The sequence below is a fragment of the Aythya fuligula genome, chromosome 3 (assembly GCF_009819795.1).
Source record: "Aythya fuligula isolate bAytFul2 chromosome 3, bAytFul2.pri, whole genome shotgun sequence".
NCBI lineage: Eukaryota > Metazoa > Chordata > Aves > Anseriformes > Anatidae > Aythya > Aythya fuligula.
The window spans coordinates 38,202,914-38,347,092 of record NC_045561.1 but is presented as its reverse complement, the minus strand read 5'-3'; the positions used below and the strand labels follow the sequence as shown (position 1 = coordinate 38,347,092).

Genomic DNA, 144,179 nt, shown 5'->3' with positions numbered 1-144,179 from the left:
AGCCTTGAGGTGTTCCTTCTTCCTGAAGGAGGGGAATCAGGACACGAAGCACAGCTTTCTCTAGGAAGCTGGGATTCCTGTCCTGACAGTGCAGGCTTTGAACAGGGAGCAAAGCAATTTTTTGCACTCTGGTACCACTCAGTACCAATCCTTACTCTAATTCCTTTAAAATAATGAGGTATCAATGCTTTCTAAATTTCTACCTTTCTGCCACTGTAACAGAAATAACTTCAGTAGCATTATTGATGATTTGCATCAACCAAAGTGAAAAGGAAATCAGATCACTAAAATATTTGGAAGTGTAAAGGAACTTCATTGTACCATCCACATTAATAGCAAATTTATTGATTGAAGTAGTTCAATGTCCTAATTTTTAAAAGCACTGCAATACCTCTCAGCTGGATAAAAACACAAGAAAGGCAAGCCAGTCTAGCTAACAGAAAGTCAGAAACCTAATAAAAGGAATGCAGCACTGCAAAGTACAAAAGTCAACATGTCAACATAAATCAACTTTGTCAGAATGAAATAGATGAGCCCATTTGTTGGTAGATCAGATTAACGTAAATCAAGGCAGTATAAAGGTTACACATTATAGGGATTTGTGACTGGTAAACTTCCATAGTGTGATCAGAGATAGTAATCATCTGGCAGTGGGAATAAAAAGTCAAAGTGAAGCTTAAACGCTGAATCAAAAATCAGTCCTGTTAATGTCTAACATACTGGGGTCAAAAATTCATGAGTCCAGCTGTGAAAATAAGATGGGAGCTGTATTAGTTTTCTCCATTCTGTATCTCACATTTAAGTGTTGTCAGTTGATGAGGGTTTGTCCCTTGAGAATTGTCATGGGGTAGTTTAGTCCATGTAAAGTGAAAATTTTGCATCACATAGAGGATCTTGTGAAATTCTGTAAGGCATGAGGACTACATGCTGAGATTCATAATGGTGAGGAAGGAACAGTAGAAAGAGTAATCTGTGACATGCCCTTATCTAAAAGTGGTTCTTGACAAAAGAAGGCAGCATGTTTGCAGTGTGGGAGCTATCAGAATCTGTGACATATTTTAACAGTCAGTGGTTATTAATGGATAAAAACTGGTAACTTTAGACTGATGCTGCCATACAGAACTGTTTAGAATAAATCCCAATGGACCCATTCTTTTTGTGCCTTTCACATTTATTTCTGTTTGTAGTATTGTGGAAAGTTTCATTATTGGGTCAAGAGCATTGTGAACAGGCAATAAGCTCTCTAGGAGGATTTATATACTGAGAAAACTTGAATTAAGAAAACATATCATATGCAGCTTCTTTAAGGCATATGTTGCATTATGCAGATATTTTACAAAGCTTTTTGTATTTTATCTATTTTTCCCTTTGTTTTCAAATGATGTAGTCACAATTCATTATTTATAACTCCAGGGATTTCTAAATTAATGCAAAATTTTAATGTAGTTTTACTGTGTACTCAAAAAAAGAATCTAAATCAAGGAAAAAAATATCTTAAGAAGAAATTAATTTGGTCCTGAAGTTCAACAAGGCCAAGTGCCGGGTCCTGCACCTGGGGCGCAATAACCCCAAGCAGAGCTACAGGCTGGGAGATGAGTGGTTGGAGAGCTGCCAGGCAGAGAAGGACCTGGGAGTGATGGTTGATAGTCGGCTGAATATGAGCCAGCAGTGTGCTCAGGTGGCCAAGAAGGCCAACGGCATCCTGGCTTGTATCAGGAACAGTGTGACCAGCAGGGCTAGGGAGGTGATCGTCCCCCTGTACTCAGCTCTGGTGAGGCCGCACCTCGAGTACTGTGTTCAGTTTTGGGCCCCTCGCTACAAGAAGGACATGGAGGTGCTTGAGCGGGTGCAGAGAAGGGCGACGAAGCTGGTGAGGGGCCTGGAGAACAAGTCCTACGAGGAGCGGCTGAGGGAGCTGGGCTTGTTCAGCCTGAAGAAGAGGAGGTTCAGGGGCGACCTTATCGCTCTCTATGGGTACCTCAAGGGAGGCTGTAGCGAGGTGGGGGTTGGCCTGTTCTCCCACGTGCCTGGTGACAGGACGAGGGGGAATGGGTTTAAGTTGAGCCAGGGGAGTTTTAGGTTAGATGTTAGGAAGAACTTCTTTACTGAAGGGGTTGTGAGGCATTGGAACAGGCTGCCCAGGGAAGTGGTGGAGTCACCATCCCTGGAGGTCTTTAAAAGACGTTTAGATGTAGAGCTTAGGGATATGGTTTAGTGGGGACTGTTAGCATTAGGTCAGAGGTTGGACTCGATGATCTTGAGGTCTCTTCCAACCTAGAAATTCTGTGTAAATTCTGTGTAAATTTTCTAATGGTCTTTGGCAAATCATTTAACCTCTGTGATCCAAATTCAGACCTGTTTAAAGAGTACTTTACTCTGGTTTTAGCCCCCCTCTCCTATTTTTATTAAGTGGTGCTTTCCAAAGAGTAGGATGCTAACAAACACATGATCACACCATATCTATCCGTAAGGGATGCGTTATGTACTTGCAGACTACATTACACAGAATTATTGATTTGAGATATCCAGAGGATTTTCCGATGTGTATTCGGTTAGTCCAATTAACCTCATTTTATTACTGGAGTACTGAGTGACATAAAAAGTGAGGGCAGATGATGTCACCATGAAAATTCTTTTCTAGGGTGGTCTAAGTGTAATCAAAGGAATGGTATGAGGATGTTGCCTCAGGCTGATGTGCCTGTGAGCCCATGTGTTTCCACAGCACTCTGACTAGGTACTTGTGAGTAGACAAAGCTATGGAAGCTGGATGTCACAGTCAGAAATGTTGATTTGTCCAAGATAACAATGACAGCTGTGGCAAAGTCCATATAAAAACACCCAGGTATCCCAATTCTCTGTTTCCTGTGCTGGTTAGAAGGTCACGTTGCCTCCTGCCTCATAGCTGTAATGGAAGCAACGTTTCACCAACAAAAACAGAGTTCTCATCTATCTGTTTATCCTTTGAAAATACAAAGGGAGAATAAAGTATACAGCTAGCACCAAGTTGTGACATCAGAAGTACAAGTTTGTTTATTCTTACTTGGTTAGGTAGATTTCACTGAATATTCCCATTGCTCCCATGTGCAAGACAGTACTACCCTTTGTGAATAAAGGTGGTATATGCTTCTGAGTCGTCAACAGTGGTTTTAACTTTTAAATAAACAACTAGAGGACCAACTGACTTATCTACATGTACCATATTAAAAGGAGTTGAACAAGTTTCCTCAGCAAGTCATGAGGTGTTTGACTTACAGTCCTTATTCGAAACAAAAATATCTTCCATGATGATAACTCAAGCATTAATGTTGATGAGATGGATAAGTTGTAGCCAGGATCATGAAGTGTAAAACTTAATATTCAGAATGGCATTAAAGACAATGAGTGACATAAAAACCGAGGGCAGATTCCATTATTCATTCCATAGTTTCTTCTCTTGCGATGGTTTTACTGACCATGCATTGTCATGGGATGGTGCCCTAACCTGATAAAACATGAAGTTGATTAAAAAGCTGCTAATGATAAGAAGATCTACAATTAAACTAATAACTAAAGCAATTTACTTCCACTCAGAAGGGTCTCAATTTAGTTTAACAATTACTTCTGTGGAAATTATTTGATTCACCACATAAATTTATCCAATTCAGAAATGGGACAGAAAGCTTTTAGCAGTTCAGAGTAACAGAAGATCAGTTAATGACATAAAATGAAAACCAAAATACACCACCGAAATAAGAGTACCTGCACTAAATGTAGTGAAATAACCAATGTCTTGAGATGCAGGCAGTCATTGCGAGGGTAATTGGAAGATGAGCCTGATGAGTGGCATTAGGAGTTACAGTAGGCCTAGAGAAGAAGGAGGGATGATACTGGGCCACAGGTAGGAGCCCTCAGTGGAAATTATCAATGAATCTGCAGAAAGAGCTGCAGGCAGGTAACGAAAGCAATCACAGACTTGTACGGTAAATAAAAAAAGAAATAACAACAGTTGCTGGTTTAGACTCAGTATACTCCAGCTGGGTTTCACTCAGGACATGAAGTCTGCCAACACTGAAAATGTCTTGAAATCTTTTACTGTGACTTGCTTCACTCGCTGGTGCTGATCCAGTTCTGCTGTATATGACTGAGAATGAAGAGTATGGCATAGGGGAAAGTACCCTTTCTGCAAACATCAGAGTTTTCTTGCAAGTTTCCCATCTAAATACTGACCTGGCCTGACCCTATATAGATTGTGAGATCTGATGAGACGGTAGCCTGAGGTTATGGCTCTAAACTAAGCAAAGTGATAACAAAACAAAAATGGCATGATTGACAGGGTAGCAGGCTGAACACAATAAACCTATGGAGAACTATGTGCATGTATCCCACTCCTTAATATCCTCTTTGTAGATAAGAAAAATAAGCCTTACCCTGGAGCTAAAATAGTAATGGGATGAGGGCTGCCTGCATTTCTTGATGGCCGTAAACAGTATTATACAAAGATGGATTACTGGAATGGAAAGTGGGTACTCATGAGATGTTACCTTGAGGCAGGACTGAAGCAAGAGCCATCCTGCACCCTTGTGCTTTCCACGGTTATCTCCTGTTGGTGGCCCTGTGTTTCTCAGTAAGCTGTGATATGACCCTGTGCGGTCCAGCTTCAGTGCTTTTCACTGTCAGGTTCACTGAGGCTATATAAGATTATTTTGCTTGGAGAAAAAAAAAAAAAAAAAAAAAAAAAAAAAAAGATATGTGAACAAGTCACTGAAAGCATTTATAGATAAAAGAAGTAGTCAGCAGAAAGCTGTCTAAAGAGGTTTCTTTTGTAGTGCACCAAAAGCAAGCAGCTACTTATGACAATAGAAAAAATAGCAATAGAAGACTTACATAAGGATAAGGAAGCTCAGTATTTTTTTCTATGTTTTTCACTAAACTTGAAAATTTTTGAGACTGATGCTATTAAGGTTGTGATGTAATTATGTTGAACTCATTTAAGAGAGCTGTAAGAGCAGATTTTTCTCTCAGCAAGGAGTATAGTAAAATTTGGAAGTAACTTCAGAAATGAGGCCAAGTTTTGATATTACTTTGCAGTGTGACAAAAAGGGAGAAACTCCATTAATGTCAGTGGGATTGTTCTAGATTGTTACCAAATACCTGTAGTTTTTCAGTGCTAATAGCCTCTATATTTTAGCTTTTCACAACACTAGCCTATTTTCTAAACAACTTTCATTCCTATCGTCTATTTTATATGCTAGCTGAAGGCTCATATAAATGTCTTCCTTCCCTGGAATAAGGCTGGAACAGAGCAAATCAAGTCCCCAGGGCGTTTTTTTCCTACGGTATTCTAATTCAAGACAAGAATTCAATTACATTTAATAATGAGTTACATTAAAATCTCCCTATTTTAAAGATTCAGAGCAGGTTTGTGATTTCTGGATGTGAACTAGAGCTGGTGGGAAAGTTTCTGCTGAACTAGTAGAAAATTGGATTTCTGAGGGAACACGAAATTCCTTAAAAGGGAGAATACATAGTTGTAAAATTATAAATGAATCAAAGTTGTTGCTGAGTTGCTAATTAAATATATTTTAAACTAGTTCTGGTGAGGATCTCTCACATGTTCTGTCCCTGCTAAATTGAGTATGAAGGCCTCAGATGTTTGGCTTATCATTTTTGGTGCAACCTTGAATACAGGGTTTTTCCTCTTTACTAAAATATAAAATGATTGTCTTTTGTGCTTTCAGAGGACATGAATTTATTTGAAAAGCAATAGATTGTTTTCCTGGTGACTTTTCCAAATACTGTTTTATTTCCTTGTGAGGCATACTGTGAATGTTATGGTTTTACATTTTATATAAAACTCAAATGCAATAAAATATAAAATTCTTTTAGTGCTGTTATCTCAGTTGTTGCAAAGTACTGTCTTTGGTCAAATTTGTAGGCATAGTTTTGCAAGTACTGAGAAGACTCTTGCTCCCTGAGAATAAAATCACTTCGGCAGGGACACCTAAAATCTGAATACAAATCATTTTGTAAAGGCAAAGTGGTCCAACCTCAAGTATTTGTTACTAAATTCATGTATATATTTTTCAGGCATCTGAGGCTACTTCTTGAGAAGGATGGTATTGGACAAATCCATGATTAGAGCCTTTGTAATGTAAACCATCCCTACTGCGCTGGAATTGATTACACACATTTGGTGAAAGGCAATTTGAATGGTAAGTCACTTAGTCATATTCTCGTTTTCACACATCATTCAGCTTCCTACTGTCCTTCTGCTCATTCTTTTCTCTTTTCTCGCAGCAATATGCACAGCATGTTCCCACCATTGTTCAGCGTAGTTTAAGATGACGTTAAGATAGAAAGATCAGTGTAAACACGCAGAAAAAGTTCCTAGTGAAATGTCCAGGCTTCTCAAATGTACAAAGGACTGCGGCATTCTAACATCCCCGAGGAAAACAGGGAAATTTGCAGCATTTTACTGAAGAGATTAGCTAATTACTGCAACAGGTTGAAGTCCAGTCCCACAAGTGGCTGGGCATTCTCATCTTTTTAGTGCAGTTTGAGGGAACTGAGAATACTCAGCAGCTTCTGAATGTGACCATTTGGCCAAAGAAACTTTTTGTCTACTACGTAGAATGTCTGGAGTTGAAAATTACCCAGAATATGATAACTGAGCCAAAATAGAGTCAAGGCCCCAACTCCAAATGTACATGAAATTTATCTTTTTAATCTCCAGATTAAATTTCTGTGTATGAACATGATGAAGTATGGGCATTCCAAGATTTTAAAATGTTTTTGCTCTCCTTTTATGAAGAGCAGTAGCATAAGTAGACAAATACGAACAGATCTTCATCCACTATATTGAGCTCCATGGTTTTCTTTTTTTCTTTGGACTCTTACATAGTGTTAAAACTGGCCTCTCATACTGACATTTATGTCACTTAGATGTTAAATGTTAAAATTGCTTGTTTTTATTAAAACGAGATTAGCCGAAATGCAAGGCAACACATACTTACCACATAGTTACCCAGAGACATGGTTTTAATAGCTTTGAGGCCTTTTTGTGATGGCAAGGCTGTGTGCAGACAGCTGGGACAAACATCTCTAACTGACGCCAAGATCTTGATACCCTGAGTACTTCTAGAAGTATTTAGACAGAATCTGAAGCTTCAAATTGGTGATCCAGAGGCCTTTTCAGCCATTTCTTGGTGTGTGTAAGGTGTGTCAACATGGCACAATGCAGTTTTGAGGCAAGAAATGCAAGCTCCTGGAATGCCTGAAGGACCAGCAGTGTTGCTACACTAGCACAGAGCTCCGCTCAGGCTTGTAAAGCCTATTTTTCTTGTAGAATCCATGTTTGCCCAGTTGAGCTACCTGCCTCAGCTTTAAAATGCATCTGGAGAAGTGCCAGAGCAGGTACAAAATTACAAGGTGGGAGGACACAGCAAGACAGAGGGGAAGGCAGGACCACAGAAGTATCTTCTGAGAACACCTTTGGGTAATTAATATGAAACTGTAGTCTCAGGCCAGTGCCTGCTCCTTGTAGCTAAAACCCTAATTTACAACTGCATTGTGCCGTGCTGATAGACCCTTAGTTTTTTTTGTGCTCTCGCTAGAGTCAGTGATAAAATTCCTGTTGACCTAAGGCTGAGCAGTACTGCCCCAATGTGGTGGTTTTACCGTGCTGGGCAGCTAAACCCCACAACCGCTCTCTCACTCCCCCTCCTTTAGATGAGGAGGGGGAGAAGTAAAGCAAAGAACAACTCACAGGTTGAGATAAGGATAATTTAATTAAAGGGAAATAATAATAACAATTAAATAAAGACTACCGTGAACTAAACAATTTAACTAAGGGGAAATAAAAAGGGAAAGGGAAAAAGGGAGGGGAAAAGGGAAAAATAAAAAGAAGGGAGGAAAACAAACAAACAAAATAAATGAAGGCTATATGGAAGTGCAGAGGAAAGAAATTACTCTCTACTTCCCACAAATGAACGATGATTGACCACGTCCTTGAAGCAAGGCCTCAACGCACGCAGCCAGTGTTCGAGAGGAGGACCAACGTTTTCCCAATGAGAGCCCACCCCTCCCCTCTTCTTCCTGTTTCCACGTTTTATTGCTGAGTGTGACACCACATGGTATGGAATATCCCTTCGGTTGGTTCAGGTCAGCTGCCCTAGTGATGTTTCTCTCCTCACTTTTTGCCCACCCCCTAGGAGGGTTAGAGAAAGGCCCAATGCTGTGCCACTGCTGCTCAGCAGTAGACACAACACTGGTGTGATAACACTGCTGTTCCAGCTACAAGTACAGAGTACGGCTCTGTATGGGCTGCTGCCGGGAAAGTTAACATTCCAGCCAGACCCAGTACACCCAAAAGCTGAGAGCACTACAAGAACATCCGAAACATGTCAGATAAGTAGTATATTCAGAACTTGTATCTCAGCAGGAGCTACGAGTGCTGGGATCTCCCAGGCTGGATGTCTCTAGAGAGAGCTAAGTTAACAGGAACCCTCTGGTTTGTCTTCTTGTATAACACAGGGCAGAATTTCTCCAGCTATCCTGTTTTTGTTCTGTTTATCAATTTGTCAACACACAAAGGGAGAGGGAGAATTGTCAATGCTGTACTTTCTATGTGATGACCACCAGAGCCCCAATTTTCACAATAAGCAGGGCTCCGTATTTGCTATCTTTTACAGACATATTAAAAAACGTCTGAACAGCCATTGTGCATCCAGTGAACCCACATTTTCGATATGTCTTTCAGTCTTGGAAAGATTTGATGCATCTGCTATGTGGTCTGGAGAGTGCACAACATATTTTTTTCCCTGCCTCTGCGTCAAGCAGTGTTCCCTTGCATTCCTTCTTTCCAGTAAATAGATCTGTGCATAAATAAGACCCTAAAACTCTTTTCTCTTTGATAAATTTTTTAGTGAATATCCCTGCTTACACAGGGCTCTCTTTGGTTCCCCTGAAGCCAGATCTGGCCCACATACAGTGAAAATGAGGCTGTCAGCTCAACATGCAAAATTCCTTATGTTCTAACTAACAGTAAGAATCAACTAAAAGGAAAAGGACTTTTCCTTCCTTTGTCTTCTAGCAGTGTTAGCTTAGACAGCCACCAGCACATGATCATTTACATAAGGAGGGAACTGCAGAGCTGCTGCCAACTGCCCATAGTGCCTGCCAAAAACAGATGTTAGATGTTACTGTTAGAATAATGTCTTCTTCAGCTTGACATGTGAGTGCTGCAATCTTTTTTTTTTTTTTTTCCTAAGAAGGAAGAGGAAAAAAACATGGCTGAATTAATGAAATGAAGCACACAACATATGGTCTGAAAAAACTATAATGTAAGGGGAAGTGCTGGGTGTCCAATTGCCTAAGACTGCTAGAGCGCATAGAGAACTGCCCTGGTCTGTCAGGTAGCTGAATCTTGTGGCCTAATCAGTTTGTTTAACATTTACATTTTTACTCCCATGCCTTTACATTGATTTTTAAATAGTTTTCAAAAGGCAATGGGTAAAGCTTCAAAGCTCTATACTAAGAGGGTAATAAATTCAGCATTCATTAACACCTGTTGAAACCTAGACGTGTTAAGTACCTTATTACAAAAACTGGGAATTATGCTTGGATTTTGGTATCATTTTGGAGGAATCCTGCAGGTTCTATAGAAACCAATTGAGATAAATCTTTGTGTTTTATTTGTGATGTATTTTATTCATGTATTTTATGGGAAAAGAAGGAACCTGTCTGAATAATGTTACAATTTTGACTTTGTTTACCTGTCTTTCTGTAAGCAGCAAACTAAATCTTGGTCCATACAGCTGAAAGACTGACTTATATTGAAGGCAGCCCTATATGGTCAGCCTGTATGAGGATTTGTACGGATGCTGGTTCTGTAGGGTCAATAGAACCAATGAACCCTCATTTCTTGCATTTGTGTTTTGAGGCTGAGCTTTTACATGGACTCAGCAATACCTAAAAATGTGTAGTTCACGCTTCAGCCCTTCCTTTGGTTAACAGCCATGCTGTTTTACTTGCTAACCAGAAGTTGTGAGAGTTTAACATTCCCAAGACCTCTGTCCCTTGCCTAAATGTTGTTGGAAGTAGTTAAAAAATGTAATGGGAAATACAGATAGCCACACCGGCACACATACTGCGTGATCTCATCAGCATTGCTTCTGCAGGAATTCTGGCTGAAATGAGGTCAGACCCCCAGTTTTCGTAAACTGTGATTTCATTGCAGGCTCTGCAGTAGAAGCAATTTGCACCTACTAGGTGTCCATCCCAGATAACTATGACACAAGGCAGCATCTCTCTCTCTCCCACTGCAGGAGTAGCCAACACAAACCACCTCGCAGGGATTGCTCCCACAGTTTTAAAACTTTGACTCAAATCTGTCGTGTGGAAAAGGCAGCTGCCTAATTGCACAGCTGTCTGCCTTGCAAGGGCATATGAACAAAGTGCTGCCTTCTGCTTTTGAAGGTAGATGGGAAAAGAAAGTATGAGTGTCTTGCATCCTCTCTGCCCTCTTATTTTCCTTGGATAGGAAAGGAGATTGTCAGGCTCTATGCTGGCTATTAAACTCTTGTGGGCAGATTTGAATGAGGTGGGTTCTGCAGATAGGTCACTGCTGATGAGGAGAAGCCCTAGTCCCCTTTTCTTCACACCTGCCATGTCTGTGGCAAGGTCTGGTGCTCTCTGCTCCTTTGGTGAGCTGATTTACCCAATTGACATGGCATTCTAGGTATGCTTTGTTACCTTCTGTGGCTTTGGTGAACCAAGTCAGCCCAGTCCAATAGTCCAGTGCGTTGCAGAGCTTCCCCCAGAGAAGAGGAAGAGGGAATGGGATTACACATTTTGGTAACACTGGTGTGTTGGGTTGGCTCAGCCATCTTGCTTAAAAATACCGACAGACTGTGTTGAGATGTTATCACTGCAGGAGAGTGACGCAGATGCTACACTTTGCAATATGCTTTCAAGAAACTTTTCAATAATCTTGGCTTTTGCTCATTCTGATTCTTCATACATCTTTGATTTCTTCCCTCTCTCAAACTGCAAACTGTTTCTTCCATGATTTGCAAAGGGGCTGGAGGAGGAAACAAGAAGGAAATGTGTGCCAATGCAGCGCTGCAAAAGGTCTGCAACAGCACAGTGATGTAGAGCTTTTGCTGGATGCAAAATACACTGAGCTTGGCTCTTAAGCCCTTTTTCTTTGCATCCTCCTATCCAAAGAAGTATTTACATGAAATGTCAGTCACCCTGTGAAACTATATGAGAATTAATTATCTGTGGAGAATGATTTGGCCCTATTAATTATGGGTCTCACATAAGAAAAAGAATAGGCCTAATGTATCATATGATTTTTTTAGCCAGTGAACTAGGAACTCATTGGTATCAAATATCAATGATGGTTTTGTTGAATACGGATTGATGACCTCTGACAAAAATTATAGGAGAAATTTGTAGTATTTTGTCTTATTATAGCCTACTAAGACCTTAAGCAAGATCGGGGTCTTATTTTCTTAGGCTGTCATGCAAGGGGTTAAAGCTGATCTTTATCAGATTATTGTTTGCAACCAGTCATGAATGAATAAGTCTTTAATGTATGTAGAGTCAGAAATAACTGATGTTAAAATGCAATCACAAATCAAATACAGTATTTCATGGAGACAGTTAAAACATCATGTCTAATTAAGTCTTCATTTAAACGTGTGTAATTTTGTTGTTCAGATTTATGTATATCCTTGTAGAACCTCCTCTGAAGTGAATCGTGGTGCCTGTTTGTACATGTATGTTGCCATTTGGTAAAGAAAATCTGGAAGTTTGTGTTATGCAGGTATCGTTAGATATAAACAAAGTCCTGAGAAGTTTTATGGGTTATTCAAAAGCCATATACATCACTTAGAAAAACTGAGTATTTATCACATCGTACTTCAAATATCTGCTTTAGGTATTTCCTTGCCCCTCTGTTTTCTCGCTTCTCTGTTCAGCACCTTCCCTGAGTGGCTGCAAAGCACAGTACTGGCATGGCAAATTTGTTGGAAATTTTCTAAGGCAAATAGCCTCTTGGCTGCATGGGAACATCATACTGACATACTAGCAAAATACTTAACACCACCACATACAATAATTCCCTATTCACTATACATGAATGTCTGACTGCAGCATGAATATGTGAACAAAATGAAATGGCAACCTGATTTATTTATTTATTTATTTATTTATTTATTTTGAGGAAAGTAAGTCCTGGAAGTTAAAATTGAAACTTGAATTTGAAGCAGAATTTGCTTTTGAGAAACAGAGCTGTGGTAGGAGCAATTTAACATTATAAAGCAGATGATTCTCAGTTTTCAGACAGTGGTGTAGGTCAAGAAACTACATTGGCACATTCATCCATTTAAAATTAACATAAATGGCAGGAGAAGCAAAAAAGAACTCTACAACTGGGGATTCAAGTTTAATACTTCAGAAAAATCATTCCACCTATGAGCTTGGCTGCCAATGTTAAAAACTGCAGTTAAATGAAACTGCCAAATCACAGACCAGTTATTTGGAAACAGAAGAGACAAAATTCTAATAGAAACTCAGATGATACAAATACTTCTTTGATATCAACTTAGTATGTGTCTAGTGGGATATCATATAATGGGAAATGGAGTGAGGGATACCAATTAAGGCACTTAACTGAAGAAAAGCTCCTTCTTTGTTCTGTGTATTTCTCTTAAAAGTATTTCTGTTGTATTTAGCATCACCTCCATGGCCCAAGCTTTGATTTCTTTGGTAATTTCTATGCAATGGATAAACTGAAAATGTGATTTTTCACATTTTTTCAAGTCACAAGGCATTTTTACATGCAGTTTGATTTAATTCATAGCCACTATGTCCAATTCAGACATATCTACTTGGAAGTGGAAAAATGCAAAGAACAAAATGACAAACAGGAAAAACTTTAGAGCAGTTTCAGTGAAAGTTTTTTCCACAGCTCTGTTGGAGATGAGTGGCCACTGCTCTGTGATACTTTCTTGGCCACCGCAGATCTAGCATCAGGTCTTGGTTAGGATCTGGACTGTAGGTCTGGACATGATTAAGTAGGAGAGAGCAAGTTAAAAGAAGCAATAAACGCATACAACTACTATTCACACCTGGATTGTAGGTGTTTTTCTTGTTCACACAAGAAAAAGAAGACAAGAACAAGAACAAAAGAGTTTATTCATTAACAGCAAAACTCTTCCTTTGTTTCCAGAGGTAAACAAGAGGCTTACACAATCTTGTTCTGAGCAGAGAAAGACAGAAGGCAGCTCCAGCATGCACCGCATCTCCCTAGTCATTCCTCTTGAAAGCCTTTTGTGGCTGGGCAGGATATGTAAGGAGAGCTGGGAAAACTGCTGTAATCCAGAACTCATTTCCCAGATTTGCCATACACTCCCCATCAGTATGTTTCCTTCTTTCGAGGGAGATCTTCTGAATGGTATTTTCAGTCTTTGGACAGAAAAGCTACAAACAAATGCAGAAATAGAACCTTCACACCTATTTCTTCCTTTCATGTGTGTGTGGGGTATATGTGCACAAACCTTCCCAGAGCAGAATGAGCTAGTGGTTTTAATTATGGTGAGGATAGTATAAAAGAACATTACATAGTAATTTTGATAACTGCTTATCTGCATCCCGTGTTGATGGAAAAGTATATGATGGTACATGAGGAAATAATTTTAGTTCCACAGAGAAAGAAGCATTACCTCAAATTTAGCAAGTGTTATTACTTCTTTAGTTCATAATGATTTGAAGCATATATATATTAAATATCGTCACATAACCAATAAATTATTAACATAGTCTTGGGTATTTTTTACAGATATAGTCTTTTCATCTTTACTGGCAGTTTCCTAGAGAAATAATTAATAAATGAAATAAAATTTATTAATAAATTCAGAAAATGGGGGAAATTTCTCTTGATGAAAAATGTATCTGCTTCTAAAAAGCACTAGCATGTTTCTTTCTTTCACTTATGCTTCAGTTTCACACTGTTATGGTAATATCAATTTGAACATTTAACTTCATATTGATTAACAATAAGGTATTCAAGACTTTGAAGACGGAGGGCAGGCCTTCACCTTTATAAACTGCTATTGTTCAGTGGATATCACTTTTCTTCCCAAAAATCTGACTCAGAGTAAAGAGTGAAAAGGATGTAAGACAGAAAGAGGAAGCCAAATAAAGGAAGGTACATACTGATCCCTGGGCACAGTCAGTATACAGTTCCCATTTAATCAAAAATATGCATTTATGCATATCCGTTAAGCAAATTATACTTCAAAAGAATATGTGCAAAAGTATTTTTCTTCAGCACTTTTTTAGGGATTGATTCGAGGAGGCTTATAAACTACTGTTTTCTATTTCTTTTTTTTTTTTTTTTTTTTTTTTTAATGCATGTTCACTGATTAACCATTTAGTTAACATCAGACTGTGGGTCAAAAATAATTGCATATGGTGTCATACATGGACAGACTACTCTGCTAACTCTGAGGAATGTCAAGATTAAAGAGTCCCAGCAAGGCATCCTATAACTAAAGTAAGATGGTGTTTACCTTGCCAAAATCTATTCATTCAGACTTATTTTTGTGAAATGAATATCACACTAGCATACCGGGATCTCAGTCTGCAATTACTCTGAGGCTTTCTGCAGTTACATTCAAGGAGGTGTTCATTTCTCCCTTTCCCTTTATTTTTCCTTGAAATGAAAGGCATCTTCCTTCCTTCTCCCTTCCTGTTTTTCTCTGCTTCGAAAGACAATTGCACAACTTGTCGGAGCTTCCCGTAGGAGCAAAATGTCCTCAGTCCTGCTAGATTCAGCAAAAAGTGACTGTGCTTGAATCTTGTGAATTTTTATGTTTAGTGCTTAGTTCCATGTCCAGGGCCCAGAGGAACTGTGCATGACTGTAAGACTGCACACTGCATGCATTTGCACTCCTGTAATGTTGATATTTACTGAAGCATTGAAGTTCACAGCTGTCTATTCTTTCATAGATAATCAATAAATCATACGTCAGCTCTGGTGATTATGCGTGTCAAGTAACAAGTCATCAACATCTAAGCTATTAAAGATCATGCATTATTTTTTTGTGTTAGCTTAAGAGCTATAAATATGTTCTCACTAAAAGAAGGAAACTGTGAAAACTAAGAAACTCCATACAAAAAACATCACTTGCTGCCATTTCTGCCTCTGGTCAGGAAATGTTTATGGAATAAAGAAAGAGAGCCTTCCTCTGTAAAAAATGAAAATGAAAAAATTTGCATGATCTATAAACCGCCCTAGCTGTCACCAGCTGACAGATCTGAAATATGAAAACCACTTCTGACATTTTCTGATCTTAGCCTACCAGATGGTGTATGGCACTTCCAGACCAATATGATAGGGAAGATAGGAATGGGTGGAAAGCAAAGCAGATCGTAATTGTAAGCATCCTCTTTTGTAATTCTGGCCATTTGCTACTTCATAAATTAATCAATCTGATTTCCGATGTGTGGTTATTATTCTACTGAAAATTGGACTAGCATAAATGGATCCCATTCTGCATCCTGGATGAAGATAAAGATTACAGAAGATAAACAAAATTATGTGAGACTCTGTATTCATCTCCTTACCTCCATATATTCCCTTCTGACACAAAGATATTTATGGTCTAAATTAGCGTTAATGTTTTGCAAGGCTTAATCCATATTACTAAGTGGCTTTGTGATAAACAGCTAAAAGAGCAAAACATTACAATTCTATTTCCCAGACTATAATTTTCTGCAGCAATAGAAATGCATTAGTGCTGGTTTTGACTCCTCTTCTGCTAAATAAGGGCATGTTTTAATGTGTTTCTGAATCTGCCGTACTGTGCTCTTCTGGGGTAGTTCATTGACTTATTTCCAACTAAGAAAATATGGGCAAATGCTGATGTGCTGAAATCTGGAATTGAACATAACATCCAGGAGCTTCCCTCAAGATGGCACTACCGAACTGCTTCACATACCTCTGAACCCTTATGTAATCTTGTTTATACAGCGTCAGGGTCATTTTGAAGCTAAGATCACACGATGCTAATTTGGCCAATGATTTTCACTTTCATTTTGGCAAAATGCCTTCTTTATGTCTAGGCACAGACATATAAAGGCAATATTTTTGTGCAGGCTCTGCCAATAGAGTCCTGTAGTCAAGGAACACTTGTTAAAAAATAGCCAGGATTATACTTTCCAATTTGCCTTAGAAACTATGAATCCCTCTGAAATCTGCTGTGCAGATTCATGCACGTCAGATTTACAGGCCTTTTTTCATGTTGGCTGAAACTCTGGATCCATGCTGAACTGAACATGTAACATGTGAATTGAAAAGGATGACACAAAGTAAGGGGGAGAATGGGAAGAATGTATTTTTCCGATATCTGTGAAGAGAGGGAACCCCTGCATGCAGCTATCTTCATTCTTGGCTAGGAAATTCTTGTCTTTGCACAATCCTACTAGAGCTTCCTGAAACACTGTGTAGAAATCAGAGGTCATATAGCATCTAGAAGTGAAAGGTCTGGAGCAATGTTCATTATTCCTTCTCTCGTTTCAAGCTGTGCAAGAAATACACCCCAAACTTCCCACATGCTGTCTTGACCTTTGTACATGCATGCAGCCTTCCATGCTGTGAGCGTAGTCGCAAAGAAAATCCAGACGCCTTTTTTCATATTTCCTTTACTGACTTTCCACAGTTGTCCTCAAAATAGTGGTCTCTGAGAGGGCAGCTCTGTCAAATAGTATTATTAACAAAAAAATTAAAAATTCTATAGGGACTTTTATGCAGAATTTCTACATAGTTTGGGACAAGGCATCAAGGAAAACCTTGCTGTTCTAAATTGATCAACTGTTAGAGGAAACTGAGCGATCTTTTGCAACAGCAATCACCTTATAAACCACTGGAAAGAATCTGGTTATTCTTCATTCAAGTCTTGTAGGAGATTTAATGAAATTATCCTCATCACAAGACTAAAGAACCTTGTTACACTATGCAAAAACTATGCTACGCCTTGAGTAAGTGATTCATCAGAGCAAAACCTCATCTATGTAGCTATGAATAATGTGAAACAACCTGAACAACACAGAACCAAGAAAACGTTTTTACACCGTGAAAGACAGATAGCATCAGACTCCATGTGAAATATCTAACATTTTCATAGAACCACAGAATGGTTTGGGTCGGAAAGGACCTTAAAGACCACTCAGTTCCAACCCCCTGCCATAGGCAGGGACACCTCCCACCAGACCATGTTGCTCAAAGTCCCATCCAGCCTGGCCTCGGGCAGCTCCAGGGATGGGGCAACCACAGCTTCTCTGGGCAGCCTGTGCCAGGGCCTCACCACCCTCTGAGTGAAAAATTTCTTCCTTTGATCTAATCAAAACTTATCCTCTTTTGTTTAAAGCTATTACCCCTTGTCTGTTGATATGCTCACTGATAAAGAGCCTCTCCCCATCTTTCTTGTAGCTACTCTTTAAGTAACTTTCAATTATTTTCTCCATGATTTAAAGGTATTTGAAATCCTAGATATGTATGCTAATGAAAGCCAATTGGACTTTTATTTGAAGCTGCAGCAGTCTTCAAGAAATGAACAGACCTGAGTGAGGCCTCCCTGCTATGTGGCACTGACACAGTTCCATCAATGCTTAGCGCAAAATCTGTGCCATCCACATGAGTCCTCTGGGATTAGGCCATGGACCAAAAGCTGCTCTACTTTTTTCTTGCACCTCTGTGTGTTGATTTGATAAGATACATCACCGCTCCCTCAGCGATGTTGCTTTCCCACAGCCATACTGCCATTGCACAGGTCCTACATTGCTGTGAGAGGAGCTTTGTGACCACATATGATGCTGCAGCAGGAGGTGGCCATAACTGGTCACTGCAGGTGAACTGGGGCCGATTTTGCCCAGCACGCTCTGAGTGGAAATGGCTGAATTAAGTAAGGGTTCATTAGACAACCCTAGCTAAATTTTCAAATGGTGCCATGCTAAAAACCACTGATTTAGCAAAAGCTCTGAAATAACTGCTGAAAGAAGCAATATGAAGATGGCACGTGGGTCCTCTGCTTTTAACATCTAAATGATACCTGAGGGAATCCATGGCAAGGCAGCGCTACCCAGGATGCTGGTGGGTTGGGTGCTGTATCTACAGAGACTTCATGATTATTACCTCAACTCCTCAAATTAATATATATATATTTTTTCTCCCTCTATGTAATAAAAAGCTGTATTTTCAGAATCTGACTGAGTACTTCTGAGTAACAGGGCATTGTCCATCATATATTCAGCAGAAAGGTTAATTGGTACATTTTAACCAGCTTTTGGAGGATCAAGGGAGAAGTGCATATTAAGCTGTGTTTGTTTTATAACAGAAACCCAGACCCTCATCACAAAGTTGAAAATACACCTTGTAATTCCTGTTCTTTCAGTAGTGGAAGTTACCTGAGGAAATCCTTTTGTCTTCTTCATTGTGTGGAAGAATTCAGTGTTTCTGTGCAATCACGGTAAGAACCACTGTGATTAAAAGGTCTAGCTGAAGTCAATAAGAGCTTGCAGTTTATTCAACAGAGCCAGCGGTTCACTCCTGAATTCTTGGAAGCTGCTGTGATGACAAACACAAAGCAAAGCAAAATCATGCTGTTGTTCTACTCACTAAATGTAACGAACAGGATTAAAATAAACAGTACCCTGTTGCTTACTGGGCCTTAATCCTGAAAGCACATATGTGTGTGCTGCAATTCACGACCATGGACTTTCCGACTAATTTGTGTAACACAACTTTGTGGAAATGTTTTCAGGATTGAGACCCTAAATTTACTATGAACGTACTATGAGACCTAATTATCTGCTTAGCTGCTTCATGGTGCAACAATGGTAGGATCTGTCCCATTATTATTGCTTGCATTATTGCATTATTGGTGTGCTCACAGTGTCTTAAATGCGGGCCTTAAAAGGCACAGGCCCTCCTGCAATGTGTAATAGTCTGAAAAGGTAGGAAACAAGTGCAGGATGGGAAGGGAGTAAGGCAGATGAAACATGAAAAGAAAGCTAGACACATTTCCAGTCTTACAATGCCTGCTGTGCCTTTTGCTCTGGCAGACTAGGGAACTTATTACAGAATGTTTCTGACTCTATGAATGAGTAATAATTTAAAGGTATGCAAGAAGAAACTCAGAACCTCAGCTTAAAAAAAAAAAAAAAAAAAAAAAAAGCCTTTTTGAAGGCATCATTACTATCTTAGAATGAATAACAAGTTTCACTCCTGCTGATCTCTTGTTCTACCTGTCTACATTTTATCAAGTCTCCTACCTTCCCTTCTTCCCACTCCTTAACATTCATTGCATAGTTATGATTTAATAGCTTAGTGAATAGTTCCTCTAAATGGTGTCCATGTTTTAAGAAATATTATCTAAAATTATGTACCCAGATTTTAGAAGAACGAGAAGTAGCCAGGTAGAGAAAAGAATAGTCTAAGGAAATCTTTGTGTCTCAGTCAACTCTAGCTCTGTCCATGAATATAACTTCTAAAAATGACCCACTTTTAATATACTGAATGGTTTATTTCGCTGAGAATATAATAGATGCCAGTGAAAGAGGCAAGAAAGTGAATTTCTAATTGCTAAGTGTCATATCCGTGCATGTATGGATTGTCTGTACTTTCATACTTTGCAGCAGTGGTACACGAAGTAATATAGTAGGAACTTCCAGTGAATGAATGGACTTGCAAGAATAGATGTGGGCAAGTAATAGATGTCTATGACAGTTTGATTCTGATGAGAAAGCAATATTCACATCTACAAGCAGAAGTAAGAGAGGAACCACTAAGCTAGGCTTTCACCAAGAAGCAGCTACACTGCTAGATGGAATCTGATCAATGCAAGCCTGCTTACAGGAAGGTTGGCATCAAAACACAACAGCTGAAGTGTAGCAGATGGCTAGATCTGAAGGAGATGTAAACAGAGGCTGAATAACTAAGCATTGCATTCTGCAGATGTCAAAGTTTCCAGGCTGTAAAAAGTTTAGTCTAAGTGCTCTCCTGAAAGCTCTTTTTGTTTTTGGCTACCTAAGCCCTAACTCTACCCACACTCTGTAAGATATCATGTGATATCTGAAAGGCATCTGAATTGTCTGGTTTTCTAGCACGTGGTTGCTCCTGAAAGTCCACATAATGCAGATTGTCATTTCCCTGCTTCCTGTGCATGGATCCTGCCAGTATCAGGTGCTTGTGGGATTTCATTTTCAGTAGCAAGGAGATATTTCAAAGGTGAGAAAGATGATACTGATACAGTTAAAGGACAAACAAGCATGAGTATGGAGTGGTTACTTCCAATTCCCTGCAGGTCAGCGGAATAACAGAAATACCTTAATTCTGTTTTCCTCCCTCTTTCTTACACATTCCCAGCTTGTTCATAGGGCATGTGTATATGGAAGGAGGTCTATACCTTAGAGAATGGCGGAAAATCACAAAGAAGAGCTGTGTGCAGGAGCCAGTTGTCCACAAGGCCAAGAGATTTCTCTGCAGTCCTCCAAAGAAATAAACAGACTGGAAAGCTGTATGAGTCAGCCCTGATCTGTTCCATGCATTTTGTGCTGCCTACTTCTTTTGTCATCTTCTCCCACTTGTGACTTGCACTTCTTTTCACATCACACCTCTACTTAGAGCAGGCCACTACTTTGCAGATTATAAGCACCATTCATCTCTTTCAATCTTCCCTTAAAACACTCTACCATTGAAAAGAAAAATTGTGAGATCTCTTCACCAACAATAACTGGGCTGTGCATCATATTCTGCAAGTGAGATAGTGAGTTGTTCATTCTCAATGAGCCCTGTAAAGGGCATGTGCATACTTGATGCTGTATACACAGCAATATCTTCCAAAGTCAGGTAATTCAAACTCTTAGGGCAGATGTTTTGACTAGTCTTCAAGGAAAGGACAGCAAATGGCAGCGCAGAGGGAAATAATAGTGCATATGCTGAGCAACTATCTGGAAACTGATGCTAGGAAAATCATGCAGGGAGAATGTTGCTTTCCAGCTTAGGTGTAGTGAAGAATGAAGTTCAGTGGAAAAATATTTTCAGAAAATTAACTCACATTTATATCTTCAGTTAACTGCAATTTTTTTTGATGGATAGGTGTATCATAAAGGATTTTCTTGCCTGATTTCCACCTTGCTTTGCTGGAATTCCAATTTCCTGCCCTCCCAACATTGGCTGCTGCCAGCAATGCAGCCTGTCTCCAGTCCCGAGCAATGCCATGCTATGACTTGTACTGGTGCTTTGTCAAAAGGTCATCAAACAACATTTCCAGTTCATGCAGGAATCCTTCCCACCTCAGGAATTAGAACCATTAGGTTTTCCTTTGTATTCTTTTGTCCCTCCCCAAGGCATAAAGTTGAAATTATTGTCCATTTTCTTGAAGTATATTGAAGTTACATCCAGGTTACCCACCAAAACTGACTGAAGAAAGAATGATTTTAATAGGGACTTCAGCTGGAACAGATGATCTCACACCAAGCTGTAAAGATATTTGTGGTACTGAAGGAGGTAGGCCTTACAGAAAGAACAAAAATTACCATGCTTCAGCTTTCGTTCAGCTTGCAGTATTAATTAAAGTGATTTGTTTTGCTTTGGTAATAAAGCTTTAACTAATCTAATTCAATCTGAGTCCAAATGTCATTGTAGAGTGTAACCATGAATGACATTGGCCAGTTCAGTGACTTTGCTGGTAAAATTACTATTAAAGCTGACAATTCAGTTCTGGCATGTGGAAAACACTGTGTTGTAGTCTGGGCCACAGATAACACAGGGAAATGACAGACCACATCCCTGAAAGTGTAACTGCATGACAAAGCTGTGCTAGTGTATGTGTAGATGATGGGTTCATGTCCACTATGGTTTTAAATCCAGATCCACATGGAAACATTGTAAGATTTGAAGGTCTTTCCTCCAGATGTCTGAGCATTTTTAAATGTTAAAGGAGAGGAGAAGTAAAATTCAGATCCAAATGGAAATAAACCCTTTTCAGTATAATGGGGATGTTTGAGGTAAGGTTCATATTCAACTCTGGATGAATACTGTATCTTCTCTTCTTGAAAAGAAGAAGATTTATGAATTATATAGTTAAAGCATTAATGGAGCTAAATAGAAAAAGCCAATGACTGTGAGTGTCTTTGAAGTTTGGGTTGTTTTCAGATGATGTACTTAATTCTGAATAATCCATTTCACCTCTCTTTCCCCAAACATATCACTTAACTTGCTACCCAGAAAGCTCAGATACTGCACTGATGAACATCAGTAGATTTGAGAGATGAGTTTCTTAGATGTCTCTGGGCCTAGTTTCACCCTCTTTTTATTCACTATCTCTCTGCCTCCCTCACTACATTTTCCACTGCAAGGCTTCCATTGTGAGTTTTATCCAGCTTCTGGCTATGAAAACAATTCAGTCTTTTGCTACAAACTCAGTCTCTCACAGCTCTGCAGCACCCATTTTGGAGTTCTGCTCCGAGGAGTGCCTCGTGCCCTCAGCTGAGCCATGGAGCATGAGCACTGAAAATATGAACTTGTTTTTTGGCCTCTAGAGGCCAAAATTTCCATTCCTTCTGCTACTATGGGTTGAGTTCAGCACTAGCTAATTGCTGTCCCTTTCCTTGGAGAGGGTGGTGTTTCAGAGAACGCTTCTTGCACTTATATATTTACATATACACATATCTGTAAGTGTGTGTATAAATATATATTACAGCTTGTTTGGATTCTTTTGGGGTAAATATTACTACCATTATTTTCTAAGCTTCAAGTGTGACTGTTTGCCATATGCAAGGAAAGTGTCATGACTTTGTTTAATCAAACAAGGAAGAATTTCCAAGCTGGTAAAAAAAAAACCTGGAATATGACTCTGGCCAATATCAGATGCTTCAGAGAAAAATGTAAGGGATGCTACAGTATGTATTTCTGGGATAAACTGTGCAATTATACAGAATAAAACAAACTTAGCTGCCACAGTTACTGAGTTAATATTAACCATGAATTGTAAGAACAAAAACCATGAGTAGAATCAGCTGTTCGCACCCTGAGTGATGTATGGAGTTTGAGGAGGTAACCATAGCGCATTCCAAACTTTCTGCTTCTCCCCCAGACGTATTGCCTGCTTCAGTACAGCAGCAGGAACCTCGCATACCTGCCACTAAGAGAACTGCAGGATTGTTCGTCTCTGCATGGAGATTGTTCGTCTCTGCTCATGATACAACTATAGCTGTTTACAACAGCAGCTTTCATACAGAGTCTCAAGAAGAGAGGTGAAATAAGCCAAACAGGGCTTATTTCTAGCTTATCTGCTAGATCTGAAGTCACTGTCCTACTGGGTATTTCTGGGCATGGGCTGTGAAGAGGCAGTGCTGCCACACCTACTGTGTTTTGGGTTATACATGTATGGTGCGGAGCTGCATGATGTCATGGTGTGCATTTCTCCTTTTGGCTGGCAAAGCAGAAAAAACAACCCTTCCCTAAGTTTCTCCTGTACCCAGAGAATCAGATATCCAGTGTTGAATGTATGTCATGTTAGGAAAGGACCTCTAAAATATTTATAATTAATATTGTTGAACGAGTAACTCTGAACAACAACTCCTTTTTACTGAAAATTTAAGAAAGCCAAATTAAAAGCATGTGTCTGATTTAAAGAACAAAACCACACAAAACCTGAAAAGCATCTTTGTATGTTCCATTTAAATGTTTGGAGGCAATTCTGAGACAAGGATCTAAATTTAGTGAAGTGATTCAACAGTTACATTAGCCTACATGATACCAGCACTAACTTGGCTGGCAGACAGCCAGAGTTGCAGGGCCAGATTGAGAGGTGCAAGGAAGAAGACTTGTTTGTCTTCAGGAAAGCAGTGCTAGCTACTTTCATTCTTTTCCATGTATATTGTATGACTAAAATATGTGGAGAAAGAACATAGCAAATAACTAATACTAAATGCTCTTAATTTCTGACTCGCTGACATCCAAGTATTTTAAATACTCTGCAACATCAGTGAAGTTGCAAACTTCATGTAAGGTAGGTTGGATGTTTGTACAAATAAGTGTGCTGTAGTACAGCAAAATTAAAAGCTATGCCCAGTATTTCTGAATAAGTGAATAAGTTCTTTGAGAATGTGAAAGGTTATCCCAAGACACTAAGTCTATTAAAAGTTAAATTAAAGATATCGCTTGATTTATTCAGTGTAGAAATTTCTTAAGTGACAATTCATTTATGCTTTCTTTCTGACCTAGTCGTTCTCCTTATAAATTAATATCTTGCATGGAATTGTGACCTGCTGAATAGCTCTTTCTCATCAGCAGAACACTCCTGAAATTTGCAAGGATTTTTGAGATCTTCCCTGGTTCACCTCAACTGTAATCAGATTTTTCAGCCTTTTTGTGACACTGGAAGTCTCAGCACAAATGTCAGGTCTCATCCTTAATCAATGAATCCTTTCAAAAGCAGGAAGAAAAGGTTTTCATTATCATAACCCTGGTCTTTTTTGGCGAGATATATCAGGAATATCAGCACTGTTAGATGACTGCAGCAGTCCAACATCCTGCATTTTTCTAGAAGGGTGCATGGTGCTGGGAAGCTCTGGACATGCGGCAGGGCTGGCTTTCAGGTTCTGGAGGGACTTCAAGTGCAGACTGGGCTTTGTGGCACACCACTGTGCCCTCGGTTATACCAATCCAGTTACTGACGAGACAAACTGTTAGCATTTCTAATTCCAGGACACTTTATCCAGACCCTAGGTGCCTTACCCTATTACATTATTAATTTCTGTCCCAGCTTTGGACACTTTCACATGCTGGAGACTATGCTGTTTTGTAATTGCTTTATTAAAAGTGCAGATGAAAATCAGTTAGATCTGTACTACTGGCTGCAAATGAATTTCACTTAGAAGCTATTACAGTTACCAGCCCCAAATTATCCTCATCCCAGCTGGAGTGGTGCCTCGGTCGCAATTCACCTTTTAAAATGTTCTTTGTGTGGCTAAGTCAGAGAAAAAAGAACCTAATTGGCCTTTATTGTAATTTTTATTGGTGCATTTCCAGTGGATCTTTTTGTTTAACATTACAACAGAGTAAGTCAGAAGCTTTGTGTAAATCATAGTTACCACTTGGATTAACATTAGTGCCACAGAAAATGGAGATAAACCCTCAGGGGAGAGATTCAGCCCTTGGTTCGTGCAGAACCAAGTCACACAAACACTGAAAAAGATGGTGTCTTCCCCAAATTTCTGGTAGGTTTTCTGCTCCAACCAGGGCAGCTGCGGCCACATCTCTGGCCTGGGATTCTGCATGCCTTGGTCCGGATGTGCATTGGTGAGCACTGTTAAACAGCTTAAGAACGTGGACATCAGTCCAGAAATACTTCATGAGCATGTTTCCCCCATTGCTCTAGGTCTGCCTGTTCTTGATGTTCTTTGTGCATAGGTGACTCTTGCACAGGCTGCACAAACCCTTCAGGGGACTGATCCTGGAGGTTCTTTGCACTGGGGAGGCCAGTTGAGTCTGAGAAAGGTAAGGAAGGCTGTCCTGAGTCACCAGCAGTGCAGAAGACAGCTCCATTCATCACTCTTCTGCCTGGGTACCGTGAGGTATAGATCTCTGATCCCTAATTCACAGAGGAACTTAAATTTCCAGGGATTGCTCAGGATACTCAGCACTTCAATTGCAGTTAGTAACTTGAGGGTTCAGTCGGTAATACCAGACTCCAGGCACATGTCCTGTTTTGCTGAGAGAGGTGGGAGCAACTTAAATAGCGAGAAGCGCAAAAGGGAGGAGGTTGTGTTTCGGGGGTGTGTTGTAAGCCATCCTCCATCACCATCTGACTGAAAGGCTTCAGAGGTGCCTGGAGCCTGCAGGGTCTGTGTCACTGAGGCAGGGAATCAACAGTGGACACACCACAGCACCATTTTATTACTTACGTGACTTCAGCAGCAGAATATCTCACTCACAGAATAGGACAGCTGTGGGAAGAACAAGGGGGGCAAAAAGGCCTGGTAGCTTGCATTTAACTCATCAGCCAACTAACAAGCTTGTTTGCTTCCTTTGGTGGGAACCATAAATTCCTGACAAGTCTGCCCGCTCTGAGTGAAGCAGAACATCAACAGTTCTGCTTTCAGCACCAGTGGCAGGAGAAGGGTTTGCAACAGGGATACTGATCTGAGCTGTCCAAAAAAAAAAAAAAAAAAGAACAGCCAACCAACAAAAACAACCAACAAAAACCCAACCGCCCTTCAGAGAGATTTAATATATTGAGGTCTGCACAAATATAGGTGGGCTTTGGGAGCGGATTTTCATTTCACTGCAGTGCCATCCTTTCAATATCATTTTATTCCACTGTTAAATGTGTTACATTCTCTGCAGTAGTTCCTTGATTTTTTTTTTCAGTTTAGATCAGCTCTTACAATGAGGTTATTCTGAAAATGGTGGCATTTTGTGACCCATGGCTGCTAATTTCCATATCTAATTATCCAGTTTACAACTAAGTAAATGGACTGTCTTGCTGCATAATCTTATTACATAAATTTCATACTAATCATCAGTCATGGCATCTCTGCTCTTTGGAGCCCTTTGAGCTGCGACAGTTAAGATACACCAACTTCTGGCACACCAGAGGGCCGTGTCGTTCTCATCTCGTTTGTCAGCTTTTGACTCCTCAGCCCAAGCGTGTGTTTACTCTTTTGGAAGGACACACGCTTTGGGACAACCTCAAAGTTGCCCTTGTTACATTTGGCAACCCATTTTAACCACTCCCCCCCATACTCCTGTGTTTTCCTGTTATCACTTAGTTTAACATGAGGCATTTTTAGATCATTTGCTTATATGGCAATACATTTTTCTGAAACACTGCTTGGCAAAAGGCCAAAGCCATGTGGCTAGCAAGAACCTGAAATTGCGATGCTTGTTTAGGTGTTTGGCTTCAGGTATTGGCATTTCTCATATATAAAGCTTCTCCAAATGATTTGATGCCATGACAGCAGCTCTTCTCTCAATAAAACAAACCCAAACACAGAGGGAACTGTCCCCCTTTAGGGCAGGAACTAAAATGATAAGGCCAGCTGGGCTTCACCCCAGTTTCATTAACATGCACCTCTTCTGGCTCTACAAGATTCCATTCCCCTGAGCAGCACTCGCTATCATTAGAAAGCTGGTTCCAGCAGCAACCCCTTTCTCTGTTGGAAAACCCACACACTTCAGCTGTAATAGTTTTTTTGTTTGTTTGTTTGTTTTGGTTTTTGGTTTGGTTTGTTTTTTTGGTGGTGGTGTTTTTTTCCTCCTCTCAGAAGTGATGGGGAAGTAACTACTGGCATAAAATTTTAGGTAATTCTTTTTTCTTACAACAGAGAAAAGGTCTACCAGTCCTCTCTCCCATGTCAGGACCATTCCTTGAGTGCATTAATGCCTTGGCAGGTAACAGCGAATGCTTCCTGAGGTGTCCAGTTAGGAACAGGGTCTCACAAGGCTTCCCGTGAGCAAGACAGGCACCTTTAGAACATGCTTCAGATCTTAGGTGGACAGACTCTGTCACTCACAGCTAACCCCATACAGACATGAGGTCTACTTAACCTTCCATTGACTGAAATATTTGCCTACAGCTAGGTGAGATGAATCCAGACTGAAGACATTACTCACTTATCAACTGTGCAAATTTAGCCTGGATCTCAAACTGTGGTCTCTCCAACTCTTGTACTGTTAGCGACAACAGAAGCTGTCAAATCATTCTTCAGCTACAGCTTTCTGTGGATGGTTTCTGTCTCTGGTTAGGCTGATGTCAATCCACTGAAGCTACTGGGTGAATGAGGTTGCAGAAGCATAACTGGGTGTGTATACACATATATTAGTTATGTACAGTACAAATAATAGAAACACAGTAGTAATCCTCCTGGTGATACATGAGACAGAGGAGAATCCAATTAATTTCTCTCCTCATTGTGGTTCTGCAGAGCTGCATAAAGTAAATAAATGTTAATTTTGCAATTAAACAAAGTGTTTGATACAGTATACACAAAGGAACAGGTCCGCAAAAAATTGGTAGCGGTCTTATTAAATTAGTTTCATAGCAGAGTTATGTTAGTCTATTAGTCCAGTAGAAGAACTTTATCAGGACTCTTCCATTTAACTTGCTAAGACCGGCTGCATTATATTGCACTTGCAATTATACCTGAGAAGATGCATGAAATTAATCAAAGGTGAATAACAAAGCTTGTTCTGTTTTGTTTTCTTCTGCAATGTGCTAATGTCTGCATGAAAGGCTTCCAGTTCAGTGCTCAGTAGATTTCCACAATCCGTGCATCTCTATTTGGACAAGTAACTGGAATTATGACGTCCTACTGTACCTAAAATAGACTGGACTACCAAGGGGAGGTGTCATGAAATGACATTTAGTAAAAACCGTTCTCTGTTCCATAGCACAGTTCCCTGCAGTGTCCTTCATGCCAGTTATTGATCAGATCTTCACTCAATGCAGAAAGCCGCTCTTTCAGCCCATGCTTTAAATGTAATAATAAAGTAGGTCATTGATTAACTGGAAGTATGACAGACAACTCCTCTGGTCAGGTCCTGATGTACTGTAAATCTCGGGGGAGGAGGGCAAGCGATGAATCAGTGATGTGAAAAGAAATAAAGCCCACAGGTTTTTGTCTTCTGGGAGGACTTCTCGCAGCAAAATAGTTGATAGCACTACCCTCAGCCAGCTGACAGCTATACGAATTTGCCAGGGAAGTGTTTTCAATTTCCAAAAAAAGGAAGGGAAGAAACAAATGTATAAGATGAAATTCACATACCCAGCTGCACTACCTGAGGAATATTTTAGTTTGCAGACAACTTGTATGGGCTACCCCTACTTTTTTAGGAACCTGGTCTGGTGGGAATTGGCTTTATCCTGGCCATGCTGAGTACCCAGTACCTCCTCCCCGATGGATTATTTTTTTTCCTCTTCAAAATTGCTCATCACGTGCCACGGCTAGGGTTGCTAGATGTCAAATCTGCTCATCAATCAGTTCAGAGAGCAGAACAATGTTGGCTCAGCACAATGCACTGTGACACCCAGCAGCTTTTATGTGCTCGTGTTTGATGTGATTTTTTTTCCTAAGCATGTATCATCTGCAAGTTCTACTGCTACCTCCTCACTGCCTCCCACTTGCCCACCCAGTAATAGCTAGCTCAGCCACTTGCGTATCTTTTTTTCCCTCCAGACAGTAGCACTGCCCACAGTCAGTCTACATGAACATATTGGCGTGTGAAAAGAGAAAATAAAACAACTGGCATTTATTTAGTTGTTTTTCAGATACAGCTATGCTCTGAGGACCTCATCATCACCCACGTATCTCCAGCCTTTCTGTCTCCTGTCCGTGTCTCCAGTGCCCTGCCCGCTCCACCCCTCTGCTCTCCCTGCCTGTAGCTGCAGCATCCTGAGCCGAGCAGTGGCTGCTGTCAGAGGTTTAAGGGGGGAAATTATGCACATGAATTAACTCAGACAGCATTTTCAGTCAAGTTTACATTTGTTTTTTAATCAGAATTACACAAATATATATGTATACACATACAGTCAAACATATAGACCTATAAAACACTGTCGGATTCCCTACTGCCCTTCATTTTGTATGGTCACTGTGTTTGTGCAAGAAAGCTCAAAGTGATATTGAACATTGCTAAAGTACAAGGGCCTCTGTCGATGAACGAGGTTAGCAGAATTCTGTCATTGTTCATTTTTGCTTTTAGAAATTTGATTTTTTTAATGAAACAAATAAAAAAGATGCTGAATAATAACCTAGCATTGTGTTAAAGTAGCTGTTTTAGATAACAAACTAATGAAAAACTTTAGCCCAATCTGTTGCTCCAGATCTTGATTCTTTCCTTTCATTCTCTCTCTCTTTTTGATTTGAAGCAAACACTTGCACCTGATCTTGACATGCAATTTATCAAAGCTAGAAAATGTAACAGTAGGTCTGCATGGCAGAGCTGAATGTTTGATACTATCAGCAACTCTTAGCTAGTGATTACCTAAATGCTGCAGGCATGAAAATGATGCTCTAAATTACATTAAATGAAGCAGCATACTGGAAAATGACCAAGATTACTCAGCATTTTCATCTTAGGAAATCCTCCTGTTGCTAGAATAGAAAAAGCCTCTACTAGTCGCTTTGTAACAGGGACACAGAACACGAGCTAAATTCATCCACAGTTATTTATACAGAATGATATCATAAGTACATTCAGGAACTACTTGAATGAGAAAATCAACACTATGCAAAATACTACAGGGGCTGTGCCTGGTTTTAAGAATAAGGCCCTAAGCCCTTGGAGTAAACCTTCCTGAAATCTTGTAATGTCATCTCACTACCCAGTCATGGAGGCTGGAGTTGCCTCATCCGAAGTCCCACCTGAATTCTTAGGGCACTGACATACCTATTTTATTTTTTTTCAGATGCCTATTCAGTGCCTGTGTAGGTCAACCAAGGAGCAACTCAAAGAGATACCAAAGACTTGGACACAACTCTAGCTCTCCTATTCTGATGGCCTGAATAAGAGTGAGTAGAGGTTGGCTTCAGCTCTCATTCATGAGATGCTACAGCACTCAGGAAGCCTCCAGCTTTCATTTCCAGAACAGGTGAGATGCTGAGCAGGGATTGTGGCTTTTTCATGTGGCGGAGGAATTCACTCTTAAATGCACTTGAAAGCATTGAAGGGAGGGAAGGAAAACACCTGTGGTTTTCCTATTTGTAAGCCTACTCATTGGATTACTCACAAGATCTCCAGCTCCACAGGTCTGACTTGAAGTTTTCAGGAGTGAATCCATGAGCATCAATTTTGAGGTTTCTTCTGTGGCGAAAGAAAAGGAAATTCCATATAGCTCCTTCAGGCTCCGATAGAAGAGGAGTCTTCCCACAAAGGTAACTCAAGAACTATTGTTTGTTATGTCATTTGCCGCATCCAGGTATTAAATCATCTTTGACAAATCCTTTGTTTTATACCTGTTGTATGGTTACCAGGGTGGATTTCCCCTACTTTCAGCAAGTTTGGAAAGTTGCTCTTCAAATCTTATGTAAATATGAGCTTCAGTAGCTGACGGAAAACATAAGGAGATGGGGAATTTGCCTCATTTTTATAGCTTAAACTACTGTTCATCAACCCACTTTGGTTGTAGGGAGTGCTGAAGAAAGAGTAATGCGTCAGAAGACTGAGAGCTGCTTCCAGTAACATTTGAAAATGAGTTTATGAAAATAGGCACTGCTTTACATTTTTTTTTGGTATAAAATACATATTAAAATGTACAAAGTATATTGAGTATTGACATTTTGTGGAAAGACTGTCTAACGAGAATATATTCCAAAAAGATAGCTATATGCATGTATGTGAGTGTATACTGTGTACATATATATTTACAATAATCACTTTATCTGCAGAAAACATTTTCTAGTCTCTACAGTTTACAGCAGCAAATGTCCTACAAGATTTGAGTTTGGGTAAAATATTTCACTTGGGTTAAATGCTGAAGCCCAAGTCCGATATGAAGGTGCCTCTGACACTCACACAATCCTTTGCCCTCAGAGCTTCTTGTGAGGTCTTCAAGGGGCCTATGCTCATGTACAAGGTGTGCCTGGGGCCACCTCTCCTAATGACACTAATTCACTCATGAATTCAACAGGATTCACAAAATTGGCATTTCCTCATCTGACATCTCAAGGACCATAATTTAGTAGACAAGTTCTAAATAAGGTTAATGCCTTACAAAAAATACCCAGAGGTAGCAGCACAAGCAGCACACAGGTACCCTCCTTTACTTAGTGTATGAATTAACACAACATCTATTTCACAGAATAATAAAAAGCACAGGTTTTTACTAAGACTTCTACACAAAGCAACACCGAATGAATGACAACATTAATTGTCTGAAATCCTAAGTAGATGATACACAGACAAGTTAGCTAGGAAAAGAATTGATTAGTAAACCAAAACACAATAGTTAGGAGTAAATCCAGGAAACATCCTCCCTTTGCAATGAATGAGAGAACAAATTCAGAATACATTTGCTAAGCTATTGGAAGAGCAGGAAAAAAAAGAGTCTGCAGTTTAAAAACAAGAGGCTAAGCCATTTCTGTTTACACAGATTTTAACGTATCTGATAGGACCAGGGCCTTTGTTTTGTAACTAGATTAGCTGATGTGAATCTGGCTGCATCTGTATGGCATCACTGTGGTAAGTGGGATCCAAATGGATGACTAACTCTAGCAGTGGATTTTGTTTCCAGACCGGGGTGCTAGGTGGTCAGCCGGCCAAATAGCTCTATGTGAATGCCCTGTTCTGTTCGCTAGACTGTAAGTGCAGCCATTTTACTGATCAAATTTCCCTCATCTTAAGCAAAACTAAAGAAAAAGTAAGTATTAGAGATCCTAAAATGAGTATGATAAGTAGTGGGAAAAAATGTATTTCCTGTGGAGTTATACAATTATGGAGCACTGGGAAATATACAGAATGGCATACTGGAACAGAATGAAACCTGTTTTAGAGGAAAATGAAATATTAAGAGTAAACTATTTAACTTTTCCGTGAAAATTAAGAAAAGTAGAAGAGGAGAAAACAGGAATAGTTTCAGCCTTAAAAATCCTTATCTATATTACATTCAGAAGTCTTTCTATAAGATATCCCAATTAAAAAGTCTTTCAAGAACAATATTGACACTATTTTGCTTATTACATGGTTGGTGATATCAGCTAAATAACTTCATTTGTCATAGCATCTTATTATCCACTTGAAATTTTGAGTGATGGAAACAATTAAAATTGGAAGAGAGAAAAACAAACTCGGCATGTTTCAATCAAGTAATCAGAAATCCACCTGAAAAGCAGGTGTTGCTCAGTTGCCAGTCAGTGTAATGCAAGTATGTAAATGTTGTGTTTACTACGAACTTGCAACCTGAGGCTTTCTTAGAGGCTTTTCATATTTGTGTTAGCTCTGCTTAATGAAAATACCAAAATAAAGAGGGATTCTTTTTAACCTCACATGTTGAGCTGAGGACACCTACAATATTTTAGGAAAGTTGGGACTGTCATTAATGTCATCTAGACAAAAAGCAGGAGGATGGCATTATTTTGTTATTGTGAAATGTTTCTAAATGTACCTTGCAGATTCATATAACCGTAGGACGGTATGTCTGCTGATGACTCATGCTGACTCACCCACCAAGCCAGAATTTACTGAGCTTTCTTCTGTGCCCACACACAGTGATATGATTTCCAGTCTGAGTGAATTCTTTAAAATTTAATTTAGTAGGCTTTAACTAGAGAGACAGATACACTTCTTCAACGGTTGCCTTAATTTGTATTTATGTCTTATTAAATGCGTGTTCAGATTATGTTTTGGAGAATCCATTGAAATCAATTTTTAAAATAACGTGGATAAGTGCAACTGTACTTTCTGAATACAGAGGTCTGTCTGAAAGTGGTGCAGGTATATAGAAACGGTGATAATTTACTGATGCTATGGACCTAATGGCCTAATACGTAACCACTGCCTTTTTGCTATGGTTTTAGCAGTAGTGCTTCAATTGTGACAAATCTCCAGGCTCTTAGGCAATGAATAATTAATAAAAAGATGAACTGACCTGATTGTTTTCGTCTTTAAAGCTGAAAAAGCATACACTGCTCCACCGAAGTCAACAGAATTAAATGGTAAAAATCTAGGTGGAAAAGCAATTCTTTAAATGCTACTACAAATACGTTCAGAGTGATTTTACTTTTTCTGAAATAAGTCGAAATTGTATGGTAGACTTTACTGGCAATGTGATTAGTCCAATTGTTTGTCTCTCTGAGTTCTTGTTAAAATCTGATGTGATGTAGCAGCCTGAGAAGTATTTCTTGTTGTTACAGTAGAAGCTGCAGGGATTGAAAAGACAAATGCCAGTGAGATTAGCTCTTGGAACCGAATAAATACTTCTCTACTTTCTTGGACTCTTTCATACAGAGTCATGTATTTGTTAAATCGGGATTTATAATAGTCTTATCCTCACCCTGGGATGCTTTCCCCTCCACACAAAGACTAAGAGGAAAAATAAAACTTGCTTGGACTGCTGCTGCACAAATTGCTTTTTAAACTCTTCTGACAAATGACTAATGAATGTTCAAGCAACAGAAAATGAGAGGAGTGAATGTTCCCCCAAAAGAACATGATCCAATGCTTCAGTAAATTGGTAAGGTCTCCAGACTTGACTCCACCTTTGCAGTATTCTGATATGAGCAGTTCATGCCCCCAAGCCTCATGCTCTTTCTCTGAGAATTTGTCATTTCTCAAAAGTATGTCAGCTTTGACAGTGTAATGGGGCTGTGCATTTTATTTTTCTTGCTCCTGCAGTCAGTCAGGCATGATTCCTAATCTGCATGAGTTTGGCTATGATTCTGTCTTCTGATCTCTGGGATTCACTAAATTGCCCTGTCCTCTGAATCTGAAAGTGCTGGATGAGTGGACACTTTGTCCCTTGTGGTTTCTGCTCCACTGACTTTCTTGTACTTTGGGTATAGAGTCCTTTGTTTTTCTGCTGGAAAACAAAAATCTCAGACTTGAAGTCTTTAGTCACACCTTCCTGCCTACATCATTGTTTGCACAGGACTTTCTTGTAATTCTGTCACTAGAATTCAGAAGCTGTTGGTTTTGTGGTTTGAGTTAAATGTGCTCGAAAATAGAGTGTAACTTCTTCTTTTCATTGCTCCAACCCCAAGCAGCCATTAGGATTCTGTATATAGTAAGGCACGACACAAAGAGAACCACACAGTTGTAAGACAAGGTTTGAACAGAAGTTGCAATATGTGCCCCTCCATCAGTCCCTGCATGTTTTGCCTGTTAATGTTCCTCCTCCTGCTCTTGCACTGCCAATCACAGTCAAAGTTTTATTTGAAACCATGATTTCTACCAGACAGGCATGCACAAAGGACTTGACCCTGCTGAACTTCTGTCAGAAGCTCCCGAGTAGGGATGCCCAATTCTGAGCCTCCAAGCCTCTCGCTCAGAGTAAGCCATATAGCAAGGCCACATACTGTGCTCCATCCTTTGCTGCAGGACACGAGACTTCTCTAGAAGTGCCTTAATTACAGAATAAATATAATAGGTTGCTTGCAGCAAGTTTCCCACCCTGAAGAGATGAGTGCTGCTGAAATGTAGGAACTGAGAGTAGATTACTATTGCTGAGGAATTCAGATGCTGTTAATCCCCTTCTTCTGCGGTGCCACAGACCTATGAGGAGGAAAGAGTGACTACTGGCTTAATGGTTGTGACAGTAGCTCATTTCTAAAAGCCCTCTTTCTCCAGTAGCCCTGGTCTTTCCCCTGTTTTATTGCCGGATTGGGAAAAGGCCTCCAGACAGAATGGTGGTAAGTAGGCCACTGCCACTACCAGAGCAAGTCATTTTGCCTACAGCCTATTCCTGTGGGCTACAGACAGTATAAATAAACCTGGAAGTCATAGTCACTGCAGACTGAATGTCCCTGCTCTTTTCGATGTCTCTGTAAATACCTCATCCTCTGTTCTTTTACTCTTGATTTGCAAAAACACAGCGATAACGTAATACTGATGTGGTAGTAATTGAAAAAAATAACATGGTTTTTCAAGGAGGGAAAATTCCCAAGCCCCATCTAGCATTGCAATTAAGTGGTTTATGGTGTTTCAGCTAACACTAGCCTTTCCTGGATAAATATAGACAACTGCAAAGCCTGTATCCAAAGGTCTCTCTCTATCTGAATAAACTGACCCAGAGGTTTTCTGTATTTCTATAGCTTATATTCTGCTTTGCATCAAATTTTAAGAACTGTATTGTGTTATGATGGTGCCAGCAGTGTGTTTGGAAGTGTCCAATGCGTACTCGTCTTTGCACTTGCTGCACTTCAGTTGTGGAGCCGCTCTTATTATTTTTTTCAAATACATTATTAAAAATCTGAGCATGTTACTGTTGAAGAGCTTTGCACAGTAGTGCTCTCAAGTGCCTGTTGCCATTCTTTCTTTTCCAGCTCTCACCATTTTGTTGTTCTTACACCATTTTGCAATGGAAGGTAATATTTACATGCCTTGAATCTTTTTTTTTTTTTTTTTTTTTTTTTAAATGCCAGATATTCACCTGGCTCCTCCTGGCAGTTGAACACCATAGCTCCCTGGGGTGCCCTTGCTTGACTGTCTTGGAGTTGTACACGTTCTTCTGCCTCGTGCCTCTGTCCCTGCACTACTGCATCCTTGGGAGTGCCAGGGCACTGCGTAACCTCCAAAAAAATTTAACCTAAGCTGGGTACCTCCAATTATACAATCTGACTTGTTCAACAAATACCCACAAGAACAGACTTCTTCCCACACTGCAACACTGACTCTTGCTACTTATTAAGAAAAGCTTTAGTTTCTGAAATTTCTCCCAGGTTGTGGGTATCCTAAAGGTGTGTGTGCCATCTCATTCATTTGGAACTGGTGCTTCCTCAGAAGTCACGCCTGGTGTTTGCCATTGTTATTTGAAATCATTTTTACCAGGCAAACTTAAACAAGAAACAAAATATTCTACTAGCAAAACAAGGGTTAAGTTTCTGATTACAAATTGGAAACAAACTTAACAAATGCACAAAAAAAATAATGCGTAAAAACAAGAAAGTCCAATTTCAAAATGTAGTTTGTCCTGATAGTCACAGAGGATTTCTTTGAGGCATAACTTGTCTCTGGGAGCCAAGGAGATGGTACAAATGCATTTCTCTTTTTGGTTGTTGCCTGTCTCCACACAAAGTACCAGGGACTTCCCTCACTGCAAGGAAGGATAAACTTCAGAACATTTCTTCAGACCATTTCACTTCCCTTGCTTCCTTCAGCTTAGAGAAAAATCTAATATATTGTATGGGAGTTTTGATCAACCTGAGCTATTTATATGAATGCAAATGAAATCTGTTTGAGCTTGACTAAAAATGAATCATCCCTGATACGCAATGATCCTTTGACACACTGATTTCCAAATTTAGATTTACCTTCCTGCTTAGAAAGTCTGTTGAATTACAATTTGATTTGGGTCTCCGTTTCCCAGACACCATAACTTCTATTATGAAATTTCTTTTTTTGTCTTTTTAAGACCTTACACATTTCATATAACAAAAATATCAACTGTACATCAGATTCCAACCTCACAGCTCGTGAAAAATGGATGACTCTTCTTAGAGTTCACACTTGAGACATCACTAATACTGATGATCAGTTTAGGCTTTGCAGCATTTTCTCAAATCATTTTCATTTCTCTCATTTTTTCACTTAATCATTTCAGAGGTCTTATGCTATCATAGTAACTCCTAACTCTAATTCCCTTAGCCACGGTTAATTATAGCTATTCCAGCAGTTTCTCTGTGTTATTTATTCTGGAGTTTCTTGGTACTGACAAGGCCAAGGAGAGATCTTTTGGGGGCTCTTTCACTTCCAGAAATGCTGCTTTTAACATGTCAAGTCCCATCACCAGCAAGATATTTCTGTTTCATATTTGTACTAGAGTGTAAAATTCATGAATCTGTGCTCATTTCTCCGTACACATTTTAAATGCAATGTCCTTTTCTAACTAGTTTTGGATTGTCTTTGAAATTAGGCATTTTTTTTCTAGCCATTTAAAATGCACTTATTTAGCTGGGGAAACAGGTAGCCTGTTTAAAAGGTACGCTTTACACATTTCACTGGCTTGATTGTTCTATTGGCAGAAAGGCACTTTTGCAATATATATGCTTGTCTTAATTGGCAGTCCTTTGATGGGGCGTGGGAGCAGAGTTCGTAACATTAATTATGCAGAGACATGCCTATTCTTATTTTGTATTTTCTCTTTGATAACTGAAAAAAATAATTTATTTCTGTGTTTCAAAAACACTGCTAGATTTTATTTTATTTTTTTTTTCTTAGAGGGGAGTCTATCCTTTACTTCTTCCATGGAGTGTATTTTTACCAGCATTAGTGGTACTCTGGCTTGAGCAGAGCTGAAACCAAAGGCTCTCATCATGATGCTAGTTTCCCTTTGCCGAAACAGGAGGGAGTCAGAGCACTCAGTACCTTGAAGGAAGTGCACAGCATACTTAACGTCGACGCTATTACTATGGTTGGCATATTTTGACCATCGTATTTTTCTCTTTGATAGTGACATACAGTAAAGAGTGAACATTATCTTTAAGCTGCAATCTGATCTTACTGAGCTTTAAGTGCAGCAAAGGGCAGTGGATTTTCTCTTCAGCAGCAACACAAACAGCAGGAGTTCTGGAAATTGTAGTGGCAACAGCAGCTTCTGTTGTGACAGTTCTCTCGTAGGTCACCATGGTGAGAATGTATCTGAGCGTTAATTTTCTTTTTTTCTTTTTTTTTTTTTCTTTTTTTTTTTTGTCCAGATGCTAATGTCATTTCTAGAAGCCAGAAGAATACCTTATATAAATTAATATCCTTACCATAAATAATGTTCAAGTGGATATGCTAAAAAGAAATGTACACGTTTTTAGGACAGATTTAATAACTAGACAAAGGAAGGGTTAACAATACTTTCAAGGCTAAATACAGCATATTTATGTTTAAAGCTGTTGTTCTTTCTGCTGGTATATCTGACAAACAACAACAACAAAAAAACCACTGTTAATTGGAAGAACTTACTGAATAAATAACAACATGGAGTCTGGCCTACATTCTGCTTTGCTTTTCTCTGTGCAGATTCATTACGTGATTATATGTCTTAATATTAAAAACTCATTTTTGACCTGTGGGTACTGCAAGACGATGCAGGGGCCCTGCTTGGGTTCAGCATGCAGAAGGCAAAGCTTCCTGCCCAGAGCTCAGGATTGAAGTGGCCCCAAAGCAGCTGAGCTGCTTTGACTCTGCTGGTCAATGACAGCCCCTAGCATACCCTCCCACGAAAATGCAGGAAAGGAAGCATTAAGTATTTTTGTAACAGCTGGGGGGAGGGCTCTATCTGGAGTTAGCCGTCCTGCTCACAGCAATCCGGAGTGCAGCCTATTGTTCCTACCAGGTGGGCCTGCTGCTGGTGACTGACGGAGTCGCCACCCAGAGCCTCCATTAGCAAGCCTGCAGCCACTCACGTCTGCAGCCCCGGCCTGCTGGGCTGCTTCTGGGGCTGGATACTAGCGACCACTGCTCAGGTGTGAGGAGATGTTAGAGAAACAGAGGCCTTTCCTTTGCTGTGGGCTTGCTTGTCTTGGTTTGTTTCATTTCTTGCCGCCTTCTTTTTCTACTTCTGCAATTAACTACTCAGTGTGTATTCATCAGTTGCACACATCTATAAATTACTCAGTCCCTGCTGCAATTTGGTGCTTTAGGAAAAGGTTCAGTGACCTACTGGACACACATGAAGTTTCTGTCAGAAAGACTTTTCACAAAAAGAAAAAACCCTCTCAAGACCCACTTTGCTCATCAGTACATTTCAAGTGTTGGATGGGGCAGCCCTCCATACCACACAATCTGGTTGCTGGTGGTTTTTCCACCCAGAACGATGATGAGTCTCATCCATCCCTGTTTAACAGCCGGGCTGGATGCCCTCACCAGAAATGTCCTGAAATAATACAAACCATGCTGATAAATCAGCTTGCTCCTGCTAGATGCGTTGCCCATCCTAGGCAGCTTCTCGTTCTCAGACGAGGTGAGAGGGGCGTCTTGCAGCCCCCACCTCTGGCTGGGGCTCCACGCTGCTCTTCTCCCTCCAAAGTGGGAAGAAAGAGGAACCATGGGCAGCACGACTGTAGGAAAGTATTCCTAAAATGTCACCAGTTTTATGGAGCCACCCTCCCAGGCAATTACTTCTCGTAGTCACAGTAAAGAAAGGTGAAACAGTAAATTCAGAGTAATGGTGATTCCATATAAAGTAGGAAAACATTACAGAGATTAAGTAGGAAGCAGTTAACCCCTTGTCATGTGTTTTCTGTTAGAGACATTTTTAGGACAGAAATGTGACCGGGCAAGAAAAGGTAGCAATGGAATTGCATAGACAAAAATATATCTAAGTTAAAAGTGGCGTATTTCAATGGTAATCCCTTCAGATGGTGTAATTTCTTCTTGAATCTCATGCTTTACGTTTTGAATTTTCATTAGAATGGTGTCTGCTGTAAAGCGCCGTCTCCATACAGCGTTTGAAAATTGAGAGGATACTGTTACCAGAAGTGGTGTATTTTATGGAGCCTGAAAACAAGCCTACTTGCCAAACTTGATTGACTTCTTCAATAACATAAGCTTAAAAGATAAGAACATAAGTACTTTACAGTTGATTATGCTTAAGCTTTTGAACTCTCTTAAAGCATTTTAAGCTCTCTTCAAATGCTTCAGTCAAAGGGTAGAAAAAGTAATCCAAAGTCCCGATAGTCGGTGAAGAGCCAGACAGGGCAGTAATAACGATGAAAGCACATTGGGGATGATGGGTAAGAGCAGGCTAAGCAAAAAATGATGTTCTAACGTCATAGTAGAGTTTAGCGAGATTTTAGGCAGAAAAAGGAGACGTCTCAGAGCAAAAAGTTCACAATACTAACACTACTCACCTACCTCCTGTACTACCTACATTCATTTTTCTCTGAGCTTCCCTGTAGCACAGAGGAAAAGCACGAAGATACGCTCACAAGTGATTTTGTTACCAACCCAAACTACTGCTTATCAGCTGGGACACTAGCAGAGGACAGCAGCTTAAGCTAATACATTTTATTTCAGCAGCTGGACAAGCTGAGAGCATGCACGCAGGCAGTTATTACAGCTCGTCTGTGGAGCAGTAACTTATTAAGCCATGCTAAGTCATGGCTTAATTACAAACTGGCTTGACAGCTTGTGGCTGTCTGTCCCTACCCAATTTAACAACATGAACAAAGCTGAAATGAAGGCAACAGGAGTAATCATGGCACATCAGCCCCTTCAGTGTGTTACATCTTGGAGCCAGCTCATGGCTGCCTGCGTGGAGCTCCAAATAAGCACTTCCACACTGCCAATTACGTGCCTGTGTGAAGGCACCTAACCCGTCGCCCAGCCACGTTTAAGATTGCATTTGGCGTTCTAATGCTGAAGCTGAATGGCATCCCCTGTCATGCTCTAAGAAACGAGAATATTCCGTCCTTCATCGTCCTGAAGTGATGAGCACCCAGCTGCTAGAGGAAATTTCTGATATTGGTCCCCAGAGATCTTGCTTCTGTATCCCTGAAGTTAGCTGCATTTCAATTTCTCCATCAGTGTAACTGTGTATGGTTTCCAGGTTCTCCTTACTGTTGGTACCTCCTAGCACTGGGTCAACTTTATTTCCTACCACCTTCTTGTGTCATTAATGAAAATATCTAGGTTTAAGCCCCAAACTGACCTTTTGCAAAACAAACCAACCCCTTATTTACTCAGATACTTCACCTCTGATTAATCTATTTTGCTTTATCCTCTATGGATAGTCCATTGCTTACACTAGTCTCTGACACTACTCTGCTCCACCATCTCCTCCTTTATCTAGAAGGTGAATGATAGTATCAAAGAAAGATATTAGGTTAATCTGGTCAGGTCCACCTGTTGTAAACAAGCATTACCCTTCATCCTCTCCTCTTATGCCTATTTTAAAAAGCTTACTACGAGACAAGTGATTTCCTTTGACCCTCTTTCCTGACTTCTGGAATGGGCATTATCTATCCATTCTTTCTGCCTAGAGGCTGTAGTGTGTGCTTTACTTTCATCTTATGTGTGATACTAGCAATTGATTTCCTTTCCCTCCTAGCTATCAGCCATCCTGTCCTCTAGCCTCTTGTTCAGCATCACCATCTCTACTGAAAATTGAGAAAAATATGTGTTTAGTTTTAGAATTTGATGTAGAGTATCTCTAATTCCCACTTTTTTCCCACTGGGAAGCATCATTACTTCTTTCTGACCAAAAAGATGGATAACATCTGGCTGTTTTTCCAGATACCAGGCACAAGGTCTAAATTAACCTGATTTTCCAGATAAATTCTCCCTTCATTTTCATATCTATTGATGTTGAAGATCTTTCCTGAACTGGACTTTTTTTCTTTTTCTATTTTGTTTTTATACTCTCTGCTTATAATTCATACCTCTCTCTCCCGTGCAGGTACTTCTCTCCTAGTTAGGCCTTGAAGCCCCTTCCCGTAGACCTTTTTGCCTTGTGCATGATACAGAATCACAGTGGAATTAGCAACTTCGATTTTAAGATAGTTAAGGCTTCTTCCACATCCAAATTTTTTATTCCATTTTACATGAGCTGGTTTTACTGCCAGGTCCATTCATTTATCAAGTCTGTTTTTCTGACACTGAGAATATTCTTCTTTTTCACCTCTACCTTTCATCGCACAATTTATGATCACCTGCTCTAGGGTTATTATCTACAGTCAGGCCTCTGATGGCGTATTCCTGAATCATCAAAACACTTTACTTCTGGTGACAGTTTGAAAGAGGAATTCATTGAGTACCACATCCAAGAATGTCTGGCCCCAGCTACGAGCAGCATTTATTGTCCAAACTATTAGCTTGTAATATTAATACTACGTAGTGGATGGGGTTTTTGTTTGTTTGTTTGTTTTTCAGTTTATGTGCCTTTTTCTTTGCTACCCATCCCACATTCTTCCTATTCTCTGCCTCTGTATTAGCATTTAATCTTTCCCTTTTTGAGCAAAACGAAGACAAAATGGTACACAAATCTTTCCAAACTTTCTGTACTCATTTCTTCATATGAAGACAGCCTTATTAGCTGTGGTGATTTCCTTCCTTTCCTCACAGATGGTGTAATCTAGAAGGGGTACCCAGGGAAGTGGTGAAGAACTTACCGACTGTTGTTTACTGAATCAATTTCCATGGGAAGTTACTCAGCTGAGAATGAATGCACTTGTTTGCTTCACAGATAAAAAATGTTCATACACTATGAATATTCACAGTACGTAGGAATGCTTTCTTGTGAAACTAGAGCAGTTGCCCCTTGAGGTCAAAGCAGTGTGAAGGCCAGTTAGCCCACTGGACTGATGTATGCTACAAATGAAACACTGATTTTTTAAAGCTCATAAACAGAGGTGAAAGTTGAGATAACGTACAAATGTTTTCAGCTCAAGTAGTTTCCCAAAGTTACTGATGTTTTGTCAAGAGCTGTTTTGCAGCTCATTCATTTGAACATGAAACAAATTTAATTGTCAAGATTGATCAACAGCTACTCCTAAAGAGTCAAATCTGTACACCAATAAACGTAGAATATGGAGAAATGGGAATATTAAAAACTCTGTATGGTAAGAACATACTTTCACTGCTCTTCAGTGCAGTATCAAATAGAAATTGTCTGTGAGTTACCTTTATCCTACACAGTCTATTTCCCACGTATTAGTTAATATTTCTAGAGTTATTTGCATCAGCTCTGAGAATCAGATAGACACTGCATATATATGAAAGTACATACACTTCCAGGCACGCATGCTTTACTGTTGATCCAATGCACACACGTTCTCACAGACAAATATTCAGCTTTAGGAATCTTTCATGAAGCTAAACTGAGGCCAGCCACGAAAAGCCACAAAATCCCTCGATTAGCCATTAACTCCGCATTGCCACATACAGCCATTATTTCACCTACTTATTACTTCACCCTACCGCCCCTGCTGCCTGCCACTGTGATCCTTGCCTCTTGCCACACACACCTCTTGAGCAACGGCAGCATTTCGTTTTAGCCCACGTAAACCAGCCAGATACGCACATTTTCTAGTGATTAGGAATGTGCTGTTTCTGCTGGATTAAGGACTCATATGTGGGGTGTAGATTTTTAGTTTCTCTCTAACACTTATGCAGGTTGTGTTTGGGAAGTAGTAAGGGATAGAATTTATTGTGTTAAAAATAACATAGGGTAGTATTTATTATTTTGGGCAGTAAATTCTCTAAAGTTTGTATTGGTACTGAGGTGATGTATTGAGGAAGTATTTCATATTTTTCAGAACTTGTTATAAAATTGTATATGCAGTTGGAGCAGAAGGTGAAATGAAGAGGATAAGAGCGAGCTGAATCTGGGAGCAAGGAGAAAGACAGGGTCAGATGGTTTGATTGACAACTGAAAGACTATTTCTTTGATATTTGTGTACATTTTGCTTTTAGTAGCCACCGTGGGAAGAATGGCTGCTACAGTAAATGAGATGGAGGAGTCAGTATCAGCTGAATATACCTTGGTCATACGGGACAGGATTATCTAATGCTGCCTGTGGTATCTCGCTGGCAGGTGGCCGAGTAGCAAAGTGGAGGCTGTAAACAGAGACCCGATAAAATTACAGCTCAGTTCTGTACCTGCTGAAATCTGTGTTTCACGAGTGACAGGCTTTCCAAAAATTCCCAGTGAATCATTTATGGTAAAAACTGCTATTCCAACTGCAGCCCAAGAATTATCTGTGTTGAATGAATTTTGTGTTCACTGACCAGAAAATACAGCAATTTTTAGCCAGATGTGTCATCACTTTGATAACACATAAATTGTATTTAAACAGCCTCTACAAGTAAGCCTCAGGAAAAGCACATGCACACCATAAATAAATAAATAAATAAATAAATCCCTCCTAGTGAGATGTATAAAAGTATACTGAGTCCCAGATCATGTGGACACGGCAAGGATAACTAGGTTGATTGGCAGCCGGGGCTGGGCACTCAAATTAGCTTGTCTATTAGCAAGTCTCCCATGGCAGAGGGCGAGCCGTGGTCTCAGTGTTCTGTTTCTGAGCGTGCTTGTGAGCATCTGTTCAGAGGCAATCGAGGTTTCGGTGTCCATCAACTCTGTCGGTGAGCAGAGAGCTGCGGGAAGCAGCACGACCACGCTGGGGTGACCCTTCCAGCCTCCTCCTCGCAGCACACATGCCCTGCACCTGCAGAAAGCACAGCTCCGGCTCCTGTGCCCTTTGCTCAAACTGCCTCTGGAGCGCCAGGCAAGGGTTATCTCGTCTGCGTGTCAGTGACCTTACAGCCGAAAGCTGCGTATTTTCTGGACTGTGGATGTAACTCCAGGAAATAATCCCATTGTGTGCCTATGTGGAAGAGAGAGGGGCCCTATTGTCAAGTTGCAGGCTTTTTCAGAGCTTTTCCAATGCTCCAGAAAAGTTGAGGCGGATAAATAAAAGCGCTAGGTAAGCTGAGTTTCGACCTATGGCCCCATATCCGACAGCGGTGCCCGTTCACCCCCAGCACACGCTGAGAGGGCACAAGGCATCCATCAGCCCGTGAGCCGCCGGTACTGCTACGGGCAGCGCTGGGCTGGGGGAGCCGAGGGGCAGGCGGGGGGCACGCAGCCGCTCTGAGCCCCTTCTGCGGCCGGCATAAACCCAACACGGGGCGGCAGGGAGGGAGCTGGGGGTGCGGGGGGTGACCCAGGCTGACTGCTGTGTGTTGGGACAGCGGGGGCTGCGAGGTGATGGCGGGGGCTGTGAGGTAATGGGAGCTGTGAGGCACTGAGGGGCCGTGAGGTAATGGTGGGGGCTGTGAGGCACTGAGGGGCAGTGAGGTACAGGGGGCACTGAGGTACTGAGGGGCTGTGAGGCGCTGGGGGCTGACGGCTGTGAGGCACCGGGCACGCGACGCAGCGGCCCCAACGGGCGGGCGCGAGCCCCCGCCCCCCGGCCCCGCGCCCCCTGATTGGCTGCCGGTGATGTCATCGCGCGCACATACGGGCATTTCCCCCCCCCCCCCCCCCCCGCACCTTCCCTCCCCTCCCCTCTGTGCCGGGGGGTGCCGCGCGCCTTTCCCCGCCCCCCCGGCGCGGCGCGGCCAATCGCGGCGCGGAGCGGCGCGCGCGCCGCGGCTCCGCCGGGGGCCCGCCGGCCCGGGCGGATTGGCAGGGGAAGCAGCCAATCGGGAGGAGGCACCCGCCGCCCGGTTCCCGCCCACCCCGCGCAGAGGCGGCCGGGGCGAGGGAGGCGGCGGGGGAGTGGCAGCGCCGGCAGCCAATAGCCAAAGGCAAGGCGGGGCGGGGCGGGGGGGCTGCGGCGGCGGGGCGGGGCGGGGGCGCCGCCTCACAGCCGCTTCCGTCCGGCCGGCCCAGGCGGCGAGGCCGGGCGAAGAGAAGTGCGGAGAAAGGCAGGCGCCGCGCGCGCCGGCGCCGTGATTGACGCGAGCGGCGGCCAATAGCTGGCGAGACGGGGGCGGAACGCCCAATCGGGGGGCGCTCCCCAGCGGGGCCGGCGGGTGAGCGGCGCGCGGCTCGCCCAATGGCGCCGAGGCTTCCCAGCGCGAGCTGCGCGGCCGCCCAATAGCGGCGGGGGGAGGGCGGGAAGAGGGCGAGCGACGTCGGCGGCGGCCAATAGCAGCCTCGGGACGGACGCGGGGCGGAGGGAGGGGGCGGGCCGGGAGGGGGGGCGGTGACGTCGCGCGGCGGGAGGGCGGGGCCGGCGGCGGCCGTCGGGACGGGGGCTCCCAACATGGCGGCGCTGCGGGCGGCGCTCCGGCTGCGCGAGCGGGCGGCGGCTGCGGCCGGCGGCGGCCGGCGCGGGGCGGGCCGCGCCTGAGGGGCTGCGCCTCACGGTGAGGGCTGCGCCTCGCCGCCCCGCAGCGCGCCCGGCCCTGCGCTGCCGGGCCGCTCCCCGACAGGTACGGGGGGGAGGGGGTGGGGGGGGCAGGGCCCGGCCCTGCGCGGTGCGAGGGGGCCGGGGGGGAGCTGAGGGGCCTGCGAGGGGCGTGCGGCTGCCACAGGGGTGCGGGCGGCATCGGGAGGCACATGGGGGGGGGGTACGGGGAGGCTCGCAGGGCGAGGAGCGCTGGCAGCTAATCCTGTGAGAGGTGCGGGGATGGGGATAAGCCAGGAGGAGGAGGAGGAGGAGGAGGGGGGGGGGGGGGGGGGGGGAGGCGTGGGGCGGTGAGCACGGGTCCGGCTGGCAGGCACGGTGGCAACAGGTTGCTGCGAGGCCGGGGGCTCGTTGTGCTGGGTGGCCGCTGCGGCTGGGCGTAATGCGCGAGACCTCGGAGTGTAACAGGAGCTGGGGTGTGCGCGGCGGGGCGGGCATGTGCCTGCGAGCCGCGGTGTCGGGCGCTGCTGTCGAGGGCTGAGGGAGGTGGCTGGCTGGCACCAGCGGAGAGAGCCCCGGTTCGGGTGTTTTGGGGCACGCCAGGGCGGCAAAGCATGGGGTCGGTGTGCTGGGAGCATGGCGGGAGCTGGGGGCTGATGGCTTGCCTGTGGTGGCATGGAAGGCCAGGGTGTTTGTTGGTCGAGCCGTGGAAAACTCGTGGCAGCTGCCAAATGTGGTGGACGCAATGGTGCTGTTTGGGGAAAAGGCTGCGCATGGGCTGGGAGGTGTCTGGAGGCGCCCCTCCGTGCTTGGGGCAGGTGTCAGGCAGTGTAAGCTCCTGTCTGCAAGGGCATCAGTGCCTCATTCTTGTGGGTAAATTGCCACGGCTTACTGTAGATTGAGGCTGTGAGGGAGCTTGGCCGGGTATTTAGAAGTAGAAATGAGCAGCGGGGGCACTGGAAGGGCTCTGTGGGTTTGGAAAGATGCGGGGGTCGGATGAGTTCGTGGGGATTGCGCCTGTACAGGGCGAAGCTTCCCGTAGGCTGTGCATCCACGTGCGTACCAGGGCAATGGCATTTGAGCAAAAGGGAAACTGGAATCTTCGTAGTGCTGAGCTAGTGGGAACTGCGGTCTGTGTGGAGAGGGGGCAGGCCTTCTGGCCGCGGGTGTGGAAAGCTGAAATGGGGGGGGGGGAGTGGCAGTGAGCTGGGGCTGAGCTGGTGGGAGGTGGTGGGCGTCCTCTTCTCCCTTCGGTGTGGGGACAAGTTCTCAGCTGTGGCAGCCCGTGGAAACTGGGAAAAAAGTGAGTGAAGATGAGGCAACTTGTCACTGTTAGGAGTACTGTCAGATTAAGGGGGCCTACCGCATAGTCATGGGGCTCCTGTTAAAGGCTCGTTGTTTCTTCCCCCTCTGTATTTTGTTCTATTTGTTCCAGTGGGTAACTTGGCCATTAAGTGTAAACTGGTGCTTGTAGTGGTCTTGACACGTCAGGAGCTAACTAGAGGCACTCTGTGATACAGACAAGCCCCCTGCACATGGCATCAGGGGCTGGGATGTGTCTGTGCCTGTGTATTAGATATACATTTACGCTTAACATGAGCGTGTGCATTGAGAAGGCATGAAGTCTTTTATCCTGGACATATCGTTGTGTTTGAAGGAGGTTTGGTGCATAAAACACTTGAGGGGCAGAGATCTGTGAAAAAATGCTCTGTGTTGGAATGTGAGGCTGTTTGGCTCAGGAGGAGAAATTGCATTTGTGTATCATTTGTTCTGCAGGTTTGTGTTAGTATGTGCTTGGTTCCACAGCCCCTCATCTCCCGTTTGGCACAGATGTTTAGAGGATGTTGTCTTATGGGATGTGTGGTTTGATCAAGGCACAGAACATCAATATGTGGGGATCCTGAATTAATGTTGTGGAGCGGGCTGTATGTAGCACGTGGCTTTTTTGTGAGGTTGACAGGAGGAGGCCTTGCATATTTGAAGGATGTGGTTGGGAGTTGGGAGGAATTTCAGGCCTTAGTAGGGCAGAGACACCTGTAGGGGCTGTGAAGGGCAAAATGGAAAGTGACAAGGAAAGAAGTAGGTATTTGACTTTCTTTTTGATGAGAGAAGTGGTTGGGGCAGTGTGTAGAGCCAATCTTTTATTGCAGTAGCTGTGAGGTGGTTGGTTAGAAAGGCCGAGAGCCACAGAAAGCCAAGAGAAGCCTCGCTCCTGGTAGTTACCCTGGGTAATGCAATTGCCTCTCAGCTCCCGTGTGGAATTCCCATCGGGTGCTGGTTTGTTCACACGAGACCCTGCCTTGCATAAATATGAACCCGCCACAGCTGAAGTTAAAGCTTGTGAAGTTTGAGTGCTGGACACAGTCTTTTAAGATCCTGAATCAAAGAACTGCTCTTCTCAGAGGGGGCGCCTGAGAGCGGTCAATATTTCTTACCTGTGTCGTCTTTTTTTTTCCTACTGTCTTTCCCCTTCTGTAATAATCCACTCAGTATTGGATGTAAAAAGAACGAATCAGTCGGAAGTACCTATATTACTATCATGAATATCAGCCATTGAAGCAGGATGTTTCCTTTTTTTCCTCTCCCCCAAAAATCCAAAGACTGGAATCCGTTGTGTGGCAGCATCTCCTGGCTCGTCATTCCAGCAGGGCTGCACAGGTGTGGCACACAGGCCTGTTGCTGTAGCTCAGTAAAAGAGAGCTGGTGTGTTCAGGCAGCTCTGGAAGATAATGAGCTGCTGGTTTTTGCAGGCATGGTCTCCCCAGGTGCCAGGGAAAGCCACACTGAAAGAATCCAAGTTCTAGGCTCCATGTGTGAGTCCTGGGAAGCGAGTACCCTAATAGGTCCTGCAGGCCTGTGTGCGTTTTTTTGCACTAAAACCGATCCTTTCTGCCTGTCGCCTTGTAGTGTTAGTACCAAGTATATATATTTTTTATTTGTTTTATTCCCACTATCTTGTCCAACAAGTTTTTCTCATATCTCTGGGTTCACTCCTGCATCTCTTCACCTCTCTGTGAAGGTGCATCCTCCACATCTTGGGCCTTGTAGCAGCCCCAGAGCCTTGGTTTGAATGTCGGTCTTCCCACCAAATCGGAGGGAAGCAATGGGGATTTCTCTGAAAAACTGTTCAAGTAAAAATTCCCGTAGCCTTGGCTCCTTCCATGTGCGTGACTTCCTTCATTCTGTGCTTCGCTTGTTTATGCTTGGTCATCTGCAAGGTTTGGCTTACAGATGGACAGGGTGTCAACTGTTGGCGCTTCTTCCTCGCTGCCGAGCTGCTGGTGGTGTGAAGGCAAGAGAAATGCTGTTTGAAACTTTGGGAGGGCTCTGGTTTAGCCCTGGTCTTCAGCACATGTTGTATGCCTGTGATCTTCAGGGAGTTCAGGTGCGGTATCTGACATAATGTCATTGCAGATTCTTAACATAAAAAAAAAGTATCAATGTCAAACTGTAAGAGTTTGGAAAAGAGATTGTCTGCATGGACAATGAAAAACACGCCCTTGGTGCAAGAACAAGGATGCTGAGTTTCCAAAAACCTAATCCAAACCATTTTAGGAGACAGCCTTGCAAACTCCTCAGCTATTTGGCTGATGTCTTTCAGGCTTGGGCAGATATCTAGCATGGGAGACTTCAAACTGGCTGAAAGCTGGCAAGTCTCTAGGACTGATCACTTCTAGCCTGGGGAATTTCAACTCTGGCATGTAGATGTTGTAGCTGAGGAGCGTTTGGGGCCTCATGGGTCCTGTAGTGTGCTTGTGGGGTTGGAAAGGCAGTGAGGTAGCGTGTACCTTCGGCAGTGTCCTGTGCTGAAGCCCAGCAAGTTCTGAGGAATTGGTAATGAGTGGCACTCACAAAGAAAACTGGTCTGAAAAGTTTTGCATGGGATGACCGTGGAGGGGGTGACCTCTGGCTGTTGAGCTCACCTCAGCTTCTCGAGGCACTGCTGGCCTTGTGAAATGGGAGGGCTGTGCGTCAGCGTAGGGGAGGTCAGTCTTCTGGCTCTTGGCAATCCTTACGCTGGGAGAGAAGGCACGCAGATGCTTTTGGTGTAGGAATTAATAGAAGGGAACCCCCCAGTCTTGGCTGCTGCAGCCACTCGTACAATTTGAGGAAGTAATTGAGGTATTGCCCAGGTATTGCTCTGCTAGGACAAGTGGCACCCACTACCCTTTTTCCCCGTGCACCATTAGTTTCTCATTAACATTACTTCAGTTCCTCCTTTTATGGTGGCACTGCATTACTGGCTTGTGGTGTAGGTTCTCAGCTTCTCTGATGGGAAATGATCTTTTCATTGAGATCTCTTACATCTAAATAATACCACTAGGTGCTTGAACCTCTTCTCACGAGCACTAATAACAGGAATTCAGCCCAGGACCACAGCCAGTTCACTTAAGGCTGTTTCAGACCAGGCTACTGGGGAGCTGAGGATGGCTCCGCCGTGTGTGACACAATGACACGCGTGACAAGTCAATGACCACAAACTTCCGACTAAGTCACAGAAGAAAGCAGCGGCGTGGCCTGGTAGCTCTCAGGGCATTGGTGTGTGCTAACACAGAACGGCACCTTCGGTAATTGGGCGGCTTTGTGTGCACCCCGGTGCAGGAAGCTGACCTTTACCGAGCACAGAGCAAACAGGGCTCTGCATTGTTAGCGTGTGAACTGATGGTTGTTATCAAGCAGCTAATGGATTAAGCTGAGGAGGATTTGAGTAGAGGAGGTAACGTTTTATGGTGATTTTATGACCATTGTGTGCAACTCGTGCCCTATTGCTGGGGCCTGTTCTCACCAGCTCTCTTGCGCTGTCAGAGCCAGGTTTTGTGTTAGGGACTCAGCACCTCGCATGTAGGAGCTTGGGCTGCAAAAGAGAAGCGGGTGACTGGAAAGAGAAATCTAAAATGATCGAACTGTTGCGAAAAAACTGAGGCAAGGAAACTGAAACTCATGTACATGATGGTAATCCTTTAATACACTCAGAAAGTGTTCATTAGCTTATTCCCACACCAGGAGAACTCACTCCTATCTGGGCAGCTTTGCTGGCTGTGCTGATGGGCAGGAAGTACCGAGTGTTACTGAGCACGTGCTTCGTGTCCTACCACGAGCTGTAGCAGAGCCATTGATGTGGGCTACTGAATTGTGTTTTTGCTGTTATTTAGAAGGTATTACAGGAGATGTGGGTGATACATGAAATGTCTTTTGTTTTTAATCAGATGTCTTTCCTAGATGTGTCCCACCAGCTTTTGATAATCTTAACTGTGAAGGGTTGGAAGCAAAAGTGAATGTGTGCTGCAACACTCCTGCTCTGATTACTCCAGGAAAAGAAATGCTCAGTCCCCAGTGCAGCCCTTCTTTTTAGGGCTGAGGAGGGGGCTGTTGGCAGCTCCAGCCTACGGGCTTAGTTATTGCTGCTCGAAGCTCTCTGAGATGATCGAGCAGCGAGCTGTAGTTGAAGGTGACCTGTAGGGTGGAACAAAGTTACATGGGCCGTGTCCCCAGTTTTATGTGTAGCTCTTGGGATTTTATTCCAGATGTGCTGTGCTCTGGCTCTATGAACTGAAAATACCCCAAACCCTGCTGGCCATTAGGTGTTCTCCAGGAGTTTTGGTTTAGGTTAATCTGAGAGGTGTCCAGTCTTGTGTTTAGAAATCGCTCCGAGATGCAAACCAAAGCACAGTAAGTGGGGTGACTCAGATTTCCTTGAAAGTGCGTTACTGATCCAAACTAAAGCACTGATGCGGATAGTGCTGCTGTGTGGACCGTGGAAATTGTCCCCTGCTCTCTACAGAAGGTTTTAGTTTTTCTTGAATGGTACCTGAATTGTGCTTCCCAGGTGGTTGTCCCTGGTTCTGCAGTTTTGTGTTAAAATGACCAGTGTTACAGCTGCAGTAAATTCTGTAAAGCGGCTCTTTCATGGTTTTACTTCAGTTCATCAAGAATGAAACTAGTAGCCGGCTGAGCAACAGGTTTATGAAGTCTGGCTTCCTGTGGCTTGCTGTCTTGTGGTTGGATTTATTTTTTTTATGTATAATACTGCAAGCAAGTCCTGAAAGTATTTCTGTGTGTTGGGGTCATGTGTACGATACCTGTGCATGGAAGGATGGTACCGCTATTAAAGCTGCACTCCTGCAGCACTTGGCCTCGAGGCACCAGTTTGGATGGGCTGTCTCTCCTTGATCCAACCATTTATTTCTGCAAAGCTTGTACAACATGGTTATTTCTTGAAGTATTTACCCTGGTGTTAACTTAAGAATTTTGGCCAGTGTCAGCAGACTGCTGAGGGGTGAGGGAGGAAAACCAACACTTGGCTTTCTATGGTTGTATTTTATTGATCTTTTCATTAATGGTAGCTCTTGTTTTGTTGCCTTTTTGTGTTTGCCACTGATTTGAATTTTCTTCTAGAAGAGGTAAAATATTTCAGATTTTTGCCCGCAGTGTTTCGGGTAACCTGTCTAGAGGTAGGAAATGATACTTCCAGTGGCAACTCCTCTTAATGGCAGCTAAAAATCTCTCCTCCATAAAACAGATGAAATTTGTGAGAGTCCCTGACATGCTAATTACACCGAATGTGAGGCTGGTGATACCCACAGCATGTCCAGTAACTTTGGACCATGATTCTGGGAGGGGCTGAATGAGAGTTTTGAAGAGAAATCATGTATTGATGCCTAGAATACAGCTGGGTTAGATTTTGAGGATGGTGGATTAGGATTTGGAGGGAGAGCGGATTTTTGTTTGTGATCACTCTTGTGACCCTGAAAAGCTGCTGAAACTTGGTAATGTGCTTTGAAACTTTGCAGCTGAGAAGTATTGCGCTCAGGCTTGAGTGGACTGCAGACTGAGTTTTGTCTGCAGTGTACAAAAGCTGAAGAAAGTGTTCTTTTTGCTTCTATTTTAAGTGCGTCTATACTCAAAGCACTGAAGAATAGTAATAAAGGACTTGTGTTATTTCTTCTAATTCCCAGAGGAATCTCTCTTCCTAGTGAGAAGGTGCTCTGCCTGCTCGTTCATGTACCAGCTCCCACTGCAGGTACGGTACTGGTTGCAGGCACTGGTGCCTGCTGCCCGGCATCAGTTCGATTCTCCGTGGGCCATTTGAGAAAGAAACGCTCATAGCTGACATCAGGAGAAGGATGTGCTGCTTTTAACGTGTGTAGGCAAGAGAAACCCTGAGTGCCTTTGTGTTTTCAGCTCTTGTGATGCTCAAACCCAGAGCTAACAGAGCTGCCAGGGACTCATCTGCAGAGCACTCAGCTCGGTGCCTTGGGAGGCGAAGAAACTCCGTCCGTCCCGACGGAGCCCCAGCGCCCCGTGTGCTCTGCTGGCATGGAAGCGCATCGCGCTCGGGGTGTTCTGAGTCACAACCGAAGCGTCACCCCCGAGGAATTATTAATAGCGCCTAATTACAGCCGGGGTTGACAGGCATCTGTAGGAAGTTCATCCAGTACTGGTGGGACCAGTACCCTGGGTGTACTGACCTGGCTCCTCAGGTGTGCTCCTTACCCATTTGCCAGCGTATTGTGTTTTCTGTGTCTTCACCTCTTTTCCAGGAGACACAAGGCAAGAGACTTCTTGTCTCACTTTGTTTCCTCTGAAACAATGTCTTTGTGATGTGCTTGCTTAGAGTGTGTTTTTTATTAAAACCCCCAAACCACTGTTGTGTTGCTGATGCTACTGAACTACACACACTGCTTGGTGCGGGTTTGTTGCTTCCAGTTGTTTCCCTTAGTCTGCCCGATGAGTTGATTGCAGTCGTTGGAGGTCTGGGCTGGGGCTGATGATGCTGTGAGGGGCACTTGTTCTGAAGTAGTGTGTGGTTGTGCATAAGACTTCAAGTAGTAGCGTTCCTGTACATGCCAAATGCCAATGATCTTGTGGAAGTAACAGCTAGAGATGTTAACTGTGTTGTTTTTTTGGGGAGACTTACTTGGTAAATCCTCTGCAAGTGCGCCATAATTGAATAGCAGTTTAAAAGATGACCCAGGGGTTCATAGGCGCTGTCATGAAAAAGATGCTTTAATAGGAGCAATTGCTTGGTTCGTGAGAGGTTTTCCAGCCAACCCTTCTTTGGATTTGGGGCGCCCTTATACAGTAAAGAAACTGGAAGCAGTTTAAGTGACTTTCTTTGAATAGTTGGTTGTGGGACCAAGGAAAAGACAAGCACACTGCTACCCTTGTGGGTGGTTGCACAGGAATGAGACTTTCACAGCACTTGCTGGAGTCAAAAAGCTGTGCAGTCTCCTCTGCGCACCAACCTGAGAGCTTGTCAGTTTTTGATAAATGGTGAAGGTTGCAGTTTTACATTTTTCTGCATTTTACAACTGAAGTAATGGTTTGACTTGCGTGTGATGTAGGGAGAAAAAAGAGGACTCTGCCGTAATGATGGCAGTGTCTTGCATCCTGCCTTTATCTCACAGTGAAACAACATAATTCACTTTTGTTATCTCTCTGGTATGCCTTATGCTAAACCACATCTATGCTTTTCTAGGTATGTTTTTCTTTTACTTTATATGAGTAAAACAAAACAAAACAAAACAAAAAAAACACACTAGAAACTCCAGGTCAGAGAAGAATGACTCTGAAATATGTAATGATCTCAAAATAGTAGCTGTTGTTAACCATAACAGCTCACGGTGCGGCTTTGACTACCGTTACAGCACTGTTTTAGTCTCAAGAAAAAAAGAATGCCGTCAGCTTAGCATCTCCTGCCTTTTGCAGGGGAGGGGGCAGTGCTGGAGATTGTCAGAACAACTTCTTGAACAGGCAGCGAAACGGGGCTCGACCTACAGAGTCAGAGGGGAAGGAATACAATTCCAGTGTAGGTGCAGGCTCTTGAAACTAGCTCGGGTGCTGTTGTTGCCCATGACATGGTCACAAAATGTCACTGGGGGAACTGTTCTGAAACTGTATTTCGGAAACCCTTTATTAATTTATTACTGGAAAATACCGTCCTTGAAAAATACCTGATTCTCAGATATTCTTGGTGACTTTGCTATTTTCAACCTAAAAAGCTTTCTGTATTTCTGCATCTGTGCAGAAGCCAAGTAGGGCTCCATCTAGGAGAAGAACTACTCACTTCAAGTGATCTTTCTTCACTGTTGCTTCTCTGTTTTGGTCAAGGTTATCAGAGGTAAATTTGTGTGTATTTACAAAAGAATGGGGTAACGATTCTGTAACTGAAGTAACTTTTTTAGAAGGGTTTGTCCGGATATGAAACCTGTCTATTTGTCAGTTCCACAAAGAACATGGAGCTAATGTGGAAGACATCTTACTACACCTTACCGTGTTGTCCCTTCCTCCATAGGCTTGTTTGCTTGTTTATTGGTGGTCTGGTTAAAAACAGGAGCTGTTGCACACAAAGCAGGCATGCCAGACCTGTCATGGGTTGTCATATTTCTGCTTGAAGCCTCTCTAAAGTAAGTAATGGCCCTCACATGCTCCGTTGGAATCTCCATCGTCCTTTCCTGTTACTTTTTAGTTGTCATCTTCAGCTGTCCCTGATACAACCAGAACCAGTGACCCTGGCCTACCTGTGGGCAAGCTGCTTTCTGCACGGTTGGTGTGCTCCTGTGTCAGAGCTGCTGATCCTTTCTTCCTGCGCAGTGTTTATCCTCTCCTTTCCTTGGGTCAAAGTCTGATACTGTTGCTGAAGGAGAGAAACTAACGTGGAACAGGAGAGGAATTCAAAAGTAATACCCTTTCTTAATGTATTAGAAAACCAAAATACTTTCTAAAGAACCGAGATAATAAATGTGTTGAGAAATAGGCGAGTCCATAGACTATCTGGGGAGGCAGAGTTCAGCCAAGTATTCTTCCTTATTACCTTAGTGCTGGGCTGAGCATTCTGATAGTTTCAGTTCATCATGTGAGAGCTTTTTATCAGCAGCCTTTTATTACCAAGCTCTGGCTGCCCCAATCCTACCGGGATGGTTGGCCTTGTGGATGGAGGTACCACAACTCCTTGATACTGCTGGGGGTAAAAATCAGCAAATGCAAGTTGCCCGCTGACTTCTGTGCTGCTTTGCCTTCAGTTGTCATTCTCTCTCCTGATTTTTGTTGGCATCGTTTGAGTTCACTTTCTCCTGTTGTGTTCCTTCCTGAGACAGGACTGGGGAAGGGGAAGAAGCTTCAGTCTATAGTTGTTTGTTGTTTTTTTTTCCCTGCGCTTTGTAGAAAGCTTTCTCCCCCAAATGGTATTTATTAAAAACCAAACAAAAAACAGCAACAATAAAAACACAGCAAGCTACAAACTTGGAAAACCTACAGATACAGGAAAACTCAATGCGTGGCGTGTTCTTGGTATAGATTTAAGGTGTCGTGGAACTGCTGGGCTTGCATCTCGGTCTGAGGAAGCAAAGATTCCTCAAAGGTCTTTAGGAGGCAGAAAGAACATACTTGGATCCGACTGCCGTGTTCAGAGAAGAGATGGAAAATTAGGCTGGGCTAAAATGATCTCGTGTCATTTTTCCATTGAGAAGGGAAAAGCAATCAGGATTGTTTGGCTTCACTGCCAAAGTGCAGTGCCTTCAAACCCTTATGGACAGGACAGAAGAAAACCCAGCACAGCTGAAGCAGCAGCTAGCATATAATTGGGTCAAAGCTGCTTTTTTCTTTTGGAATTTCTTCTAGTCTGCAAGTCTAATGCTACCTCGGTGGCAGCGCTGGGCACTAGACACATCCGCTTCCTTTGTCAGCCAGGCCCTGTTGTCACTTCTTTGCAGCTGTTTAAAAACAATGGATGTAACATCTTGGAAGCTGCCTTGCTTAATGTACACAATCTAGCTTTGTTTTTGTCTCTTCTTAGTTGGGAGTTCATTCTCTGCCCAAACAGCATTTTGTTATGTGCTGCCTTGCTGGTGAGCATCTGCTATTCTTCTTAGATAACGGTCCTTAGATTGATTTTTTTTGTTGTTGTTGTTTTCACTGCTTTTTAGTGCTAATTCAGTGCAGAAAAAGAGAGCTCTCTGAGGTGGGTTTATAGCACTATCAGTTCAGCTTAGGCAGATTGTTGCAAGACTACACTTTGAGATGTTTCCAAGGAGTTTCTCTTAAGACATACTTACTGACACAGGTTGTTAGGGCTCATGGTTTGGATACCCGATGACTGACTTGCCAGTGGAAGTCCTAAATTTACGTGGAATGCTGCTGCTGCTGCTTTCTTTGCAGGTAGCTGGAGTTCTGTCACATGGCTCTGAACTTCCTCTAATAAATGAGTCAGGAGAGAAACAATGTCAAGTTACATGATCAGAGATCTTAAATTTTATTTAAATGAGAAAAATGTAAAGAGAAGACAGTACTGGAAATCATGTGAACTGACACTGTTAGCAGTGTCACCAGCTGTAGTGTTACACTAAAGTAAAAGAACATGCAATTAAATATTGATGTTAAAACCTCTATGATGGCTAAATTATGAATGCCCTCTCTCTTGGATTTTCCCCAAATGCATAGGCTGCTACGGGTGATGATCTGACTCCCTTCACAGTGGTCATTCCAGTTTAATTAAATATCAACACTTGCTGACAAGAAGATCTTTATTCTGTAGGCACATGAGAATACAGCAGAAAGCAAAGCTTTACATAGCAAAGGTCACGGTGAGGAGTTCGTCAGAAAGTTCCTGAGGGAGCCAAGAGGTTTTTCTTTGTCTTCTGTCATGTTTGCAGATTTCCTTGGGGGATAAGAGAATTGCCTCTGCTTATCCACGGCTGCATAATGTGGAGCTAGAGCTGCTTATCTGCTCCCTGCTTTGAGCACCAGTTTTGGGGAACTTAGGAGAGACTTCTGGGTGAAATGTGGGTTATGTTTTCACTGGTATCAACCACGGTTTGCGGTTCTTTGTGTTCGGGAATTCTTGAATTTGTTCAAGTCCAGAGGTCTCATTAGGAAGGATTAGCTTTCAGTACGGTATGGGAGGAAGTCAAGTCATCTGAAAAGATGTAAGCAATCCCAACTTGAGATGCTTTTTTTAGGATGTCCATAGTGAAACACATAGGTTTTCTTGACCACTTGCTGTTCATTTCAACTCCTTTTGTTCTTCCCTTTCTCTGCTACCAGTTTGTTACAAGTTTTCAGTGGAGTTAGTGATACCAGGTTTTCCTTTTTATATCCTCTGTTGTTACTGCCCTGTTGCTAGACACCTTGAAAATCAATCAGAAACTCTGTAGCTTGATGGCTGTGTTCAGCTTGTTGAGACCAGCTTATTTTTATGCACTGAATCCTTATATTTAGGCTTTGGAACATCTGAATTCTGCTAATCCTTGAAGCTTGGAGACTTCAATTTTTTCTTGTTCACTGTTTCAAGCATCCTTGCTATGTTACATAATAAAACTTTTTTTATGTACGAAAAACATTTAGTGCTTTGCTTGGGTAGCATTGTCAAGTAGTAGTTTATATCAGCCTGTAACTAAACATTTCTGGGGCCTTGAAAACAGGGGTTGGAAGTAGCCAGAGTGGATTTACGGAGGGTAAAATGTGCTTGACCAGCTGCCTGCCTTCTGCGATGAAGTGACTAGATCCCTGGTTGAGGGGCGAGCAGTGCATGTCACTTTGACTGTTGCAAGGCTTTTTTTACACAGTGCCCCACAGCGTAGTCCTATTTATAGTCTGGATGGGAGGATGAGAAGACAAGTGAAGAACTGGCTGAAGAGTCAGGCTCCAAGGGTATCAGTTTATCATTATTTGTGCTCTGCCTGGACACCAGTTAGAAGCAGTTCCTCAGGGCTTTGCTGTGACCTACTCAGTTTCACATCTTTGCCAGTGACCTGGAGGAGGAGATGGGATGTGCCTTCAACAGGTTTGTGGCAGACACGGAACAAGGTGCCTCAGAGGCAGGGTGACCATCCAGAGGTACTCAGGAAGATGAGCAGGCCTGTAGGAATCAATGAAATTCAGCAAGGACGTGTGCCAAATCCTGCTTCTAGGGTCAGAAACCCTCCTGTGGTGCTGGAGGCTGGCTGGGTTGCTTCTCTACTGACAAGGAGCTGCTTCTGTCAAACAGTGGACTAAGTACAAGTCAGGCAGGGGTTAAAACCAACAGCTTTATTCCCCTTTAATTGGCATTTGTTCCACATGTTCCCAGACTGCATCTTTAATACCATGCCCAGTTTTGGGCCTCTGGGGTGATAACAAACTTCTGGTATCTACAGAGATGGATCCCAAGTGGATGGAGCCAGTCTCTTTACTGAGATGCACAGTGGGAAAGCAAGAGATTGGGTCATAAACTGGGTGGGAGGGTGTATGCTGAGAAGTTTTTCCGGTGAGGGTGACTGTTAAGAGGTTACAGGAGATCCCACAGCAGAGAGGTCGTGGGCTTGCCTCTGTAGAGGTTTTAAAGACCTGAGAAGATAAATCCCTGAGCAGCAGGGTCTGAGCTCAGCACTGGCTGTGCTTTGAGAAGGAAGTTGCCTGGAGGACCTCTTAGGTCCCCTCCAACTCAAATCTTTCTGTGAAAAACCACTCATGTCTGAGATATAACTAGCCAAACTAAGGGATAAATTCTCTTTTATTTAGAAACATGGTTCCTTGTGCAAGTGGCATGTATTTCTACTGCTGCTAAATAAAATAGTTTAGACAAGATCAGCTACTCCTGTTGATGATGTCTGATATTAATCATTAATTAGTTGAAATCTGTGTCTGTTGGTAAGCATTGAGTAAGCAAGGTACGTTCATTGAATAGCATCATCTAAGAATGAAATAAAGAATATTCATTAAGTTGAACAAGTTGTTCTAGAGCTTTGTAGTGACCGATGTGTCTTGTCGTTCACTTGCCTTCACCCATTATTCTCAACTTTGAAGTAAAGCTAAGCAATATGTGCAACACTTCTTGTTTGAAGTTGTTGGTTTGGGGAAGAAAGATGCTGAAAAAGCAAATCATGACTTTCACTGAGACTGGCCCAGTTCCTTCTTTGCCAGGCCTTTGGAAAGAAGCTCATCCTAGATCCTACGCACGGGCATCTTGAAAATGGAAGGCCATACTCAAGCTACCAAAATTGTATACTGGTACATCTAGGCAGGGTGGGCTTAACTGTGATAGCCTTGCTCATGAGTTTGTGAGGAAAGCAACTTTGCTTCTTTCTTATTAGCAAGGTAATTTTGGTCAATAGTCGTGTGTCTTTCTGCTTCGGCTTTTACAGATATCTACAGTAGCTAGTGACAGGATTCTTTGGTATGGTTTCTGTAGTTGAGATAAAGTTTGAACCCCAACTTTTAGTCCTTTTCTTTTGAGTCCAGGATCTGTATATACTCTTGTAAATGATTGAGTTAATGTCTAGGCTTTTTCATCCTCTTTCCTCTTAAACATGCACCTGTGAAGCATATGCAGGCTCTCGCACTGTCACAATGTGTTCCTGGTTTAGAAATGACTTTCCGTACACCTATTTGAGGGTGGTGCAGATGATGGTAATCTTTTTTTTTTTGGCAGATACTGGCCATTTAATGGTTTAACTTAAATCTCCTGCTACATTTTACCTCTACCAAACAAAAGGCATTCATGTATGAGGTAATACAGCAGAAGATTGCAAGTAGGGACTTCTTGACTAACTTAACCACTTCCAGTGGTTCACGTGTTTTCTTGGTTCCCCTCAAGAAGTTGTTATTAAGCAGCTCTTGAGCTATGGATTGGATTGAATAATGCGTTACCCAGGAAAGAAATCGGTCAATTCTTCCATCTTACTGCTTTCAGATCCAGAGGCTCTTCCGGTTTATTCACCCCCTAATATACAAGGAAGAGTCTCTAAAGTGAATCCTTATCAGAAGGACAGAGATCTGGAAGAAATTTGACTTTTGCACTGCGTTCAAGGTAAGACTTTCAAAATTGTCCATGATCAGATGGCAAAAAGCATGAATACCGAGGCTTGCGAAATGGAGCTACTTCTCATTTGTCAGTTTTCTTGCATATTATACTTCTCCTGCAGAATATTATGAATAATTAAGCATTAAATACCGCATAATTTTGTGGACATTCGTTATGATCAGGTGCATAAAAGCGAGCTGTGTCTGCATTCTTTAACTCAAACGGTTAAGCAAGTTGGTACGTGCAACTGGTGTTTGCTATGCAAAGCTGGCTTTTGGTAGTACAGGTGTTCATACTTCTAAAACCGATACACTAATTTGCATGATAAGAAATGGAATGTCTTACTGAAGTGTGCATGTAAGCAGCCATCTTTGGTTTAGTGGAAGGGCCTGCGCTGAGCTTGTCGGAATTTCTCTTTAGTGCAATTATAGCTGGAATTGCCGTGTTCGGTCAAGTTCAAAATATCAGGGAATAACTGTGGAATCAGAGGGTAGGAGTTGGAAGGAATGGTAGGTGCGTGTATTTCAGGAAAGCCGTAGCTTCAAGCACCTGTACGGTTGTCATCTCCCTGCAAATTAGAGCTCTGGTCAAGTGGTAGGAGTCATTAACATCAGTCAGCGGGGTGATGCCATCGCCTTCAGCTTCTGTGCACAGTTTAAGAAAATGTTTAATAAAACGTATCATTCCCAGCCCCCAAGGGAAGAATGGAGAGTGCATCTAGGTTTGGGGAGATAAAATGCATTGCAGACAGTGGAGTTCCCTCTGGTGGGACCAGTTTCAGGGAGTGTTGGTGGACTCTACTGTTGACTGGGCTAGCATCATATTCGTGACACTGAGAAGGTGTTTCAGAAGAATGGAGACAGATACTCCTTACAGATAACAGATTGTGGCCTTGTATTCCCCTCATCATACAGTGTCCAGCTGGAAAACAGATGGTGGAGACCTTCATGTGGAGTCGGAAGGACATAAATGTTTTGGGAACTGTAAAGTACAAGTAGTGCCTAATGTAGGCAGCTGGTTGCCTAACGCCAGCCCTTCAGTCTTGTAGGGGCAGTGAGTTGGGCAGAACTACTGAAGCTGGTGCTTATTTTGCTGAATTCAGCACTCGTTTGAAGGTTCAGGTCAGCAGGCTTTTGTTCACAGAACTATTTCTTGTTTGTTGGGCCTCTGTGGTTCCTTTTTTTTTTTTTATGTTGCAGATTTTACTGAATTACCTGTGTAATCCCCAAGCTGAATGTTTACTTTGCTTTTTAAACTGTTAAATTCATCAAATTCTTCCAGTTATCATTCTGCAAAGGCCTGAATACTTATTAAGGGCTCGCAAAAGGGATAGTCTTATTTCCCCCCTCTTTTATTGTATGGATACCTAGTTTAGTCCAGTTTGTTAGACCTGGTATAAGCATACATACAGCTTAAGCTTGACATTTGCTAAAGAAAGACTGAGATGCGAGCCTTGGAAGATCTAGATACGTAATTTTAAATATCTTGGCACATTGCCCCTATAAACAGGATGACAGCGTAGGGTGTCTACCCCCTTGCTACAGTGCATGTGTTGTCTTCCTCATTGTGCTGTGAAGGTGGCGTTCCCAGCCAGCAGTGTTGTAGGAGCAGTAACCTTTGTGGAACTGGAGATGGTGTCTTAATCTGTTAGGCAAAACTGCCTGCAGCTGATGTCTGACCTGATGAATAGCATAAAATAAACATTGAATTATTAACATGCTTGCTTCCCGGAATCCTTTTTGCTGTCAAGTCTGTGTAGACCTCTCATAACTGCATCGACTGCCTGTAAGCCCTTGAGCCCCATCTCTACTATTGATTTCTTCTGAACTGGCATGGTCTTTTTGCATGTTAGTTTTAACATTCTTATCGCTAAAATTGCCCTTTGAATTTTTGCAGGTATATTTCAACATGTATTATAACACTTGCGTAGTGGCAAAATTAAAACAGTCATTGCCTCGATAGATACATTTGAAACTTCTTCATTAAAATACATTGTAAACCAAAAGAGTTTAAATGGTATTGATTAAAAGTGAGTCGAACTGATCTGTTGTCAAACTGAAGTTGCACTACTAATTGGACAAAACTATTCGAGTATTTAAGCTTGCAAGTTGCGAAATGACTGCTGCTTGCCAAGTACTCCTCTGTTTAGATGACAAGTGAAGCAGTTCAGATAGCCTCAATGCAGATACCTGAAAAAGATTCCATGTGTCCAGGCAACGATATTGGAGACTGCTGCCAGAAACAAAGGTAATGGAAATTTGCTTCACTCTGCAGTTCCTAGAGACAGTGATTTTTTGATTAGACTTCAGATTTTTTTCTTAGAAAGCTTCTTTAACATATAGAAGAAGTAGAGCATGCTATCAAAATGCAGGGGACAGTACCGTGTTCTTGTACCTAATCTGAAAAGCCATCTGTGGTCTGAAGCATAATTTTCTGTAACACACTGGATTGAATAGTGCGTACTGTGGGATTACAACTCTAATCGACCCTGCTACGGCATGGGAGTCTATCTATCATTACATACCATGTAGAACCAGCTGCTTCTCCTAAGCATTGGGTTATAACTGACTTCCTAAAAGCACATGGCGTTCCTCACTTGAAATGATCAGTTGAACTGGGCTGAGTCAGGAAGGTGATCAGCCTGTGTTGGCAAGGAGAGTTCAAGGCCGATGAACACACTTAAAAATTTTAAGGTGTCTTTTTAAGCACAGTCTCTTCACACTATTACAGTACTGTTACTGAAATAACTTTGCTAATAGGTATGAAAAGTTTCTTAGCATGGAAGAGATGAAGGAAAAAACGAGGTTCTAAAACTAATTGAGGTATAAAAATAACAATGCATCTGAGTGATTCCTATTTGGAGGCTTCAGTTCCTGTATTACTTAAGTATTTGATTTTAGTTCTTTTGCAAGTTTGTGTGTGTGCGTGCGGGCTGTTAGTTGACATAGCAGATGTTTGAATTCTCTCTTTCCAAGTTTGCTTTGCAGTAAGCATTGAAAGAGCTGTAACATAGTAAGTGTTAATATTTGTGCTCTGTTACTGATTTGAAAGGTCTGGTGATTCTGTTAGGGTGCTGAATGACCTTTTTTAGCGTTGAAGTGCTTCTGTGCATAAACCTATAAATGGATCTATTTGTGGTGTTTTTAGTCACATTACCAAGTGGCAGAGGGCTTAATTCTTTCTGATAGTCATCTGCCGAGAAGCTGTTCTTCCACTCTGTGAGCATTTCCTCTGAGAGACTTGCAGTGGTGTCACTCTGAAAACTGTCAGACTTCCTGCCCCTATCCACAGCTAGGGCACGTTGGAGCACAGTCAACTTCTGTATCCTAGCAATAAAACAAGACAATTATGTCACATTTTCTATATGTCTTCATCCTACGATAGTTTGCAGTCTGTAGCAGTGGGAGTTCTTCATCTGAATGCACACATTTGCTACAGAACTGACCGATCTGTTGCTCTCTCGCATGTTTCCTGAGAACTGCTTCTGTAAGGGTTCTTTATGGTCTTAAGATTTATTTTTTTTTTTGAATGGCTTAGCAAGAAAGGGCTAAGCCGTTCCTATTTCATAATCGACAGAGCAAGTTTTTATTCCCAAGTTTACTTCTGAATGGGAATAATGCTGCGGTTTACTAACACCTTGCTTTTCTGCTGTGGAAGGGTCTGACGAGCTCAGCATGTTCTTTCCGTACTGCTGGAGTAGCTAGAGAGGGCGAGACAGCTGGCTTAAGTGTTAAGTGAGGTGCTGTTGCAGGATGTGCCGTGGCTGAGAGACATGCCATTTCAGCCCAGAGGACTTGTGAATAGATGTCATTTGATAATATCATGAAGCACAAGCGTGGTGAATTCTTTCTCAGAATGTTTGACAGTGCTTAGGTTGTGATTTCTGTTCGCTTGAAGCAGAGGGATATTGACAAAGCCTCAGTAATCCACCTGCAGTGACTGTATTTTTCAGACGTTGATTTGAAGGCCAGATGCTCACAGAGGCAACAAATGGATGGGTAACTTCAAACTGACTCATTAGCTACTGCTGCTTATCAAATTAACGAGCAAGATGATAATAAGGTTACCTCATGGGGATATGCCATAAGAATTTGTTCAAAAGATGGGCACTTCACGAACAGTGAACGGGATTCTGGTGTTGCCTCTGCAAGTCACTGGTGTGCCTGAGCTGAGTTCAAATCCCTGTCAGGAAGATGCGTGCTGGCAGAGTCTGGCCTTAGCAATTAAAAACAACCAAACTCGGGTCCCAGCTGAATATGAACACTTCTACCTGCTACTCCTGAACTGCCATGGATGGCATAATGCGTGTTGAGAATTTATCTGGCATTGTGGACGTAGTGTATGATAACAGCTATTAGTTCAAAGTACATGTTCCAATGTACAATCAACTTACAGTTCTTCTTTGTAGTCTCAATGTGTTTTAAGAACACTAGCATATAAGTGTAATACATTTTTAACTCTTGAAAATCATCTCCCTTCTTACTTCTGATAAAAAAAAAATCAAATATGAAGATTTATACTTGGATATTTTTACTGGAGCATGTTTGGTTGCCTTTGTCTTAAGCATACCTGAAACTGGACGTTGGAAAAGATCTTCAGCTTAACTGTTTGAGATGATTTGATCTTTGTGCTTGATTTCTTCTAATCATAGCTGAAACCAAGTGAACTCTTGGATTACAGCAGAACAGAAGTAAGTGCTTGCTAGTGAGCTCCCAGTAGGTGAGCGTGGATTGTATACGTGTATTCACAATTCTAGAAAGGCTGGCTTGCAGTGTTTCTTCATCTTCTGCTTGTATAATTCAACAGAGTTTGAGTTACTCATCAACTAGATGAACAGTCTCTGCTTCAGGCATTCACTTACACCAGCAGAACTATCTACGTGGCTGAGTAACAGGGATTAATGTGGAACGAGCTGCTGATAGCAAATATTGCTCAAACTGCCCCTGCTGCCAAGGCATCTACATAGCCATCGTGTGAATTTTGTGTTCAAAAACTTACCCGAGAGAGCTGCAGACTTGAATTCAGGAATTCAAAATGTGCCTGGCAAATCTGTATGCAAGATAGGTCTGCAGAAAAAAAGTTGAGAGAGTCTTTTGTAACTGTTTTCTAGATGTATCAAAAGTCAAGTTTGTGGTGCTGTGACTGAAGCCCACCATTTGTGAAGTAATACTTAAAAGTATGAACTGAACCGGACTGCCAAGCCCCTAGTATTACTGAGGTTTGTACTGCTGCTAAATACAATGCTAATCACCTGTTCCCCTTGGAAATTCAGGCTTGAATAGTTCAACTGATTAACTTGCAATTTAAACGTTGCACTGTCAGCTTCGAACTGCTGATCTAAATATTCACCAGAAACCCAAGTAAATTTACTGCAAGATACTTAGCATCGTAACAAACCCTCAATTTTACACCTTTTCGCTGCATTTTAGATACCACTGTACTTTTAGCAAAACCTGGATGCTAGTTCAGCTGCTTGAAAAAGGCTAAAGCACTTAACTTGCTTCTTACAGGTCTTAATTTCAAACTCTTCTTCATTCCCTTTTCTTTAGATGTTGCACTAATTAACATTTTGATGGAACTTCAGCATTTGGGTGGAAAAACATTAAAAAAAAAAAAAAGCTCAGTTTTGGTTGATTCATGATATTGTTGTATAGAACCAGGAATCACTCAGCAACTGCAGAGAAAATTCATTCATCTTGTCCTGTGAAAGATGAACAACTTGCTCTTTGGAGTGGAAGTTGTACGTTGCCTCAAGTAGTTACACAGACATTAATTGCTCGTTTATGTTTGGGCTTTGCCATATGTAGGTTAACGAAGAACTACTGCGTGAACTTGCACAGCTACTGCACTCCTTTGGTACGTGCTCTTTTTTACTGTAAAATCAGGTCACTAATGTCTATGTGAGGAGGGGGATATTATCTTAGCTTTACCACATGTTGACAACACGCAGTTGGGAAGTTGCAGGATACTGCCTGACCTGCAGTAAGCTCACGGGATTGCGCTTTTCCTTCTCCCTCTGGTGTCTTCTACTTCTGTAAAATCTTTTATTAACTTCTGCATCACCCGCAGTTCAGAGGGATGATGTCAGCAGTGGTAGTATTTTGGTGTTACAAAGCCAAACATGATACATTACATTTCACTTCGTTTTTCATGATGCTTAGGGAGAGGGGTTGGTTGGTTTTAAAGCAGCAATGATTTGGTTGTCCTTTACAAAGCCAGCTGCAGCTGTTTGTGGAACTGCGTAAGAAATGTATTTCTGGTGCTCGGCTGACCAGAATCTGAAGACTTGCGAAGGACTGGACAGTGGGATGTTTTTTGCTTGCTTTAACATTTGGATTCAGCTTGAAGTTCATTAGTGCTTTACCATCAAGGTGGTTTGAAGATGTATTTAATGATCAGAAAGGCTAGCATGTGCTGCTTGCCCTTCTGTAAAGTGCAGTGGTGGGGTTCTTCACACTTGTCAAGATTCTTGCCTGCTTAGTGTGTTTTTTTTAACGTGGTTATTGCTGACTGTTGGTTTTAGTTCTTTAGCAGTGATTTACTTGCAATGGCTCCGGCTGTGTAGTCTTCTGCATCTGAAGAAAATGCTGTTAAGCATGGTGAAACTCAAATTCTTTTAGCAAAGGGATGTTTTAGTCATGCTCAATTAAAAACTATGCTACTGCAGGGTAGAATCATAGAATCACAGAATATCCTGAGTTGAAAGGGACCCATAAGGATCATCAAGTCCAGCTCCTCACATCACACAGGTCTACCCAAAACTTTAGACCGTGGTACTAGTATCTTAATAGCAAAAAAATGAAAACAGAAACTTAGTAACGAACTTGGTCCTACTCAAATAACTATTTAGACATGCCAAATGTTCAAGGAGCACATATTAAGCATTTTATACGTTATAATTCTCTTAATGCCTTTAATGGGAGGCATTCAGCTTTATTTTCGTGACGTAGCTTATGGTTGTCTACCTATGTAAAACCATTTCATTTGCTTATATCAGCATTTTCTGCACCCAAGTTTTTGGGGTCTTGATTAGCTTGTTGTCCCCAGGCTGCATCAGGAACTGAACTATCTCCAAACAGAATAAAAACCTGTGGCTTACTTAGAGAGGTAAGAGGCACTGCTGCGCAGAAGTAACAGGAATCACGTCCCCTTGCTGGGCAGTGTTCAGCGATGGGGCATCTGTTGAGGTATTTTTGTCTTTTCTGAAACACTGAATACCCCTATTCCACACTTCTGAGAATTTGGGTGGACAGAATTTGTATGAATGGGGACATATTGGGGTAAGATGCTCTTAGCTCCAAATGTCTCTCTCTGAATCCACCCTAATGTAAGTGTCCAGTCGCCGGGCTAGAAGTCACCCTTGTCAGATGAACATTTGCACATCCTCTGTAGAGCAGAAGAATTTGGGATTGATCAAGACTTTTGCTTCTGGGAAGCATAATGCTTGTCTTTGGGTCAGTGTTTGTGAGTCAGCAGCTTCCGGAGGCTGCTGGAGTAGCATCAGAAGAAGTGAGGGTGGAGCACTTCATGAACCTGCCCTGTAGCCTCGTGGTTAGGGCCGTCTTCTGGAGCTGGGGGAGGCTGGCTGAAGGGAGTTGTCTTGGGGTCGTGTTCTGCGTTCGTGCCCCGGTCACTTAAGAAGTGCTGATGTACTTCAAAAGAGGGAGTTGTGCTGTTACCTGCAGCTCTGTGAATCCATGCTTTTTGTGCCTTATTTTTTTCCTGAAGTTCTCGGGTGTAGAAGAAAATTTAATTATTTTTTTTTTTTTACTGATGGACTTTGTAACTTTTTTGGAGGAAAGCTTTTCCTGTGTGGTCCGGTACAATGATTTAAGACGTTTGGTGTCTAGTTATTTCAGAATAGTTCTTCAGAGTCCATTAATAATTTAGCGGATGCTGCTTAACATGTAGTTTAGGAATACTCAGAGCAAATCTGAATTGGCAGCAGCTGCTGGTTCTGCATTTCTGGCACTTGCCTGAAAGGCATTTTCAAGCTGGTTCAGAGATCTAAACCTACAGAAAGGAATTGACTTTTTCTGGCTTAGCTTGATTCATTGAACCATCCATCCTGCTGTGGTGCCTAAGAGAGAATGATGGGGAGAACACAAGGGCTTGCAGCAGCGTGACATCATGCACATAAAACTGAGCCCTTACGGCTCTTCCTCAAGCAGTAGCAGAGTATCCCTTCTGTATGAGAATCAAAACTGGTGCTTTGTGATGCTTGAAAAAGACTAGTTACCATTTGGAAGAGGCAGACCGTCATGAAATGTTGTCACAGCTCGCTTCTTCAGTCCCTGGCCTTAAAGTCCAAGCCTGCAGCGTGTCCCCTTTGTGCCTCCTTCAGCCCAGCAGCGCTGGCTAGGCTTTCAGTGTGCTGTAATCAGTCGAGAATCACAGCGCTACAGTACGGCTTGTATTTCCCTCCTGCCCCAGACAAAGCTGGCTGCTATCCAGAATTCTTCCTGGGGTAGTTCCTTCTACCAGTGTACTGTCATGGTAACTTTTGTAAGATGCAGTGGTTTGTAAGGTTAAATGTGTAGTCTCTGATCCATGAAGGAATTTGGGCATTTGCATCCTGCTGAAAATAATGGGATTTAGATGTCTAGATGCTTGTGGAGATATGTACGTTTGAATTGTTAGTTACCTGATACTTCTGCATTTGAAGCTGAATTTCTGATCAATTTTATTGAAACTACATTTAAAGATGTATAATGATTGTTATTTCAGAGGAGTTCTAATACTTAAAAAAAAAAAAGAAAAGCACTAAACTTCAGTTGCAAAACCCCCATGCGTTTTTACATCTAAGCAGGCAAAGTAGAGAGTTTACAAATTAGACTTACTGCACTTGGTGGATTTCAATTTTGTCAAACACTGTGAGTACACTGTCACTTAAGCAGGTGAACAGCACTTCTGTTAGCAGGCATGCAAAAGCTGTTCCTTCTGTAACTCAGTTTAGGGACATGAATGTCAGGTAATAGGCTAGATGGCTTTTTAAGTACTAGATTGTGCTGGTGAAGGAAATTAGAAAAAAAATATATATTTTTTTTCTTAGCATTTATCTTAAATATTCTGTTTAGAGACTACATTGAAAGTTTTTAGATATCCAGACATAGCTTTAGTTCGTGCACTTCTGTTTTTAGTGAATACAGCTTTTTCTTAAATTCATGTACAAATCTGTTGTATGCCATCTGGAGTAGCTAACTGCTTTCTTTGTTTCTTTCTAGGAAATACCAAAATAAAGCAGATGTTGTGTCCTGTACTGTTATCTCAAGGTTTTGCAAGTCATTCTGTTATGTGCTTCTTGGCAGCAGGAATGTAAACTAATTCTCTCAGCACTGAACTAGAACCTTGACAAGGTTGTGATTACAGGTAAGAACTAATTCTGCCTCTTGGAAATTTATGGGAAGGTATAATCGCTTTGCTGTGTTCTAATTTGCAATTTGTAATTGACTAAGTCTTTAACCATAAATTTGAGAACAGATTGCGTAGAAGGATGTTTTTTCTTCCTTAATTACATTTGAATTTTGCTTAATCCTGTTTAAAGTAGGGAGGGAGAAAATATAACAAAGTATAGCTTCTCTTTGCTACAGTACAGAGCACTGTTAATAAATGGAAGAAATGTAATTTCTCAACACCCAAATGCATGCTGACCCAGATCTTGAGGAGGCTGTTTTCTCACACAAAAGATGGTATAGTGTCAGTCAGTCGTGAAGTGTTTTGCCACCGTGAGCTGAAATCAGCTTACTGTCTGCATGTGGCTTTTCTTCCCCTTGAGGTTTGTACTTCCTTAAACGAGCTAATAGCAGCAGTACTGCTTAAGTTACCCTTTTTAATCAGTTACAGAAAATCTCTAAATTGTTGTTACAAGTCCACTTCAACTCTTGAATGACCTTTTCAAGGGGAAAGGTTGATGTCTTCTTCCAGGTCAGTGAAAATGTTTTGGCTGCTGGTTTTCTGTCCTGACTTTATCTGACAGGCTGCGAGGTGGTGTTGATAACTCTTGTCCCACTTTCAGTCACTATCTGCTCAACCTGTGTGTGGGGAACTAAAAATCTGTTCTTTTACTCCCTTTTTAGAACATGATAAATGCTACAAAGCAGTATTAATAACGCACAGAAAACAACACAAATCTGTCACAGAACCTGCATGTTTTGTTTTTTCTGAATGATGAACTTCTGTTTTTAAACAGGGATTGTGTGTTTCGAAGACTATCCATCAAATTGCTTTATTGCACATGCTGAATCTGCAGAATTATGCTGAAGTTAAAGCCTTTTAGTCTTGATTTCACCCTTTGGTATCTTTGACAGGATGAGTTGTTTGCCTTAGGCTGTACTTCTCAAGAGTGTCAGGACCAGAGTCTGGGATGTTGATATCGAGCAGTCTCGTATGTCTTATTCTGAGGTTGGATGATGCATAGGTCAATGACGAGTTTGTGCCAGGAAGGTGGCATGGATTGTCGCTGCTGTAATGAAAGGTTCAAATGTTTTGTTTTCGTGGGTTTTGGTTGGCTTAGTTTTCAGATGTGGTTGTTTTGTTGTTTGTTTGTTTGTTTGTTTGTTTTAATTGCATAATTTAATATTTATATTTAAATTGCAGTGATGTAACAGGTTGAAAAAAAGCACAGCTTCTTATAGTGTCATTGACTAATTTTTTGCTGGAATGGACTTTTAGCATTCATCTGGCCCAACCCTTGTGTTTTCGTCCGATTTGTGTGTGTGAATCAACAAGTCATCCCTCAATTAAGTAAATAAAGGGTTTAGTGTTTTACTGTGGTTCTGCAGACCTGCTGCAGAACAATTATCCTGGTCTTCCAGAGCTAGTTGGGAACAATTAATTGATCGTATGAATTAGGCATTCATTTCTGCCTTATTCTCACAAAAATGTGTCTGCCTAATTAAACGAATGTTGAAAAAGATGAGAGAAGTTGTTTTAAATGCATAAATTTAGGATAAGGAAGAACTCATTTTTAATGATGTACTGCTTTGTGCTAATGAGTAAAATAAATACTTCAGTTTTGATACCCATGATGTATTGGCTGAATAGTGACTCTTGCTTCAAAATTTTACATGCTATTTCCTTAATAAAACCTGGCTGGTGGTAGCTTGAGAAGGTACAAAGTAATTTTAACACATAAAATAGCTGGTTTTCTATTGAATTTAGAGGAAGAAAGAAGATTCTATGTAGAAGTAACTACAAACTTTATTTAGGGAAGGGTCATTCTTATACTAAATCAGTGCTTTGTAATATCCAAATGCTGTGCATGTATCTCTGTTTTTATTAGTGCAGTTCAGAAGGGAGAATGTGGCTTATTGGCCACAGGAAGTAGGAGCTGAGAGAGGCGAGCAAAAGGAATTTCAGTTCATATTGTGGTATATAAATATTCATAATGAATTTGTCGTAGTATGGTCAGTAGGAAAAAAAAACAAGTACAGTGCAGTCCACTGGGTGGTATAATAAAGCCATGCCTTGTTGTAGAGGTCGAGTTAAGGATGAAATGTGACTTCAGAGCTGATGAGCTTGACTTGGTAATATCTGAACCAAGCAGACACATTTCACTTAGGTGCCTGTGCACCAAACTCTTACTTCAGTATTCGCTTCCTTGTGCCATCTTGGTTTGCACAGAGATAGCTTGGCTTGTAGATGCTTGAGCCTTCACTGTTCACCTGGAGGTGTAGAAACAACAGTATATTTGTTTTGCACTGTCTGGACCTGATGTTGTTGTACTAAGTGAACCAGTCTGGGTATTTGTGGCTTACATGTCACTTTTCATATGGTTAATCTCTAACTCAAATAAAACTGGTGTTTCTGAGATGGGGATTATGTTTCCCAGACTTCATTATGTTTGAAGGAAATTTTGATAAAGAAAATCTGAACTTGTTACCTAGAAAACTAAGATGAGTGACATTAAATGAAGAAATTTACTGCTCTAGAGTATTTCTTTACTGAGAATGACATCTCATCTGCATTCCTTTTCTTTGGCAAGTCCCTAGTTGAGATGCCAATACGGACTGAGGGCTGCTAGATGTCAGAAGCCACACAAGCAATCACAGAACTATGTGTAGTTAACTAGCGGGAACACTGCATACTTTTTGTTTGCATCTGACCACACAACTTTGTGAATTTGAACTCTGCAGTTTATGTAAGGGTGATGCTGCATGTACTGATAAAGGCTTGGTGACTGTAAAATATGTCAGCCTCAGCATTGATGATGGATTTTGTACTATTTGCTGTGATTGCACAGGTAGGTTCAGAGTCGACTTTCAAGTTTCCTGTTTCAAGACACCCACTCATCTTGAGTGTCTGAGGTACGATCTGTCCCTTTGCATCTACCAAACTGCATTCCAGAAAAATAAGCCACAGCATAAAAGCGTGGAACTTACCCATGAGAGACAGGCAGTTGTCACATAAACCAGTCTTGAAGATCTGCAGTTATGTGGCTTCATTCATGTTTTAATAAGGTACAAGAAAGCTGAATGTTAATTGAACTTCTGGAAAGGTGAACTTGGACATATTTGTCACTTTGTGTGTGGTGTATTTCACTTGCTATGCTATGAGTGCATATTTGGTAGTTCCTTATGCTGCTTGTGCAGATCTTTGTGTAGCTTTGTTTTATACCAGTCTTTAAACTTAGTTTCTCAATAGTTATAGAATTGAATGGGAGAGCATAATCTAAATAAGTTTTGAGTTAAAAAGTGCTGTGAAAGTGATTTCTAGAGCTAGTCACCTTTTCTTACCCTGTGACTTGATGACAAACTGAAATCAAGGGGCAAATTAAGGTTTGTGTGTGGTTTTTTAGCTTCACGCTTGAAGTTCATTTTATTTCAAATCTCGGAAAACAGTTTCTTGGTCTCCTTGTGCTTGATTTGGCGTTGAGGGAATTCAGTCACCTTCAGCCCTTAATTCTATTGCGATACTTTGTTAGTAGCTTAAGTACATGCACCCTGCACCTAGCACTAAATGTACCCCAAAGCTTAATGCACAGTGCTTCCGTGCGTATTTCTGATTACATAACTGCATTGTCTGCCTCACAGGAACTTTAGAATCTCAAATTTTTGATGTACCAAGCCATTTAAAATTTATCTGCCACTTGGACCACAAGCATACGTATGTTTGTAGTGTTAACAATCTAGCTAAAAAGGTACTGGGTCCTTAAACTAGCTCCTGGTGCTCCTTTTTTACTTACTCCCAGAGTCTTCCCTGTAGGAGGTTACTGCTGTCTTGGATCTGCTGGCTTCTAAATCCAGTACAGCCAAAGTCACAAAGTTCTGAAATATTAAAGCCAATTTTGCACCTCTTCAGTGAGACAATTTGAAGAGCAGCAGCAAAAACATCTCAGCCAGCACTTCTGAAAGAGAAGAAATTGCTGGCACAAGGCAGTGGTGACTAGCTGAGGCATAGCAAATTCTGTTTTCAGGAATTGCTGCAGACATTGAGAACGGATGTAAATCCACGGCGTTAAAGACCGCCCGTGATCGTTTAGTACCTCCAGACCAGCTTTTAAAGTAGCTGAAGCATAGTATGAAATCTTGCCTCCTTTTTATCTTGCTGGTTTAAAAGTAGCGCAGTGTGGGTTTTCTTGTGTGTTTTTGTTCCAGCCTCCTCTCCCCCATAACAAAGGTGCAGAAATTCATTTTGGAGTTCCGGCTGTTGCTCCTGGGCATGTATCCTGCCAGCTAGTTGGGGGCTAGCTGGCAACATTTTCAGCTTTCTGGTTTAAAAGCTTATTGCACTTGTGTCAGGAAAAGGTTTTGGTAGTAAGATCTATATTAGAGGTTTATCTTCATACTCAATTTCTTTGTATCAGTACAAAGTGAATCTTTGGTCAGCGCTATCACTGGGACCAGTTCTGATGTTGACTCCCAACCTGCTCCTTGCCCACAGGTTATTTAAAAACAAATAAAACAACTCAAACCAAACAAACCCCCATAGTACATGGGCATAAGTAACAATCAATTACTGGCTTTCTTCACATTTCGTTTTTTAAATGAACGTTTAATATTAAGATCTCACTCTGAAATTCCAATAACTGCAGTTCAGGTCGTGCCTGTGCTGTAGTACCTGAAGGTATGTAGCTGCTCCAGCCAAACTTCAAGTAGAGCTATTGCTCAGAATTTCAGTATCTATTTGCCTAATGTAAATTGATGTAGTGCCAGTATTTTTTAAGGTCAGTAAGTCAAAAGGGATCCCAAGTTTTCTGGGATCAAAATAGAGAACTTTGAAGATTTCACTCATTACATGAACTTTTATTTACCTACTTAGTATAGTCTTGTATTTACTTGAATATTCTGTCATGCTGCATTTCTCATGTAAATGGAGAGATACTCTGAACCTCCACAGATAGCAAAACAATCTGCAGTGTGCATGTGTGCATTTGTACAGGCACATCTCAGATACAGAGTGTGTCTCTTTCACACTAGAGAGGAACTTCTTTCAACAAGGCCAGTTTAAATCTTTTTAGTTAAACCAGACAAACTGCTTCTTCCTGCACTTCCACTAAGCTTTGAAATTGTCATAGGTATTGTGATTTGTCACTTGCACTTTTAGTATCTAGCGCAGCATTTATTTCTGTGGAAACATACTTTTTTTTTTTTTTTTTTTTTTAACAGAAGGAGCACATGTGTATTGTAACAGGAAACTGGCACTATTTCTTTTCCACAGCACTGACTTATTAAAAATGGCTGCCTGTGGAATGAACCCTTCTGAGGAAAGAGATGTTCTACAATATGCTCTAATGACCTAAGCCCAAAAGGTCGATGTCTGACCCATTGTCCTTATATGAAAAGACACATTATTGTCTTTGGGACTGTTGGCTATCAAAGCAGTAGTTCTTTTTGGAACTCTCAAGTGATCTGGAAATTATTTTATGGTATCTACAAGTGCATGGGTATAGACTGTATTATTTAATTACATTTTTGTATGCCTTCATGGCAACTAGCAAATGTTATTTCTGCCAGTTTAATCTATGTGGGAAGAAGCATGCTTTTATTTTAAAGTAGCTTCCTATTCCCCCTCTGTGATAGACTGGAAAATAAACTCATGGATATTCTGGAGCTGAGCAAGAACTCTTTACCATTTTATGGGTACATCTTGGAGAAAATCAGAGGGTGTGGTTGTTTTTCTTTTAAGCAGAGAAACTCACACTTGTTCACAGACCTGATATTTAGGACTGTTTATTTTAGGGCTGATATAATGCAAATATAAGTATTCAGTGCGTAGCTGTGGGGAAATGGAGACCGACCACAGATTTTTCAGTGTCAGAAGGTGTGGTTTTCGGCTTTATGCTTTCTATTTCCATACCTCAAAAGTGTAGATGACTTTGGTTTCCTAGGACTGAACTGTTGTTTGCCTTACCTGTGTATTAGATAAGGACCTCATGTAAAATTTACATCAGATAGGAAACATTAGGGAAGAATACACATTTGGACTTCAGAAAAGTATGTCTTGGGTTAGTTTTTTTTTTTTTCCCTGGGAAAGGAACGTCAGGTTTTTTAGAGACCTGCAGCATTGAATTTGATTGGAAATGACTTAACGATTAGTTTTAAAGTAGAGATGAAGAGCGTACAGTAGAGTGCTAGAGCTAGTGCTCTAGCAGCATGTTGCTGAGATTCCTCTGAAGGCCTTACAAAAGCTACTGTTAGTAGTTAGTACATTATTGGTACTTAGCAGGTGATTTTTTTTTTCCCTTCTGGAGGTGAGAAAACTATTGCAAGAAGGGAAACCGAGGGTTCCGTTCTTGATCTGCAGAATGTATGTTGCTTTAAAGAACTGGCTGGTTCTTTCTTCCATGCTCAATAAATGGTTTGACTTTTTCAGCTGATTTTCAAGCCAGCTGCCGCTTTGTGTAGCATACGTAATATATGCAATGATAGAAAAATTTCTTCCATGTATTTGGTATTTTTCTTTAGGACCAGCCATAAGCTGATACCTAAACTTACTGTTTACATATTGATTGTAAGTCTGTCTCTACATCCTTTATTAAATATGTGTAATATTCTAAATATCTTATGTAATATTAAAAATATATTTGCAAATAGGACAACATTTCAATTTTTTACTCATTCTGAGCTGTAAGAACTCAATTCAGAAGCTACTTATGAAACAGATGAAGCTAAGATGTGGAACCCGTGCTTTTGACTTTTTTATTAAACAGTATAAATGCAAATGTATCAAACAGTCAATAGTCAGGTCATCGGCTTTTGTAGCTAGATGAGTTCTGATCTTCTTTATGCAGCCATATGATTCCTTACTTCATTCTCTACTATCCTAGATAGTAAGAGACCTGTAGATAGTGACTGCAGAGAGAAAGAGTACAGATAACGGGGCTTCTTGTTTGTGGAATTCCTTGGATAATACCATAATATTGGATGGACAGGGAAGGTGGGGGGACTTAAGGGAGCTTGGGGATGGAGAGTGGGTGTTTGAAAGGGCTTCATGACTGGGAAGTCTTCTGAGAACATTCACTGCTGGTCTGAAGTCATTCTTGCGTTTCGTATAAGATGTGCCAGTTAATTATCAGTTCAAGGGGATGGCACTCCTGGCTTTGCTTTACAAAGTCTAGTTTGAGAATTTATATATAAATTCTGTTAATATGTAAATTTTATATATATGTATATATATATGTATATATATATGTATATATATGTATATATATATAAATTATATAAAATAACATTATATATAATAACTAATTATATTTAGAAACTATAAAAACTGTATAAAAATTATATAGAGTAAAAACAAATTCGCAGCAACTTTGTAGTGTGTTCTTGTGACTTGAGTTTACTGTAGATGCTGCAGCTGGAGATGCGTACCTTGTACATGGAATGCTCGTTTTGGAGCACGTACAAAGCTTAGGGTATATTTCTTTAGTCACGCAATTGTTATTTTTTAACAGCAGCTTAAAACAATTTACTAAGTACAAGACTTGTGTTCTAATACCAGACTTCGTGATAGCAGAAGATTGGTACATAGAGATAATCAACTAGTCTGCAATTATAGAGTTCCCTAACGTGAATGGTCAAAATCATGGTAGTAGCTCAGAGCCGAGCTAGAGGTGGGTATTTGCACAGTGTTAGAATTTACACTGTACATGCAAAACCTCCATTTCCTTTAGCTGATTAGTAAAGAAATCTTTTCCTCTAGCAGATGTGTCTAAACTCGGAATCCAATTGATGATGTTTTATTCTACATTTCTGAAAAGATCTTCAAAAGAGGTAACTCTAAGGCTTGTAATTAGAATATAACATGGTACTTGAACATAAGAGCCATCTGAATTCTGGTGCTTCTCAGTTGATTTGATTTAGCCAAGTGCTTTCACTTTTTTTTTTTTTTTTAATAAAAAAAATACCAGAACCATGTTCATCCTTCTGCAGTGTTAGTAGCACTTGAATTAAAGATCATTAAACATGAATTAAGGAAGTAAATTAAACTAAAGAGTAAAGCAGATAGGGAGTTGCTGCAATATTTGGAGACGTGTCTAAATTTAGAGTAAGAGTGAGAAATACAGTTCAAAAGAAGTATAGCTGGGGACCGAAGTCTTGGTCTACAGAATAAAGGCCATCCTCAGCCCTTCATGGAGGCCACTGGAGCAGAGTGTGAGGTTTGCATTATCTGGTTGAAAGTTCTGAAATGACCCTGGCAGGGTGGGGTGAGGAACCTAGCCAGAAGCTTTTCCTCTTGCAGTGTACTACTTCCTTTCATCTCTCCTGTTAGAGCAAGCTAAGGATGATGAAAATATTTTTAGTGGAGGGGAATGAAAGAAGAAAGGAATCATTAATCTTTCTGACATGGTAACAAACTCTTATAGTAGTTTATCGTGACTCCACAGGTTTTTGGTGGGTGCTAGTGTGTGGGAGCGCTAGTGACTGACTTGCTCGCAATCAGTCAAGGCTCTCAGATTTTTGCTGGTTGAAAGTTGCTATCGTTTTTACAGCCAGTCGCTAAGGGTTTCATGGGGCAGTCGTTGTTAGCATGACAAGTAGTTTTCTGAGTTCTTGGAGGAAATAAAAAAAAGTACTGCAGGGTATCTGGGTTAAAGAAAATACTCCCTGCTGATTTGGTGAAGTGCAAGGTGTTTTTTCAGGCCTGCATAGGATGACCTATTCTCGTATAGGAGAAGAAGTTGGAAGTCCTCTGAAGCTTCAGTGTAGGTTACTTGTATCTGCAAGCTTACTCTCTGAGGATGCTTCTCACGTATTCTGAAGCTGATCTCCAGATGTTGAGGAGCTAACTTTCTGTGGAATATTTTTTTCCCTTAGAGGGCTCGTAACTGTTTTGACTGGGTATGTTTTAAAATGAAGATCAGTGCATCTATGAACTTAAAACCACATGAATGTCTTTTAGGGATGGTGACAATTGAAATGTATTACAAAGCAGGAAGTAATATAGTAGGAGAATCCTGTGAAAAGTTTTTTTGTGTCAAAGTGGGAAATGACTTACTGTTTCTTTGGAAGTGCTGTAATCATACTTTCCTTTGGTGAGTGGTCTGCATTTCTCTATTGTCAATTTTGCTATGCTTTGAAGATTACAGAAGGGGCACAGTACATGCAAAGCTAGCAAGTCAGTTGGTACTTACTTATGAAGTATTAGCTTTTCTTCATGCCCTAGTGAAAATGGAAGGAGAGTAAGAGTAATATGGATGTTATTTTTCCAGCAGAGAATGACAAAATTGGGCTGCAGAGGTATGTAAAGTACTCTACCTTCATACGGAGAGCCTTCTTGCACATTTTAATTTTCATGAAGTAGGTCTTAAAGACAAAAACAAACAAAAAATCCTGTGCACACAAAGTAGATACCAAACTGCCTGAAAGGCGGACAGGGGTCTGTAAGTTCCAATTTCATTAATATAATTTGTTATTTATCCCTCCCTCCACCTTACAGTTGTTTTTTGCACATGTGCATGCTTTGTAATACGTTTTATAAAGAAGAAAGGGAAGGGAGAACAAAACGGGCATTGCTGAGTGAACTTAGATAGCATGGTAGAATTATAACTAAGATTCTTCTTCTCTGTTTTCCAGATTCGTTATTGCATAAACATGGGTGCATTTTTGGATAAACCAAAAACTGAAAAGCATAATGCTCATGGTGCAGGGAATGGCTTGCGTTATGGCCTCAGCAGTATGCAGGGATGGAGAGTGGAAATGGAAGATGCTCACACAGCTGTTGTAGGTATTCCTCACGGCTTAGAGGACTGGTCCTTTTTTGCTGTCTATGATGGTCACGCAGGATCTCGTGTTGCAAATTATTGCTCCACACACTTACTAGAACACATCACTAACAATGAAGACTTTAGGGCGGCAGAAAAACCTGGATCTGCTCTTGAACCTTCAGTGGAAAATGTCAAGAGTGGAATCAGAACTGGCTTTTTGAAAATTGATGAGTATATGCGCAATTTCTCAGACCTCAGAAATGGGATGGACAGAAGTGGCTCAACAGCAGTGGGAGTTATGATTTCACCTGAGCATGTATACTTTATCAATTGTGGTGATTCACGTGCTGTTCTCTATAGGAATGGACAAGTCTGTTTTTCAACACAGGATCACAAACCTTGCAACCCAAGGGAGAAAGAGCGAATCCAGAATGCAGGAGGCAGTGTAATGATTCAGCGCGTTAATGGTTCATTGGCAGTTTCTCGAGCTCTGGGGGACTATGACTACAAATGTGTTGACGGTAAAGGCCCTACAGAACAACTTGTTTCTCCAGAGCCAGAGGTTTGTGAAATTTTAAGGGCAGAAGAAGATGAGTTTATCATCTTGGCTTGTGATGGAATCTGGGATGTAATGAGCAACGAAGAGCTCTGTGAATTTGTTAAGTCTAGACTTGAAGTATCAGATGACCTGGAAAAAGTGTGCAATTGGGTAGTGGACACTTGTTTACATAAGGTATGTAACTGTGTTCTCCAAGCAGATGTTCTAAATGTATCTTCTGTTTTGATGGGTACAATGTTAACAGCAGTTTCTGGCCTAATCTTCCTGTTCTCCCTGCTCCTACCCTCAAACTTCTGTACCCATTTGACCGTGTCTTTGCTGAAAAGTGTACAGCCTCATCCTTTGTGCTTGGAGAGGTGATGGCAGTTGCAAAAATAAATGTTTAGTGTAATGTTTGCATATGGTCCCAGCTCTAAATTTTGTTTTCAACTTTTAAAGTGAATGATTTTTAAAAACATAACTTAAAAAGTATGTTCTGTGCAAGGTTTGTATTTTTCTGCTCTTTTGAGTTGGGTGGTGTTGCTCTCCTTTGCATAATATCTGTGCTTGTACTACTATCTCCTCATCAGGGTATGTTTTGTCTATCATCTGAAGTGGTGTCCTCAGCAAATTGTTGTAGCTCAGATGCAAAAGTAGTGCTTCTTCATCTGAGCTTGCTCACAGTCCTCAAATTCAAAATTCATTAGGAGATACTGCAGGTTGGTCTGCAAACATTTGTCGTTTCCAGCATTCCCTCAAAAGTGTAACTCATACTATTGCAAATAAAGTTCCTTGATGAAGCCATAGACCAAACATGCCGTTTTGAGGAAGGTTTAAAACTTAGAACTTACCCTTTACTGTTTAATTGTAAGTAACTTTTTTGGAAATAGGGTTGTATTGCAGTATATGTCAAACGTTTTAAGATTGGTTTAAATGCCCTGGCTTTTCTGAGCAAGCACTCGATCAGCTTCATTAATGACTTGTCACTCTAGTATACTTTCAGGAAAGCAATAGACATAACCTCATGCTTATTTTCTAAAGTAAGATCGTGGATCTGAGCAGTTTGTGGCAAGATTAGAAGGTCTTCAGCATGTGCAGTATTATCTATTGTAAAATATGAAGTGTCTCCATATGCTTGATACAAAAAGGAATTTGGATGAAGTCCTGCATTGGGACTTTGGGACAAGTCCTACATTCTGAAGTAATTTATTCTGGTGTTGGTGTGCTACCTAATTTCCTTTGAAGAATGAGTTGTTTTGGTAAATGATAGGAACTGCCCGGGGGCTGGCGTTACAGACAAACAATGTGCAGTGAAAAATGGCACACAAATTTCTGGTTTAGTTTGGATAAGGAGCTATTTACATAATGTTTGTTAAAGATGTCAAACTTAGCTCAAGAATAGAGAACTTGACAGAAAGTGCAAGAATAGAGAACTTCACAAAAAAAACAAACAAACAAACTTGATTTTAAACCAGGAGTTCAAATTGCATTTTTGCTGGATCTCTTTGTTTTTAAATTTGAATTGTAATTTTTAAATTTGGCTACGGATTGTAATTTTGAAAGGAGAGGAGGAAAGTGGTATTGGAGCTTACTAGTGAACAATTGGCATTAAAATTATTATCTGCAAAAGCCGTTGGCTGATACTGTTGAGCACAGGATAGTCTGTAGTGTTAGCTTGGCCATGCTAAGTGAATTTTTATTTTGTAATTTACCCATTTTCCTCAAGGTGCATGATGTGTAATGTGTGCTTCCTACTGAACAGCCATAGTGAATGTTTTCAAAGCTATACATTAGTAGCTGAAACTAGCTATTCTGGGAGTTCAGAATATTCAGCATTTCATTTTGCAACATGAATATTTTTTTCATTTCCTTAAGGTTAACATTAAATGACAGTTTAATTTCTGGCCTGTTTTTTTTTTTAAATGTTGTTTTAAATGGTTATTTTATATGGAAATGTTATTTTTAAACAGTTGGCATATAAAGTACGTTAAATAATTTCAGCTTAGACTAACAATGTAAAATCAGTGAAAATCAATTTAAATGAGTAGTTTAGTTGAGAAAGAGAGGTTGTTATTAATCGAAGACTTTCATTGCAAGGCTTCTTTTTCCCAGGTAAGTCTAGGATACAATACTCTTAAGTAAAAATATAACTGGTAGCAAGAATAGAAAAAGGAAAGATGAAATCTCAAGAGCCTAACTCTTCTTTTTCTTTGTCGCATAGGGGAGTCGTGATAACATGAGTATTGTACTAGTTTGTTTTTCAAATGCTCCTAAGGTCTCAGATGAGGCAGTGAAAAAAGATGCAGAGTTGGATAAGCACTTGGAATCACGGGTTGAAGGTAAGAAAACCATTTTCTTCATTAAAAATGCTGTCATAATGTTGTTGAGCATAAAACCAAAACCAACACAAGCCATCATGACTTTATGATGAGGAAAAATGTTGTAAACCATACACCACATGCATTTTCTCAATAAAACCCTAGATCTTTGCATTTTGTTTTGTAAAAACAGAAGTAACCACTGACCTTACAGAGGCTTACATCAGCTAATTAAATAGTGTTATTGTTAGTGTTTTGCTTACAAAGGGATGCTCGTGATACGTGCTCCATTTCTTTTGTGGAAGCTTGACTAAAAGAAAAACCTTTATCTTTTTTTTTTTTTTTTTTTTTTGAAGGGACTCGTAATTATCAAGATTGTTTAAGTGCTTTTGTTTAATCCAGTTGTGAGTTTGTTTTGAAGTGTCAGTTTGAAAAATAGCTTATGAAAACTTGTACAGAGTGTAACTGATCAGTGACAGGACCCGCGGGAATGGGGTTAAGCTGAGGCAGGGGAAATTTAGGCTTGACATCAGGAGGGGGTTCTTCACAGAGAGGGTGGTTGCACACTGGAACAGGCTCCCCAGGGAAGTGGTCACTGCACCGAGCCTGTCTGAATTTAAGAAGAGATTGGACTGTGCACTTAGTCACATGGTCTGAACTTTTGGGTAGACCTGTGCGGTGTCAAGAGTTGGACTTGATGATCCTTAAGGGTCCCTTCCAACTCAGGATATTCTATGATTCTATGATCAAAATATATCTGAATACAAGAGCCTTAAATCATCCTTTTGGTTCTGAATGCTTACCAAGTGTGTGTGTGCATGAATAAAAGTTGCAATAAAAGCAAATCTAGATGTTTCTTGTAGAGGACTGAACTTAATCACTAACCAGTTTCATTTATTCACTGATTTTATAGTTCTTTTTATTCCTTCAAAGAATTGAATACATTTTCAGAAACAGTTAAAGGAACAGTTGAGCAGAATGAAAGGCTAGCCCTTGTATGTTTATTCCTTTTCTGCCATGTTCTTAATGTCAGAAAAACTGACTTTCAAACTATTGCTTCTGTTTGTTATTATCACTGGCTAAGTCTGCTCTAAGGTTGGACAAAAAACCTGTATGTAGTGGCTTCTGGGGCTCTTTATTCTTGTTGATTAATTTAGTGATCCCGGTATAGCTCAGTTTGGTAGAACTGACTGAAGTTGGTTGTTGATATTGAAAGTTTGCCTGTTTGTAATATTGATCATCTGTTGGCATAGGCTTTTGCAGAATCAACCCAAGCATGAAAAGAACTGTTCCTGGAACAGTTTGTCTTGATGTTGCATATGTGGCTATGATACTGCTGTGAAAGAGCTTCATTAGAGAGAAACAGTCTTCAGAGGTTTTGAAAACCTGGTTGTTGTCATTCTGTAACTTCTGTTATCTAATCAGAAGAGCACTGAAGAACGTATTTCATACTTCATATGCGTTGACGTATGATGCAGCTTATTGATTTATCTGCTGCATCTATCGCAGCGGCAGTGTTCAGGGGAAGGAGATGGGTTACGGAAGAACACACAGGCTGAGAAAGAACATTGAGGTAGTTTGAACCCTTTATTGACTTGTTTCAGGACAGGACTAGCATATTCTGATGAATATATCCAGGTTTAACAGTGCTTCATAAAGAGGTGGACCCTCTTGTAGACAGACAATGAGTCATGCAGCCACCTTAGATGGATTTGTGCCAGGTGCTGAGACCAGTGTTTCAGCATTGTACTCTTTTTTTTTTTTTTTCTTTCCTGATAGTACTCTTTTCATGTAGAAAAATGCAACATTGGCACCTACAGGACTGTTCAGTAGTGTTCTGTGGAAGTAATTGTAAATTTAAATGCCAAGGTGTCTGGGAGTTAGATGACTTCCTGCTGGTTCCCACCTGCAGTCTTGAGACTGCAGCAAGGTCTCTATGACATGAACCACAGCTCTGAACGCCAACTGCCTGAGCTTGAGCATTCTTTGTTAAATTTTCTCAATGTGGATCCTGATGGTATCTTTAAACTATAGAGGAAAATACTAATTTTCCTTAAAACTATTTGAGAATTACTAATATAGGACTTCAGCACTGTCACATGGGAGGTGGATTCCGCTTCTGTTTTTCCTGTTGCTTTTATTTGAAGATGTAAGAGTTCCACTGGCTTTTCAGTGTGCTGTAATGGATGTTAAAGGATTGGACCTGCTTTTATTAGAAAGTAGTTCATATCCAAGTAAGTAGGGACTAAGTATGAATGGGAAGTAAGCCTGCACTGTAGATCTGAGGAGATCAGGAAACTTCTGAGTGTATGTATTAGAACAAACAAAAAGGGAAAAAAAAAAAACACCTACAGCTAACCATTCTTAACTTTTCTTAACACAAATTCAATATAAAATGCAACAGATGAGTTAAATGTCCGTCCTGCCACTGCAACCGAATTGCTGTGGACAACTGTCATCTTTGCCACTTAAGTTAGAGGGTTTTTGATACTAACTTAATGCTGTAAATGACATTTTCTGGAGATACTTTTATTTTTTTTCATCTATGTGAAATGGCTGCACTAATTTTCTTTGTTTAGATGTGTTTTTATTAGTCTTTTGTAACTGCATGAGGTACTTAAATTTATTTTTTTTTCCCTGTTTGTGTCCCAGTGATCTAGACAGGTCTGTTACGTAAGTTACATCGACTTCATCTTTTAAAAAAAAAAAAAAAAAAAAACACCCTCTATGAAGGCCTTCAGACCATGACACAGTTATCTCTGCATGTGCTGGTGGTGTGTACGATGTGGCATCTTCCCCCGCTGCCCATCTTGTTTAAATGGGATCTAAACTGACATGGCTTGCATACTTGGCCTTTCTGCTGAGGTTAGGGAGAGCTAATGGTCACTTCACATGCGAGCTCTCGGCACATTTCGCAGAACTTGGCTTGCATCCTGGGCTTCCTAGATGACTAGTTAAGATAAATAACTATTATCTTCCTATGTCTGAGGGGAGGACATGAGCTGTTAATAGGCTCTGGGGGAGAGCCAGGAGCAGTTACCTTCACTGTCAGCAGTTAGGTAGGTGTACACATGGTGGCTAGGAATTAGTATGCCTAGCTTCTCGGGGGCTTCTCTCTCAATTTGCAAACAGGTGGAAAATAAATAGAACTACAGTGTTACTTTATTGCTTTTGTGAATGTTAAAAGCATTAATAGAAAAGCTGTCAAATACTTCATAGTCAGATTGACTGGATTGAAATGAACTGAAAATGAGGTAGGAAGCACTATTTACTAGTAACAATGCTACTGTTGTAGCATAACTGAGTTACTGTTCTATCAAGATAACTTCTGAGCAAAAATATTTAACCTATTTCATCATATTTAACACATTACACACAGCAAAAAGAAGTGGAGAGTTTGCAACCTGCACTGATGCGGAGCCATCCCAAGCGTAACTTGAAATGATTGCTAAGTTGAAGATCTCAACAGATACAAGTTGCTTCAAAGACTGAGTTTCTGTTGCTTCAGCTATTCTTGATTTTTCCTACATGAGTTCCCTGTGTCATTTTGTGTTCAGTGAATTGGCCAGAGCGCAAGACCTTTAAATGTCAAGTATTTAGCAAGGAATGAGTGTTAGCATATTTGAGGAAATTCTATCAGGAACCACAGAAAAGAAAGGAAACAACTCTGAATAATTTGAAGTAGTTGCCACTGTCTTCTCTCCAACAATTTTTTTTCATACTTCATTAATTCTTTAAAATTGACATCTTGACACAGTATCCTAATAGAAAGGAAGTTACTGGACTGCAGTTTCTACATGACATTTGTGCCTGGAGTACTATTTCAGATACAGAGAAACTTGAACAAAATGTTTCAAACAACTGGAGAGAATCATTTAGAAAGGGGTTGGATTCTTAAAAGTAAAAAGATAGTCTTACCTTGCAGGTTTACATAGTGAGAAGAAATGCCTTTCATTTAAAAAAAAAAAGGGGGGGGGGGGGTAAGAAAGAAGGGTCCAAAGTATGAGTAATAGGGAAAAAAATGCAAGGTAGGAATGTCATTTTTGAGTTTGATCAATGGTAATTGTTTTTCATGAATGCACACTGTTCCACATGGGGTGTTTCTGTTCTCTTGTGAACCTTGGATTTAAAGCTGACTGGGACTATCCCAGCAAACCTCTAAGACAACCAGTTTTTCACTGCTCTGTTTAGGCATTTTAAAGTTTGGCTTGGAGAAAAAGGCATTGTTTGAGGCATGCTTTTGTTGTTTTTGCTTGTTTTAATATCCGTGCTCAAAAGCAGTTTAACACTTGCATGTGTTATTTTTCAATCATTTTTATGCGTTCCTAAGTAGAATGCCAAGATTCTGTGCATTCATACAATAAGCTAGTAGTTCTGTCAGATTTTCGCAGAGTTAACAGAAAATAAAGAAACGAGCAAGAGAGAGTTCTGCCGTTAGATTTCTCAAAGCTATATACTAAAACATTTTGGTAGCTTGGATCTTGATGTCGATGGCCTGTGTGTAACTGCATTCCAGAGCTGTAAATTCAAGAGTATTTCTGCAATACCTATGAGGCAGTGCTTGGTGGCTTGTGACTAAGTTACTTATGACAGTGACTGTTTTGAGTTACTTAATTGGTCAATTTCCAAAGTAATGCAAATGTGCTGGATAGTAAAGTTATGCTAGGTCAGTCTTTTTTTGTACTGTTGCTTTCAAGTGCTGCTTTTGTTTTCATCTGGTTTGTCATTTGTTTTTTGAGACCCACCGATTGCTTACAGGAAGAGAAAACTAGACACAAGTCAGTGCTCTGACTTCTGAGTGTGTCAGATGTGGAAATTCAAAAAGAAAAATAAGAAAAACAACAACCAACACCTCACATCATAAATAGGGGCACTTCAGTATAGATTTAGGTAGTTCTAATAGTTGAATGCTTAATTAGTACAGTAAGTTGAATAGTGCATTTTATGTATGTAGAATATGTACTTTATATAAAGCTGTTTTGAGGCATTGGAGTTGGACCTGATAGAGAAAAGTGGATTCTTTTCCATGTCCTAATCTTACCACTAGAAATCAGAGGAGATGCTGTAGTGTAAGAAGTTGTAACGCTGTCTGGTAGGGGACTTAAACTTAAGGAAGCATCTGCATTGATATAAAACTGGAATAAATTTTGGTTGGGATTTTCAAAATGCTTATCTCTTAGTCAAATGAACTTTTGGTTAAAATTATTTTAGGAGTTAAGTAGTAGACTTGTTTTGTAGTGGACTTCCATGGATTTGCATATATGATAACATCAGGAAGTGATTCTTCAAGTGTCTAAATTATATTAGCAATAGAGGTAGAAAAGTTTCTGCAGTCATGTTTTGCATGTTCAGTTAAAAATAACCCTGCAATTATTTTTTTAAATATCCTTGAGAAAGTGAAAACCTTGTAAATGTGTATATCAGGCTTTGAAAACATTTGGTTGTTTTTTCTAATGATCTTTGTCAAACAAATCGGCTGTATGTATGTGTTAACTAATGTGTAGTGAGAAGAGGTCATTTGCTTTGTTCTTGGATTTATTTATTTATTTATTTATTTTTTACTAAGGAGCTGATTCAGTTGTGGTTTGTTATTTTTTTGTTGTGTGTTGGTTTTTTTTTGAAAGGGGTGGGAAAATGTTTTGGTGAAATTACTCATCCTAATAACCAAGAGAAAAAGGAGACAGCCAGTTTCACCAGAATTCCTAATGAGCACCCTCTGAAAATGGGGAGAAGGTGCTCTTGGTTCAGAGCTCCCAAGGGTTATACAGCATAAAGCAGAAGATTGCAGTACCAAGAAACATACAACAATCCTGAGTTCTGACTGCTTTAATTTGCTTTTAAGAAGATGGAAAAATCTCATGCTTCGGTTAAAATTTATCAATTGCTTACTTCTGTAGCCTTAGTTCTTAGTGATTTTTGATATTTGTTACTTTTAGTCTGTAGAGAACCAGACATGCTGTTGGTATAAAAGGCAGTATATACGAGACATGTTTCCGATCTGACGTGACTCAGCACCATTTATATTATAGTGATAGCATCTACGTCTAGCTAGGCAGAACTGCACAAAAGGACAAGATCTGTGAGAGGACTTGTGCTTTGTGTGTGTGAATGTGCATGGAAGAAGTGATCAAAGCCTGAAGATGACACAAGCGCACAGACTTAGCTGTCATTTCCTTTACTAGCCATGATTCATCCTTAATAGGTGTACGAAAGTTATATATATAATATAAAGTTTCTTAGAAGAATGTTTAACCACTTTTAGTAATATACCCCACTCATTCATTGCAAAGATTTTTGTGGTGCTGACTTAAAATTGCAGTTTAGAAGCATAATGCCTTATTTCTTACTGGGTAGTATAACTTGTGAAAGTAGAATTGCCTTTTGGGGGCTTTGCTACAGATCTCCTTGATACAGAGTGAGCAAGTGCCTTAAACACATTTTTGTTTCCAGTAGTCTTTAGAGAAGTCTGCATATCTCCTGTTTTATGGGTATATAACAGACATCAAGAGAGATTTAAGTACCAGGAAACCTAGGGTGCAGTGTTTCAAGTAGGTTATGTGCTCTTTTACTAACTTCAGAAACTGAAGTTGCAGCTTCAACTCACTTTAATTGTAGGCTCCAAATCAGGCATCCAAAGTGGAAAATAATTGATTGTAAGAAACTTAATGTGAATGTGATTTTTTTATTTTTATTTTTTTTTAATTTAGGATTGTAGCCATGATACAGACTGATCTACATGAGGTTTTGTTTAAGGTACACAACAGGGGAGTTGGAAAGAAAGAATTCTGAAGCTTTTTTTTGCATAATATTTGAGTCAGTCTCCACATGAAATGGCACTATATTCCTTATTTTAGTTGATTTTCAGGAGAATTTTAACTTTTTTTGACTTAAGTATGGGACACATTCATACCATTACTACTGTAGATAAATTAAGTGAATCTTTTTCTGCCATGACTGTAATTAAATGACTTGAGGCTGATGTCTGGAAGGTTGTAGCATTATGCATATGTGAATATACGTATGCATCTATTGCAAGTTAGTCTTACAGCAGCTTTGATGAGTAAGAACATATGAAGATTGACTTCATACTTTAGGTATTTCTTTCCCAAGGCAGAAAAACGTCCTAGCACTGGACTAGTGAGATATGTCTGCTTTGAAAAGGGAACACCACATCATCAGTTACATGTTGCATCACTCCTGTATTCTGTTTTGGCCACTGGGCCATTTTATTTGTCATCTTCTTTTTGCTTGATGGTCTTGGTGCTTACGCACCAGAGATTCAGGACTTTGCGAGTACAGGGTGTTATTCACAATGAAGTAAGACTGAATTCCTGGGAAGTGTTGGCTTTTTGGCAAATAATTTTTGAGTGTGTGTTGCAATGCAATGGGAAGGTAATTGAAGCAGGCTCCTAGCTGTCACCTTTGTGGAAGAGAACAGGCTGCTGTCCCCAGGATGTTTCAACCAGTAGTTCAGTCTATTTAAGAGTTTCTCAGAGAGAGAATGGCCAGAAGCATAATGCAAAGGCAGAATAGGGATTTGAATAGCTCTGTGCACTGTGCAAATATAGCTTACTTAAAACATTTTTTAGAAGTCCCGTTTACATTCAACTTTTTTTTATAATATTTGTTTAAGTGATGGTGTCTTGAACCTTACTGTTTTAAGAAATGAGTCATGTAAATTCAGTAATCTAAATACTTCTGTTTTTACAATAGAAATTATGGAAAAATCAGGTGAAGAAGGAATGCCTGATCTTGCGCATGTTATTCGTATTTTATCTGCGGAGAATATCCCTAATTTACCACCAGGAGGTGGTTTAGCTGGCAAGTGAGTACACTACTAGAATTTCTTTAACTACTTAGTTTATTGCAACAAATGCTTTTAATAAAATGTTCTAAATCTTTCTCAGTGTAACAACTATACTCAAGTCAATAGAAGTTGTTTGCTATATCTGAGGCTAGTTTATGTTTTGCTCTACATAAACATTTGTGTTACTGATCCCATTCCTGAAGGGTAAAAGGAAAAACCGTATTCTGGTACGTAACGCATTAGTTTATTTCCATGGAGCTGTTAAAAATATACATAGACACAAATATGCACAATATGTATTTACTCTTAGCTATTTATTACTTCAGTTTGTTAAGAATATCAATAATGTAACTAGAATATCAAAGTATTAGTTAAGAGAACTTTTGATGTCATGCTCCCTCTACCACCTAGTGTCTGTGCTCTACTTCTTGGGGGCATTGTATGCTTCCCTCAAACACCTTGTTTCTGTAGAAGCCAGAAGTGGCTCGTTCTTTGTGTGGCTCGCTCCCAACAGAGGCTGCGCAATGGATATTTTAATTGCCTTTCAAGTTGTGAACATCACTAAGTTACTCAGCTTGTCCAGAGCAACAAGGGTTTCAGTTATTTCATATCAAAGGTGACTGGATACAGACATTGCTTGTTTGTAGAAAAGAAAATAAGACTTTCTATTTTAACAAATAGTATCACTTTAGAAGCTGTAAGAGCTATAAAATTTAGGGTAGATAGTCAAAAACTGCATCTTCTCTTTGGAACCAACTTCTCTTTGGATCTAAGTGTTGGCAGGAGTAATGCCTAGATTCTTCAGCAGTCAAGGTTTTCTTTGTTCAGGTCTAGTTCTGTTACGAGAAATACTCCAACCCCTATTCAGCTAGATGTACATTTGAGGTATTTTTGAGATCTTGTCAAATCCTTCTTGCGCTTGTAGGATCTGATTGACTTTGCCTAACATATGTTCCGTCTTCTATTTTGAGGGCATTTTGGTAGTCATGCCTATTTAAGTTTGGAGATTCCCTCACTGATGGTAAGTTATAGATCATGTCTTGCAGAGAAGGAGTTTCATCCAAATGTACCTAAGTCAAAAAGAAAAAAAACCACGATGCTTTACTTGGGACACTTCATCTAATGAGGCTGCTTTACTGGTGCTCATCTGGAGGCAGCCCAAACCCCTTGTCTGTGAACAAGCACAATACACCTTGAGGCATCAAGTGGTCAGTGCATCTGTTGTGCATGCCTTCTGCTTGCCTTGAAATGATGTGTCTAGGTAAATGGCTAATTTATTATCAGCATATCCTGCATCTGAGCACAGGATGGAAAGCACAGTGTCCTTTGGCTATTTTAGGCTTGTCATCATGAGGTCTGATTCAGTCCCTTGAATTCATTGGTCCAGAAACTCTCCCATAGTTCTGAATATTTTAGTTGGTACTGCTTTAAATGCTGAAAAATCTATTGTGATGTTGGACACAAGCTATGAGCCAGTCTGTTTCTTTGCCTCAGAAATCCACATACTTGCACATTCCATTCAGAAATATATCTCTTCTGTTTTGGCTTTCATGATATGAACGTAAGAGCTCGTCATACTGGATCAAACCAAGTATCATTTTAATTCTGAGTACTGTCCCCAGGATAGCTGAAAGTAGATGCCTAGGGAAGAATGTGAAAACAAGAGAGTATATAAAATGCTTTCCCCATTACTACTACTGTTTTTGGCTTTCTGTGCTTATCTTGCCTGCCTGTGAAGGCCTTAGCTGGATTTTTTTATGGAAGCACCATATGGTGTTGAAGTTGCAGTATCTGCAGTGTGAACAGACACTAAATGGCAAACCTCAGAAGCTGTAGGCACTGGACACGACACTTCAGAAATTCTTAGGCAAGTAGTAGCCCATGGATAAGTCTTAAAAGTAAGGAGAAAAAAACAAACACAACTGTCTTTAAGTTCCACACCCAGAAATAAGAAAACCAACTAACTTCAGGAGTTCTGTAGCAATAAGCAAAATACAATTTTAAGTATTACTCTTGGCAAAATCTGACTGTGCAGCTGGAATTTCCCAAGGTGTAAAGGGAAAAAACATGGGGAGGGTAAGATAAGAGAATGCTTTACCTTACTAGCTCTTCACAAATTCTGACATAGAGTTAAATCCCTAAACATTGTATTGAAAATGTTTGAAGACACCAAGAGTGGGCTTCATCTTAAGAGACAGGTTGAAGACCAAGCATATAAATGTTCTGAAATCATTTATTATTGCGTTCAAACCTCTTTAAGTTCTCAAAGTTTTTGAAATCCCTTATTGTTATGCTCATATTTTTTTTTGCAACTTCTCTTTTTAGGCGTAATATTATTGAAGCTGTGTACAGTAGACTGAATCCACACAGAGAGAATGAGGGGGTAAGTTTCCATTTTGATTGCTACACATCTTTGTTAATGAGAACATCCAGGTAGTGTCATACACATGAGCAAAATTGTACATCACTGCCAATAAAGTATTACAAACACAAAGTATGTATTGGAGCACACAGTGTATGTTGACCTTGTTTTGGATGGATCTGATATGAAAGAACTTCATGCTCAAAGACAGAAATCTAACTCTGGCACCCAGTTCTAAAAGTCTTTTTAAACTTTTGACTACTGCTTTTTCAGTCAAATCTGTAAAGCAACAACATATATATATTTTTTAAATGATAGTTTACTATAATCAAAAGTCATGGTTTTCATATTCCTTACTAGACATTCCAGAAATCTAGTAAAAGAGAGGGCAAACACTTATTACTGTCTTCTTTCTGTAAGTGTAGAAGACCTTGGAACACTGAATATAAAAGATACTGAGACTCATATTTTAAAGTGTATGTTATCTTTAAATATCCCATGTGCAGTGGTCTGGGGACAGTGTAAATTGCTTTCAGTTCACTTCTGTTCCCATTTCTAAAAAGACTTCATTCATCTGCCCTGTTCCTAGTAAGTTGTTTTAAATATTTATGTTTCAATGTGGTTTACTATAACTTCACACCTGATTTTGGGCTATTCGTAATAGTGGTATAAAGAGTAATTGGTATTCATATCAGTAGTAGCTAAACTTCATGGGGAAAAAAAATAGTTTGGAAAACTGATTGAATAACTAGAATAGTATATTGTAAAGGATTGAATAATATCACTGTTGATACATACGCTGAACTAATCTGTGAAGATACTGTTCATCCTCTAGTAAATCCTTCATCATCAGATTTTTATTTTTTTTTCCTGAGATGACCATGAGGTTCTCAGTCACATAGTCTTTATAGTCAGTGGTGTGCTGGGGGGATTATTTTTAAATATTTTGAAACGATTAATGGCATATTCACTATCTTAGAGCACCCAGTCTTACCACAGTTATCTTGTGTTTTTTTCCCAATGTGTTTCCTTTTGGTTACCTATTTTTGGCTTCCCTCTTAAGTCAGAAAACTTTTGCGGATGCAAGGGGACGCTATTTTAAGTACGAATAGAGAAGAAATCTCTAATTTACTTTATCATGTAGGATTCGCTCCTTTTTTGTTTTTCAAATGTGATAGAACTTTATTTTTTCATTTAACATGCACTAAACTGTGCACCTGTACTCCCAAAACAAGTTAGTGGTTATACTGTTCACCTTGTTATCTTAAGATAGCTGCAAAATGTACTTGTTTTCAACTTCTTTAGTACTTCAGGCAACTCTGCTCTTGCTCTTAATATTTAGCCATAACCTTGTTCCTTCTTGGGGGAAGGTTTAGTTGAAGATTATAGCATGTTTTGTATTTTTTTTTGTGTCTAATGATAGCTGTCTGGAAATGTCACTTGTGATGCATGCTTTCAAAGTCCAGATTTAGTTCTCAATAGCTATGCAATTTTGCCTAAAGCCCTAATACAGAGAATGGCATCCTTTTTGTATGTTGGCTCCTTCCAGGAAAAATTTTCTACATCATCTGTTATAATTTAATAATAAAATAGGGTAACGGCATTAAATATGCTAAGTGAATACTCAGAAAGCAATATAGCTTTGGACTTTATTACCGTTAGAATCACTGTGTATTTTTTTGGAGTCTTTTTAGTTTGGTTTCTTCAGTAAGAAATGCGAGTACACTCCGATTTATTTTGTAAACTGTATCATCTGTTGCTGTTTAGTGCAAATCTCAACAGTGATTTGAACGATGTGTTTTAGATACATTGGATCAAATTATAGCTACTGCTTTCCAGTCAGTACCTTTTTTTCTTCCTATCCTAAGTGATTCTGAGCTAGAGCAGTTTGAGAGGAGGCTGCTGCCACTGGGTGAAGGATGCAATTCCTGTTTGTGCTTTCCCAGTGAGCAGGAATTGTTTATTTTTTTGTTCGTGAGAGCAGGATGAATCTTGTGGGCTTCATCTGAAGTGACCAAAGCATGACTGCCCTGCTTGTCTTATTTCAGTCCTTGGTTCTAGGTATATATGTAGTGATCTCACAGTCCTTTCAACTGGATGTTTAAGTGTACAGGAGGGGCAGAAAGGGAAGGAAGCTGTTCAGTTATGCAATGTCTACACATTGTGATAACGTTGCTACACATCTCGCATTTAAACAGGAAGCGAAGGTAGGAAGGAAACATACTGTACATCCCAGTGATGACATTTCCAGCAAAACTGTAATCGAAGTTATAATGCTTCTGTTCTAAACTAGTATGAAGCAAGAGTGCATCTTCATACTGAAAATTACACAGTGGAGACAGATTCTGAGTCTGCAGAGCATGAAGGTGCACTGACGTGAACTTGAGAATCTTTCCCCATGTGTATTTAACAGCATACATGTGTTTGTTACAGCGTGGGTGGAAGGCATAATACTGCAGTTACTAACTTGAAAATCTGCCTGTGGCAGTCATCTTAATCTGGTGATTTTATATAAAGGCAGAAGCATTTTATTATTTTTTTTACCATGGGGGGAAGAAAATAAAGTAGTTGTTAAAATATTAATGCATGTGAGTAAAAATTGAAAAGCAAGAAAGAAGCTTATGGAATTGAAGATATGTCTTTCCTCTTAGAGTTTACTTTCTAGTGTTGAACAACTTAAGCTAGTTCCTGAGAGTTACTGTGAACTGGATCATAATAGCTTGTCAAATAAGTTCTTAGTATACAAATGAAAACCAAGATGGTATCTTTTCTAGGTTAGGTTAGTATTTTCTTGGCACTACACATATATCTGTCAGTGTTGTGCCTGGCTTACATTTTTTTTTTTTGTCATTGGAGCTTGTGATTTGTGGAGTAACTTGAGTTGTTCACGTGTCTGTTCTGTTACATTTGTAGTCTGAGAATCTTTAACAAGTGGCCTGAGTAGGTAGATACTGTGTAGAGTGAGAATCTGTGGGGAGTAAAAGAGACTTCATTATAGCAGTATTGAGGGATTGCTAGTGTAGCTTCAGCAGTCATTACAAGTTGTAGTGTTTTGTTGTGTTTTTTTTTTGACATCTCACTGCAGTACAAGTATTGGACAAATCTGGAGCTGTAGAGAACATTGCATTGGGCTCGGAAACTGCACCTTTGCTAGTGGCTGAGAGGCTTCTGATACGTCTGTAGTAACTTGTACTCTCACAAGTTCTCTCACTTGTTGTCTCGCAAGTGTGTGTGAAATCACAGAAATCTGGTACATACTGGGGCTTGCTGCTTTCAGATCTATGAATGGAATTTAAAAGAACTTAGTAGCTAAATAATTGTTACTGCTGAAATGTTAGAGTGATACCTGACTCAGTAGGCAGTCTAATTTAAGTGTGAAGTACACTTTTTGTTAAAAGTATTACACTTTTTCTAAGGACTCTGTTTCTGGTGCTTTTTGTGCTCCTAAGACTAGTTCAGTTAGGCCTCTTGGATGTATGTGTAACCTTAAAAATGAGGAACAGTGTTAAAGTTACAGTGACTATGCTACAAGTTTCAGTGGCATTTGTTTAAAGCCACCTTTGTATTTGAGTATCTTGTTTGATACAGGCTATGTTTCTCTCCTGCTTTTACTAATACTGTATTCTGGCATTTGCTGAATCAGATCATGTGTCCCTAAGGGCTGTGGCAGATAACTTTTAAAAAAAATTAAATGGACAAAATTCTTGCAGCCTTAAACACTGTAAATTTGGTATCCTCTAACACATGGTGGCTCTTTATGTACAAGTTATCTAACAGAGGAGAAGTTGTGTAAGAATTGTGAATGCTCATGTCAAATACAGCTTCTTGTTTTTATGGTTAGTGCTGAGATGAATTAGAACATGAAGAAGGACAAATGCAAGCTTGTACAGTGTGTATAGAGAAAATACACTAGTAATTCTTGTGTGTGTGTATACTTATGTATACATATACAATATATGTGTATATATATACACATATGTATATAAAAGCAGTTTCTACTGTCTATTATATGTAGAGTTTCTTGTCTGCTAACACAGAAGGAGACAAGGGAAGCACGAAATGGATCAGCATCAAACATGATGAAAGCAGGATGCAGGCTCAAATATCAAACACTAACAGCACTTTTTCTTGGGTTCATAATAGCATTTGAGTTGTTGAGGAGTCTCTGCAATGCTAGTGTATTGCTTCTTGCATGTACTCTTTAGAGTTGCACAGGAGCAAAAGTATTCACCTCAGTCTGCCAAAAGGGCTTTAAAGATCTGAATATTGTGGAGTGGGCCTATGTTTGCTAATGTCAAAACATCAGAGTAAAATTGATGGGACGGAGGAATTGTATCTAGTCAAATGTGGATGCTCTGAATTTTTGCTGAATTTGTGCTTCTAAGGCATTAAAACAGTCCCACTTAACGCATTATAAGTATATTTTTAACTTGCTTTTCATCAGTGGACTCTTAAAGATCTATCTGAATGTGAAAACGCTAGTACATGGCAGTCACATCTCAAACTAAGACCAGGAAACCACAGTGGCAATACATCTCTACTTAAGCAACAAAGTGAGCTTAGAGGGATCTCATTATAGACAGTAATGCTCATCTTTGTGATAAAATCATCTCCTTTTAACTTACATTTTGCTAATTGGTCTTAAGACTTCTATTCCAGCAACATTACATCATCCAAAATCTTCCTGAACTCAGGATACTGTCTTAATACTTCTATTAGCTTGGAAATGAGCAACTACAATACTTGTAGCTTATGGAGCTTTTGGACTAGATAACAATAAAATGAGGTCAGCATGAGAAGGCGGCAGTCTGGATTTTGCCTCTGTTGCAAAATCTGCCAGCTTCAAGTGATCTAGTTCCATTTGTCTCGTTTGATAACTTGCTAGATATTAATAATTTAAAACATGCTATTCCTTTAAAGCAATAGTACCACTGTAGCACTTGAAAGTTAAAATATTTAGTATTGATTTCAATGTGCTGTAATAGATACAGAAGCCTATTGGAAACAAACAAGCACCAAAAGAACCCCACAGCAACAAAAGACTTCCTACTGAAGGCTTGTAGCCAAATACATGGTTGCAGAAGAGACCTACATTCCTTAATCAGTGCGTCTTATTCAGGTTCTGTGCTGTAGGTCACTAAATTTGACTTTAAATGGCTGTTGCTGTGAATTTTTCAATGCAGTATGCATCTGCCAAAAACATCTTATGTTGTTTAAACCCCACTGCTCCTGGTGCTGATAGGTACCTGTTTTTTTCTCTCATGGCAGCAAAATGCATGCAGAAATCAGTCTTAAATATAGATGGATCATCTTCTAAAACACATTGAAGCATTTGTTTCGAGGTGATGCTTCAACTGAACTACTAGCAGTAGGGAATTGCCTGTTCTTTTTGGTAAGCTTTTCACAGAACTGCGTTGCTCTCAGCTGTGTGAAAATTCACAATTAAAAATATTGACCTGTTGGCTAAAGAAGCGTAAATGTTCAAATTTCATTCATTTCAAAATGACAATTGTGGAGGACATCTATCAAAAAGACCATTTGAACCAAGAAGGAGTTAATTGGGTGAAGGTAGCATGTTGACACTGTCTGGCTCAAAATAAATAGAAATTATTAATTTAAGGAATTATACCTATTAAGTGTTTTTATGTTGTATAAAATAAACATGAATGATACTGTTCTAAGATGTATGTTGCTAATAAGTGTTTTTATACTGAAATTAGAACAAAGCTGCTGTTTTCTCAGTCAGAAAAGTTTGTGTTTTTTTTTTTTTCAATGTCGTTCTAAAATACCCTAGTTTAACAACTAATTTTTTTGGGGTCTTGAATCTTAAAAAAAGGACCCTGGCGAAGCCGAGGAAAGTGGAACACAGGGAAAATTGGTGGAAGCACTCAGGCAAATGAGAATTAATCATAGGGGGAACTACCGCCACCTTCTGGAAGAGATGCTGACTAGTTACAGGCTAGCTAAGATACAGGGAGAAGAGTGCACTGCTGAATCAGCTGCAGCTTCTACTTCAGATAATGATGCTGGACCCAGTGACCCTGTATCAGAAAACCCCACAGAATCTGGGAATCACCTTGCTGAAACACAAAGCTCAAGTGAAGATTCAGGGATGAATGAGACGAGCGATAAACAGACATAATGTCTTTGTTTTACGTAGCGGATTTAACGCTTCTCCTCACTTGGCGATTTTCCTTTGTTTATATCTCAACATTTGTCACATCTATCCTAGAAGTCTGTTTGTTTTCACTTTTGATAATTTGTGCAGATTGTTTACATAAGTATCTTTTTTCCTTAGAAGTTCAAGAGCTATGGTATATTACAGTAGTTGCATCTTATGTTATTTAGCAACCAGGTAACTTTTGCTTTGAGATTTTTTCAAAATCCTCTGACACCAAGAATAGGAACCTAATATGCAAATACAAAAGTAAATTAAAGAAAAACCAATAAAACACCTTCTAAGTAAATTCTTAAATAACAATTTTGATGGTATGTTTGCTGTTGTAAAGTAATTCACAACTTAATGATATCTTTTGTTCAAATTAATTGAATTATATGAATACTTCCAATTTTTTCCTCTGCATCATAACTGCATGTTTGTACTTGAATTGTGTATAGTTTATATTACAAGTAAATTACACAACTTGCCACATCTTAGTTTGTCACTTCTTCTTGAAATGTGTACCATTTTTCCAGTTTAGTTTGTATCTACTGTTCATAAATACCTATTTTCTAGATGACTGTATTCTTATTTTCCAGGTTGTAGCATAACATCTATCCAGCAATGAAAATGTACTTAGAATTAGTACCTAGTGTCAAGTTTTAAGAATTTGTGTTTAAATGAAAATAAAGAACATGCTGTGGAATAACACCTGTATGCATATTGACTCTTTTAAGCAAGTAATAAACTTATTTTGAAATGCCATTATTCTGACATCAAAACTTCTCTCGTAGCTTCCAATATTAACTCATCGTGATGTTCAGTATCTTCTACAGATATTTGAGTAATTTTAAGTTCGGTGCACTCCTCGTTAATCCTCTGTTTGAGCAACGTTTCTCCATTTCAAGTTAAGCAACAGCAATGTAAATGAATAAACTGGCTATTCTACCTAAGTTTACCTTCTACCAAATCGTTTTCTTGTCTTTTTGTGTATGACACGTGTATGCACATGCATTTGGCTAGCTCGGTGATCACAGTGCTAATTTACAACAGTGGTAACTGATTTGCTAACAAGTTAACTCTGGAATAGTTGTGTCAGTATTCAGTCCTTATTGTAACACTTGCATAAAAATATCGTTGTTCAAAATAGGTACAAATTTCACTGCCTTAATGAAAAAGAGCCTGTGGGAATTTCTGATGAACCAGGAATACCTTAAGAGTTAAGTTTTAGTACTCTGTAGAATTGTATTTTGTATTCCATAGATGTAGTAGTATCTATTGATAGCTATGATGTAGTATGATTTTAGGTAATACTTAAGTCTTTACGTTAAAATAGCTTTACTGGGTTCATGTTTCATAAAAGTGAATTCTCCTGTGTAGTTGAAGAGCAAAGCATGTTTGTGTGTGGAAGTGGGCAGGTGTAAAAAAAAAAAAAAAAAAAAAAAAGCGAATGTTGTTTTTATGCTAGTGTTCTAATTAATTGTGCCACTTAAATCCAAAGTGCAGCAAAATGTTTCCGTTTGTATTGGTGAGTAGTAATATTTCTCCTCTTCTCTTCCTGTAGGGTGCTGGAGATCTAGAAGATCCGTGGTAGCCTTACAAATCTACTAAAATGCTTTTGATTCTGAAAGGGGGAAAAAACTTTTAAATCTGTTTTCTTCAATACAAGGGAAAAATTCTGGTGGATTTCCAACATTTTGTGAAATGGGCAGAAAGATATTAGAATTTTCCATCATTTGTTCATTTTTGTGTTTTCTGATATTGCCACTCTTAGCATTGCCTGTACTACAGTATTTTTACCAGCCTCAGGCATACCGATTACATCTGTAATGAACTCTGGCCCTAAAAAGGAAGGAAGGAGTGATTCTCTCAGCAGATCAGTGTATGTACCTGAGGTGCATGGGATTGTAGTTGTACTCTGAAGATACACTATGGTTAACTGAAATTACAGCACACAAGCGCGAGAGAGTACAAGTAATTCTTTGAGACATTACTTATTTCACTTTACTGAGTTGGAAGGCTTTGCAGCTCTGTGGCTTGGAAGTGATTTCAATTGGGCAATACGCTATCAGATGTGTATTATTATTTTTTTTAATTTTCCAGTTTTACCTGTATTACCAGACCGTTAGGTTTCCCTGCGGTGTCCAAATTATGATATGTTGCCTACTGCTTGCTTGGAGATAAGTGTATTTGGCAATAATATATGAAGATTCTAGGCATCTAAAACCAGTAAGAATTTTACGCATGTGTACAACACACCCTTAAACTCTTGTTAGAGAAAATCTTTTAAAACCAAACTGATGAATTTATAGTTAATAGTGACTTGCTTTGACATCTCTCACAGCTGCAGGTTTTTTTTAAAAAAAAAAATGCTGAAAATTTGCCTTTATTATAATGTAAATTGTGATTATTTTGTTCTATATGTGGTTTTCTATAGTTTTTGATTTTTTTTCAGCTTAAGATACAGACAGAAGTTTTGTGTAATATGGGTATAATTTTTAATTGTTTGCATTATTTTCAAAGTTCAAATTATCACTTTGAGATTACTATAAATACACTTAAAATTATCTATTTTAAATTAAGAAAATATTAGAGATATTTTCATGGGTTCAATGACCTTTCATTTTATAAGCAATGGGCATGGTACAGAGTGGCTGTCATGTAAGGTACTTGAAGATTCTTAGTTTAATTCTATTTTTGCAATAACCTTGACTTTTTTTTTCTGACTTCTTTGAGTTGTGCATGTAATGAGTCCAGTAAATGCTGAAAATGGGGAAGAGTAAAGTATTTATCTAAAGTAAAAGCTATTGGGGAGGGGAAACAATGAATGTATCCATCTGTACATGATTTACATGCTGTGGATGCCTTGTAAACATTTTCCTATTTGTTTAAACTGTGTTTCAGCGAGGATGTAATGCCCTTGTGTGTAGTTTTAAGCTAATGACAGTCATCAACTGGTTTTGTGTGAAATGGAATTCATGGTATTTTTCTGTAACTTTATCCCCATGGTGAGTCTGTAAAAAAAAAAAAAAAAAAAAAAAAAAAAAAAAAAAAAAAAAAATGCTCTGTCATACCGGTGCCGAAGGCCAGCTTTCCCGATCATTTTGATTCACTGTGTATCTGATTTATTTTTTTTGGTCTAGAGAGGATTATTGCCACAGTATATTTTATTTATTCATTAGATTTTAGCCTTGTAAGTTAAAGTGTTCTAAATGATGATGTTAACAGGTATTTGTCCCTTTACTGTTTTTTTGGGGGTTGTTAAAAGATAGGGAATGAAGAATGCAAAATGGTTTATTGTTCAGACTGTCCGCTCTGGTCCAACCCTGTACTGATAGTACCTTCCCAGTATGATATTGTGATGTTTCATACAATACAGTGAACATAACCAACTTGTTATCTTCAATAAAGGATTGCTAAAACAGTGTGATATGCTTTATATTTTCTTGAGAAGGACTTTTATCAAGGACATACAGGTGTTGTACATAAAATGATAGGATTTTAGAGTTTCCCTCCTTATGTAACCTGGTGATGGATATTTGTTAAACAGGGAGTGAGGTTCTTTGTCACAAGAAGTCACAAGTCTCAAAGTGAGCTTCTCTGTGGGCGACAAAACAGTACAAACAACAGGGAAAGCTCCTACAGTAAATCCATCCCAGGTTCAGCTGAAATAAGTCCTCTTGCAGCTTGTGGACGAAATTTGGAGTTTAAATATTCAAATTAATCTTAACTTTTTAGTCAGTTCATTTCTTTAGGCTCCTTAAAGATCTGACGTTAGACCTAGAAAGGTTTGCAGTGTTTTGGGGAGAAATAGTTATAATGCATAAGCCTCACTTTAAAACCTTTTACTGATTTTATTTATTTTACTTAGTAGTGGAGTTGTTTAGCTGGAGGAAAAAAAGAACAAAATACTCTGTGTTACTGACATTGCACAGTCATAATGCATTCGAATACTTAGTGTTATTGTGGAATGGGTGTGATGGGAACAACATGTAGGTTTTTGTCTGTAAGTTCATGACACAAGTTTGTTGGATCTGCTTCTGATCTTGTGATGAGCTGCAATTTTAACCTTGTTCTGCTGTAGTACGAGTTCCTGTACTCCATGGGCTCCAGTCCTGTGAACACTTACACGTGTAGTTTTTTTCCATCAGCATGGATAGTCTCCCTGAAATAAGAGGGTTTATACTTCTATAAGTATTTATTGTATAGAAGTGAAGCATGCACAGAGGTTTTTCAAAGAGAAGGACCATAGCTTGTAAGCTCACTGAAATGTAAATCAAGACTACTATTTGTTCCTTTTAAGTAGCATTGCTTTTAATTCATGCATACACTGGGTTTCTAATTCTAATCATGTTTCCAGTGTAATCAAAAAACTGTTGAGATTTCAGCAGCCTGGAGGAGAAAAAAAAAAAAAAAAAAAAAACAAACAAACACAAAAAACTCGTTTTCACTTGGTATTCTTAGCATGAGAAGTCTGAGATGTTTGATAAAATTTTGTTCCTGTATTTTACTATATGCTGTAACCTGTCAATTTTAACATTTGGTTTAAAATTATGTTTTCATAGTTTTATTGCCATCTGGTAACTAACATACTTCTGTAGAGTGCTGAGAGTGGGATGTGTCACTTCCACCTCAGGTCTTCCTGACATGTCACATTCAGCTTGATTCTTCCCTTCATTTTTGTGAATGCTCCTGTACCACAGACCACATAGTCTGTGTCAGTTCTCAGATCTGCTCTCTGATCTTGAGCAAAATAAAGGATTTAACTGATTGTCGTTAACATATTAAATTGAATAAGGAATAAAGAAATGGATGCAAATGAAAGGTTAAGTACTGTCTCCTCTTAATAGAATGAATCTTCATATGTGTTTTTTTAAGCTTGCACGCAAACCTTTGCAGGACTTGGCCAAACCATCTGTGCTTTTCATGCTGCTTATGTGAACTGATGCTGCTGTGTGGGTTTGGGAGGGTTTTTTTGTTTTAAGAGAGAAGGAAAAAAATGTACATTTGAAATAGATGTCAATTCTTTGAGCACACCGCAGGCTAAGAACCAAGCTTTAGAAGGCACTCCTTTTTTTTTCTTCTGGAAGACGTTCTGATACTATTGAATATTAATGGATATTTTCTACCTAAATAGAAATGTAGCTCTTTCACTTATGACTATTTTTGCAATAGGACAAAGCTGTGAAACTGGTTAGATACTGGGTCATTTGGGGCTAATGTGGTGTAAGGGATGAGGAACTGAGTTAAAATATTCCTAGTTTTTGCTTGCTTTGATTCTAAAAAGAATTTCCTGCATGAATGAATGCATAAGTGTACTAGTGAAGTATTTCAAATAAAAGCTGAAGGAAAAAAGACAATTTCACTGCTTCCTGATGTTAGGTATGAGGTTCTGGCAAAAAAAAAAAAAAAAAAAGAGCTAAGCACTTTTTTACTCCACCAACTAAGTCAGTTTTTGTTGGTGTAAACAGCAAATTTTAGATTTGAGGCTTGTTGCCTGCAGACATGTTGCTTTTAGGTCTTTACAGCTATTTTTAACTCTAAATTGAAAGCTAAGTTGGAGAGAGGTAGCTCCCAATGTGCAGGTGGGCAGCTGCATGGGATGCTCCCAGAGATGAAGGCAATTTGACAAAATTGCGTAAAAGTAACCAGGTCACTGAGCAGTTGCAGTATTACCTGTGTAAGTACGCAGCTAGCTCATGCAATTGAAACTCTGCCTGGGCTCTTGTGCATCTTTTATTTTTTTTTTTTTTACACTTGGCTCAGCTTGACAGTCTGATCTGTCCTGCTTTTATTCACTTGGACTGTTGCTCTACAGGTCTTACTTAGCCGTGCTTGGCTTGTACCATTTCATATTCCCCTCACGGCTGCTTTGCTGTCAGTCACCTACAGGCAACTTCTGCACTAGCATGACTGCGCCTCTCCTGCGTTCAGCTCACTGCTTCAGGTTGTCCCTCACTTCTCGTGCTGACGCTGTTATTCTTTTAATCACTGCTGCTGTGCTTTGCTCTTTATGCATGAAGGGTGAAGTTCCCCCCAAATACCTTATTTTCTTCCTCTAAAAACCTCCGCAAAGCTCTCCTTTGCAGGGGTGCACAGATAAAAAGCCTGGCTTGCATCGCTGCACGCTTCCTGCTTCTGTTCTTGGCTGTCCTTACTTGTCCATACGCAGCTTGACAGGGAATGCTCCAGCAGAAAAAGCTTCGCTCTACTTCTGCTGTGATTAGTGACTGGGAGTTGATACCAACTAACGACTGCCTTAGTACTTGCTTTTAAAACTTACTGAAGACTGATAGGAATTCAAGACATATGAGGGTAGTTCTCTAGAGGAGGAGCAAGTCCCCATCGGTTTGGTAATCTTTCTCTGAAGGTAGTTGTCCTTGCTAATAAAGGAAGAAAGCAACAGGTAGATGCCTTCTGAAGGCTTGTGGTGACAAACTGAAACAGGGATGCTGGATGTAATTTTTCTCACCTATCGTGTCAAATCTGCTTTGGAAAGGACTGTAACCCTGATTCTGCTTTCTCAGACTGCTGGAATTTAAGGTGAGTTGGGGAAAGGTCGAGGCTACAATGTAGTAGTGTTTGGTACTGCAAGGGCCCTGCCTTTGATCTTTAAACAAGATGGGAACAATCAAATTCCCAGGTCCCCTCATCAAGATCTTGGAAGTCTGTCTTGTCTGTAAATCTAAATACAGATTTTTCTGTCGTTTTCAGGTAACTGAAGGATTCTGCCGGGTAGCTAAGGGATGCTATCAAACATAAGTATTGTTGAGAAAAATACTATGCAAAGTTAAGTAAGAAAGTGACTAAATGAGGTTTACTTTCATCACTTTGAAAGAGCTGCAGAGCTTCGGTGAAAGAAATTGCACAGAAAATCATAGAACATTCTGCCTCTTAGGAGGTAAACCACCACAAAACACCACTTCTAGGAGTTTAATCTAGAAAGGATACCACCAGAAATACTTGAAAGTGTTATATTCCTTGCAAAAATGATAATTTTAGATTGTTTTTTTTATTATTATTATTATTTTTATTTTTTTTTAAGTGTTCTAAGAGAAACTACAGTGAAAATACTGCTCTGGTCTGAAGTTGTATTTCAGCTACATTTTCAGTTTTCTTAATGAACATGTAGTTTGGTAAATATCCTGCTCTTAGAAGTTAGTTGGAAACTTCAAAGCAAATGCATGCATATTGAAGAGTGTGATTACGTTAATGAAAAAAATATTTCCACCTGTTTTTTATAAGGAAGCTTAGAAACAATCCCCATCAAATTAATTCTGTGTATATAAATACATAAATTTTGTCGTGGCAAGTTACTCACATGCAAAAAGGTGTGGACGTCTGCTTCAAGTCTTGGACAAATAATGTACAGTATTTGATTCTTTTTAGGAGGAACTGGAGCTCTCAGATTTTTTTGATCCCTTATCCAGTGGTCATCTTCAGTTCATAAACACATCTAAGTTTAATGGTGCAATAAGGATTTTGACCTCGGTATGTAAAGCAGATGTGTTTTGCCAATGTGTTTAAAATAAAAATGTTTCAGTTTCAGGAGCAGCGAATGTGAACACAATAGTGAAACTGAAATGAAATACCTTTCCCAGTGCTCTGAAATCTGCATTTAATTTGGCAAGATACAGTTGTGGGAAATACTCCACTAATGCAAACAATCTGCATGGTGGTTAGAAGTGTGGTGTTTTACCACAATTTCTCAGTCTTTACTTTTAGTCATGGGCACCTTTTTCACCATACTGGGTTACAAACTCTAGGATGGGGAAATACGTTATATATTTATCTGCTCATTCCTTCTCATCCTTACCTTTAAAACATTCAGGTACTGTTGCTTAAGAGATTAGAGTTACTGTATTTAACTTTGCTATCAGCTTGTTAGGGGATGGAAGAAAGGCAGATAAGATGTGTGTGAAAAATTGCAACAACTATTTTATATGTAGTTAAAATATTTCAAGTGCTGCTTCTGGAAGTGGAATGGGAAGGAGGGATAATAGCACATTGACACTAGAAGGGGCTCTGCCGAGTTTGAGTGCTGTTCTGCTACCTGAGAAGGAAGGAAATCACACAAACAGCTCCTGTTTTTCCTCATTATTTTTATATAATGTTATTTTTTCTTTTGATTTTTTTGTGTTGCATAATGAAATGTATGTCTATTTTCTGGTGAGAGGACCAAATAGGTAGAAGGAAGTTTGTGAAATTCAACGTATCTAGTCAATATGGCCAGTTCTAGTCTGGTTCTAGCCTCTCTGCCTTGAACCGCATTAAACAAAATTAATCAAAAGGAGGAAAATGTGCAACCTGGACATCATTGTTGATGTAAAGATGTATGTCTGAACCTTCAGTTCTGAAATCTTAGAAACAAACTGTTTTTGTTCTGAGTAGATTAGTGTGTTGTTGTACTTGGTGCTACAGACTCCAGGACATCACAGCAAAACTAATATGTGAAAACTATGAGAGCACCTGTCATATAATGAAAGGCAGGCGTTTGCTTTAGTCCTTCTCCAGGAGAGATGGAGGATTGGGTACATGTGGTAGTGGTATTTGAATGACTAGTGGGGAGAAAAGTTTAAAAGCATTATGTGAGTACTTGCTGAATGTGGGATTACATTTTTCTTTGGTTTGTTAGTATGGATAAGCTAGATCAAAGCTGAAACTGTTTTATGCAGATGGATGCTCTGAGATCTGGCACCTGAAAAGTCTGTGCAGTTCAGTGGATTTATTAAGTTCAAAATGGGAAGTCTGCTGTTCGTTGCAGTCAAGACTTTCTTGACCTATCACCAAAAAACTTTCACCCTGATAACTGGATCCTTGAATGCCAGGGTATTCCACAACTGAAAACCTGAAGTTGTTAGGAGTACTTCGCATGTAATGTTCTCAGATAAAGCTCAGTTTTTAGATATTAAAAAAAAAAAAAAAAGTTCAAGGCTTCACGTAAGACAAAGAGGTGCAGCGTGGTTCATAATCCTGAGTGGTATTTACCAGGGTGAAGACCTAACTGAATTCTTCTTGCTTTAGAAAAACTAGCATCAAAAGTAATGGAGGAAAAAAATGAAAAACCTGCTTAGACTACTTCTGTTTATCACTGTTTTTAGAGCAGCGTCTGTTTAAGCCAGTGTAGGCTGCACCCTGTCTCTTCCTCCTGGTACTGACTGGAACTTGATGCCCTGTTCTTACCGGCTTCGTTCTGGACGCGCTCAGCCACAGTCATTGGGCTCCTCACACCAGGCCGCCCTACCCTGTGCTGCTGATCTCCTCTGTGACGATGGGCAATGAGGTTAGATCAAGGCTGTCAGTAAGTAACAGGTTCTTCTGAGCCAGCTGTGCGTACACAGGGGTTAATTACTCAGCTTTACTGCCCCCACGCCTCTTGCTCCCAGTAAACCTGCTCGTGCTGGTGCCTTGTTCACTTGGGGTCTTTGAACCTTGACAAAAAGGCTCGTATACTCTCCCTGCTGTCCTGCATCCCACATTCTGGTACTGATGATTTAATGACAAGCTTGGAAGGGACAGGCTCATCTCATAGGGGCTTAGCCTATAGGAAATGCTGTATGAATGTTTTTAGAGACAGTTCCAAAGAAAAGGTTAGTTTGGAGGCAGTCAGCGAGGCTTGAGCTGAGGAAATAACAGTTGTCCAGGGAAAACTGTAGTCAGGTCTCATGTTGAATTTTAGTAACTCTTTCATGAGTATTTCTGCCCACTGGACCTCTGTTAACATCTGTTAAACAGGAGTGATACCGTGCACCTTCTCGAAAGGAGGCGGTGGTTAGTAATGGGAATTAGCGTGTTTTTTAGCAATTCTTCTAGCTTTTTAAAAATAACCATTGTCTTCCATTTGCCTTTGTATGTTCAGGTCAGTGTAAAATTTAAGATTAATTTCTGCCACTTAAGTCTGCAGTGAATGGTATGTGTATCTATTTGGAAAGGGCTTCTTGTAGTTGTGAAATGTTTTTGATGCTGAGGTTGAGTTTGTGCTGGCCAGAGAGCACCTTCCTTGAACGCAGAGCCTCGCACGTGCCAGCTCTTGCCGTGTACTGCACAAGGTCAGCCCATCTGAATGGGAGGAGGTGTGCTTCAGTGTCGTTTTCCAGAAATGTATACTTCCAGTTCTTTGGTTTCACTTCCCAGCGTTCATATTCGTTTTAGACACTCACTTGCTGGTGGTGGGCTGGTGTGCTCTGATGTGGAGTCACTGGAGTGTTGGTCACAGCCAGCCCTTGTAAAACCTTTGGGATCAATTCAGTAGTCCAGTGAGGCCTGTACACTGACTGCAAACACCTGATGTGATCTGATGTCTTTCAGCAGGAGGTTACTTCAGGGGAGCACGACATGAGTACATTTGATCATGAAATGCCCGCCACAACTCACCGTACATGAAGAAAGCAGATTAGTTGCAGGAAGATCTATCTAGATGCGCTGAGACAGGGAAGGATTAAACTCTAAGCTCTGGAGAGGCTCAGTGGCCTGCTGTGTATTCTCGTGTGGTATTGCATGCATGGCTCTTGCAGGCGGGGACACTTGGGCCCTGTGAAAAGCATCACAGCTCGAGTAGTGGGGTGATGGCTGTGGTCACACACAGTCAGCACTGTGGGGTCGGGCAGGACACCGTATTCCACACTTGATGGCTCCTCCCTGAAAACCCCTTTGACTGCATGAGGAAGTGCCTAGAGTTCAACAGACCCAAATTTGCTCCTCAGTTACTATTCAGTGAGTGTAAATTTTTGTAAGCTGTGGCGTGGGTAGATGTAGCAGCTAACTTGCTTATGGGGTGCTGTCTCTTGGTAACCCAAAGGGTGGATGTGGTCACGATACAGCACAGTCCCTTCTTGGTTTTGAGCATCTGCTTGCCTTCCATTGGGCTGTCTAGCTGGGCTGTCTGTACTTCAAATCTTCCATTTCAGAGATCTTTCAGTAACGCCAGGTCACTCTTGGGTTTATGGCCATCACAGCTGCAGCTGCAGTCTTTTGGGATTTAATATTGTGCTGAACATTGCTAGCTCATACAAGAATACAATCAAGGTCTGGGTCTCTCGCTGGCCAAGATTTTAAGGACTAGGCTGGAAAAGAAAATTGTTTGGAAGTTGGTGTCCTTTAGGACAGCTGTGACAGACAAATGCCATAGAGGGAAGAGTGGAAGTGGTGTAGACTGAGGAGGGTGCGGGAATGAGTGAGCTTCATTCTGTAGAGGAGCACACTCAAATTTACTTCTAAAATAAAGGGTGTGTGGCAGTACCATGTCTGATCCTCTGTAGGGGGGGACATCGGAAGGAGTCAACTCTGCATGCTGCTGTACTTGCAGCTTTGCTAAGAGCAAGGATTAGGGGATAATTGTTTCCATTAGAAGTAGTGGGAGAAGCCAGCCATGCTGATCACCCATGGGGGGCAGGGGCCAGGTGCCTCTTTCCCAGAAAGCTACCCCTGCTACATCACATGAGCCAAGCAGTAGGTAATTACAGCGTTTATAATGCCATTAACCTTTAATCACATAGTCCATTAGTGGACTAAGAGCATTTAAAAAAAAACAAAAAAAAAAACACCGGGCCTTGGCGTGGTGTCTCGTGCAATTAGATTTTAGCAGGACTTCAGGCTGCATGCTGATGGCAGAAACCTCATGTGTGGTCAGGGAACCCCTGGGTAAGAGATACCACAGCAGGAATTTGTTTCTAGAGAGTGTCTCACTCTCGATGGCTGCCCTCTGTGTCACGGGAGGACTTCCTTAATGCCGAATGAAATGTAGCTTTAAAGGTCAGATTATCCATCAGTCCTGTGGGAGCTGCTGAGGAAATATTGTCAGCTGCAGTGTTTGCCTTTTTACATGGGTGTGAAGCTGGCCTGGGTTCTGTAAATAATAAAGTTATATTTAGCTGTGAAGTACATTATGTCAGAGCAGTTTCAGTGGTAACAAAACATTTAATAAAAAAGCATTAAGCAAGAGAACTTTTTAAAAATAAACATCTTCCTACACTTAGCGCATTAGGGTGCTTAATCACCCCTTTGTATGATTTTTGGTGTAATATGTATGGTATCAAATAACTGGTAAGCTACTTGGCATTTGTATAGCATCAAACAGCAGACTCCTTAGTCAGCCAGTGCATCGAAATAATTATATATAAGAAATACTTGTGGAAATTAACCCCTCCATCTTATAGAAATAACCATGGCAATCTGTGTGGAGATAGCAGCTATTACTGCCCACATACGGATTGGTTTTGTTTCCCTATCTAATGCTGAGGTAAACAGAATAACTGGCACAGAATATGAAGTGTTTTCTCTACTGTTTAATGCTTTTCAGTGGATTCTGCGAACGCAGTAGCATTGGCTAGTTATTCTTGCTAAACTATAAAATTGCTCAGGAGGGAACCGTTTTGGAAATGCTTGAGAGCAAGCCAGAAGTGTAATGCCTGCATACATAAAATACATTTTAAAAAGAAAAACTTAAACCTTGGTGGGAATTGCTGGTGATCTGCCTCTCAAGCTGACGTTTACAGCTTTCCTTTATCAAATAATTTTAAAGTGAGTAACTCCTTCAGATGAGGAGGGGGAAAAAAAAAAGGCCTAATAAATACCTGTGTGGTTTATATCTAGTTAATATATAGCAGTTGTGCTGGCAAGCAGTGCAGCTGCTTGTGCTAACTGATTGCAACTGTAAAGGTATGGAGTGAGCTGTCAGCTGCTGTAGGACACCAGCCCTGCCCAGCCCTTCTGCAGTACGTGTACGGGTAGCTTATCCAGGGGCATTTGCTGTCTTGGTCTCGTTACTCATGTTGCTTTGGTACAAAAGCAACTAACAGAAATACCACATGGGAGCTTTTTCCTTTTCTTTCATTCCTGTTTGAGACTGGCTATTTTCAGTCTGCGAGGAATCAAATCTACAGGAGGAGGAGGAGGTACCAGATTCTGGGGCTTCTTCTTGAGGGTCCATGCTAGGTAGCTTCCAGGATCTACTTTAAGATCCTTGGCCATACTTTCTCTACAGGTTTTCTAGAAGAATTTTTTGGTATTCAGGGTCCAGGTGTCCAGGCTAAACATGTCTGTGCTCTGCTCATACCCGTTTGTACATCAGCTCTCCTTATGTAGCAATGTGGAGTTAATCTGAAATGTGATTGAAACCTGTAAACACTGTCAGTCTGACTGTAAAGCACTGAAGTCTGGCTGTAAATCTGTGTGTTCACCAAGACAGTTACTCGGTTGTTTCCAGCATGGTTTATTTTGTGTTAACCATAAAATATTGTGTCACTGTATCTCTGCATGCCCAGTAGACACCTGGAGGTTGAATTAGTCCACAGAGATTCATTTATAGATGTCTGAAGCTTGTGCATGGTGCTCCCCCAGAATAATCCTCTTGTTTTCAGCTGCATGCTTGGCAATTAAGACACAATCTGTACTACTTAAGGTTTAAATAAGCATTTAGCATTACTTATGGATTACATTAGGACAACAGACGCTGTTTTGAAGGGGCAGTTAATGAGTGGCAGGTTTCATAGAACAAACACGGTTGTGCACGTGGAAAATAATTGAATTAAAGGGGAAAAAAGTGTCAAAATGTGATAGTAGCTTTCAACTGCTTAATCTTCAGTTTGTCTTGATTAGTTGTAAGAATTATGCATACTGAAGGTAGCTACCCATGTATCTTTAGATCAAACACACACAGCCATGCAGGCATTTATTACCATTAAATTTACCAACTTAAAAAAAAAAAAAAAGGTAAGGGGTAAAAAACTTAGAATCTGAATTTTGGCAGTGCTTTAGGTAGTAATGTACAACCTGGGTGAAGAAAGAGGAAATCTGATCCTCTGCAGATTTGATGTGATCCAAGGTAAGCTGTTAACTGAACTTGAATTCTCTCCCTGCCTTTGATTCTAGAAGCACGTGCACAGAGATCTGTTGATGTGAGATCTAACTGTCGTGTGCCTTGCTTTCTGCTCCATAAAGTGGAAATAATAGGGTTTCCTCTACAGGGATGGACAAGAATGTACCAAAATGAATGTGAGACATGAAGGGTGTTATTTAACTGTTGCTTGGTCAAGTAGCTGTGCCTTGTGCCTTGCACCCTGCCTCCCTGTCCTGTCCTCGCTGTGCCAAGCTGGCATGGAGCACCCCGTGGCCTCACGGTGACCTGGCAGTTTAGGAATAAAGCTGTTTAAAGAATGAAACGACATTTGCTTTTTGCCAGATGTATTTCCCAGCCTGGTTCGCTGCTCAGCCACACAAATACTTCACCTGGCACAAGGCAGGGGGCAATGCAAGGCAGGAAAAGCAGCCAGGGGTAGGAGTTTACTAGATGAGCATTAAATGCTGGTGAATTAGATGCAAAACTGCACCTGAAGGTATGGCCACGCAGCATTGCCTGCCCAGCAGTTCTTTAATTTGAAAAAGTACAGTTCTGTGTCCCACTGACCTGCCACAGATGCCTTAGGGGCCTTCTGTGATGTTTTGAGGCAGTCGTGGTAAAAACATTTTTGTATCCTAACTTAAGGGATTCAGTTGGTTAAGAAGCCAAAAGCAGATGTTTCTGAACCACAACGACCTGCTGGCATTTGCCTAGTGGCTGTGGGCAGACATCAGCTGTGGCCTGCAGCAGGGCCCTGTCACGGTGTGCCTGCCTCCAGGTGCCTGGGGCAGCACACAGGCCTGAGGGGCCCTTTGGGGGGTGCAGGTTTGCAGGCTTCAGGCCAGCTGAAGTATAGGGCACACAGAGGTGTAAACCTGTGCCTGCTTGTGCAAAACTTCAGTGTTGCTGATAAGCAGCGAGCAATTCTCCCTTGGGTGCTTGTGCCTGGGGATAGCTGTGGGGGCAGCAGCCTGCAACGTGCGCTGAGCTGCAGGACCGGTGTGTGCCTTATCGCTGCTTGGGAGCTGTGGGTGGGCTGCGTCTGGGCTAGTCCGTGCTGTGAGGAACCCAGCACGGCAGGCTTTGGATCTTTTCTTCCTACTGAATTTGTACTCTTGCTTTTGGACCAGAAGCTGCCTACACCTTCTTCTCAGTGCCGATGTTTTTACTACTCATTTACCCTGAGGTTGCAAGGGAGGCAAGGACCAATCTGCAAAGTTGAACACTTACTAAACCTGTTATAAATTTATTTAAAAAGAAATGAAAAACATTGCTATAGAAAGGACAAGAAGTTTAGGATGTTAAAGAGAGCAACAGAAAACATAACTGCTCCTTGGAAAACTGTGCTTTCTTGTAGTGTTTTGTTATCTTGCTGAAGATGCCTGTTATGCAAAAGAGCTGGAGCACTTTGTCCTTTTTCCTCCTTTGAACTTTGACCAATTGGTCAGGATTATTTATAAACCCAGGTGCTAATTAAGCTGCTTCTCATTCCACTGAACAAAGGTATGCTGGCTCGCTTCCTTGCTGTAGTGAGTATCTGTCTCCAGGACAAGAGACACCAAGCAAAATGGGTGACGAGGAAGCAAAGAGCTTGCCTATGGAGCTGAGTGAGAAGGGAGGTGTGGAGAACAATGGATTTGTTCAAAATGAGGCTTTTGATGACAAGGAGACCGATACCAGTAGCCAAGAAGAAATGCCAAAAACATGCATTATTGGTGTGAACCCAGAAGCTACTGAGGAGCCAGTTTTGGAGCCCTATGCAGGGATGCCAAAGGAAGTCTTGCTGAAGTTCTCCAGCCAAGCCCGTTACAGAGTCACCCGGGAGATTCTCTTTTGGCTCATAATCACTGCTGCTGTCGTGCTCGTGTGTGCTACAATTGCCATTATTGCTCTGTCCCCAAAGTGCCTCGACTGGTGGCAAGCTAGTCCTATTTACCAGATCTACCCTCGTTCTTTCAAGGACAGCGACATGGATGGGAATGGTGATCTGAAAGGTGGGTGAACTTCCATTTTTGTTGTGTGTTATGCAGGGCAGCAGTCATTTTGTGTGTATTTATATACATATAAAAATTTTAGAAATAGTTACCTTACAGTCCAAAAGAGAAGCCACTTGAGTTAAGAGTGGCGTATAAGACTTACTTTATTTATCACCAATGGCCACTCACATTCTCATTACTAGATCTCACCAGCAGCTTCTTGCTCAAGTCAAGTCTAAGACTGGAGTTAGACCAAAAGTTAATGTATAGGGTTGACAGGAAACAGCAGAACTTTCAAGTGGCTTCATATGGTTTCCTTTTTGTGGTCTCATGCTACTCCTGAAGAAATTTCAAGATTGCCCTGCTAGCTGAGATCAGTGAAAAGTTGGGGTGTTTAATGTATCAAAGGGATCTGTGTTCCATCTTTGAGAACCCACAGCAAACTTACTTCAACCAAAATATTTTGTCTTTTGTAAAGAGTTGATGATGCCCTTTTCATTTACATAGGTATCCAAGAAAAGCTGGACCATATAGTGAATTTGAACATAAAAACAATCTGGATCACTTCTTTCTACAAGTCCCCCTTAAAAGACCTTGGCTATGGAGCTGAAGACTTCTATGATATTGATCCCATGTTTGGATCAATGAGTGATTTTGAGAATCTGCTTGCAGCCATACATGATCGAGGTAAGCTGCAGCTCTGATCAAAACAGCTCTATTAAAAAGGCGTTCACTTGTATGATGGAGGTGTACCTTGTGCCATTAGGTTCTGATCTTGAGCTTCCGTGCTCACGCATGCAGGGCTCACCTACTGCCATGGTCCCTGCTGGGTCTGGGAGTGCATGTCAACGGCACAAGGGCATCACGCCTGCCAGGCAGTTGTTTCTGGCTCTGGATTTTATTACTGATGGCTGCTTTCTGGAGAAAGCAGGAAAACAATTAAGAGGCTGGGAGGAAGCATGTGCTTCCTTCCTGCGATTGCATCCTTGGTTGGTGCGTGTATGCCTTAGACCCAAGCCTTGCCCAGGTGTTTCCTTCTTAGGTTTTTCCTTCCAAGTTGGGCTGAATGGAAAATGGTTTGCCAGTCCCAAAAGCATTTGAGAGTTTTAAAAAAGCCTGATCTGTAGGAAGGGTGAGGAAGAACATATGTTCATTAATGCTTGTGAAGTGGTGATGCCCATTTCCCAGCTGTGAGATGGGAGAGAGATGTTGAAATCAAGAGTTTTTGGCCAGACTTGGTTGAAGTGGTTTCATAACCACAGAAATCTGCTCTGGTTTTCTTCCCTCTTTACAGGGAAGAGACCCAGCAAGATGTGCTGCCCCTGCTTGCTGACCCTCATTAGTTTAGCTGGACCGGTAGCCTGGGGCTTTTTGTCTTTGTGTATATTGGCCCCAGCCAATGGGGCTATGTAAACCCAAGCTACCTGCCTGTCCCTTGAGCACAAACCCAAGCTCCCAGGCTTTTGAAGAAGCCCAAATACTTGTGATACCAAAAAAATATATTAAAAAAAAAGTCTTAAAAGGTTGAATTAAATCTATTTATGATTTGCTTTATAAGGGTTAAAAGTGATAATGGACTTAATACCAAACCACACAAGTGACAAGCACCAATGGTTTCAGCTTAGTCGCAACCGTACTGGGAAGTACACAGACTACTACATCTGGCAGGACTGCATGCAGGCAGGGGCAGCGATCGCTGTGCCCAACAACTGGGTAAGTGTGGGCAGGGACACTTGTAAATTGGGTTGCAGGTTGCCTGTAACAACAATGCCTAAAACATCGTTGTCCCGGTGGATGCAGGGCTGTAAATGGTTGCTCACGGGTACAGACCGAGGTTACTAAGTGAGGCTGTGTTGGGTTAAGATTTAAACCAGTTCAGGGTGGAGGGGTTCCTACTTCAAACAATTAAAAAATTCTTCCGTGTTGGAAACTTTATCTCTGCTCTGCAGTCATAGTTGTGTACAAGCGAAGCAAAGCAATATGCTCTAGGCTTTTTTCCCCCTTTTCTGGAAGGTGGATCTACTTTTTCATTTGCTTTGGGGAAAAAAAAAAAAAAAGGAAAATGTATGTATTCTGTATATATGGTTGTCTGGAGAAGCTGTGGATGCCCCATCCCTGGAAGTTTTCACGGCCAGGCTGGATGGGGCTTTGGGCAACCTGGTCTGGTGGGAGGTGTCCCTAACCATGGCAGGGGGGTTGCAATTCTATGATCTTTAAGGTCTCTTCTAGCCCAAACCACTCTGCGATTCTCATTTATCTAAAATCTGAATTGATGGGTGTATGGTTAACAATTCTTATATTATAAAACCTCCAGGTAGGAGGTTTTAGAATATAAGGTTTTCTTCCCAATTTTGTTCCCCCAAACAACAATTTTGTTTGGTTGATTTTGTTGTGCTTTTTTTTGGTGTGTTTTTAACTGGAGTCTTAAGAGCCACCTCAGTTTTTGGAATTCTTTATTACAGAGATCATAAAATTAACATTTTAACACACTGACTGTGGGTAGTGCTTCAAAGGGACAATAACAGATTAAGTAAAGTGAACTAAAGCTATTTTTAACAACAGTTTTAGGAAAATTAATTCCAAGAGAAATGGTTCCACCCATGTTTCCCCCTCTTTGTTATAATTCCCAGCAGAAGTCTACTTAAAGAGGAATGAAACAAAGCATTGAACACGAGATACATGTGGCAAAGCCTGACTGAAAGGAAGAGCAACTAATAGGAGAAGGAAATGAGAAACGAAGTATCAAAGTCTACTTAAAATTTAGTCCATCTATTAGGCATTTTGTGCTTTATTATGTGCTTGTAATGCACCACATTGTAAAGTATGCATATGACTAATTGTTTGTTAATTTGAGAGTTTGGATTATTTTTCTTCCCACTTACATGAACAGGTGAGTGTCTATGGGAATTCCAGCTGGCAGTTTGACGATGTGAGAAAACAGTGTTATTTTCATCAGTTTGGGAAAGAACAGCCAGACTTAAATTTCCGCAACCTCGCTGTTCAACAAGAAATCCATGTAAGTATATGACCTGTTGCTGCAGCACCAGTAGCTAAGCAGATACTTCTCTGCTTGATTTGATTTTGTGCTACACAATTTACAATCTAGTTGGAAGTAACTCAAGAGCTACAGTGCATGGATGGAAACAAAAAAGCATCTAGACAAACTTTAAGTTTAAAAATTCAAGCTCTATCTTCTGATGCTTCCAGTATCAGAGCTACTTTGTTTCAAGTCTTTCTAATTTAAAAGCAAGCAATACCCCCTCCCCCCCAGTAAATAAATAAATAATCCAAATGAAACTGTCCTTGAGCAGAGGCACTGGCAGTGGTTTTTTTGCAGTGCTCTGGCCCTGATGACTATTGCTTTTTATGCTGGATTAAATCCCTGCTATCACAAGCACCTGGCAAGATCTTGATCATTTTTTGAACAGGCTACTGCACTTTAAAAGGAGTTCCTTTAGCCTTCAGTGGGAAGTGGAAGGGGATCTTCATTTCTTTGCTTTGAACCTTTAAGAGCCCTCTGCTTTTTAGCATAACCTCATGCATATGCAAGTTCATGCTTGCTGTCTGTGAACCATACACATCCTTTTTTTTTCCACTCATTTTCTCAAACATGGATGGCCAGAATTAAACATACTTACAGAAGAGGTGCCTGGGTCAGATCTTGTACAGTAGCATAAATACTCCCCCTGTAAGCCCTAAGATTGTTACTTGTCTTGAAGATGCTGCTGGTAGTCACATAATCTAACATGACTGCTGCAAGGAAACAGTTGTGTGCTGTCAAGTCTAGTCTCCACCAGGAGCCAACATTGAAGGTATTTAATGAATTTGGTTGTTGCATGGAGGACAGCATTTAATGAGAGGACTGACATGGATGGTCAAGTGTCTTGCACTGAAGCTGGTGCTGAAGCACAGCTGAATCAGGCAAGCTGAGCGAAGGTTTAATCTCTGTTGTTACAAGGAGGTGTTAATTAGCCAGCCCAATGGGGGGTGTCACCTTGTGTTAGCAGAGGTGTTTGCATTTTTGAGGAAGTGAGGCAATGCTGATCTGAAATGCAAGGAATGCCTGGGCTTGATAAGAAGGAGTTAGTTTTGGTCTGCCCACACCTCTGACCACTTTCTGTGGGGAGGGACATGGATAACCTTTACAGCCAGAAATGTTTCACCAAGGAATGGTTGTGATCTGATAAAACCTCATGCCTGCCTCCACCACGTCTCCCAGTAGACAAAGCATAATTCATTAACGCGTTGGGAAGTAGGTCTGAAGATGGGGAGCATGACAGCTGCTTCTTTTTCCTTTTTTTCTTCCTTTTGAGTAGTATAGCTACCTCAAGGGTGTTGATGTTAGTTCTTTGGCATTTGTTGCTCTGTACTGTTGAATTTTGGTGCGTTTCTTGGGTGCTAGTCTTCATGCCTGCCCAATTCTAGTATGAATATCTCATGGGCTGTCTCTGCGGTATCTTTCTTCACTGTTGATGTTGCAAGTGCATGAAGAAACAAGCCAAAATATTTTTGGTCTTAATTGTTAACTGAAGCATGAAATGGGATTGATTTCAAGACTGATCCTTGACCAACTCCCCTGGTAACCTCTCTGTCTTGATGCTTCCCATAACATCACATCTTTCTCCTTTTTTCTTTTGTTAAACATACTTTTCAATAGCCATGGCTATTTTTTTATTTTTTTGAATGCTACCTGATACATTGCTGAAGTAGCAAATAGTTGCTGCATGTCTTATGCATAGAGATGAAACAAAGACCAGTAAGTTTGATCTGATAATACCCACCTTTGGTAAATGCTTGTAAACATCATTGATTCCTCCAGCACGTTGAAGAATAATCTTTGTCTAGTACGTTAATTAAAAATCCTCTTTCAGGTTAGGACTATAATCGGTCTAATCAAGTCAGTGTTTGATATTTGCACTGCTGATACCTGGTGCTGCTTTTGTGATGAGCACGTGCCCAAACATACACTGTTTGGTGGATTCAGTATTGGACAGACACTGCATTGAGAGCTGCTGCCTTCAGAATGGTTCCACGAGAAAGTACAGCTCCAAAGGTGGACTCCCGATTTGCCAAAAATCTGTAAAGCTTGAATGTGGAGTGGTTCTCACTCCAGCCTATGCTCTCAAGTGTGTTTCATACACATGTTAAAAATAAGACAATTTATTGTACTTACATTAAAAAAAAAAAACAAAAAAAAACAGCATCTGGTCTAAAAGATCATGTGCACAAACTGCTCAAGGGGGGTTGAACTTCAGAGTTGTTTGTGAAAACCAGAACAATCAGAATTTTAGTATTATAACAGCTACTGAAGTAGGAAATAATTCTACTAATAGTGACTAACCTCTGCCTTTGGTAGTGGAATTATTATCCAAGTTAACTGCTATAGATTTAAAACTTTTCATGTTCCTGCAAATCAACAAGTAAGCCTGAAAATAAAATAAAATGAAAAAAACAAACACATCTGTCAAATAAAAGGGAACAAGCATTTTAAGAGCTCTATTGTATAAAAAGAAAATTGGTGGCACAAGGTCTGTGCAGAACAACATATTCTTGCATATTTGAATCAATGCGTTCTAATTGTGTGCAGGCAAGATGGGTGTTCACCAACAATAGTGCTTAGCATGATCCCAGTTGTTCTGATGGAAGAGATTAGAAGGCTCTTAGTGAGGCATGCCCTGGCTTTGGTCTCCTGAATTACGGGAGAATTTAGACCAGTCTTTCTTTTTTATACCGGAAGAAATAATAAGACATTTTCTATTTGTATGTCAGTGCTAACTCAACAGGATTCATTTTAACTTCTAGTTAAAAAAAATAAATAATAATAAATCAAAATTAAATTGTGATATATTGTTACCTACAGTAGATTTAGTTTTCCTCTTTAAGTACATGCTATTTTGAATGCTATAGGCTCACTTGAAACTCTCCACTTTTCCATTTGTCTAGGATATTATCAAATTTTGGCTTGGTAAAGGAGTTGATGGATTTAGTTTTGTCGCTGTTAAATTTCTTCTAGAAGCCACACACCTTCGAAATGAACCGCAAGTGAACAAGTCTCAGAATTCTGTAATGTATATTTTCTTTTTTTTCCTGTATTTTCTACTGGGGCAAGAGAAGTGTATGTTTTTACTCTTTTGGCTCTTAATTAAGGTTTTAGGAAGCCCATCCTTGGAAGGGAATTGGCTCCTGGGCTCCCTGCAGAAGGACCATGTACAAGAAAGAAGCAAGTAGGAGTGCAAAGAAGATTGTCCATACTCCCTTGTATTTCTGTTCTGACAGTTGCTTTGAATTTTGTTTGAAATACTTGGCTTTCAAATTATATTCTAAAAAGACCAGCGTTGTGAGTTTCAAAGGGCTATCAGTTGTCTTTGGGGAGCTCATTACAAGAGGTAGGCTCAGTGCTCTGGCTCACTTGGGACCCCACAGCAGTCAGTAGCACGTATTTCTTTTTAAGTGCTAATAGGAATTAGAGTAAAACAAACAGCAACACAAAACCCACCTCATTGGCAGCATGTTACACTGAGAGGTGGCCAGAGGCGTTGAGAAGCACCCGCCCCGTTGTGTTTGCTGAGGTGGTGAACCCGGTGATGTTAGCAGATAGTGCCGGCGGTGAGATGCTGCTCCCCCGCTGAGCTGGGGATCACACAAAACTCACCAGCTCCGCAAATATTGTCGCTTTAAGTTACCACAACGACAACATGGTCCCGGCTTCCAGCCTGGCGTGTAGCCAGAGCACAGTTCAGATCCGTGCTGTTACTGTTGATTTGCCAAGCTCATGTCAGTTAAAATTTTACCTGTGTTGGTGGATTGTCTAAAGAGTGGACAGGAAGAATTTGAGGAGTTCTGAATTCTAAAATACTGGGGAACTAATGGGGAATGTTGCCTTGGTCTTTAAGGAGAGCATCACAGCCTATTCTGAGCTCTACCATGACTACACAACCACCCAAGTTGGCATGCACGACATCATCCGCAGCTTCCGCGAAACCATGGATCAATACAGCCGTGAACCTGGCCGATACAGGTAATCGTTACTAGGGCTAGTGATTTCTTTTCCTGATTGTCACCTTCTTGTTAGCAATAAAATGTGTTTGTTGTTTTTTTTTTTAATTACATTTTTCTTATAAAATGCAAATGGCAGCGCATAGGCTACGCTGTTTCTTCCCCAGTGTGTACAGAAGCGTACAGTGAGTTGGTTCAGGTAGCTCCTAACAGGAGAGATGCCCATCATCTTTGTGCCCCTTTGCTGGACATCCTCCAGTAGTTCATGTCTCTCCAGTTCTGGGCTCCCCAGCACAAGACCCAGCATTTCAGGTGTGGCTTCACCAGTGCTGAGTAGAGGGAAAGGATCATCTTGCGTGACCTGCTGGCAGTGCTGCTCCCAATGCTGCCCCAAACTGTCACCTTCTTTGTGGGAAGGGCACGTGTCTGACTCTTGTTCAGCATGTCCACCAGGACCCCCAGGACATTTTCTACAAAGCTGCTTTTCAGCATGGAAATTGCTAAAAATGCACTTATGTGGGTGTGGTTTTGGAAAGAGAGGGCTCATTAAGATACAGCCTTTTGCTGTAGATTTTTCACCAGAAATTTCTAAGTAATATCTTTTATTACTCGCTTCACAAAATCTAAGCTTCTCTGTGTCTTTGATGGGAAGGAGGTAAGCAGATGTAATTCTTAATCCTGTATTATTTTCTAAGAATGTCAGACACTGTTCATAGCTTTCTTCAGCTCTGTACAAACTAGGACTGAGACAAAAAAAGAGCTTGTGTACTTCTTTGTAGATTTATGGGTTCTGACGGTGATGAAAAAGAAGACATAGGAGCAACAATGATGTATTATGGAACAACTTTTGTCCAAGAAGCAGACTTCCCATTCAATTTCTACCTAATTAACATGAACAATCTGTCAGGAAACAGTATTTTCGAAGCCGTCAACTTGTGGATGCAAAACATGCCTAAAGGGAAATGGCCAAACTGGGCGGTAAGAGTTCTGGACTTATCCTTACAGGAAGGGCCTGTTCCTAGGTGATAACCGTAGGTGATAGTTCCTCTTAAGGTGATAGAAATCTCCCCCACACACGTTGATTTCCCTGGGATTAGCTTTACAGGTATTTGCATTGAAGCATGGTTGGGACGTACAGGAGATGAGCCATAGGCAATGCACTGAAACCACGGGCTTTGATTTCCACAAATGTAACGTGGGAGCAGTTCTGTTCACCTATTGGATGGGACCCTCAGGAATGCAGTTTTGTATCCTGAAGGCTGTATCTCTGGGGAAGGGGGCAAAATGCCCAAGGGAGTATTTAGAAACAGCTTTTGGCTGTAATGGCTTTCAGAAGGAAAAAGGCAACACACCGGGACCATATGGAGTTGCAGCTACTGGTGTTTCACCACATTTCTTCCTACACGCAGATCTTTTGTTTCAGTCCCATGCTCAAACATGCTTACCTTTTGGGTGTTCTCCTTCAGGGCTGCCAGCTTTTCTCAGCCCCGGTATAACAGCAATCATCTTCTCAAAACAAGCACCACCTTCGTGTGGCAGAGAAAACGGTAGAAATCTGAGGGAAATGTTACCGGGGGGAGTTAACGAAGTCTCAGGCTGATTTGTCATCTCCCTGTGTCTCTACCACCTACGTTCTAAAATATTTTGGGCAGAAACTTGTACTGGCATCAAAATCAGGATTCACCTTACAGACCTGCAGGTGAAAGGGGAAAAATTACCCACTACATTATTAAATCAGCTAATAGCACTACAGGTCTTTCTAAGTGGTAAGGCCCTTTTCTCAAAATAAGCCACTCTTGTCATTTATTTCTTTTGGGTGATAGTAGCATTAGTGTAATTATGCACTTGGAATATTCAAGTGAGCGTTTGGCCAATACACATTAAATACATTTAGCTGCTTACCTAGGTGGTGGTTTTTGGTGTATGTCCCTTGGAGTCCTCCCTTTCAGCACGGTGAACACAGGCCGATTCAAATATGTTTTTCTGTTTATTTTGTTGCCTCTGGATAGAATTTCACTCAAAATGGTTTTTGTCTTAGAGCAGTTTCGTGTACACATAGATTTTTATAATGTCTGTTTAACAGAATGTTGTTTTCCTCAGGCCGGAAGCCCTAACACTGCTCGGATTTCATCTCGCTTTGGGAAGGAATATGTCAGTGTTATAAACATGCTGCTTTTAACCCTCCCTGGTACTCCTATAACTTACTATGGTGAAGAAATTGGTATGGAGAACATTGCTTCAGAAAATGTAAGTGAAGAGTACATAAATTCTGATCCTGTTACTCATTTCTGAGAAATGGAACTACCAAAAATACAAGAACTCTTGATTAATTGACCAGCTCCAGTCTTTGTCAATGATTAGGGGGTGTTCTGTGTTCCACATTGCAAAGCCATTGTACGGACTGCAGAAACGGACAGGCCGGAGACCAGAACTGAGGCCCTGATGCCTGCTGAGCTGCAGGGTCACAATCCCGGTCCCTGCCTGCTGCCAGATTAGTTTTTGTTGCTTTGCTTCACTTCAGCAGAGGAAGCAGCAAGTGCCCAGGCCTGGGCTAGTGGCTCTGAGAGGTGTGTTTGGTCACCTGAGGCAAGAGGAACAGAGTCCTGTATCGCCTTCCTCTCACAGTACTTGATTCACTCTGTCAAAGTCCATTATTTCCTGGCGACTTCTTAGAGTAAACCAAAGTTCACGGGAGCATTGTTGGAGCCACTGTCTCCTGGAGACTACTTTGCTCTCACTATAGAGGCACCTCCCTAAACCACTGCCCTCACTAAAATGCCCAAGCTCAGGAGAGGGGGCATCCCCCAAAAAGGGTGGCCGTACAGACCAGCCTCTGCTTACCATTTCCTGGTGGAAGGGGCTTTTCTGTACCACACAAATGGATTTCTTTGGATTTGTATTTTAGATCCAAAGGTATAAAAGATTTAGGTACCTGAGCCCTGGGACCAGGTCCCTATCTCATTTGTTTGTGGTTGCAGGTAACACAGCAGGATGTTTGTGTTTTGTTAGGCGATGGAAATGTTCAGAATTACGTTTATTCAAGGTCAAGGGATTAAACCAAAGTGCCCGTGCCTTTCACACTGTGCTGACCTACCTGACTTTCAGTTTTCATATTCTGCCCATATTAATTTCTCATCTCTCCTCTGATCGTACCTGACTGCTGTAGTATCTCTTGTCAGAGACATACTGGCATGGCTGGAAAAGGTCATGCCCAAAAGGCAGCAGCTCAGCTCTGCCTCTTACGACCACATTTGAGCACCTTAAGAGCATGCGCCTATGGCAGATGCTGTTTTTACTGTGGAAATCCTCTATTACAGAATGAGACACTTGTGGTGATGTTATCAATGGTATTGTCAAGTTTTGTGCCAAAGGGAAGGAAGCAGTTGCACGGAAGCACAGGATTGTCTCCAGGTTTGTCTGATTCAGATGTGAGGAAATGCTTCTCTGACTTAGGGAATCTTTCCCCTGAGAAATGCCTGGGTCAAAGCATCTCCTGCGTTTTCTTACTGCTGTTGATTACTGCAGGCAGAAAGATACTCTTCAAAAAGTGGCTTGCCCTTGGCTCCTCAGGGTACGCTCATTTAGTAGCCACCCTGTGGCTCATGGCTTTGTAACAATGCAAAACCACTCTTCGTTCAGTCTGGAAGAGGAAGAATCCCTGATTAATGGGTGTCTTAGAAAGATGGAGTGTATTTGCTAAGGGAATAGTTTTTATCCCTGGCATTTGAAAATCTTCAAGAAAAACTAGAAGAGGTAAAGATGAAAGGCAGTGTTACCAGTGTTGAAAACTTAGGTTTCTTTTTTCCTGCTTTTCAGAACATGCTAAAAGGAGAAACCCGTTATTTATAATGTCACGAAGCAAAGTGACAATTTCTTTTGTTGAGCTGCTTTTCTGACAGATTGTATTGAAAAGTGCCCTTTATATGAAAAACAGTTTTCATCGAAAACAAACACCCAAAGTATGTGCAAAATATTTTATGCCCTCTTATATCATTAAATTTAAGTGTCAGATCTTTTGGCAAGCTCTTCAATAACAATGAGGAAGCTTTTCCAGAATTTTTCTGAATTCTTCAAAGTGAGAACTTCAGACTTTTTGCATCAACACTTTTTAATCAACTAAAAGCTGGTATTCAGTACAATTTTTGCACTTGAGAAAAAAATTATTTCTAATATAAGAAATCCTCTCCAAATTGTAGTCCTTGAGAACATATGCTTGAAGGGATCTATGGTGAAAAGTGGGGTGGTTACAAGAAAGCAGATACCAAAGAGGATTTACCAGTTGTTTACTGTTCTCTCTTCTTAGGACTCGTTACCTCATATGTTCCCTATTGGCGTGTCTAGTTACCCATCAGAATATTCTAGCTGTCTTTTATCCAACCTTCTGTTGCAAGGCAAGGCTACTAAAATCATCTGGGGACTCCCAGTTTTACCCAGTGATGCCGCATCTATCAGACTTTCTGTTCTCTTCCATTTCAGCAACTGTCTCCATTCATATTTTCTCACTGTTTCTATTTAGATTTGCAGCAGGGTTACATCCTCCTTGTTGCATCTTAGCATGAGCTAGAGAAAACACTACTGAAATGGTGACTGTATGGACTATGTTGAGAGCCTGTTATTTAAGGGATAACTTTTTAACAGACTAATCAAAGCAGGAACTTCTTGGCAACGGCTCTAAACCCACTTTATTTTCCAGGTCACCTTCCCAGAGAAATCCCCCATGCAGTGGGATGGCCAAGTTAACGCTGGCTTTACTGAAGGCACCAGTAGCTGGTTACCCGTTAACCCTGACTACCAAAGTGTGAATGTTGAAGTAGGTATTTGTGTGACAAACCAAAGGTCTGAAAATATTGTAATGCATCTCTTTTGCTCTCACTTCCTAGTGGGAGCTGGCAGCGTAGCTAATAAAAACAAACTCCAGGGAGGAAAACAGAAAGGTATGGAATCCTAACTAATTTAAAGAGAGAAGAAAATCCTTGCACCAGCAAGGAGTCTACTTCATCTATATTCATTTAAACAGAGCAACTGCAGTTACAATGTAGGAGTGGCTTTTTAACATCCTTTTAATCATTTTAACATTAAATTGAAATCCAGCATTTTTTTTATATTAATATATAAAGCACCATCCTTGTAACAAGAACTTAATACAGACCTTCTCTAATGTAAGTAAATAAATTCTTCAAAGCAGTTGAGCAGTAGATCAAACAGATTTTGCTGATTTACAGTGCTGACGAGAACTGGAGACAAAAATATGATTCAAAGACAGGAAAAAAAAAAAATAGGAAATTCTGTGATTCTGTCAAGCTTTTAATGGCTATGGCTTTCTGTGGAATAAACAATAAATACTCAAAAGGACACCTGCGGAGGTAGACATAGCGTCACTGATGGGGGAATTCTGTCCTGCCAAAAACCTCCATCTCTGCCACTGCACAAATCCCAAGAAAGTGCAGGAGAAAAGGCAGGTTTTCAGTGGAATTAGCAGACAAATTTGAAGCGTTAATTGTCAAAACTGAACTTTAATATGTGTGTTCTTGGCAGACTGTGTGGGTGTGAAGGAAGTAATATCTCCTCCATTCAGTGGGAAGAAACAACCCCATTAATGCTGGCTTTGTTGCAGGTACAGATGACCTGGTCCAACTCAACCCTGAGCTTATACAGAGAGCTAACTTCACTTCGCAACAATGAGCTGCCCATTCATCGGGGGTGGATGTGCTACGTCTGGAATGACAGTAATGTTTTCGTGTATGTGAGGGAACTGGATGGGTTAGATAGAGTCTTTATGATGGTTCTCAATTTTGGACTGGAATCAACAATAGACATGAAAGCTATAGTTCCTAGTCTTCCCTCGGTAGCTACTATAAGACTAAGTACCAATTTTAGCAATACTGGTAAAGCTGTCAATACCAACACAATTAAAACTGAAGCAGGAGAAGGCCTGGTCCTTGAATATAAAACAGGAAAGCCTGTTCATACTATGGAGGCTTTTCAAGACAACTGTTTCGTGGCAGAAAAAGCTTGTTATTCCAGTGCCTTCAATTTACTCTATGTGAATTGTTAAGTGCAAGAGTAACCAAGTTTTCATGTTAGTTTAGAAAATGCTGATTTCAAAGAATGGGGTAAAAATCTGTCCTTTTTTTTGGCTTTTCAAACTTGCTTTGTGTACAAAATAAACAGCCTGAAAAATGAAATTAATACATAATTGTCTTGTATTTGGTAATGAAACACTGGTATGGAATAAACAACGATAGCTATTTAGACACCCCCACTGGGTCTGTGGAGAAAAGTAGTAAATGCCCTGAAAGAGTAGCCTGTTTAAGTGTGTGTGAGGAATGGGAACAGTTTCCTGGGTGCTGCCCCTTACAGTTGCTGGTAGTGAAGCACTCCTGAGAATCTGGAGCCTGTGGCAGTTGACATTTTTATTTAGTTAATTATTTTTACATCTGTAACTTTAGAATGAGCATTACACAGGGGTAGCTCTGTATTTGTTGAAACAGGAAAAAGCAAGATGATAAGGAGTATATAATGTTCTGATGGTTTACCTCTTCCCCTCTTCTCTCAGCTCTTAGTAGCTCTGAATATGTACCATGCGTCTGTCTTCCCAAACAATGAATAGCACTCTTGTGCAAGAATGCCTTGCTCAGAAATTATGAAAGCTATGCATCAAGCTGCTCCAATGGGAGCATTCTTTTTGTTCTCTCCTCTGGAGAGACTCTGGCCTCGCCTTCTGGGGTATTCATTTGTGTTGTCCTCTGGAAGGACTTTGGCACCTCCTTTACCATGCTAGTTAAGGCCATTGCAAGATTTCAGATCTTCTCAGCTGAAAGAGTTCTACTTCTAAATCCCTGTTCTTAAGAGTCCATTTTTCCTTTGTAGTTGGTTTGGCCCCACTAAGTGATCAGCACTCTCTGGCTGCTGTGTGGCTGGGAAGGGCAATAATCATCACTGCCTACAGCTGGGGATTAGTTTTAGAAGAACTTATTGAGACTTTTTAATCAAATACAACTGTGTGGGAGAATTACTGCCTTGTGTAAAATTTGGTCTTGGAAGAGAGGTCTTAGACTAGAAATGCTGCCCATAAAAAATTGTGTGTCTTTATACGTTAGGCTTTCAGCACACTGTTTTGCACTACTGCTCCACTTGTATAGTGCTGTACATACACTTGGCTTATAAACAGAACTGTACACAAAAGCAGGTACTTCTGTACCATTTGGTGGTGGAGAAATTTAGCTCAGTTTGTATATTTATAAAGCAATGTCACGCCCAACTTTGCCTTTGAATTTCTGGTCTGCTTATGCTCAAAGAGCAGAGATCCATCTGGAGAAGGTGTTCACTTTCATATCAATAAAAATCTGACACCAAGTTCTTCAGGTAGTTGATATGCTTATCAGCTATTTGCAGGATTTGATGTAATGTTGGAGGCATATCACACATCCTCAAGTTCTTTTTTCAGAAAAGCAAGCTGTCTTGCAACCTAAAGCAAGGAAAATATTTTATTATAAAATAATAAAACTCTTCGTGCTATAAGGCTTCAGATTGTTGTAGAGCTATTCCAGTCTTCCTTTCCTACACTGATGCTAAGCAAAACCTTGCCCTGAAACAAAGTAAGTCTTTTACTCCTGAACTTCATTTGGGAATAACTGCCACAATAACTAACACTTGCTAGGATTTGTGAAAATTAACAGCAATAAAACTTGTGATAGTCTGAGACACCAGTAACAATGCAGCAGGTCTTGGCAGTCTGTTGCTTTTAGCATACATACTTGCAGAAAGTGCAAAACCCTGAAACCTAATTGTAGTAGCTTCCTTTGACTGTACAGATCATGCATTCCAAAATATAAAGTCCAAACCCATCATATATTTTACTCATGAGGAATATGTAAGTAAATTAAAAAACAAAAAAACCAGTATGGCTAAATTAAGCTCTTAATACTGTATAGTACAAGACTTCTCATGCTGGAACAATGTTTTGCACAACTTAGAACCTTTCATTCAAAGCTCCTGGCATATTACAGTGGGATTTTAACACTATTTTGAGGTTTAAGGCATAATGAGATTCAATAATTTTACTCTGCTGTTGATTCCTTTGTGTAAATACTCAAGAGCAGCCTTAATTCCAACATTTTTTTTTCTTTTAATACTTCAAACGTACATTCAATGACTGCATGAACTACTGAGGTTGAAGTATTAATTGAGGAAAATCTCCACACTGTGTTATGGATGTGTACAATAAAGGGAACATACCTCATTTAGTGAATCCTCCCAAGATGAGTCACAATGACTGCCATTTGCCTGGATGTCTAAGATGATATTAGGGATCCAATTTCCTGGAACAATGAAGCCAGCAATCACTTGACATTGAATGAACAAGGAAAGGTAAGTGGGGGATGTGAGTTGTTTAGGGATAAAATGTTATTCTGCCTTCTGTTCTGAAATCATTTCTGTTATTCTTTAATGGGGGAAAAAAGGATTATTTAGGGGCTTGCTGGATGAACTATATTTATGTTAACTAAGTATTTGAAAAATGTTTATGTATTTAATGTATATGTTCTGTCTCTCTTTGGAAAGATGTGCTTTCTCCTTCTGAGCTAAGGTGGATACTGGATTATATTGTATGTATGAATTCATTTAAGGAGGAGTCAATCTATAATGTTTAATTACATGACTGCTAATATTCTGCTTTAGTTAAGTCCATGAACCTGTAATATTCTTATCTTACCTTTCTTTTTTGTTCTGCCGGCATGATCTAGTGCAGCCTTCCGAAGTTTCTGAACATATTGTATAACTCCTGTTAGTGGTATTCGCTGATCATTTTCATATGCCGTTATAAAAACTGAGGGATAACACTGTTGAAAAAAAAAAGGTTAGATACATCACAACTGATTTTCTATTCAATTGAGTGAGCAGGTTTTTCTCCATATATCTTACTGTACTACTTGTTATGGTTCATATAAAATGTATCTATTACATAATTACCTGTAGTTGAGAAAACATTTTACTTTTATCAGTAAATGGGAGAAGTATTTTGGTCTGACAAATGACTAATTAATATTAGGGGATCATCTGCCTGCAAAAGGTAATCAAAAACATTGTATTTCTGCTGTTAAAGGTCTGATATGTGACTGCTTGATGCTGATTATCACCCAACCCCCTCTCTCTTCCCCCCCCCCCCCCCCAAATAATCATGGAATGGTAAGCCTTAAACAGAAGTAGTTGAGATTTACTTTTGCAAACTCTTTTTACACTTCAAGTTGTTTTTATTTAGCAAGATTTTTTATGAAGCTATGTAACACAGGTAGCACCTCCTCAAACACAGATTTCCTCTGATATAACCATGTCAAAGCAATAGCTCATTTTCTATTTCACTGTTTGCCTCTAAAGGATGTTTAATCAGTAGAAAATACCTCCTTTCTGCTTTGGCAAAGTATGGAAAACGCAGTAAAACAGCAGAAAGCCCCCAAAAATGAAGAACATATTTTACATGCTGAGGTTTGTTAGACGATAGAGTATGTGGCAGTCCTGTAACAAAACCAGCTTATGAAATCTCTTATTTAATGGAAGGCATTTGGTTAATGCCAGTAGTCTCTCTGACTCAAATATTGCTAAGATTATTACTGAAATAGCTTATATTTTTATTAATGGTTCATTTTAACACAAAGAAGCAGCTAAGTTTTAAAATGCTGGGGTAGAAAGCTTTGAAAAGGTAAAACATTTTTTTAATTCTAGTTATGTTCTCTATTATTTTCCTATCAAGTGCTACATGTTTATTCCTGTAGTATTCCACACAGAATGGGTAGCTTTACCTGTGGCTTAATATTGTGGTAAGGACAGTAGCTTTTGATATACTTCATACATTTTTCATCTGCTAATGGATTTCCCCATTCTTCTTGTTCTTCAATTGTCAGTGGGAGATGAGTTTTCATCATTGTGTTTAGAACATCTACGAAAGGAGCCTTAAAAAATATTAAAAAAAAAAAAAAAGTTGGCAAACAGGACACCAGACTTCAAATGCTCAAAAGTCAAGGCTTTTTCAAATGAGGAACGAGATTTAGAACACTTCAAATTCTGAAAGAGTTTTCTTAAAACAAGATGTTCTTTAGTTTGGTATTTTTGTTTAACATCATAACGAGTAAGATGTCTGCAGTACAGTACCTTACCTGTAAAACCATGGCTCTGATAAGTTCTGGATTGCTGTTGCACAGGGCTCCTGCAAGAACTCCTCCAGCACTGGCAGCTGCTAGTGCTGTGTATTTTGGCTGAGAAAATCCTAGTTCGTGCAGCAGCATGATGCAAGCCTTAAGGTCATGGAGACCTTTGAGTTTGTTATGCTGACATCCATCTTTGTGCCAGCTATGGCCTAGCTCTCCTCCACCCCTGGAATTTAAAATAATTCAAGTTGGGAGTTTCTTTCAAAAAGAGTACAGAGCAAAGCTTCAGATAATAAAGGACAGCAGCAGCCACAGAATCGCAAAAACATAGTTTGCCTTTCCAAATAACTTTTCTGTGTTCCTGTCTTTACCCTCCCTTACAGCTAAAATACACAACCTGCAAACAAAAAAAAAATCCTTGCATGACTCGTGAAAATGTAACAGCATAAGGGTGTTCTAGGACACAAGAGCACAAGGACACAGAACTTGCAGAAAAAGCATTTTAGGAAATGTCATTGTCAAAGTAGCCAGTACAAAATAAAATAATGATATTATCTTTTTATACAGGAAATTATTAAAATGATAACTAAAGCATTTTCCTTTCTTATAATGGTATCACTAGATTTATTAACAAGAGTGAAAGAATATTATTTCCTAGCTCCGTGCCAAGATGCTCAGGATTTCTTTGGTGCAGCTTAAAATTTGAGAGTGTCAGTAAGTTTTTCTTTCTGTGAATTTCAAATACTACAGGAAATGGTGGTTTGCTGTTTTTTGTTGTTGTTGTTGTTGTTGTTGTTGTTTTTAATACTCACAGATTTTTTTTTAAACTAAATTTACTTGTATTCCTTTACATACAACCATGAATTTAGTTCTAAGCTACCTAAAGTTTCCTTATTCAGGTTTCAAGTTTAAAATCAATCAACTGATTAGTCTGCCAAAATTCATTTTTGGTACTCTCTAGGATTGACTTGCACTGTAAGATACAGGGATACTTACAGGGAGGAAAAACTGCACAATACTGAATATATTTGTTTGCTGAATTAGTTTTGGAACTATTATTTATAACGTGTTCATTCTCCCCTTTCCTTCCCCTCCTTAAAGTGATACTTTTATTACCTTTCTTTACCTAATGAATTATCTCAATGAAAATGTGAAGTCTGTTGTATATAGTGGTTTTATAAAACTAATTTGTTCGTAGTTAAACTAAAAACAGAAGATTTACTCAACAGAAGAACAGAGGCAGCTTAAATGTTTAGTTGTTGCTGTAGAAAGGCAAATGGTTTTCAGAAGGCACACACTGAATATTAGTACACAATGCCCACAGAAGAAGAGGGCAGTAACATATACTGCAATTTGAACATGTTATCAAATATTTTTGAGTGAAGATGAGATGAAAAGTAATGAAATTTCAAAAAGATTAAAACTTATACACAACCATACTGTTGATTTAAATAACCTGAATACAGTATGTAGTTGTAAAAGTGTATTTTCTTCCCAGAGCAATTTTTTTAAAGGGCTTTTAAAAATTCTAAAGAGATGGAGGTGAAAAGCGTGAAGACTTAAGATATAGCTAAGCAGAGAAAAAACTTCTCTATCTCTTCAGTTGCACATCAAGAAATATCTGTATTTCCCACAAACGAAAATCTTATTTCTATGTTATTTCTATTTGACTTACCTAACATGGCAATATGCTAATATCCAACCCGCTTCAATTAACAACAGCTTCTCTTCTTTAAAGCTCATGTTCAAATCTATGCCATAAGCTCCGTATACATGAACTAGAAGTGGTTTCCTGTGTAGCTCTTTAGAATTCGTATTATGAAAAACTGTAATTGGCACCAAAGTTTCATCCTGGAAATGAAGGAGTATTTTACAATAAAGGACATTTCAGAAATCTCAATGACACATGGCAATGAAAACTTCAATTATTTATTTTAAAATGTGTTTTTTTTGATTACAGTAATTTTTTTCACTTAGATTGTACAAAGCACTCTTGAAAAATAAAGCAAGAGACTGAACCTCTGCTGTGTAGGCTTATGGATGCAGAATATAAAATTCATTTAAGTGCAACACCTGAGGAGTTTTTAAACTACCAAAGCACCCAAGTCTTCCTTTCCTCTTTAACACTAAGAATATCTATGATTAACTAAATAGTTTACCACTTACTGCAGCACAAACTCTTTATTAACATCACCAATTTTTTAAACGCAGGCTGTTAAAACTCTCTCGATCTATACTGTGTAGATGGTTGTGGGGTGTCCTTTTCAACTGCTGGCATACTTTTCTCATTTATCATAGAGAACGTGATTCCATACATCAGCTAGGGAGTCTAAGTTACGCTGTACTAAGATTCTTGACTCATCGTGTGCTGTTATCTGCTCTAGCATGCCCAGATCAATGAAAAAATCTTATCACGACTCCTTCTTGTTCTTCTCTACAGTACTGAAGAAAACACCCACTGGTAAGTAAGTATAGCACCAAATGCTCTTTTACATTTTTAATCTCTATTCCCTGCCAAATGCATTTTCTATAAAAGGGTGGGGTGGAAGGGAAGAATAAAGGGAATGGGAAAAGGACTGGAAAATCTTACCTTGCTTTTAGCTAGTAAACGTGTAGTGTGACAGTTGGTAATAATTGGTACCTCTTGCACAGCTTGTTCAATGAGATTATTTTCTTTAAATGAATATGCAAAACGCTTAGGGGGGTGTACTGGGGAGGTGAGCTGAAAATAGCAAGTGCTGGTGGTATGTTCAGGATGGGATTCCAATTCAAATGCACAGGCCCACGCAGGCAGCTGAGAAAACACAGCATTTCAAGTGAGACCCTTACGCTTCTTCTATAAATTCTGCTTAGTGTGTCCTTCAGAGGAAAAGATTTTGAATAGCAAGCTAATTATCTTCAGTTTCTACGTAGCCCAATCTTTATTTCTTTTAAATTCAGTAATATAACAGTCATAAAGTGCGAGACTTTGGTAAACTTTTCACCTAAGGCCATTGGATGAAGTTTGTTAGTGAAATTGAAAAATAAATCCAAATTAAAAACCAGTTTGAAATGAACATTAGTGCAGATTTTTTAAAATTAAAACATTCTTTGAAACGGTTCCACACGGTTTTTAATTTTTATATCCTCTTTCCCCTCTGATTTCCAGTCGTACTTCACCATGTTACACAGCCAAGTCCATGTCAGTTGTTAGGCTTTTGCTGTGAGTTAGCTCAGTAATGTTAAGCCACTGAAAACCCCTGCCTCTTAACTTTGTTCTTAGTGCCAGCCATTGTGAAGAACAAAACCTTTTCCTGGCACATTTACCCTCAGACACTTACTGCTATTGTATTTAAGATTTTTAACTCCACTAAGAATAAAAGAAATCAAGATTCATTCTTTGAGAGCAGCGGGGACATAGTCAAACCCTCTGCCAGGCCACTGCTTACTTGAGTTAGTGTGCTAGAGACTTCTGAAATGGCAGCTAAAGTCAAAGTTCTCCAGAGTAACTGCAGACCCTCTCTGAATAAATAAATTAACTAAGACCATTTTCAAAAATGAAAGGTTTCAGAGACCGTAGAGTACACTCTGTTAAAAACCTTTTCTCTGTAGCAGTTTTATAGAACCCAGTACTGGTAGCTTGTTGCAATAAACTTGCAAGTTCTTCAGACAGTATTTCTCAGGCAAACAGATCAATCAAATATTTCAGCTAAGTGGTCTCCAGAAACCATGGTTTTTAATTAAGTCACCATATTTGTTTTCCACAAGTATTTAGCAACAACTAGAGACAGGAAGAAATACTCCCCATAAATTGTACTGCAATACCCAGGTTTCCCATTTATTATTCCAGCAACCGTATTTGTCTTCTGAATGTTCTGATCTGTCTTCTCAGGGAGGGCCAGGCTTACTTCCTTGCATGGGCTGATGACTGTAACCACAAATAAGCCCAGTAAAAGTTATCTTTTGCTTTATAATCTTATATTTTTGATTTATGATCTTATATTTAAAAGAATTAAATTGATCCTGTGAGATGTGTTCCGAGTGGCCCTGGACTAGATGAACTAGTGGTTGGACTAGATGATCTGCAGAGGTCCCTTCCAACCTCAGCCATTCCGTGATCAAGTACTGCTGGAAAAAGACCAAGTTGCCCGAGGAAGCTAAAACTTACCTTTATTGATTGAACTGAATGTGAAACAAAAGAAATCACATTTAAGTAGAGATGACCGGCATTCTGCAGGAACAAAATACAGTGATCACTGAACATTTCCAAGTCTATTAGCTTGGTTTTCTCTTCCAGTGCATAAACTAGCTGCCAGTTCTCCATGCCACTGGAACTTACTGGTGCCTTCATCAACTGTAAACACAAAATACAACCTTGTATTACTAAGATGTAGTAACAGTTATGAGACGTACAGACATACAGCTGATCTTGTGCAACATTTTAATTAGAAAAGATTGTGTTTTTTTTTTTCTTCCTGACTAAAACTGGAGGGTTTTAAATTTGCTTTACTTGGGCAGAATGGAAAAACAATTCAGTAACTGCATACATATTGATAGCGAGAGAGATCTGTGTGACAGATGGCAATTATTTTTTACAACCCCATTTGCAATTGAACTATGTTGCTTTAAGACACTTTGAGTATGCTGGAAGGGAGAGGGCAGGGTAGGGGTTTTCCACGAAGGCTGCTTCTGCTGCCTATTCATCTAAGCAGGCAGTCTCTCTGTTTAAATCTCATTTTTTCAGCTCCTTCTGCCATGGTTCTCTCACTTCCTCTGCTTATCATACCTGATATCTCTCCAGGCTCCCCTTCCAAAGTTTGCTGAAAGTGAGCTTGGGAGCAAGGAGTGGCTCTGCACAGACATAGCAGGCAGGGCAGAAGTTCTTTTTTTTTGCTTCTGTTCAGTCTGATCTTTAAATACAGGGGGAAAAAAAAAAAAAAAAACTCAAAATAACTACAGATAATTATTCTTAGTTATGCTTACTGAAACCTACCCCTTTCAAGTTTAAAATGTCTTTTAATTGTCCTTGGGGAGGTCACCTGAAAGCTCCAGTCCACCTTTCTTTCACAAAGCAATAGGTTTATACTATGGAGGTGACAAGGCTAAATCCAGTCTGCTCTAAGACTGCCTTTTCCACTCCTTCTTATGAATTTCCACTGCTTGCTCTGTACCGGCACAACTACTACTTATTAAACCCAAGTGGTGAACTTGTTCAACTAGCTGATCCAGCATAAACCAACCTTATTAAACAAGGAAAAAAAAAAAAAACAAAACACCTGTACTGGCTCAGCCTCCAGTCACATGGGTGTTAAAGGTTTTGTAAGGAAGACAGGATCATAGCAAGCTGTTTTCCTTAGTAAAGGGTTTTGCTTCAAAGGGAAATACTTTAAAAAAAGTAACACCACCGAAGTGCGTGTATATGTATATACTTGATATACTCTTATATACTACAATGTACGGACTTGATTTGGTACACAAAAATGGGCAAGTTGGATGGTGTTGATGGAAGGTTCCCTGTCTGGCAGTCAGCACTTTGCAGCAGTGCACTACGTACAGGAGGACACAAAATGCTGCCACCTGAGCAGCAAGGCATTTCCTCTCAGTAAGTTGTATAGTCTTAGTTACCAAGGGAAAGTTGCCACTTGAAACGTTTTAATGTGATTAGGAAAACTGATATGGATAGAAGTAAATTTATGGAACAATTTCTATCTAAATACATTTGCAAAAGGAAGCTCAAATCTTGTAAGGGCTTTCAGTGTGTCCAGTGGCACTGCAAATCATTTGGTTATTGAGATAAACTTAAATTTTAAGAGGGCAAATAACTGGTAAAGAATGCTCATTTCTTGACATTTCCAAAGAAATTAAAAGTGAAATCAGCATGCTACAGGCAAGACTCAGATAGTACTGTAGTTTTTGAATCCATGCAGCAATCTTTGTAATTCTCTTGAATTATTTCAGTAAGCTGTGAAGCACAGTGTTAAAACCCAGCCTTACTATTTCTATCATCTGCAACGGGCATCTGAATTAATCTTACGACTCTTACTATCCGTTAAGATTACCTTATATTCTGCAGGTTCTCCGTATGTAGTGAGAATATACAACTCATCATTTCTGTGCTCAATGTGGTAAATGACACCTTTTGTTCGTGCTTGTACAAGAACAGGTGACTTAAAAGGATGTCTACAGTCAACCAGCCAAACTTCTGAGGTTGTCTTGCTGTTGCTGTTGATAGTGAGGAAACGCCTATCTTTTGTGCAGTATATGTCCACAAAAAATCTGTAAGCAATAATAATAATAATAAAGCTTAAACCTGATTAATAATCAAAAACTATATCAATTAATCCAGAATCATGGGCTTCCTGCTACAAGGTAAGAAACGGCATGCCTACAAGTAGGCTGGAAAAAATCCAGACCACTTGGTTCCAAAACCACTTCTGCAGCATTTATTTCAGCACTCAAAAACCAACAACTTTGTATGTGGAACCTGAAGTCTGCAGGGAAAGCAGTTCAGTTATTCCCCAAATTAATCCAGGTTTTTGTGTCAGTCATATGGATTGGAAGGTCACAGATGTATATGCTTTAAAATTCATGCAGAAATTTCTATTGAGCTAGTGACCTTATTTCAGAAAAAAAAAGTTCTAAAGAATAACTTAAATTAAAATTGATACAGAACATCATGTGGAAACAGCAAAGTAGGAGCTTTTATAAAGATAAATTGATAAAAAGCCTGTTACTGATTTAACTTTCCCCGAAGTAAGACAAGAAGACAACTTGGAAAAAAGAAAAAAAAGCAATACTGTCTGTATAAGACAAGACAGACAGTGTTGAAGTGATAAAGCTGGAAACTAGGAACTGCTTAGCAACTCTACTGGTTTTAAATGCTTCTAAAATGTAGAAACAGGAAATAATGGTAACCAGTGGCTGGATATTGAACAAGTTCAGGCTGCAAGTCAGATTCAAATTTCTAAATAAGTCACACAAATTAATTGAAATGTCACAGCTTGGGACCTAAGAGTTTCTTTGTCATTTTTAATCTTTAAGATGGGATGTTTCTACACAAAGTACATCCAACACACAGCTTCAGGAGATTTCATGAAGAAACTGCAGGGTTGAGAACTGTACTTTGCATTATACAAATCAGATGCAAGACTGCAATAATGATCCTTCTAGACTTCAAAATACTTGAATGGTGAAAGAAAGGAAGCTTTGGATAGTATTTTCAGTGTCTTTAATTATTTGCAGGTGGAGAAATTCCAATTTTATTTTGGTACAATTGTTTTGTCTAATTGCACCCTCTTGATGTTTTTAAGAGGACAGAGACAGCAGGGGTTCTCAAGTCTGCAAGGAATCAGCCTCCTAGCTCTCCAGTCCACACAAATTTTGGCAAGTGTGGCACTGCCTTCAGTAGAAATTCCAACAGTCCGGCTCTGCTGACCTTAACTCTAAGAGAATCAATCTGAAATGCAGGTTACAGTTCTCCCCAAGGTCTCTGGCCTTCATATCACATACGAAACATATATCTAGCCTTTTTTTTTTTTTTAAGGAAGTCAAGCTAATGTCAGCTTGTACCAAAAATATCTGATTGCAAGTAAAAGAGTTGGTGATATGTAGAACAGAACTGCTTAGTGGCAGTGCACAAGCCCGTCTTGCCCTTCTCCACAAACAAGTGTGTTCAGTCATGAGCTGTACTAGCACATGAACCTTTAGAGTAAGTTTCTAGTAGATTTACTGTAATGACTACGACCTTCAAAATTATGCCAGCAGTTTCCCTGTGGGGAGATGTCAAGCCAGTGCAACTTGATTTTAAAATAATATGCAACAACTACAGCTGGAATAAAAGATCTGATTTACTCCATCTCAATTGCAGATTTTTTTTTCCAGATGAATGTATAGTTGAAATTTCTTTACTAAATATGTTACTTGAATTAAGAATACTTACAAACATTTATAGTATGCCGTACAAATCTGTCATTTTAATGCTACTTGGCCGAAAAACGAGTTATGCACTCAATTCAGCAAGAGCCCTCTTGTCTTCCGAAGCCACTGCTTAAAGAAAGGTTATTGAGAGGGTATTCAGTCAACAATAGTTCTCTCTCTGGGCACGCTGTAATGATTGTGCTCATCCATTACCCAGAGCAAGGATTAGCCTGAACTTCTATGTTTTTTAAAAGATGTATCAGACATCAATAGCAGAGAAAACAAAATGAAACCCCCAGTCTGATTTATCCTGTATGAAACTGTCACATACTCATTAAAGGACACCCTGACCCGAGACTGACCTTGACATTTATAATCTTAGCTGAACTCGTGAGGTAACAGAGAAAAGTTAAATCACTGCTGTTCACATATCAAGAGGAGACAAAAGTACATTCTCAGACTGTATTCGGCAATACTGAACAAAACTTACATGGCACAGCAGAACAGAACTTCAACATGTCTTCTACCATTTGAAGTGTGGTATAGAAGAACATGTTTTCCAAACCAGTTGTATTTTACTTGCTAAATACCATAGAATATGCAAAGGACTTATTTTATTTTAGATGGGTATTACCTTGCATCTTGCTCTGTATAAACCAGCTCAGTATGCTTCTGTTTAGTGAAAGTGGTCATAAACACATCTTGGCATTTAAGGTTCTTCTGACTTGTGTAATACAAAACATCATTTGTAACCCATTCTGGAAAAAAGACAAATGCATGTCAAACTGGGAACAGTACATGCTATTGCTGAGAGAAAATAGAGCTCCATGAACATTCTGAAAAAGGTGGGTTGCAACTGATGTGGAACTGAAGACAACACTTCTACGTTCCAGAGGCTGGGGTACGCCACAAAAAGATTTTTCCATGTTTTCTTTGAACGCCACGTATCTCGTAACATGTGAAGGGAAGAAAAAAAAAACAGGGCCCAGGAAGAGGAAGCTCTTGATGCTGTCACGGTCCTGGAGGTAACAGAAAAATAGGAGATATGTGGATGTTTAAAGCTGCACAGGGCAGCAGAGATTTAAATAGTCACCCAGACAATAGAGGATATGAGCTCTGCACCGCTGCGTGTGGCTGCAGGGAAAGCATATAGAGGAAAACAATGATGTATATGTCCCATGGGTACTCCTGAGATAAAAATACTCCAGTTTTCTGTGCTTGCATATGTGGTAATTACCTAGAATGGTAAATTCTTGCCCTGGCCAGGCAAACTCCTTACTGCGCTACATATCCTTGATAACATCTACCGAACTCCAAAATACAAGCTGTCGAACGTTGTATAATCTGTTGCGCTCTTTTTGCTATATTCTTTAATATACTATTTAAAAAAAAAAAAAAGAAAAAAAAAAAAGAAAGATTTCTCTTTCATTTAGGTTTACTTCTGCATGTTTTCAAGAGCAATGTAAAACTCCCTCACCTATGCTAAAAGAGTTTACTGAAGCCCTAACTGAATTCATTGGGCTCTGAATGGTGACCCACATCCTAGGGTCTGCCTGAAATTCCAGCCAACACTTTGTAGTACTTAGTATTTGCATACTTTTAAGCTAAGTGCTTACAGCTATCAGTGATTTCAGTTCAATACCTACATTGCTCAAAAAGATCCTTATATTGCAAACAGTTATGTCAGTAAATTTTTAAGGAAGCATACTGAATTCAATAAAAAGAATGATGTGCATGAGTGTTCAAACATGTATAAATGCTTGCTTTTATAAAGAAGGAAAACTTGCATCATGAAAGGAGTCACTCACTCATATCAAATAACTTGTAATTTTGCAGTGTGGAGGAACACATCTCTCAAATGAGAAATAGTTCAACAGCTGTAAGGATTAAATCTAAAAATGTTACTTCCTTACTTTTTATAAAGCACTACTCCTATTATATGTAGACTAAGAAAAATGCTTTGAAAGTTGGTGTGAGTGATCTACAGGATATTTATAAATACAGCTTACCAAAACTAAATACATTTGGAATGACTTTTTCCACGACAGGGAAATCACCAAATTTCATAACAACACAGGTTGCTTCTTCAGAATTTTCACTTTTTAAGCTGGTAGCCATGTATCTCTGATCTGGTGAAATTCTGATCCGTTGAATAAAGGCATCATCAAAGCCAAGATCTTCAGCACTGAATAAAATACGAACATTTCCTTCATCTACTACATGAAAAATAAAAATAAAAAAAATCCTTTAATTAAGGCATGTCAAAATGAACAGTATTTGTTAGTACCTATGTTTAATAAGTCTGCTCACAGTATTCATAAGCATACTGCTGGAACCAGGTATTTGTTTTGTGAGACACCTGCAAATGCAGTTTGTAAAAATGAACGAAATAAGTACTGCACTCCTCCCCTTCCCCAAAGTGTTGTTGGTATAACAAATATTTGAAAAGTATAGATACTGGCATCTAGAAAATGTATTAAATTTTAAAGTTCAAATACCTATAGTATGTGGTTTTACTAAAAATAATCAGGTTTTTTTTTTCATCCTCTCTGAAATAAAATAGGCCTTTTTTAAAACTTTAAATTAGGACTCTGAGAAGAAGAGGTTTTTCTCTTTCCTTTCTAGAAACTTGCCTCAGTTTCAGTATATGTTATTTCCTTACTCTTTTCATCTCACCTTTTCAGAGTCAAGATTTTAGAACTGTTCATCAGTTGTTAAAGAATGTTATAATTTTTAATTTTTTTTAAAGAGCAATTAAGCTTTAATATAAGAGAAGTATGCTGATGATACATGCACAATTATTTTAACATTTGTACCATGCTAGGAAGAGAAATCCCTTACCATCATCTGCTTTTGAAAGAAATATGCATCCATTCTCCTCAAAGTACACACTCTCTCCAACCTTAATCTGTTCAATGCAAAACAAACTTGTTTCAAGTCCAACAGCCAGATTATGACCTTAGAAAACCTATATTCAGTGTTCTGTACAGCACAGTTGTATGTAAATCAAAGAAAATAGCACATAACAGAAAGAGGGGAAAGAAGGAATTACATGCATCAGAAAGGTTCTTTCAAAATTAGTGTGTACTTAAGCAACCTAAACGTGCTCTAAATTTAATCAATGGCTGAGATGACCTGTACCTGCTCTTCTAATTTATAATGTCTTATATTCTTTATCAAATATCAGATTGTTGTTGAACATTTTTTTTGTCTTTGACTATGGTGAAATTAAGGTCAAATACACTATCGTAAAGTGACAAGCTGTTCTAAACACATGCTTTTACTATCCATAACTATTCAATAGTTGAAATTACCACCATAACCAGTGAAATAGCATTTTATAACACGAATGACTTCACTGCCATTTGTACGCAACGATGGAAAATGTTTGTATTTTTTGCCACTTACCCGTGGACTTTCCGAACTGAGTGTATACTTCTTGTGCAATTCTTCTATTTTTTTCTTAATTCTTTTTGCCATAGCTTTGTATCTTCCTGAAATTTCATTCCAGTTTTTCTGCTCTGATTTCAGAAGATCCTTGTACAAAAGCTCTGGTGTTGTTATAGATGCTATTTTTTTTCTTTTGCAAGGGATTTCTGTCCCTTCCTGCTAAATAAGGAAAGAAAACAAAGGCTATAATCCAGCAATTTGTACTCCAATATGAATACACTGAGGCAATAATGATCTTTCCTGAGCTACAGACCCACAAACCAACTTTGCATTATTA

At 40.2% G+C, this 144,179-nt stretch overlaps 3 protein-coding genes across 6 annotated transcripts in view; 2 read left to right on the top strand and 1 right to left on the bottom strand.

Annotated features, from left to right (window-relative positions):
- The first annotated feature begins 46,497 nt into the window (after window positions 1-46,497).
- PPM1B (protein phosphatase, Mg2+/Mn2+ dependent 1B) lies at window positions 46,498-103,035 on the top strand. Of its 4 annotated transcripts, none has more exons than XM_032183867.1 (8): window positions 46,498-46,579; window positions 70,498-70,642; window positions 78,419-78,486; window positions 80,290-81,153; window positions 83,180-83,297; window positions 90,990-91,101; window positions 93,409-93,466; window positions 99,282-101,024. In XM_032183867.1, the coding sequence occupies exons 3-8, from the start codon at window positions 78,445-78,447 to the stop codon at window positions 99,585-99,587; spliced, it is 1,500 nt and encodes a 499-aa protein (XP_032039758.1). In that variant the 5' UTR covers window positions 46,498-46,579; window positions 70,498-70,642; window positions 78,419-78,444; the 3' UTR covers window positions 99,588-101,024. The 4 variants fall into 4 exon arrangements, with proteins under 4 accessions (XP_032039758.1, XP_032039757.1, XP_032039759.1 ...); XM_032183866.1 differs by lacking the exon at window positions 46,498-46,579 and adding an exon at window positions 61,163-61,279; XM_032183869.1 differs by lacking the exons at window positions 46,498-46,579; window positions 99,282-101,024 and adding exons at window positions 61,168-61,279; window positions 101,170-103,035.
- Window positions 103,036-114,543: 11,508 nt separating this feature from the next.
- Window positions 114,544-128,483, top strand: SLC3A1 (solute carrier family 3 member 1). Its single transcript, XM_032184411.1, has 10 exons — window positions 114,544-115,436; window positions 115,926-116,105; window positions 116,977-117,131; window positions 118,309-118,434; window positions 121,362-121,481; window positions 122,312-122,436; window positions 123,194-123,392; window positions 124,515-124,661; window positions 127,108-127,224; window positions 128,029-128,483. Exons 1-10 carry the CDS (start codon window positions 115,010-115,012, stop codon window positions 128,467-128,469), a joined length of 2,037 nt encoding a protein of 678 aa, XP_032040302.1. The 5' UTR covers window positions 114,544-115,009; the 3' UTR covers window positions 128,470-128,483.
- PREPL (prolyl endopeptidase like) overlaps window positions 128,325-144,179 on the bottom strand; it is an 18,433-nt gene continuing 2,578 nt past the window's right edge. Inside the window, 13 exon segments of the mRNA XM_032184410.1 lie at window positions 128,325-129,882; window positions 130,653-130,735; window positions 131,128-131,254; window positions 132,212-132,361; window positions 132,566-132,782; window positions 134,232-134,407; window positions 135,147-135,350; window positions 136,704-136,889; window positions 138,595-138,811; window positions 141,087-141,210; window positions 142,462-142,668; window positions 143,294-143,360; window positions 143,861-144,058. Of these exon segments, the coding sequence (XP_032040301.1) occupies window positions 129,835-129,882; window positions 130,653-130,735; window positions 131,128-131,254; window positions 132,212-132,361; window positions 132,566-132,782; window positions 134,232-134,407; window positions 135,147-135,350; window positions 136,704-136,889; window positions 138,595-138,811; window positions 141,087-141,210; window positions 142,462-142,668; window positions 143,294-143,360; window positions 143,861-144,058 (2,004 nt within the window). The 3' untranslated portion in view covers window positions 128,325-129,834.

What these genes read in the sequence shown, in the direction of transcription:
- PPM1B (XM_032183867.1), top strand. Translation starts at nt 78,445, where the DNA reads ATGATGTTTTATTCTACATTTCTGAAAAGATCTTCAAAAGAG. An exon ending in TGGACACTTGTTTACATAAG is followed by an intron (nt 81,154 to 83,179) that starts GTATGTAACTGT and finishes TTTGTCGCATAG; the next exon opens with GGGAGTCGTGATAACATGAG. An exon ending in CTTGGAATCACGGGTTGAAG is followed by an intron (nt 83,298 to 90,989) that starts GTAAGAAAACCA and finishes TTTTTACAATAG; the next exon opens with AAATTATGGAAAAATCAGGT.
- SLC3A1 (XM_032184411.1), top strand. Translation starts at nt 115,010, where the DNA reads ATGGGTGACGAGGAAGCAAAGAGCTTGCCTATGGAGCTGAGTGAGAAG. An exon ending in TGGGAATGGTGATCTGAAAG is followed by an intron (nt 115,437 to 115,925) that starts GTGGGTGAACTT and finishes TCATTTACATAG; the next exon opens with GTATCCAAGAAAAGCTGGAC. An exon ending in ACCAAAGTGTGAATGTTGAA is followed by an intron (nt 127,225 to 128,028) that starts GTAGGTATTTGT and finishes GCTTTGTTGCAG; the next exon opens with GTACAGATGACCTGGTCCAA.